Genomic DNA, 144,179 nt, shown 5'->3' with positions numbered 1-144,179 from the left:
GCATTCTCATAAGTAGGAGATAAACAATCAGTACAAATGGACATGAGGATGGAAATAATAGACACTGGGGACCCCCAAAGTGGGGAGAATGGGAGTGGAGAGGAGGTTGAAAATTTACCTACTGGGTACGGCATTCACTATTCGGGTGACAAGTGCACGAGAAGCCCAAACCTCACCACTTCTCAATATATCTAAGTAACAAACTTCCACATGTAATCCTTGAATCTATAAAAATAAATACATAAATACCATAAAAAGAGGGTTGTTAAAGGAAAAACATCACACTGGACAAGACAGTAAACACCCAAGTTGGTTTTGTTCCAATTTGATCACCAGCAATAGGAGAAAGGGCACAAAGTCTGGACACTCAGCTCCACTTAGAAAAGGGGGAAAGAGTCTTTATTAAGAGCTGGGGTTGGGGGTCATAGGCCATCTGTGTTTGCTAACTGGCCTTACCCAAAGGAAAAGAAGACTTTCTCATGTCTTCCTAACTGGAGATCCTTTCACAACTTGGAGCAAAGCACTTGCTGAAGGTAGATTCCTAAGCTCCCACAAAAACTGGGAGATAGCGGTGCTATCTTCCTCATTCATTATATTTCAAAGAGTTCATTTCCAAGTTTTTAGGAAACCACTTTCTGGGTAGTAAAACTAGCAAGAGGCTTTTTAAAATATTGACATCTCAAAGGAGTGGAGAAAGAATTTAGGATTATAAATATTCTAAAGTAAATAATCCAAGAAAAGAGAGGTGATGGTCTTAATGTAGATAATAAATATGTCCAATGGTTAGTCAACCTGAGGGATATTTTAGGCCTTATTGGTCAGAAGCCATTCTTTTGCATATATACAGGTATACGTGAAGAAACCATGGTAATAACGTCAGAAAGGCTAACTGCTGAACAGAAATAACATAGGTTCACTCCAGAAAGACAGCTGCTATATTGGAAAAGTATTTGACAGTTGTCATAGGAGCTGGGTAAAGCCTTGTACTTAGATTTGAAAAATGAACACAACTTTCCAAGAATGCAGAAATTTTGTGGAAGCTCTGTTATGCTGGGTTTTCCATGCTGACACCCTCCTCACCCTTCCACTCTTCATCAGAATGAATTTGTTCCATATTCCATTTGCTGTATCTGACAAATCAATTTTTGCCAGGATAATAATAAAAGGTACACTAAGAATCACAAGATGATTGACTATTTTAAAGCAACTAGTAGTCTGCTATTTAGTACCTTAAATATTGTAGTTGCTAAAATAAATGAAGCCTTAGGCACATTTCCTAACAAGGAACAGTGACTGTCCACTTCTACAATGCTGCATTTTATCAATTTATAAAATATACTTTGTTGATTTACCTTAAATGCTGTCTGCTTTACTTGGTATCCATTCTTAAAAAAACTGAGTGAACGTAAAAGCTATACTCAGTGCTTAGATCTATCTAGGAGTCTTCCTTTCAAGTAATAAAAGCAATAATACTTATATTGCTTTATATATTTTCATATAGCATACTCATATGTACTTATATGAATATATAGAACTTCATAGATTGAAGTTGCTTCTGTAGCTACCAATTCATTTCATCCTCACAACAATCCTTGAAGAATTATTACCCCAATTTTACAAAAGAGTTAAGTGAAGTTCACTGATGACAGTGGCCCAAGTCTTATGCCTAGCAAATGTCAGAGCTACTAACAGAAAAACAAGAGAAGTTGTTTATGGTGTTGGCTTCCAGAGGACTCCATCTTAACAGGGACTCCTTTGCCAACTTTGAAATAAGGAGTTTAGACCAACTGAGGTTCATGTCTCTTTCAGCTCTGAGTTTGTGGTTTTGCTTTGGTGGTTTTTATAATTACAACTTCAACTCTTTGTTCATATGATACCTTGCATGGTAATATATTTGCATTATTAAAAAGCTTTCTGAAGTCCAAGTTGTTTTTTAAAAGAAAAACTCAACTTTCATGTTCTACTTTTGTAAAAGAAACAGGCTAGATGAAAATATATCTAAGATATTTTTCAGTTCTATTAATTTATAAAGTGTTTGTTGAACTTTTTGTTTTTCTCATCTCTTTCTGCTTTATGCTTATCAATATTTTTGCATTTTTATGTAAAGTCATTAAGAAATCTGTCTGCATTCGCTAAACACACATGCACAAATAACTTCAGAGGCTCAGAATCCACCAGCCTGAGTCCACCAACTAGCAATGAGCCAGAGATTTGCTCTTCTGCTTTTACTGGACAAGAGATTTAAATATAACCAATTCTAGAATATTACAGGGTTCCCTTCCCAACCACAAGTAACATTTCATTCATTTCACTGAACATTTATTTTCTATCCAAGGACTCAAACGAAACCACATTTAAGAAGATGCTCTATGACAATGGTTGTACTTACACTGTGTGTACTCTGAAGAACTTGGCAAAGTTTCTGCATGCTTGCCTTAAGAATGGGATTGGGGGTGGCATTATAAAACTAGAGTAATTGCTCAAAATCTAAACCTTCCCCTCATCTAAATTATGTAGCTACCCAACCCTAAATTTAAACACAAAATTTATAGGCTGGGCACCAAGTGGCTCACGGCTGTAATCCCAGCACTTTGGGAGGTCAAGGAGGGTGGATCACTTGAGGTTAGGAGTTCAAAACAAGCCTGGCCAACATGGCGAAAAACCATCCCTACTAAAAATACCAAAAAAAAAAAAATTAGCGGGGAGACGTGGCAGGCGACTATAATACCAGCTACTCGGGAGGCAGTGGTTGCAGTGAGCCAAGATCATCCCACTGCACTCCAGCCTGGGTGACAGAGTGAGATTTGTCTCAAAAAAAAAAAAAAAAAAAAAACCCAAACAAACAAACAAAAAACCCATAAAATTTATAGTATGTAGTTAAAGAAATAAGGCAAAAAGGAGAGAAGACACTCTACCATTCAGTTGATTTTGTGTACTGTAGGTTAAGCAAGCTCTGAAAAAGGCAAGGATGGTGCATAAAGGCCTTCTATCTCCTGCAATCCTCTTCCAGCCCTGCTCTCATTGTCTTCAGCTTCTGCTTAGCTGCCAAGTGCCAGTGTTCCCTCAACTTACACCTATCCACAACCTCTCCACCCAATAACATACTTCCCCCAGCCAGCCAACCCATGCTGGTTTATCTCTTACTTTTTAATTGTCACTCCCTACCATAATTGTCTCCTCTTTTTCTAAACCCAGGAACATTCCCATTTCTTACCTATGTAAGAAATTCTTGTAATTAAATTCTGTAAATAATAAGTATATGATTTACCTGATGTAAGGCTAAGAGCCAGGTTTTGGAACTAGGCAAACTGCTCTGCTACTTATTGTGTGACATTAAGTAAATCACTTAACCTCTCTGAGTCTTACTTTCTTTATCTGTAACATGGAGATAATATTACCGTCTTCACTGGATTTTGTGAGCACGTAGTTTCTGCCCTGAAAATATAGTCGTCGTTGTTGTTGTCACTTTAAAAAAGAAAATTGTTCGGGAAATTAACTCATTTTTTTCCTTTTTAACAGTAGTTTGAAGTTACATGATCTTCTGGTAAAAACAAACAAACAAAAAAATACTACACTGGACTGGGAGATCTCAGACCTAGTCCCTGCCCCGTTTCCTCATTGTATAGCAGAGGGCACTAGAGACACATTGTAGAAGAAGGATTTTCCTTTCCGGTTCTGATGAGCTGGCTCAGAAGCCCTCTGCAGCCCACACAACTTTTCCCATGCCCAGCTGTTTCAGTGAACTGTTTCTCTAGTGCCTGCTTCCCCAGAGTCGAGTTCCTGCAGCAGACAGGTATCAGCAGCACCCAATAGGCAGCAGCTTCCCCTGTCATCCCCTCACTCAGGCAATTTTGTATTGCAATGCCTCAGGCGAGACAACTTCTGTGAACAACTTTTTCCAGTCTCTAGAGTGTAGATTTTCTGTAAGTTTCAGAGGGCAGATTTCCAGAGGTTTCCACTGGTGAGGTGCCACAGCAATTTCTCTGCTATCCAGTGAGCCACAGCAGAGCATTCTCCCAAAAGATCTGGGTCTCAGCCCAGGAACTGGGAGTGGATCTTCCTTGGCTGCTCTATTCCAGCCTATCTCAGCCTGGGAGGTACTGGCTGCTCTTTACATTTGCTACTCCCGTATTCCTTAGAATTCTCTTTACTTCTTAAGAACCAAACCCTTATTGTGCCAATCCCTTCTTATAGTTAATAATTCTTTAAGTTTTTCCCATTCAAATTACTGTGTAATTTTTGTCTTCTGATTGGACATTGACTGATACACAGCTCTAAGATTTTGAGACTCAGAAATACTGTTATTTCCAGGATGCTATTGTTAGGAATGAGATTTTTTTTTTTTTAACATAGAGTTTTGCTCTTATTGCCCAAGCTGGAGTGCAATGGCGTGATCTTTGCTCACTGCAACCTCCACATACCGGGTTCAAGCAATTCTCCTGCCTCAGCCTCCCAAGTACTTGTGATTGTAGGCACGCACCACTACGCCCAGCTAATTTTGTATTTTTAGTAGATATGGGGTTTCACTATGTTGTTCAGGATGGTCTCGAACTCCTGATCTCAGGTGATCCACCCACTTCAGCCTCCCAAAGTGTTGGGATTACAAGTGTGAGCCACTGCTCCCAGCCTACAAACAAGATCTTGTAATTTCACTGCTAAGCCTCTCTAAGGAGCATTGTTTTGGGGGTGAGACGTCAGAAGAAAGTAACAAGGCTTTTGGAATGGCAGAACCACATGTGAAAGACACAAAAACCTTCACTTCGAATACAAAACAGATATGCATAGAGCCCAAAGTCATCTAAATAACCAAGAGGGACATTCAAAAGTTTTGATTTGGTTTTGTACCACTTGGAGTTAGCCAGACTGCAAAGTGAAGGTCACAGTCCTCTAGACTGCCAAGGCTGCTCAAGACTTTTGACACAGACAAGTTTGGGAGGCTCCCAGAATCATTCTTGGGCTCAATAATTTGCTAGAAAGACTCACAGAACTCACTGAAAGTTATTATACTCAAGGTCACATTTATTAAAAGGAATATACAAATTAGAATCAGACAAAGGAAGACACACAAGGCAGAGTCTTGGAAGGATCGAAACAAACATGGAGCATCTAGTCATCCTTTCCCCAAGGAGTCAGGGATAGACAGGGTTACCTCCTCCTGGCCACAAGCTATGGCACTACACATGGGTGTTGCCAACCAGGGAAGCTCAATTGAGGTTTGATGTCCAAAATTTTTATTAGGGTCCATTACTTAGGCAAAATTGATTGAATCACACTCCCTGAAGGTTAAACTGAGATCACATGATCAAAAGGGCTTACCATGAGCCACCTTTATAGCATAAACTATTAGGGGATCCAGCTCAAATAACAAAGACACTCCTATCAATAAGGAAATTTCAAAGGTTCCAAGGTTACCTCCCAGGAACCTAAGACAAAGGCCAGATCTCTTTATGACCTGGCTAAACTCCTTGCTACTCATGTACCAAATACATTGAAGAGCTGAAGCAAAAGAAGCTATAGTATTATTACCCTAAAGGTAGATTTTCTTGAAAACAAATGTAGTTGTTTCTATAGCCAGTCTCATTGGAAGGATAATAGATTGGATATAAAAAAGGAGAAGCAGCAGTCAAAAATGTCATAGGGTTTTCCTTTTCTTCTATCTTCTTTTCAACTTTTATTCTAGGTTTGGGGTACATATGCAGGTTTGTTATATATGTAAAGTGTACCCTATCCGTTTTTAATTATTTTTTCAACCTTGGGACCCCAGGTTTTATGTACTGGCATGTAAAGCTGATTTGGAAGTGAAATTTGTCAAATTAATTCCCTGTTTTCTTTCTTTTATATAACATCATTTTCATCTCTGTATACTTTCATGCTTCATCTCATTATAGATTTGCCTCTATAACCATTCTGAAAGCACAAAGAAATTATTCCATGCCTCTTTTCTCTCTCCCCAACTCCAGAAAGAGTTAGTACATCAAAACATCACTATCCCACCAGAATCTGTGGTCATGTGGTCTCTCATGTTCTCTTTCTTCTTGTTCTAAATAGTTTCATGTGTTCAATGATTAGATCACTGTTTTACATGTGTATGTATTCAATTACATTAGCAGTGATCCAGGGCATGTCAAAATGTTATTATATATAGTGAATGGGCAGGACACTATACAGGCTGTCTGAAATAGATGTAAAATGTTATTTCCATGGCTACTTTCTTATTGTATTTGGTCCAGTTAAATTGTATGTGGTAAAAAGCAAAATAAAATAAAAGTGAGGAAAGCAGATTGGATACACTATAAACGCATGGAAACCAACCCTGATATAATTGCAACACTGCTAGTTCATCCTTCTACATTTATATGGTGAACTCATTTTCTTCTATTACTTCACTTATTACTCTATCGTCAAGTCTTAACTCTCCATTTTATTCTTAAAATTAGGGAGATGATGTCACCATTTACCTTACGGGGAAAATACAAACATTACATATACATGCACACACACAAATACATCTTTTCCCTGCCAAGAAATACTCAAATTTGCCATACATACATAACTAATTTAACAGTATTTCTCCCTGGTTAAAGTAAAGTGTATCTTCTTTCTATTTAAGGGCAATGCTTTCCTACATGCTTTCAGATACATCACCTTTACTTTCTCCAGAAAACTGGATTGTTGATTAACATTCTTATTCCTCTTCCTTCTCATATATTGCAACATCTCTGTGGATTCTTCATTGGTGTTTAAACATACCCAAGTTTCTCCCAATTAAATGTAAGAGTCCTTCCCTCAATACTACATCCTATACTAGTTAGCAGACTATCTCTCTTCTCACCTTTAAGGGTAAACTTCTATAAAGAAATATTTCAACTCACTTCTAACTCATTCCTCAAACTACTCCAGCCTGGAGTTTTGCCTCCATCATGCTACTGAACCATGTCTCACGAAGATCACCCAAAACCTCCTGGTACTAAATCTGTTACTGGTGGAAGGTATCTGAGTTATCAGTGGCAAATCCGTATGAGTCTGCAGCAACTTCAATTCTTGCCCCCTCCGAATAAAGAATTCAACTGAGAGTCACAAAGCAAAAGAAGAGACCAAGGCGAGTTTCAGAGCAGGAGTGGACATTTCCTTTAAAAGGTTTTAAAACAGGAAAGAAAGGAGGCCTATCACCTGAGGTCAACACAGCGAAACCTCATCTCTACTAAAAATACAAAAATTTGCTGGGCGTGGTGGCAGGCACCTGTAATCCCAGTTACTCAGGAGGCTGACGCAGGAGAATCGCTTGAACCTGGGAGGCAGAAGTTGCAGTGAGCTGAGATTGTGCCACTGCACTCCAGCCTGGGCGACAACAACAGGAACGAGACTTCCCTCTAATAATAAATAAATAAATACATACATACATAAAGCAAAGTACACTTAGAAGAGACCAAAGCGGGCACCAAGGTCAAGTGTGGTGTTCAACTTTGATCCTAGATCTTTATAGGCTGTCACCTTTCCCATTATTCTTCTTTTAAGGTGGGCTGCCCATATGCGCAGTGCCCTGCTAACCCTTGGAAGGTGAGCATACGCAATGTGTTTAGGAAGTTGTATGTATGCCCATCTGACTCTTTCTTCTGTTTTCCGGTGGTGTGTCCCCAGAAGATTGTACTCCAGCATTTTGTCTCTTAACGTGCATGCCCAGGAATTTGCTTCTCCCTGGCGTCTGCATTCAATGAAACACTTTAGTGCAACAGGTTTAGATCATCAGGAAATGGCCTCTCCCTGGTACCGGCTTCCAATTTATCACTTTTAGAGAAGCAATGTGACCATTGCCAAACCATCATCCAGTATTTCTAGTGGGTGGCGGGGAGAGAACTCTTCTGCTCTATCCATGCCTGTCTAACTACCGGTAACAAATCCAGTGAATAATTTTGGTTCTTATCTTGCTTAAGTTCACAGCACTCTTCGACTCTTCTGACCACCCTTTCCTTCTTGAAACACTTTCTTCTCCAAGATCCCAGGATATCATAGTTTCTTGATTTAGTAACAGCTCTGCCTACTTGCTTTGAACTTTTTGGCCTTCTTTGCTTAGCCATTTAATGTGGAAGCTCCTAAAAGTTCTATTAAGACTCTACTGTACTGTCACTTTGCACTTTGTCTGTAGGAACCATCATCTATGCTTATATCTTCAATGCTATTGAAACATAAATGACTCCAAAATCTATATCTTTTCAGCTGAGATAGATCCTCTCTATTTCAAGTATGAATTTGTAAACCAGCTTGACAATTTGTCTCAAAAGTTCTCCAAAAGTAATATAGACAAACCACACTCATGACCCTCCTTCTTTCACCAAAATTTTACCCTTCTTGGAATGGGCCACATCTTATGCATTGAATAAGACAGAAATCTAGGGTTTATCCTTAATATCTCCCCCTCTCCTACATCTTCTATCCAATCGATGCTCAAGTTAAACAGTTTTATCCCTTAAAAATGTCTTAAAGACACCTATTTTTTAAAATCTCCACTGACACATTTCAGTCTAAGACTAATATCTCTACAAAACAATAGAAGTAGTCTCCTCACATGTGTTACTGTATTCATGTTTATACATCTTCTTACCCATGCCAAACCAATGCATTCACTATCCTATAGCCAGAGTGATTTGATTACATCACCTCTGCTTAAAATATTTTGGTAGTATTACTCTTCAGCTACAGATTTTTCCACTTCTTTTAGACTACAGATCAAAATCCTTGAGTAGCTTACAAGACGGTTTGTCCTGGCCCCTATTCATCTAATTCTCCACCAGCCTCCATCCCTTGCTTGTTTTGTTTTAGCCACATTAATCATATGTCAATTAATAAAAATGCCATGCTGCTTCTTGCCCCGTGTTCTGCATAAAATATTCCTACTTCCTAACTCTACCCCGGTAACTGGTAATTTATCTTTAGATTCCACTTCATTCATCACCTCCCCTAGGAAGATTTCCTGATACTTCCATATAGATCAAATCTTCCAATCATGTGTTCTCATAGTAACACATCTCTTCTCCATTATGTGTATCACTTTGATAATGTTATAAATATTTATGCAATCATTTAGTTAATCTCCACTCTAGGACTATACACATAAGGACAAGGAGTATATCTATTTATTGCACTCCTGGAACTTAGCATAACACCTGATTATCATTAAGTATTTGTTAAGCACATGAGTAAGTGAAAAAAAAATTGCTAGTTTTTGAAATATAAAATAACTTATAGATAGCAGAGTTTATGCATGTGAGGGTAAATTTCAACAACTAATGGGAAGAGAATTTTTTTTGAATTTCTCTTTTACTGCTCTTATTTCTCAAAACACATTCCTCAAGAAACTGAGGAGTCTCAGAGGTGACCCAGGGGTCAACTAGGGATTAGACAAGAGGCGATGTTAAATGGCAGGGACCAAAACAATCCCAAACTCCCAGGTCCACTTTAGCCAGATTATTTTTGATGTCGCCTGTGTTATGCAGTAGAATTCCATGCACTGTTTTGTTTGAATAAGTGTATACTCCATCTGTGCCACCTCAAAAAGATTTGGAAGTTACTGAACTAGCCAATTTCAGTGTACAGATGAGAAAGCTGAAGCTCATATTAAGCAAGTGAAATAAGCCAAAGCTGCAGAGTTGGTTAATATCAAATCTTTATATTACATGGAAAAAATAAAAAATCCTCAAGAATGAGAAAATCCCCTGGAAAGAATATAGTACTGTTCTGATAACAAAGAAAAAATCGCTCCTTTATGTCTCCTCCTTTCTCTTCTTTGCTAGTTCCCCTTCTCTCATGCTGATTTTATTCTCACAATATTTGCTAAAGTATCATGAAATGAACTTCACAGGATCAATGTGAATATTTCATTTTCTGACTTTGTAAAGGGCGGTCACTCTGGTAACTAGGTTTCCCAAGCACTTTTCATTCTTCATGTGCCAGATAGAAACCCTATGTATATATTTGAAAGCTGAAATTCTCACAAAATAACGAATTGACTGGCACTCATTTTTATTTTTGAAGTAAATTTGAAAATACTTAAGCATTTCCTCAATCTTTATAGATACAATTCATTTATAGCAAGGAATCCTAAATAAACAGAAAACGGATTGGAAGCAAAATGTATTGTCATCCTTTCTTTGTAAACACTAGAGGGCACTAAATACTGAAGAAAAAGCTATTTTTCAAGGCATACACAAATAATACCTCACTAGAGGTACTACAAAAATTAAAATAATATACTATATATACTCTTGAGTCTCTCCCTAGGTAGAATATATACACTACTTCAAGATAGGGGAATGCATGTTTACTGTAATCTAGAAAAACATATTAGGAGAATATAATGAAAATCAACCAGAAAATGAGCTATTGTTCAGGAATTTTAAAGCGATGTAAAATCTGTATCGAAATCACGTATATCATTGCTTCCCTCTCTCTCTATCCTTGTTTCCCCCATTCTCTTTCTCCCTCCTTTCTTTCTTATCATCTCTATCCTTATCCCTTTATTTCCATATCCTTCTTCAGCTATAGCTCTAGCTTTATCACTTGATTATATATGTGATAATTTTATATGTAACATAAAATTTACATAAATAATTTTAAAATTTAAGACAATTATTTAAAACTCTAATATCCCAATATAAACATACTTTACACATGTAGCAGAATCACTAGTGGCATATATGTATATAATGTATATACCATATATGTATAAAATGTATACACTGTATACATATATAATTTTGAGCTATAGTAGCAATCAAGCAATGAAATATAGGACAAAAACAAAATTATAATATGCAATGCTGGTAAGTAGATAGCAAAATAGGCCCTCTCATATACTAATGGTATGAGTATTAAACTGATTAAAAAAAAAAACTCAGAAAGCAATGTGGAAACATGTGTGGATAGGTAGGTAAGTAGGTGGTTGGGTGGGTAGGTAGCTATGTAGCTAGCTAGCTAGCTACTAGATAGATAATAGATTTTTAAACTTGAAAATTTGTATCTCTTTAAAACTTACTTAAGAAAATAAAGAGGCATGTAAAATATAAATATACAGAGAAATGTGCCAGAGCAATAGCATAGTGAAAAAAAATGAAAATAAGCTTAATGCTCTACAGAATAAAGAACAGTCTGTAATCCCAGCACTTTGGGAAGCCAAGGCAGGCCGATCACCTGAGGTCAGGAGTTCAAGACCAGCCTGGCCAACATGGCGAAACTCCGTCTCTACTAAAAATACAAAAATTAGCCGGGCATGTTGGTGCGCGCCCAGCTTCTCGAGAGGCTGAGGCAGGAGAATCACTTGAACCCGGGAGGTGGAGGTTGCAGTGAGCTAGACCACACCACTGCACTCTAGCCTGGGCAACAGAGTTAGACTCCATCTGAAAAAAAAAAAAAAAAGTCTATTATCTTTATAGCCATAAATAATATATTATGCTTTCATTAAAATTCAGGTCTTCAAAAATTAAAAAATGCCAGTATAACATTATGATGTTAAGTTTGACAAACAAAAAATAGAATGTATACAAGTATGTTCTCAATGTTTAAAAAAATCTATGCCTTTATTAATAGTAGTTAGATTCATGTTGTAAAATTATAGATGCTTTTAATTTTCTTTTAAAATTGTTCATATTTTCTAAATTTTCTAAAATGGGCAACACACCAATTTTATAGTTAGAGAAAAAAATTAACTTCTATTTCAAAAAAAGTATAAGTTCCCCTCAAAATATAAATACAGTTAAAAACAATTTTTATTAGCCTAAGTTTAAAGAGCTGGAATTTTTCAGGTTAGAAGATATATTGTTATCTATCTAAAGAGCCATCAATATACATATGTGAGTGATGAACAATAGTATCCATTTTGCTATATACTTACCTGCATTGAATGATACGATTTTAATTTTGTTTTATATTACATTGCTTACTTTTAAAATTGAAGTTTTTTTTTTTTTTATAATTTTCTGGCCATTAGTAATTCTACTACTGCCATGAATTTTGTTATTGTTTAATTTATACTTCATATTCAAATTTCACCTCTATACCAATAAATTCCTTTATATAATTTTTTTCTTCAATCAAGAAACCAACTTAGTGTTACATATTGGATTTACTTTACATATCTTCTTAATTTCTAGTCTATAGGCTTTCTTAATCTCTAGTGACGTTGACTTTTTTTTTTTTTTTGAAGAATACAAGCCAGTATTCTATAGACTTTGTCTCAAAAATTTGTATTTGTTTTCCTGTAATTCAGTTCAAGCTATACATTTTTGTCTGGAATAAAAATGACATAATGTTTCTCTTCAGTAGATCACATCAGATGTCTAATCTACAGTGATTAATAACTAATTTCTGGGAAGATGCTTTGTGATTATGTATATACTTTTTAATCACAATTTGCACTGTAGTTTTATCATCCTTTGATGATTCATGACAGAATCAATTCTTTTCCAGGTTAAAAGATATACTGCTATGATAATCACAAGCTGGTGATTTTCTAACATCATTATTCCTCTTCATTTAATTGTTAGCCTTCTGTTATTTTTTAAATTTTCCGTTCTCCCTCAATCCTTCATTTATATTTTTATTATTGGTATGGGTACATGGACTCTTCTTTTAGGCAATGAGTTGTCATCCATTACTCTCATTATTTATTTTGGTATTCTAATCTTCTTTCCAGATTTGACCACTGAGAACCATTTTGGGTTAGCCCCATTGTACTTTTGACATGCCCTATTATTGTTATTATTATTATTATTACTAGTATTTTGACTACATCCTTATTTTGTGGCACCATAAATTGTTCCAGGCTCATCTTGTGTATCTCTTTTCTCTGGAAGACCCTGGAAAATTCCAGTCCAACACTACTGGGTTCTTTGTAGCCTTCCTCTATTCTGTATTTGTATCTCCTTTGTCTAAGAGTGAAAATTCTAGCTACATCAATGTCTTTACTCATTCACTCAATCTCACAATACACAGAGAAATAGTTTCAGAATCAGTACACACATACTACTGTGAAATACAAACCCATCAGGCAAATAAAAAATAATTTATAATAATTAAAAGATAATTATTATAAAAATAATTTATAACTTATACATACAGTTATTTTATTTGTAGAATAAACATGCATATCAAAGTACAATGTTAAGAGCTATTTAGTTTAAAATATATTTTTAAAAGTTATTTTGTTAGTCCTTCCCTTTAGCGTGATTAGATGTTATTCAGAAAAGTTTTTTACGACAATAATTATATTTAGTTAAATTTAACTTACTTAAAGAAGTCATATTGGAGGTCCTTACAAAATGCATTATAAACTACTAATTAGCGTATTTCAATTTTGTTCCAAATTAGAAATATTTTTGTTTACTTGGTTTTTCGCACTTAATTTTTTCAGAGAATAAAAAGCATCATATAACCCAAAGTACAAAATAAATATCCCTGAGTCTATACTGATATAAATAAATGACTGAATAAATAAATCAAGAACCAAAGACAAGTTTCATATGCAAAATAATTCCAATAGTTGATGTAGTTACTTTGTCTTCAAGGATGTGAGGGCGTAACTACCTTAAGTGAGTAAGCTATGCATTGTGACTTCCTTCCAAATAATACAATATAAAAAGGAGGTTAAAAAACCATAACTTTATAGTAAAGAAATCTACAAAACACTACTTCAACCAGGTGATTAAGATAAACATCAGTAGTAATAAGTCACATTGAGAGTATTTACCCTTGATATGATGTGATAAAAATAACACTTTACCCTGTCGTCTTCTTCCCCAAAATATATCGCCCCAGTCTAATCATGAGAAAAATGTTAGGCACATCTCAATTGAGTGACAATCTACATAAAACCTGACTAGCGCTCCTCAAAACTGTCTAGGCCATCAAAAAATAAGGAAAATCAGGGACACTGTCACAGCCTGTAGGAGCATGAGACAAAACAAACTAAATGCAATGTGGTATCCTGGATGGGATCTTAGAACAGAAATAGGACGCTGGGTGAAAAGTAAAAAAAATCTGAATAAAGTGTGAACTTTAGGTAATGGTAATGTATCAGTTTGGGTTCATTAATTTTAACAAATTTACTATATAATTTAAAATGTCAATAATAGGGGAAATTCTCAGGAGGTTGAGGTGGGAGAATCACTAGAGTTCAAGGGTGTAAGTCCAGGCTGAGCAAAATAGTGAGACACTAAAATAAATAAATAGTAATAAGAAATTAGTTGTTGGGTATAAAGGAACTCTAATATTTTTGCAATTTTTCTGTAACTCTACAACTATTCTAAAATAAAAATTTCATTTTAAAAATCAATGCAAAATGTTCAAAATATGGAAAATGAATGGACAGAAAAGAAATAATCTTTTCCACCATTCCTACATTAATACTTATTTTATAAAGTTTTAATAATATTTTTGGCATATTTCTCTCTCTTCAAGCTTATTGAGGCAAAGAAGTAATTATTGAACCGTTAATGAGATTAAAATGTATATCCTGCATTTGAGAAATGCTGAGGACCACTAACTGATTTTTGCCTGAGAATGCCAATGTAGTCTATGGCAACAAAGTAAAAGGGGATGCATTGGGATAGACCTGAACTTTCAGACTTCACTGGAGCAAGAGGATGGGAGAGATTTTTCATTAACCAGACATGAAACATGCAGGAACAAAAGGCAGTGTTGGGTCATCCATGGTCCTGACCAATAAAGCTCTCTAGAAGGGCAGGGGGTTCTGACCTGCAAGGAGTTGGATAAAGGGTAGGGAAATAAGCCATAAGTAACCAATTGGAATAAGGGTACATCCACTCAGGTTAAGGATAATGCTGGAGAGAAGTGCTCATCAATGGTGATCACTAGGGTTCCATTTGCATTTGCTGAAGATGGAGAACAAAAAGATATCCGGCCTAGTTATAACATATCTTGCCTTTTCTCACCTCCACTTTCATTCTTCTGTCCTTTGCCTCTAGAAGGTCAGAAACATCACTTAGTATGTGGGTTAGGAAAAGGACAGAGATGAAGAGTTCAAACATTCCCTTCCCTGAAGGCAGGCAGCTGCCATCTACAGGAAGGTGGAGAAAAATCCTAACTTTCAATAAATATTGAATTACTTTATTAATATCTGAAAATGGGTGCATCCTAATTACTGAATTGAAACAATGTTTTGTAAATTTAAATGAGCTTTAAACTCTCTGAAAGTCTGACAATTTTTGGACTTTCCAAATATCATTCAGGATCCGGAAATTTTTACCTCCACTAAATAGATGTTTAAGAGATATTGGACGACTAATATGAATTAGTGTTTATATTGTGCTAAAAACCATGTTTGTTCATTTTACTGAGTATGTGACCATTATGGGCTGACTTGTGTTCCCCTCTCCCCAAATTTATATGTTGAACGCTTCATTCCCAAGTGTCTCAAAATGTTTGGAGATAGGGCTTTTATGGAGGTAATTAAGTTTAAATAAGGTCATAAGGATTAGGTTCTAATCACATAGGCCTGGTGTCCTTGTAAGAAGAGGAAATTTGGACACATAAAGAGATACCAGGGATGCGAGCACACAGAGGAAAGTGAAGACAGCAAAGAGGTGGCCACCTGCTAGTGAAGGAGAGAGGCCTTAGGAAAAACAAACGTGCTAAGCTTTTGATCTTGGACTTCTATCTCCAGAACTGTGAGACAATAAATTTCTGTTGTTTGAGCCACCCAGTCAGCGGTATTTTGTTATAGTAGCCCTAGCGAACGAATAAATAGCACCTATGTATATTTTATGTGTGTCTTAGGCCATTTGTACTGCTATAACAAAATACCTGAGACTGAATGTTGCGGGAAGTCAGGGACCCCGAACGGAGGGACTGGCTGAAGCCGCGGCAGAAGAACATAAATTGTGAAGATTTCATGGACATTTATTAGTTCCCCAAATTAATACTTTTATAATTTCTTACACCTGTCTTTACTGAAATCTCTGAACATAAATTGTGAAGATTTCATGGAAACTTATCACTTTCCCAATGAATATCCTTGTGATTTCCTATGCCTGTCTTTACTTTAATCTCTTAATCCCGTCATCTTCTTTGTAAGCTGAGGAGGATGAATGTTGCCTCAGCACCCTGTGATTGTATCAACTGCATAAATAGTTTGTAGAGCATATGTGTTTGAACAATATGAAATCTGGGCATCTTAAAAAAAAGAACAGTATAACAGCGATGTTCAGGGAACAAGAGAGGTAACTTTGAACTGGCCGCTGGCGAGCCGGATGGAACAGAGCTGTATTACTCCCTCTTTCATTTTTTTAAAGGGTTGAGAAATAAAGGGAAAGAGCACAAGAGAGAGAAATTTAAAGCTGGGTGTCGGGGCAGACATCACATGTCGGCAGGATCCGTGATGTTCCCTGAGCCGTAAAACCAGCAAGTTTTCATTAGCGATTTTCAAAAGGGGAGGGAGTGTACGAATAGGGTGTGGGTCACAGAGATCACATACTTCACAAGGTGATGAAATATCACAAAGCAAATGGAGGCAGAGCGAGATCACAGGACCACCGGAAGAAATGAAATTAAAATTGCTAATGAAGTTTCAGGCATGCATTGTCATTGATAACATCTTATCAGGAAACAGGGTTTGAGAGCAGATAACCTGTCTGACCACAATTTATTAGGTGGGAATTTTCCTCCACCTAATAAGCCTGGGAGCACTATAGGAGATCGGGGCTTATTTCATCCCTTTGGCTTCAACCATAAAAGATACCTTAAAAAGGGGCCATCTATAAGCCTACCTTCAGGGCGCATTCTCTTTCTCAGGGATGTTCTTGCTGAGAAAAAGAATTCAGAGATATTTCTCCTATTTATTTATGAAAGAGGAGAAATACAGCTCTGTTCCTTCCGGCTCACCAGTGGCCAGTTCAAAGTTACCTCTCTTGTTCCCTGAACATCACTGTTATCCTGTTCTTTTTTTAAGATGCCCAGATTTCATATTGTTGAAACACACATGCTCTACAAACTATTTGTGCAGTTTATACAATCACATGGTCCTGAGGCGACATTCATCCTCCTCAGCTTACAAAGAAGATGATGGGATTAAGAGATTAAAGTAAAGACAGGCATAGGAAATCACAAGGATATTCATTGGGAAAGTGATAAGTTTCCATGAAATCTTCACAATTTATGTTCAGAGATTACAGTAAAGACAGGTGTAAGAAATTATAAAAGTATTAATTTGGGGAACTAATAAATGTCCATGAAATCTTCACAATTTATGTTCTTCTGCCGCGGCTTCAGCCAGTCCCTCCATTTGGGGTCCCTGACTTCCCACAACTGAATAATTTATAAAGAACAAAAATTTGTTTTTCACAATTCTGGAGGCTGGGAAAGCCAACGTTAAATTGCTGGTAAATTCAGCATCTAGCGAGGGCCCATTCCTTATAGATGGCACTGTCTAGATGTCCTTACATGGAAGAAATGCAAAACAGACCAAACTCCCTTGCCAAGCTCTTTGATAAAGACACTAACCCATTCATGAGGGCAGAATCCTCATGGCCTAATCACCTCCTAAAGACTCCACCTCTTAAAACTGTTGCACTGAGGATTAAGTTTCAACATGAGCTTTGGAAGGGACACAAACATTTAAACCATAGCAACATATCACACTGAATTCCACAACATGCTCCTGTTCTCTTTCTGACCTTGAATTCATTCCTTTAACTTAATTCACTGTCCTTTTTCTCTGCTATTGTTCTTGGTTTCTTTCCTTAGTTACAGTTGGCATCCCTTCTCTTTGGCATCCCTTCTCTTTCGGCAGGACTCCTTTTATCCTCTACAGGTACAAACGACTAAATCTAAGAAGGTGTTAGGAACTCTCCTGATACCTGTTTCATGGGGATAATGCAATCACCAGATTCCATTCTTTTCCTTCTCAACCCAAATCCTGTGGCTAAAGCCCAGAAGCTATACCTTATAAACTTCTCATAAACTAATATCCCTCCAAGCCAAGAAGTGGACTTCCCCTAGGCATAAGAGATAGTGACAAGTCACACGAAAGCTGGAGTACAAGTTCAAAGCCTTTGGAGGCTCATGAGCACAATAGGACTGGCCTTGGGGAGGAGGCATTTATCTCTGACAACTTTACATTTGCTCTATGCCCACAATCCTGTCTTCATAATTTAGCAGTGCTATAACAGATTACCTGAGGCTGGGTAATTTATTTATTTTTTTTCAGAAGTTGATTTGGCTCACAATTCTGGTGGCTAGAAAGTCCAAGAGCACGGCACAGGCATCTGCTCAGTTTCTGGTGAGGGTCTCGTGCTGCTTCAACTCATGGCAGAAAAGCAGAAAGGAAAGTGGCTGTGTACAAAGAGGGACCAAAGAGTGGAGAAATTGTGCTTTACAACGCACTGTGGTGAGAATAAATCTAGTCTCAAGAAAGCAAGAACTCACTCACTCCTGAGACACAGAGACATCATTCATCTACTCATGAGGGATCTACTAGCACAAACCAAAAGCCTCGCACTAGGCCCTACCCTCCAACACTGCTGCACTGGCAATTCAACTTCAACGTGAATTTTGGCAGGGACAAAACACATCCATACCATAGCAAATTATTTTCTTTTTTAAAAAAATTTTTCCTTATGCAGTGAATACATTTCCTGGAGGGGAGCTATTTGTGGGTAGATAATATTTCTCCCGCTTTCCAAGAGTTTGCTTTATATAAATTGCTATACATAGGGCTTTTGCTTTGGCTGGAGAAACAATTATTTTATTTTATCTTTTTGTAAGAGGTGCCAAGGCAATGGAAGAGATGAAGAGAGTACAGGCAATGGGACCATGTTTGCTGCCACAAAGCCCCTTAGATTGTGTGAGAGATACTAGGGGAGAGAGGAGTTAGGGCCAGAGCATGACAGAACCTCTCACATGAGGGACTTAGTGAAAGTCTAAGAACTGGCACTGCTGCTTTGAGCCTCAGTTGCCAGAAAGCTGAGGGGAGAATCATTCTCCTCCCTTCCTTTCAATACCGTGCTTTGGCCTCCAGGGACATCAGCAGCTTCAGCTTGACTGGATGTGTACATCATCACAAGTATATGGAGATTCATTCCCTTCCAGCTGTTGGATTATGAAGTGGGAGAGCTGAGCAAGTTGCAGCAGGGCCTAGATGCTGGCTGAAGCTGAACAAACAGAATACGTTTCGATAATGTTTTATAATCTTTGAGGCATTAAATGATAAGAGGAGACACTTTCCTGGGAGAAGGGATGTGGGGGTACATAGGAAAGACTGAGTGAAAACAATGTTAAGGGGAAACTTATTTACAGGGACCTCCAACTCCAGGATGATGTCACCCCGAGATCCTTAACTTGGTTATATATGATAAAGATCCTATTTTCAAATTAGGTCACATTCACAGGTCCCAGGGAGTAGGACATGGACATATGTTTTCGAGGAGACACTATTCAAGCCACTAAATCCCCCTGTGGAAATGTTACTTCCTTTGAGAATCACTATATTTTCTGTAGTGTATATTATCTAAACTTTAGTATTATTCTGGAAAAAATATATTTACTTGAATTTCATTTTTCAAAGTACATTCTCTCTTTACCCACTCCCCATTCCTATGAGGTAAGAAGCCTCAAAATGCCTGCCAACTGCTCTGTGTTCCCCTGCCTACTTACCAAGTTAGGCAGCTCCATGCAATTCATTATTCAGGCCACGACTGAGTGAACCATTTGCCTTTCTTCCTAGGTATTATCTAGACAACATTTTCCAGTTTCCTGGGCAGTTTGGTGTGGCCATGAGACTGAACTACCCAAAGGGATGTGAGAAGTGGTGCTTATCACTTCCAGTTAGCCCATCAAACCCTTCCTTAAGATCATACACTCTCCTCTCTCCCCACAGTCCCCAGTCCCCAACCCACCTCATACAGTTTGGTTGTGTCCCTGTTCCCAAATCTCATCTTGAATTGTAGTTCCTACAATCCTCATCTGTCCTGGGAGACCCAGTGGGAGGTAATTGAATCATGGAGGTGATTACCTCCAGGCTGTTCTCCTGAGAGTCAGTGAGTTCGCACAAGATCTGATGGTTTTATAAAAGACTTTCCTCTGCCTTCACTCTGTACTTCTTGCTGCTGCCATGTGATGAAGGATGTCTTTGCTTTCCCTTCTGCCTTGATTGTAAGTTTCGTGAGGCCTCCCAAGCCATGCTGAACTGTGAGTCAATTAAACCTCTTTCCTTTATAAATTACCCTGTCTCGAGTATGTCTTTATTAGCAGTGTGAGAACAGACTAATACACCACCCCAGCCTAAATTTCTACCTTCAGGGCAAACATGAAAACCTTGTGTTGGTGATAGTAAATTTTTCATCAATCTGGGTCCCCAAGAGATTGAGTAAAATAGAACTCCCCAACACTGATCAGGAATACCATTTGGGAATTTAATGGAGTAAGAAATACACTTTTCTTCCACTCAGTATTAAATGACCAAGATTTTGAGGATTATCTGTCAAAGAAGTCAATATTCTCTTAACACAAGTAACTAAGGTGATGCACAATCTATTCAGTTAGATCTTTTCCAATTAGGAAAGTTGAAATCCAGAGATACAAAATGGGGGTAGAGTGTTCCACGAAAATTTCGAGTAAAATTTAACATTTCAAAGAGATCCATTAGACACTGTGTAAAAGGGCCCTTTCCTCTCTTCCTCTCCTGCCATTTACACTATACTATGTTCCTCACACTGGTCCCTTTCCTGGACTTAAACATATCATGCCCATCCCTACCTCAGGACTTTTGCATGCACTACATTCTCTACCTAGATTACTTTTCTTCAATTCTTTGTAAGATTGGCTTTTTATCATTCAAGCTTCAGCTTAAACATAATCTTCCCAGAGAAGCCTTCCTAAATATCCCAGTGTAAACTCTATGTAATCACATTCATGTACCCAACCCAATAGTTTTCCATATTACTGTGATATATTGTTCCTATAACTTTTTGAAATGATCATTTTAATTTTTTTTACCTGTTTATTTTCTCTCCCTAGGCACTAAAAAAGAAGTTACTTTAGAATAAAGACTTTATTTGCCTTGTTCACTGTTGTATCCCCAGAGCCAAGAACAATGCCAAGCAACAGTGAAGATGCTCAGGGATATTTAGTGAATGAATTAGTGAGGAGAGAAAAGGGAAATAAAAAGAAAAATGGCAGACACTCAAAAAGATCACTTGTTAAAAACTTACAATAAATTTTCATCAGTTAAGTTTAGAGTATATTTTTTTCTTGTACTATAAAAAGATTTTATACTATACTATACCATACTGAACTCTTAGAGAATAATATTCTTTCAAATCATTTGTCTACATTTGTAAAGTACTTTCCATAGTAACTAGCACATTTTGCAAAGAAAAGTAGTCAATTCTGAATGAAGATACCAGAAGATGCTTGAGAAAAAGAAGGTTTCACAGTCTGAGAACAGAGAATAGGCAATTAGCTGTTTTTGGTTGCAGCAACACAGGGGGACTTAGGAAAAGACTATCAGGGCTCAAAGATTCAATGTTTAATAAGAGGGCCAGGCTTGAGAGAGACAGGAATCAAAGCAGTGACAATGCGCCCAAAAACAGAAAACACAAAAACTATCTCTTGGCAGAAATAGTCTAGCCAGGACCCCCTACTATCCTCAATATTGCTGCTGGCATTGTGACATGATTGAGCATGGCTCCTGTTAGATCCCATCTACCACCATGATGAATTAATTCTGATCTTTTATTTCTGTATCATTTGCTCAATTTCAAAGAGCTAAATGAGAACATTTAATTGGCAAACTCTAGGTCATGTGACCGATTCCCCTCAGCTGCTGGCCCATTAGCTTCTATGTTAGATGGTAGGGGAGCACCCTCAACTGAAAAAAAAAAATCTGAAAAACTCTGCTTACCAAAATACCAAGGCATAAGTGGGCAGTGGGATGTTCCCAGACGATTGTCAGATGAGGTCACAGTGAGGAGGAGAGAGTTTTGAGGGTAAAAAGAAGGCTGATTCAATTTGGAATAGCCTTGAATGCCAGGTTCAAAAATTTAGTCTGTGTCCCGGAAAACATATATAAATTATTTCTCTAGCCAGATCGTAATTTCCATTAACGATTAGAAGGATAAAGTGTTTATCCCTCTGCCCCGACCCATCTTATACTGAAACTGCAGACATAAACAGCAAAAAGTGCAGTGCTTTATACATCACAGCCAATCAATAAAATATGTTCAAGTAAAGCAGAATACAGAGGACTACAACTTGTCATCAATTTATAATAAAATAATATAAATAAAAAGTCAAAAGCAAGGCAACCTAAGAAAATTAGAAAATTTTTCTCCATACTCTCCTATTTTCCTTTTTAATATTCTAGATGTACCTCTTCACCAACTTTTCCCCACCCCTAGAAGATAACCAGAGTAATGGAAGAAATGACACTTACATATGGGGTCTGACACCCATATTTCCAATCCATACTCTGCTGCTTAGCCGCTATGTGACCATGGGAAAATCCTTAACCTTCCTGATCTTCAGCTTCATCATTCAAAAACTGGAACTCATACAAACTATCTCATTGTCGTGACTACCTAACCTGATAGGAAAGTCTGTATTTTCCCCCTCTACTTTCCCCTTAAGAAGTCATCAAATTCAGTCCTAACTGCCCAGCAATTAGCCAATGCTCCAGAATTCATTCTCCTCCTCTCCAATCCTAGCATTCTTACCTAGCCTTATATTCTCACACACCAAATGCATCTTAAAGAAGGTAACTTGTGTTTCAAAAGAATAAAAATTTAATCGTGCAATTAGTGACAGAGAAGTATCTTTGTTGGGGCACCCCCAGGGGTATTTCTATAACATTAACTATAATCATTTATTCATAAGAACACATCTGCTAGGTAGTAAGAGTTTTCAGCTAATAATATACAAAATTAATAAATCATTAGAAGGCAGAATAGCACAGAGAGAAAAGCATGATCTCTGGAGCCTATCTACCTCTGTGAAAACCTTACCTCCAGAACATACCAACTGTGTGATCTTCAGCAAGTTACTAAAACCCTCTGTGCCTCAGTTTCCTTATCTGAAAAGGCAAGGGAATAGTATCTATTGTAAGAGGTTGTTATAATAATTAAATGAGGGCGGGGCGCGGTGGCTCACGCCTGTAATTCCAGAACTTTGGGAGGCCGAGGCGGGCGGATCACAAGGTCAGGAGATTGAGACCATCCTGGCTTAACACGGTGAAACCCCGTCTCTACTAAAACTACAAAAAATTAGCCGGGCGTGGTGGCAGGTGCCTGTAGTCCCAGGTACTAAGGAGCCTGAGGCAGGAGAATGGCGTGAACCCAGGAGGCGGAGCTTGCAGTGAGCCGAGATCCAGCCACCGCACTCCAGCCTGGACGGACAGTGCGACGCTCGGCCTCAAAAAAAAAAAAAAAAAAAAAAAAAAGAAAAGAAAAAAAGAAAAAGAAATGAGCTAATACATTAACGCTCTTAGAACAGTATCACAGTCAGAACTGAAATCAGTTTGTTAAAATGATTAAGCAGAAGTTCCTTAAGTGGAAAAAAAGATACAAACTCTTGTACTATTACCCTTCTTTTATTTAAAATGGTCAAACTTACAGTGTGAATAGATCTGCGAACTGGGAGATAAACACCTCATGCTCCTGGCAAATGAAGGTTAGTTATGCAAAGATTTATGAAGTATGACACATACTAGCTTCTTTTTCCTGCATCGAGAAGAAAAATGGATGACGCAAGTCAGACACAGACATCTTTAGACCCTCTCAGTCTCTCTCTCTCACTCACTCTCTCTCTCTAACATACACACACACCATGCTTTTTTCTATCTCCTATACTACCTCCATTATCTTGTTGTCTGAATGAGTATACATTTTTATACAAATTGAATTTTAACCACTATAAAACTATGGTATAATGCAGTATAGTGTAATATAATAGCTATGAGCATTAGCTATGAGTCACACTTACGTTTCCTTGTTTGTAAAATGGGAATAATAACTACCTCATAGTATTATTGAGGGGATCAAATAATATAGCAAAATGCTTTAAATTGCCTTTTTTTAATAACAACTTATTGCATTTATTTTACCTGTTTTGTCGAGCAGATTGAGACAAGGAGACGTTAAGATACTTGAACAAGATAATTGGGAAGTGAAACATCTGTAATGGGTTAGAGAACTTCAGAGTTCTCAGCTCATCTAATCTTTACAACCACCCTCCAAAATGGTCTTACGCCCTTTCCTAAACTGAAGCCCAGTAAGTATTGGAAGCTTATGCAGGATTCTAAAGCTAGTAAATGGCAGAGCTATGATGTAAACTCCAGTTTGCCTACCCTAATTGCCATGTGTTTTTGTTTTATTTGGTTTGGTTTCTCCAGTAGTTAGACGGAATCAAATGAAATTGAGAAGAAATATGCCAAAAATAGTCACGTTTGGCAATTCCATATAGTTCAATGTATATTTAGAAATATACTGTGGAAAAATCATCACAACTCTTCACTAACACTCTTCTTTCTCTATCTTTTCCTTTACTTTTTTTTTCCAAATTAACAACCCAACATCCTACAGATATCAACACTGATTTGAACAGAAGACCATTAGAAAAGATTTTAAAGGAATATAAGATATCATTTCTGCTCTTACATGACTACTATCTAGTTGGGTAGATATGATAACCATGCAAGAAACTATCAAAGGGCAAAACAATGAAGGAGAAATTCAACTGGTCATCAATCAGTGAATATATATATGTCATGCCCTATGCTTGTCTCTGGTGGATGCAGTGGTAAGTAGAAGATACATGGTTCTTGTCCTTACAGAACAATGGCAGAGATAGTAGAAAACAAATAATTACATAATTACAGATGTAATATATTTTCAGAGTACCCACCACTTCTTTTCTCTGCTGACTAAACACCCCATCTACATACATCCTGTCATTCTGAACTTGCCTTAACATTCATCTGCAGATCTTCCTTGACTTCAGTGAAATGGGAGGTGGCTAGTAAATTTTAGAAGCAGCCTGTATTTATTTTACAGACTTTCTCTTTTTTATATTTGTAGATGACTTTTCTGGCAATTCCAGATTAGAACCATCCCTTCAATGGAAAGCAAATATGTAATTATGTAGGGTGGGCTCATTCTCTCTGGGAGAGACTACTTGCTTAAAAGAAAGCATATCTAGCCTGGGGAGGCTAAATAAAAAATGTAATTAACAACTTTCTCCTTAAAACATAAGATTACAAACCACAGAAGGCTCTGTTACAAGCATGCTCATCATTTGTGGGATGCCAAATATGGTCTTGATGCTTCTGATGCTTCTGGTGAAAATCATGTAGCCAGTGGGTGGAGAACACAAAAGATGATTTAATTCACAGGATAAAACCCCAGATGTAACCACTCAGTCAATGAAACTCTTTAATTTCACTCTCTTTGTACTTACGGTTGAAGCTGCATATGAATTAGATACTTTGAAAATAGACTTTGTTTTCTTAAACAAAGGTCTGGCTGATTTTAGTGTGCATGAATAGTATGCATTCCCGAACTTGAAGTTCCTGTATTTCCATCAAGTTTGGTTTGGTTTTCTATTAACCAGTTTTAAGGACCCTTTTAGAATTTTAGTGTTGAACATATTTCAGGGAATGTGAATTGGCCAACAGCATATTGAATCCAAGTACTAAATCATCGTTTAATGGGAACATTCTATTTCTCAGAAGCTTTTATTTCATTGCCACAGCAGTAACAATCATCTGAATACTGCTTAATGGAGTACTTTAATCAATATGTGAGTCCATTGGCTCTTAAGAGTTCCTTTCATTGTTTCAAGCAATATTTGTATTGGCATTCTTATGCATCATGTACTTCATTTTAAAATTCAGAAATCTTTGGGTTTGTGCTATAGGTTACTAGAAGTATTATAGACTAATTAAAGTAAATATTTTCATGAAAGTTAAAGGAATAAGTCTGAATTTAACAACAAAAGACTCCATCTTCTCCAAATCTCTACTGCTTAAAATGAACCTAACAAAAAAATAACAACAAATACAATAAAATAAAAGTGGGATCCTGTAGTTTCCTATCTGAACAAACGAAGACAAGAGTTGTTACATTTAATCCACCAAAAAGTATAAATTATTTTCTCCAGTGTACAAATAAGAAAACTGGGGCACAGGGAGGCTAAAAGATCCAGTATTACCAAGTTAAAAAATGAGAGAGGTAGGATTTGAAATCAATTCCATCAAGCCAACACACTTTCCACTACGCAATATTGTCTGGTTGGAAGAAATAAAAATCAACTGATGGCTATTGTATGAATCAAAGAGTGGAGGTAAAGTGACAGCAGCAGGAAAGGAGAAGCAGCAATGAATTTTGGATGTTTCCCTAAAATTACCCACTGTGGCTTTCAGCTAGATGAAGTCATTTCCAATAATTGGTGAGGGAGACAATTTAAAAGAAGAAATGACAATAAAATCTGGTAGTACAATTTGTTAAAATATTGGACAAAAATCAAAGCTGACTTGTTTCTGCCTTGAAAAGCAATATGGTGATTAAGTACATGAACTTTGTAGATGGGCTATCCTGAAACTAAGCTGTTACTCTATCTTTTAATAGCGATGCAATTCTAGACAGTTATTTAACCTCTTTTAGCCTCAGTTTCCTTAATGAATTATTTAAGGGATAATACAATAATGCTGTTTTAGTGTGGATTTCCTCTAATAGCAGAGCCTGATATGAGACTTATATACAGGAAGATTATTTTTGGAAATGATCCTTAGTAAGGAAATGGGGGCTTGGAAGACTCAAACATGAAAAGAGAGCCAATCAGGGAACATGCTATTGAGCTAGCTACCATTATGGGCAAATAAGTGTTAGTATCTAAAGAATACCTAAAGAGCTATGCAAAATGCATCTCGGAATTGCCCCTTGAAGGAATGGAAAAAGGAAATATTTACCCATCATCACCTATTGTTCAGAGTTGCCCTGTGTTGCCCTAACTTCCTCCTACTTATAGTTTTGCACATATGTCAGGGTAGAATTGTGGACATGAATAGGCAACCCACATTATGGTGGTAGAGAGGCCCTGGGACAGAATGCACAAGGTATAAGATAGAGCTAAGGCAAGGTACTGTTATGTGTTCACAGATATTTACTATAGTAAAGATTAGAGTAAAAAGGTGAGCCAAGAAGGTACAATAAGAGCAAGGATATCAGTGGATGCGAGGGGCCAGTGGATAGAATGAGGGGATTAACTACAAAGGTGAATGGGGTGGTTTTTGAAAGTGTTCTATATAATGAATATGTGATGTTTACATAAGCATATACTGTACATATCAGGAAATTTCTCTAATTGTACTCTTACAATTGGCAATTTAATTATTAATACAAATATAATTACCAATATTGCTACAGTTTGGATGTGGTTTTTCCCCACCAAAACTCATGCTGAAATCTGATCCTCAATTTAACAATGTTGGAACTGGAACCTAGTGGGAAGAGTTTGGGTTATATAGGCAGATCTCTCATGGATAGATTAATGCTCTCCAAGGGGGGTGAGTTCTTTCTCTCACAGCAATGGATTAGCCCTCATGAGAGCAAGTTGTTAAGGACAGTCTGGCTTCCTCAGCTTTTCTCTCTGTTGATTCCTCTCTTGCTATGCGATCTCTTTGCACACATCTGTTCTTCCACTTTCTACCATGAGTTAAAGGAGCCTGAGGCCCTCACCAGATACAGCTGCTCGATCTTGAACCTTCCAGCTGCCAGAATCATGAGCCAAATGAACCTCTTTTCTTTCTCTTTGTAAGTTACCCAGCCTTGGGTTTTCTGTAACAGCAACACTAAGTGGACTAAGACAAATATAAATTATACCTCAATAAAGTTGGTTATTTTAAAAAAGGATGAGCCAAGACATGCAGTAAATACAATAAATGTCTGATAAGCATGTATTTCATATCATCTTGAGATTTAATGCAGTAGCATATGCAAAGTGTAGGAGAGAATAATGCTTTCTTGCTCCATTTCTATTGCTGAAACAGTTCTCCATGATCTCTTTAGTCTGAGGACAAATGGCAGTTTTCTGGCTATAAGACAGAGCGGGTATGCCATCCTAGGCACTGAGATTGGGAAATATCAAGCATGCATGTGACTGTCAAGTATTAAACCTCATTTTCTGATGACCACTAGTGTTCCAGGTATCAGCCCGTAAAGTGAGCTTTTTCTGAGAAGAATGAAAGATGGCAGGTAGAAATGAACAAGCTTGTAAAGAGGACTGAGGCCTATTGTTAAGGCCTGGGGCCTAAAAATGTCAGGATTCAAGGTGATCAATTTGGAAAATAAAGAGATTTGGACTCTCCTCTGAAACCAAGGAGTAGTGAATATGTGGAGTCAGAAAGTCACTGCAAATTCCAGAGAAACTGTGGAAGCGGCATTTTGTAGGAGTGTGGGGGAAACAACACCCTCAACTAGTATTCCTACCTTCTGGTAACTCTATTAATTTAACTTTACCTCTGCCAGTCAATAAAACTTTTTCATATTTTGGTACATTTTAATTGTTTCCAAATTTCTTTCATGCATAGGATTTATTTGACTTTTACAACAGATTTTGTTGTATGTGAGCCATTCAATGGCTTGAACAAGTTAAGAAACTTCATATCCAGAGAAGGGAGCTGGGGATGAAAGAAGCCAAGTCATCTGTCCATGATCGTTGTGCTGCCCACCTTATTAAGGGGTAAGGACAGGGATTTAATGCATGTCTTTTCACTCCTGCACAACACTCCATGTATTAGAGTATGGCATTTTATGTGAACTGCAGAGATATTCAAAATACATGGAATAAATGAATTTTAAAACCATTGCATGATAAGAAGTCCAAAAGGAGGGAACTTCCAGGAGTCAAAGCTTTGACTTGTGAAGAAATAAAAAAAAGCAAACTAATCCAGGCCACAGATGGGAGGTACCATATCCTTGCTTTAAACACCAGAAGGAAAATATATTCATTAGGTGGGTTCCTAAGGCCTTTTCTGGTCTTCGGAGTCTAGCTTGTAAAGTTATGCTCTTTAATTTGAGTTAAGTTTAGTGATTGAATCAGCCTGCTAGAATAATAAAAACTTCACATGCAGGAGTTGCTTAAGAGTATACATTTAACTTTCATACAGCTTAGGCTCTTTTTTTCACACGCTATACACTTACATTCCTGTGATGCCTTTCCTATAGGGAATTCACACTTTTACTGTTCAGCAGGCATACAAATACTGTAAGGTGCCAGTTGATAATTTAGTTTCCAAAATATCACCATTTATATCTTTGTAACTATGCTTACATCATCCTTTAAAAACTTTGGCATACTACTCAGTATAAGATATAAAAGGCAAATAAGAAGAAGTGTTACCAGATGCTTGTAATAATTTAAACAAAGGCTGAAATCATTTGGAGGGTTAAAAAAGACAACTTTGGGCTGAATTCAATAAAAAAGACAACTTTTGGGCTACATTCAGTACTTAACTGAATGTTCAATTACATTAAAGGAACATGTATATATTACTCAGAATGTAATTCTAGAAATGTATGGTTAAAGATTGTATCTAACAATGCAGAGTATAGTAATGGAGGAGAAAATGGGCATATCCTAAAATTATAAATGGATAAGCAATATAAAATATGTCAATGATATGAATACAGAAAATATTTCTCAAGATATAAAGAGTTATGGTCACAACCCAGACCTTTATTAAAAGAACATAGCTGGTTTTCAACTCTTATAACAAAGTTTAAAGCATGTTAATAAAAATCTAATCAAACTGAGCCTCGAAATGTTTCATTTAATTTGGAGCCAAATCATCAACATATAATGTCTTCTTATACACATCACTTCAAATACAGAACAGAATAAAAAACATGAAGCAAGAAATTATATAAAATAATAGAAAAATAATTTTATTTTATTTATTTTAACTTAATCTATATAAAGCAAAGATTCTCCCCAGCTCTTAACTCACAATGTCCATAGCACCTAGAAAAATACCTGATATACAGGAAAAATATTAGAAAACATTCATATTGTAGAAATTTTCTTAGAAGCCCAAACAAGGATTAATAATCAAGAGATGATAACCAAACACTTCTATCACAATTAGTCTTTATAATTTAATGTGTAAGTCTATGCTTATGTATCGTCACCTTTCAAACACAATTCCAAATGACATCAAGTAAGGAATTGCCTACATATAGTATCAAATCACTTGACAAGAGCTCATGTATTCCTAGACATATAAGAAGGAAAGTAAGGTATAGGGGCAAAACTGATTTCCAGTTCTCTGGTTAATCATAACCTTTACCAAAACACTTCTCTCTAGGCCTGTTTTCTCATTTGCAAAAAGTGATTCTCAGTTCTGAAACATCAATAGAATGGTGGCGGGGAGGGGAATGCAGTAGCAGAAAAATGAAGAAAGGTCAAGACTTCTTTGGTTACCTCATCCTGACTTTCAAATCACCCCATCCTTGTCCTAAACTCAGTCACTGATCTGGTTCGCTGCATGGTGTGCCCAGCGAATTGTAATAATTCTCACCCTGAATTGTAATAATCCCAATGTGTCAAGGGCAGGGCCAGGTGGAGATAATAATGGGGGTGATTTCCCCCATACTATGCTAGTGGTAGTAAATCTCAGGAGATCTGATGGTTTTATAAATGGGAGTTCCCCTGCACAAGCTATTGCCTTCCCTCCATGTAAGACGTGCCTTTGCTTTTCCTTTGCCTTCTGCCATGATTGTGAGGCCTCCCCAGCCATGTGGAACTATGAGTCCATGAAACCTCTTTCATTTATAAATTACCCAGTCTCAGGTATGTCTTTATTAGCAGCATGAGAACAGACTAATACAGTCACTCCCTCCTCAGCACTCAAGGCTCTCAGCTGAGACCTCTACCTCACCGTTAGTTCATCATCAGTCTTATTCCCCCCACAATTAGACAGTGAATCTAGTCTCTCAATTATTGTGTAGTTGGCAGTTGATCGGGTCTCAAAAGCACAGAACCAATGCAGAGGGGCCTGTGAGGAGTAGAAGGACCCATTCTTCTTGAGGTTAAAGTTCTGGTTGGGGTGGGCAGGAAGTGGAGGGGGGAAACAAAGCAACCCTTTGAAATGGAGTAGGGATCAATGTAATATGGGTTAATTTTCTTTTCTTTTCTCTCCTTCCTTCCTCCCTCTTCTTTTCTTTTCTTTTTTCTTTTCTTCACTTTCTTTTGAGACAGGGTCTTGCTCTCCATCGCTTAGGCTGGAGTGCAGTGGGATGATTGTGGCTCCCTGTAGTCTCAATCTTCTAAGCTCAAGAGATCTTCCCACCTCAGCCTCCTGAGTAGCTGGGACCACAGGTGCCTGCCACCATGCCCGGCTAATTTTCCAATTTTTTGTAGAGACAGGGGTATCCCTGTGTTGCCCAGGCTAGTCTCGAACTCCTGAGATTTCAAGCGATATCGTCCAGCTGAGATGATGACAGGTATCATACCAGCTGGACTATAATATGGGTTAATCTTAATAGCAGTTAAATGTTTAACACATTCTTTGCCAAGGACTGTGCACCGTGCTTCTCACAACACCCTAGGAGGTAGGTACTATTATCATTCTCCTTTAAAGATGTGAAAACTGAAACTTAGAGAAACTTGCCCCACACTAACAAAGGGGCAGAGGCTGACTTGGAACTCAGGCCACATGGAATGACCTTCCCTCACCTGTAGAGGGCAGAGTTCCTGCTGGGAGCCCAGGAAGCAGGCAGGGCCAGGAGAAAAGGTAATACTCCCGCTCCAGACGCTATGGGGAAGGGGCTGCTGGCATCTTGGTCTCCAGCCATGCGCCGGCCTTAAATAGGGAGGGGTTCCTTTAAGGGAAAGGGTCTTTTCCCCACGCGACAAAAAGTAACTCCCAACTGGGAGGGGGGTTCTCTCCGAGTGGCACGCAGGGTGGGCTTAGGGCCAAGCGGATCGATGAGGACCTGGCCAACCGGCTGAGGGAGCATCAGGACCCCCTGTGGGGATCGGAGGAAGAGGATTCCGACAGGAGGGAGGCGGCAGCCCTGGGGAACCAGGATTCCTGGTCGTGGGTGGACCCAGGGGAAAAGGACGTGCGAAGCCTGTAGAGAATGGAGGAGGCCGGCCAACATGCCCGGCGGGCTGCGGGTCCTCAGGAGAGACCGGAGGCCGCGGGTCCTGAGGAGGGACGGGAAGCGGCGGGTCCCAACGAGAGACCGGAGGCGACGGGTTCCGAGGAGGGACGGGAGGCTGCGAGTCCGGAGGAGGTGCGGGAGGCGGCAGAGCAGGGACCTGGGGACTGCTTGAGCGGAGAGGAGGTGGCTGGCGTGGAGCCAGCCAGGCCGGGGGGCGGGGAGATGGCGGTCTCCGAGGGTGGGGCGCCGGCCGGTCTTGCGGTCTGTAGGCGGGGAAAGAAGCGTGGAAACAACAGGAACGGAGCGAAGGGGAAAGGAAAGCTGCCAGAGGGCGGGAGTGGAAAGGACCCTGGCGAGCGCCGGGAGGAGTGGCGGCTGCCAGATCGGCTGCCGGGCAGGCACAGGGACAGGTGTCTGGAGAAGTACTGGGAGAGCGCCCAAGAGCGCTACCGGGTGAGGGTGGGGAAGCCCGGGACCAAGCTCACGGAGCAGGTTGTCGGGGACCGGGTCGAGTGGAAGTACCCGCTGGAGAAGAAGGCCGGCTGGCTGAGGTGCCCAGAGACTGTGGAGTCCGAGGAGGAGGAGGAGGAGGAGGAAGAGGAGGAGGAGGAGGAGAAGGAGGCCTGCAGAAGGAAGAGCAGTCCCTTAGAAATCCAGCAGCAGCAACTCCGGCTGCCCACAATCAGATTCAGCACCTGGTCCAGATCTCCACGCCCGTCTCAGCTGCGCGTCTCCTGCTGCCTCTCGGGCACCAGTGTCATTAACGAGCTGGCGAAGATGGGCGACCCGAATCTCCTCGAAGTGTTGACTGAGGAAGGTAGGACCGCGCCAAGAGGCGTCAAGGGAGAGCCGGGCTGGCTTCCTGCACACCGCCACCCGCGGCGCGGGGGCCCGGGGGGACGTTGGCCGCCCTGCGGCCTGAGTCCTAGGGAGGTTCGCAGCGTGGCGTGCCCAGCGCGAAACCAGGACTGCAGGGCAGAGTCCCCCGCCTGGGGTGAGTGGGGTTGGTTTCGGCGCCCCACAGATTTCTCTGCTGCTCCTGCGCGCCAGGGACCTGCGACCCGTGACCCCTATGGTTGCGGAACACCCTCCTTGCTCCCCTGCAGGCCTGGGAACCGCCGAGTAATTCGGGGCTGCTACGTTAGCGCTGCGGTGCTTGGGCCTCCGAATTCAGCCACTGGAAACCAAGGCTTTCCCAAAGAAAGTAGCAGTATAGAGTGCAAGACAGTTATCCCACGTGTAAGGAGCTGGTCCTCGAGTCTTATTACCTCACTCTCTCTTCCCGTTACTGATCATGCTTTGAGATGCTTGTTAATTGTAGGAGTAGCAGATCCTAAAATCTGTCAGTTTGAGATACTGAGAGCAATAGGCACTTGGAAAAGCTGCTGCTGCCGCTGCTGCCGCTGCTGCTGCTGCTGCTGCTGCTGCCGTTGCTTTTAAACAGCTTTCATTAAGCTCTTTAGTTCCGCTGAGAAATATTTACCCATTGTTTGCCAAAGCCTTTACACCACCTGTATTCCGTGGACCTATTTTAATACACGTATTTTCCCTAAAATGCACATACTATTTTGTTACTGTCTCCAGGACCCCAGTTTCTTCAATGATACTTTATTTTCGTGTCTTGTTTAGTGTTGGATTTAAACATGGAAACCGTTTTCCAAAGTGACAGAAGATCTGATCATAACTATTCAGTCTATTTCAGGCACCGGGAAATACCGTGTGTTACTGCATCCTCCTCGTTCCCTTTTTAAAGCAGCTTTTTTGAGATATAATCTATATACTGTAAAATTCACCTATTGGACGTGTAAGGTTGGATTTTTTTAGTGTATTTACAGAGGTTTTTTTTTTTTTTTTTTTTTTTTTTTTGAGACGGAGTCTCGCTCTGTCGCCGGGCTGGAGTGCAGTGGCCGGACCTCAGCTCACTGCAAGCTCCGCCTCCCGGGTTCCCGCCATTCTCCTGCCTCAGCCTCCCGAGTAGCTGGGACCACAGGCGCCCGCCACCTCGCCCGGCTAGTTTTTTGTATTTTTAGTAGAGACGGGGTTTCACTGTATTAGCCAGGATGGTCTCGATCTCCTGACCTCGTGATCCGCCCGTCTCGGCCTCCCAAAGTGCTGGGATTACAGGCTTGAGCCACCGCGCCCGGCCCAGAGTTTTTAACTATCATCATTATCTAATTTTAGAACACTTTCATCACCCCAAATAGAAACCTCTTAGGCAGTCACTTCCCATACTCCTCACTTCCTACAGTAATCTCTTTATTGCTTCTATAGATTTGCCTATTCAAGCCCATTCACATAAACAGAATTATACGACATTTGGTCTGTTGTAACTGGCTTCTTTCTCTTAATGTTTTTGAAGTTAATCCATACTGCAGCTTTTATCAGTGCATCATTCTTATTAATTGCCCAATATTATTCCATTGTAGAGATATAGCATACCTATCCATTCGTCAGTTGGTAGGATTTGTGTTATTTCCACTTTTTTGCTTCTATGAATAATGCTGCTATGAACCTTGATGTATAAGTTTTCATATGAACATATGTTTTTATTTTCCTTGGGTATATGTCTGGGAGTGGAATTGCTGGATTATGTGGTAGCTTTATATGGAACATTTTAAGAAACTGCCAAACAGTTTTCCAGGCATCTGCATGTTACCTTCCCATCAATCATGTATGAGGATTCCAATTTCTGTACATCCTCACTAACACTTGTTATTGTCTTTTTTATTATAGCCATCCTAGTGGTTATACAGTGGTATCTCAATGTGATTTTGATTGTATTTCCCTAGTGACTAATGTAGCAAGTATTTTCATTTACTTATTAGTTATTCATGTTTTTGGAGAAATGTCTATTCAGATCATTTGCCTGTTTACAAATACTGAGTTGTCTTTTTCATTATTGAGTTGCAGAAATTCTTTATGTGTTCTGAATACAAGTGCCTTATTAGATATATGATTTACAAATATTTCCTCCCATTCTGAGTGTTATCATTCTATGTTCTTGATGGTGTCAGTTGAAGCATACCCCCCTTATTTTTTATTTTATTTTATTTTATTTTCTGAGACAGGGTCTGACTCTGTTGCCCAGGCTGCAATGCAGGGGCATCATCTGTGCTTACTGAAACCTCTTGACTCCCAGGTTCAAGCGATCCTGCCACCTCAGCCTCTGGAGTATCTTGGACTATAAGTGCTGCACCACGATCTCCCCAGCTAATTATTATTATTTTTTTTATGAAGATGGAGTTTCACCCTGTTGCCCAAGTTGGTCTTGAACTCCGCAGCTCAGCTGATCCACCTGACTTGACCTCTTAAATTGCTGGGATTACAGATGTGAGCCACAATGCCCAGTCACACTCCCCCATTTTTTAAAAAAGGCCTTTGTAATCTATTTATGCTTGCATGTGATCCAAATTGTGCCTCCGATTAGGGTGGAGGTGAGAGAAAAAGATATTGATGAGGAATACCCTATATTTGATGGCTGGGACTAATTACTGCATTCTGCCCAAATTCCTGTATCTAGGTATATTCAAAGATCCAGAATCCAAGCAGCAGAGGAGTGTGGCATTGATGAGAGCAGGGCCTAAGGAGCAACATAGTTCAGGCCACTCATATGACTCGTATATTTTTAGATGTTTCTTAGCATGTCAGTTCTTTTGCTGGTTTAGTTTTACTGCCCATTATTGAGACTTGTGTTCTTATTAGGTGTCTTAGACCACTTTTTTTTTTTTTTAATTGCTATAACAGAGTACCACAGCTTGGGTAATTTATAAAGAAAATATATGGCTCTTGGTTCTGGAGTCTGGAAAGTCCAAGAGCATGGTACTGGCATCTGACATCTTTGTGCTGCCTCTTAACATGTTGGAAGGTCAAGGGAGCACATTAGACCAAGAGATAAATGTGTCCAAACTTATCCTTTCATTAGGAACCCAATTCTGATATAACTAACCCACTCCCATGAGAATGGCATGAATTCATTCAGGAGGATGGAGCTCTCATGACGTAATCACCTCTTCAAGGTTCTACCTCCTAATACCATTACAATGACAGTTAAATTCCACTATGAGTTTTGGAGGGATATTTAAACCATAGCACTAGGGCATATGAAAAGTGCATTGTTATGAGAGGTTTTTTTTTTTTTTTTTTTTTTTTTTTTTTTTTTTTATATATATATATATATATACATTCCAGTGAATTTTTAGAACTCTACTTCCAGATATATTTTCTCTTTGAGTTAAATGACACTGTTGGCTGGGTGTGTTGGCTCATGCCTGTAATCCCAGCACTTTGAGAGGCCGAGGCGGGTGGATCGTGAGGTCAAGAGATCAAGACCATCCTGGCCAACATGGTGAAACCCCGTCTCTACTAAAAATACAAAAATTAGCTGAGTGTGTTGCCATGCACCTGTAGTCCCAGCTACTCGGGAGGCTGAGGCAGGAGAATCCCTTGAACCTGGGAGGTGGGGGTTGCAGTGAGCCAAGATTGCACCACTGCACTCTAGCCTGGCGACAGAGTGAGACTCCATCTCAAATAAATAAATAAATAGAATAAATACAAAATAAAACAGATGACACTGTTATGAAAACAAAAGTGTTGGCTGAAGAAGGCTGAAAAATTCAAGTTCCAGAGCATTGAGTTTTAGTAGCTACTTTCATTTCTATGTTTTAAAATGTAAGCAGACTTTTTAGACTAAATTTACCCATGTCGGTAAGCGTTGATTTCATATGTGCTTTCTAAATCACCTTTAAATACTGAATATGAGAGTTAATTTATAAAATTGATTATAAGAGAGACAATGTAACATTTTTCCTTTTAGATGTAATAGATCTAAGATTTATTACATCTTCTCTACTTTTTTTCACAATTAAACACATAAGGAATCAGTGATCTCCAGCTGTCTAATTTCCTACTATCTTCTAATTTTAAAAATGAAATTCTAAAGGCAGAAGGTAATAGAGCACTTAATTAGTTACATAAACAAACATTGCCAGTAAAATGTCATTGCTGGAATTTAATTTTTTTTTTTTTTTTTTTTTTTTTTTGAGATCTTTCTCTGTTTTCCCAGCTGGAGTGCAGTGGTGTAATTATAGCTCACCATAGCCTCAAGAAATGTTCATTCTTTAGCTGATTTCTGATATAGTTAGTATTGGAAAAGACAATTTGAGAGTTTAATATCGGAAAAGGTAGATTAAAAGTTGAATGTTAGGTTGTTTGCATCTTTACAGCTATGTTAAGCATTGTGTTCAACTAAGCCACCTGTCTTTAGTAATGTTAATATTTGATTAGAAATATTTTATTTTATACTGCTAGTAAGAGTGTAAACTGAGAAGATCAGTTGGTAAATACAAGTGCTATTTTGGGGCTGTGGATTTGCTGGAGTGTGTATTCTTAGTAATGTGCTTTCAGTGAAAACTCAAGACTCAGTCTTTAGGCTGGCTTTACTTTTAGCACATATTTGATGATTCTCCACAGCGATTGGTACCAAATCTGTCATATCCCTGGAATCTAGCCTGTAGGGAGAGTATACTCTTATCCATTCATTTTAGAGGAAGTTGGAGGAATAGAAAGAAACTGACAGAGTTGTTGGCTTCAAATCCCGCCTCTTCAGTCAGGCCTCTGTTTTGACAGAGGTTTGGTGATTATGCATAGTTACGGCATCTTTATACTCCATGAGGGAGTGTGAAAGTGTCTGAGTCTATGGTCTGTGTAAATATCTAATTGCAAGGGTGCATGGATGTGAGAGAGCTAGCGAGCAGTAAGTGTGCAGGGGTGAGAGGGAGCATGGTGTGTATGAAAATAAATCTATCCTCTTGAATGTCCCGGTATTTAACAAAAGGATGCAGTTGACAAAATGTGTCCCTGTTGGTTCTCTGGAGCTGACAGTCTTGTGGAGGGATGTATAATTGAGCTAGGTGTCCAGAGAGGGCTGCATTCAAGGTGGTATGGGAGCTGGTGGGAGGCCAACCCAGGGGACAGTTGAGGTTTCAGGTAAGGCCTGAAAGGAAGGGGTCTAGGTTTATATAATGTGAAAAATAAGCAAGAGTTAGAAAGGGAAGAAAACAAGTGCTAGTTCTAGAGAAAGAAAACTGCAATTTTAAAGGTTACAGTGTGAAGGGAGAGCTAGTAACAATAGGAGGTGATCTGGAGGATTCATATTGTCCCTTTTCCACATTCTCAAATAAATGCATTACATCAAATTGTAATAGCAGCTTGAAAATATTTTTTCACCTACTTGTTTTATGTTAAATGGAGCAAAAATAATTAGGAAAAAGAAGGACGAGTGTTTGCAGTTTTTCAACTTTCTTGTTGTAAAAATAGAATTGTAAAGCTCTTTAAACCTAGCTTAAGGTTTGCAGTTGCTTGATTGTTCTGTGATTGGAACTATATTTTGTTTGATGCTTTGTTCTTTGGCATAATAGTGACTGTTTTTGTCCTTAAAAAAAAAAAAAAAAACCTCTCTAAGTCAATGTCAACTATCATATCTTGAGAGACAAGGCTTGTATTTCTTAGAATCCTATTCTTTATCAATTCATTATAAAGCCATGCTAAATTGGTCTCCTTTTCATTCACAGATCTAATGAGAGATGATCAGGATCAGGATCAACTGAGTTTTGAGCTATATGTTTAGGCAGTAATTATGAGTAAAACCCATTGACGGTAATATTGTATGATGTTTAATATTTTTCAGAGCATTTCTCTTTACATTTGTATCTTTTACATGAGAAAGCCTGCACTCAGAAAGTTAAGTGGTATAGGTATAGTTGGTTAGTTTTCATGTTTTGCTTAGAGTAAAACATTTTAAGAGCAGATTCTGCCACACAAAGATCTGAATACGAAAGGAGTTATTTCAATTTTATTCTGACATTCTGAAACTTAGCCCAAGGAATTTACAGCAGTTTTGAAGTTTAATAGTAGAATAGAATAATAACAACAATATCAACAAGAATAACATCCATTTACCTCCTATATGCCAAGTACATGCATTATCTATTTAGTGCGTACACAAACATTATGAGATAGACATACCACTTATGACAGTTGAGAGCTTTGAATTTATGTCATACTCTTGCAATGGAGGCTAGGAAATGTTTTGCTTGCTTGAGTACATTACCACACTATATAATTAGGTTCTATTAGGAAAGAAGGAGGAGGACGAGGAAAGATATTTGTCAGTAGCCTGCAGCCTCTGCTGTATTAGTCATCCACCATTAACACTCTCTCCTGTTTTCTTAAATGGCATCTTCTCAAATTTCTCATGCCTAGGAGTCTTCTATTTCATCTTAACATATTTTTATGAAAATAGGTATATTTTCTAAAACAAAATAAATTTAGTGATACGAGTGCAGTGTTCTACTTTAAAAAAAATCTCTTTAATCTCTGGCCTGATAAAATATAGATATTCTCATATCTGCATTTACATTCACTCTGTTGTGATGTGTTGTGTTTTGGTTGAAGTGTATGAAGAAATTCTGGCCTCTTACAGATCTATAGTTGAAAAAGGAGGATACTTTTAAAGAGTTTTTGAGTAATTATGGATATTCTCTGATTTGCCTCCATATTCAATGTATAATAGGTTCTTTAAAGTTAGATATAATGTAGAATTTGAAACCACTGAAATGAACTTTTATTTCACTGCTACATTAAAATCTATTGGTCTTTCCTTCACTTTGAATGTATCTTTTTCTCATGCATAGTTTTGTAACATCATGTATTGCTTATTTGGAAAACAGTTATCTACTGAGTTATACAGATCTTCCAAATGTTGACATATTTCATTTTAAAACACCAAAACGTAATGCTAACATCATCACTGATTTCATCAGGAATGCCTTGGGAATCTGTTAAGCTCACAGTGACGGACACAAGTTTACAAAAATTATTTCATTTGCAACTCAAATTTTATCATTGGCAATAAATACTCTCAGGCGTTTTCCATGAAATGATAGATTCATGTCATTAATGTTTGAGGTAATATCTGACAAATAGTCAGGTCTGTATGACCCTATATGTTTTCCCATCATGCTTTCAACTAAAATGATCTTTTGTGAAAAATTTAGCTACTTTACCTTGCAATGTAAAGTACTTTTTCATGAGGCAACCATGGTACTTTGGAATGCAGCAGCAGCGCTTAATGCATTCTTCCTGTTTCTTTACAGATTATTAAAAATTTGTGTGTTCAGGGTCAAGATTTTATAAACTTCATAAGCTTTACTGTTTATCAAGGACATTTTTAAGTTAAACTACATTTTTGTTTCTTTTTATGCTGAGAGTGCATAATGGAGGAGAATATAATGACTGCTAGTATAGTCTGGTGCCATGGAGTTGATTCATATGATGGGACCAGCACTTTTATCCCATTGTTTTTGCATCATTGGTGCAAATGTCGACAGAATTGAAAAGACAAATATGGTTTTAATATTATTATAAAACTTTAAATAAATAATAAAATATGTAAATGTGACACATACTGCAAGTAAAATAAATTGTATCTTGACAGGGATTGGCAGACAGTACTTTAAAATTGCTGATATAGGATTTGAATTATCACTTAGAAGGAGAAGTTGTGTCGGTGTGTTATGTATGTGTGTGAGTACTGTTGTCTCTCAGTATCCACAGGCATTGGTTTCAGGATATCCCACTGGTACCAAAATCCAAGGATGCTCGAGTCCCTTATATGAAATGGCATAGTATTTGCGTATAACCTATGCACATCCTTGTTCATGCTTTAATTCATTGCTAGATTACTTATAATATGTAATACAAAGGAAATGCCATGTAAATATTTGTTATACCTCTTTGCACAGTGCCTGGTGCATGGCAAGTTATGATTATATTTTCGCTTTTCATTTGCAGCCACAGTGGTAGAAAAACTTGGCTCCGTTGTTGGCTTGCTCATTCAATTTTTTAATGAATGTTTATCAGCCATCTTTCGTTTGCCAATCAGTATGCTAAAAGAACAAAATTAGAAATTGTGATCACTTTTCAGAAACTTATCTTCTTTTGGGGATAAAAAGATATTAATAAAAAAGCACACATATTCATGTAAAATTGAAACCCTGACAAGTGCCATCAAGTAGAGATATATCAGATGCTTTGAACTAGCCAGATAGATGAGAGAAGGCTTCCCTGGGGAGAAAGTGACTTTCAAGCTGATATCTGACGGATGTGAAGAATTACCCAGGGCAAGGTCGGGAGTGAGAGAGTGTGTTATTCTCTTTTGTGCTGTTATAACAGAATACTACAGACTGGGTAATTTATAAACAATGGGAGTTTATTTGGTCCATGTTCTGGAAGCTGGGAAGTCCAAGATTGGGGAACACATCTGGTGAGCCTCTTCTTGCTGTGTCATAACATGGTGGAAGGCATCACTTGGTGAGAGAGCATGCACACATGAGATGGCCTAACTTTCTTTCATAACAAATCCATTTTTGTAGTTACACATCTATTCCTGTGATAACAGCACTAATTCATTTATGAGGGCAGAACACTCATGACCTAATCACCTCTTCAAGGTCCTACCTCTCAACATGGTTGCATTGCAGATTGTTTCCAACACACAAACTTTGGGGGACACGTTCAATCCATAGCAGAGAGCATTCCTTACAGAGGAATTGTGTGTTAAGGCCCCACAAAGAAGTAGAATGAAACTGAAAGAAGATATAAGGATCTGAAAGGAGACTAGTGGGCCAGACTTAAGAGCGCAAAAGGGTGAGGCTGGAGACATAGGTTGGTTTTAGTTAATTTTAAAGAGTTTTACTATTTGCCAAAGGCAGAAAACTTATATCAAGAATAACCCCATCTTATACCAACAAAGCTATGAACCATAAATCTGCTTTTTAAAATAAAATAAAATTATAAATAAAATAAAGCTTTCTTGCAAATCAGTGTTTATTTTCACATCCAAGCCTTGTTTTAACCAATGTACAAATCAAAAATCAAAATATTCCTCTGCAGAAAACTTTGGACCTTACTCCCTAGCCAACCTATAATAGTTGAATTTCTGTCAAGTATAAATTAATATATATAATGGGCTTAATTATTTAAGAGAATAACTGAGTGATTTGTGTGATCTATGAAAAGGAATTGGACGATTATACTTGGGTTGTGAATAAGCTATACAAATAGTAGATTTTTAAAATATTTTTTGGGTTTATACAATTGCTTTATTTTATTATTTTTTACTTATAAGAACAAGCATTTATTTCTCACAGCTCTTGATGCTGTGGAGTCTAAGATCATGGTAGTGAACTCACTGTCTGGTAAGGGCTTGTTTCCTGGCTCATTAATGACATCTTACTGTGTCTTCACATGATGGAAGAGGGAAGGCAGCTCTCTGGAATCTCTTTAATAAGGACTCTATTACCATTCACAAGAGCTCTGCACCATGAGCGCATTCAGACTATAGCACCTGAAATACTTGGTGTTTTTTGGCTTTGTAGACACATCATTCTGATTTCTGCTTTTATCTTCACATTGCCTTCCTCTGAGCCTCTGTTCCCTCCTCTTTTCTTAGGAGGACATCCATCATTGGATTTAAGGCCCACCTTAAATCCAGTATAACTTTATCTCTAGGTCCTTAACTAATTACATCTGTAAAGACTACATTTCCAAATTAGGTTTCAGTCTGAGATTTGAGATGGACATGAATTTGGGTGTAGGAGAGACATTAATCAACCCCTACAATGGTTCAATATCAAGTTTCCATATAATAAAGTGTCTTGTTCTGGGCTCTGTTCAGTTTCATTCACCAGTTTTTCTATCCTATTTCTAAAATTATAGTTACTAACTTGTACTTAAAGTGCTAGCATTTTATGCGGTTCCCATTGTGATATTTTCTCCTATATATATGTGTGTGTGTGTATATATATGTGTGTGTGTGTATGTGTGTGTGTATATATATATATGTAGTTTTTGGCTTAAATATATCTTAGGGCTTTTTCAAGTTGGAACCACTAGAAAATAAGAATAAGAATTTCAGTTCTATCTTTAACTTTTTTAGTGTCATAAACTTATCTGAACATGTATTTTAGGGCAAACGACTAAATGCATAACCATTACGGGGCTATCTGTATGTCCGGAAAGTACTTTGGCCTATTTAGAAACTGATAGTGTTCTACATGCAACCTGTCTGGTTTGACATCAGGAAAACAAGCCGAGAGAATATTAAATCTCACATGGTGAGAATTAAGAGATATCAATGGACACTTTATTGGGTATTTTACTCTTAGTGGTTTTGTGGTTATAGATTGATAACTGCATTGATCAGAGTTAAGTTTATTTCTCAGTAATTGAGATTGCGTTTTACACATCAGTATTATATGCTTTTCCTTTTATAGGCAGTTTTAGGTAAGACTTCTTTTGGAGTCTGTTTTAAACAATTTAGCTCCTGAATAACCTTGCATCTTTTCTTCTAGTATGTTTCCTTTGAATTTTTTAATTCATTCAATTCATATTTTTTCCTTACACAGACTTCTGAACATATTCTGATCAGTTGGCTAATTTAACGTGTTTTTCTCTTTCTTATTTAATTTAGGGGGACACGCCAATAAACATATAGACTACTCTTTCCAAATGAGTGAGGTAAGTTAAATATATATGTATTAGCTTCCTTATAAGTCAGAATAAAAAATCAAGATAAGGTTAAGTCTTTGTACTTACCTACTTAAAATACCTTCTAGTTTGTCCTCTAATTTATTCATTTTTTAGTAGCTAAAGCAAGTTCCATGTTCAATGCAGATTTAATATTGGATCTTTTCTAAATGTTATAAGGGAACAAATAGATTTTTGATTTGTTTTGAGACTCCCTGTGAAATAAACTCAGATATGCTGATCATTGATATGCAAGATACTAGTATTTGGTTAAAATTTTGCTATAATGTAATGTTAGTGTAGTCAGTGATAGCTTATTATTTTACAGTTATTAGTATGATTGGTGCTTATCTATGACTATGCTGGGATTCAACCTGAACTGCATAAACACATTAAATAGAACAATAAATAAATTAAATACAACTTGTAAAAATACAGAATTCTTTTAACCAAAGACCTTCTTTTTTTTTTTTTTTTTTTTTTTTTTTTTTGAGACGGAGTCTCGCTCTATCACCCAGGCTGGAGTGCAGTGGCGCGATCTCGGCTCACTGCAAGCTCCGCCTCCCGGGTTCACGCCATTCTCCTGCCTCAGCCTCCCGAGTAGCTGGGACTACAGGCGCCCACAACCGCGCCCGGCTAATTTTTTGTATTTTTAGTAGAGACGGGGTTTCACCGTGGTCTCGATCTCCTGACCTTGTGATCGATCTCCTGACCTTGTGATCCGCCCGCCTCGGCCTCCCAAAGCGCTGGGATTACAGGCGTGAGCCACCGCGCCCGGCCCAAAGACCTTCTTATATAAATTTTAAGAAAGATACAGACAATTTATATTGCTTCTATATTGAATATAAGCATGTTAAAGGCATTTCAATGAAATGATTTTTCTGATGGCTCTAGGTGATACAGAATCCCATGTGTAGCTCTCACAGAGGTAGACGTCCCTGAATGGTTTCAGGATGTCCAGCCAGATATAAACAGGATTTTAAAAAAATTCCAGGAATGACTGAAATTTCTGCTTGGAAAACACATCCTTCTAGAATAGGTTGGTTATTTGATAGTTGGCTGGATAAGCTCATTAACATTCCTAGAAGTTACAGGGTTCCTTTAAAAGTTCAGTGACCCACTAGTCAGAATGGCTATTGTTAAAAAATCAAGAAATAACAGATGGTGGTGAGGCTATGGAGAAGAAAGAATGCTTATACACTGTTGGTGGGAGTGTACATTAGTTCAGGCATTGTGGAAGATAGTGTGGCAATTCCTCAAAGATGTAAAAATAGAAATACCATTCGACCCAGCAATCCCATTACTGGGCATATGTCCAAAGGAATAGAAATTATTCTTTTATAAAGACACATGCATGTATATGTTCATTGCAGCACTATTCACTGTAGCAAAGACATGGAATCAACCTAAATGCCCATCAGTGATAGATTGGATAAAGAAAATGTGATACATATATATATCATAAAATACTATGGAGCCATAAAAAATGACAAGATCATGTCCTTGGCAGAAATATGGATGAAGTTGAAGGCCCATTATGGTTAGCAAACTAATACAGGAACAGAAAACCAAATACCCCATGTTCTCACTTTTAAGTTGAAGATAAATTATCAGAACGCACAGATATATAGAGGGAAACATCACACACTGGGGCCTTTTGGAGGATGGAGGGTGGAAGGAGGGAGAGGATCAGGAAAAACAACTAGTGGATATTAGGCTTAATACCTGGATGATGAAATAATCTGTACAACAGGCCCACATTACATAAGTTTATGTATGTAACAAACCTGCACTTGTATCTCTGAACTTAACAAAGAAAAGTTCAATGACCTAAATGCTGAGAGAAAAAGAATATGAGAACCAGAGGGAACTACGAAGATTATATAGGACAGTGATTTTATAGTGTAGTTTGCAGACCAATATACAAATAAGAATGAGAGTTATATGAAGAATTTCTTAAAACTGTAGACTCTTGGGCCCAAGCTGAGACTGCTAAATCGGTATCTTTGGGAATAAACTGAGGGGTTGTGACTACAAAAAAGCATTCCAGGTGATTCCTCTTGCCACTAAAGATTGAAAACCACTGTCATAAAGCAGTGTCTCCACAACTGAAGTGACATAATATGGCACAGAGTACATATTTACTGAGTAAGTGAGTGAGTCAAGAAAATTATTTGGAAATAAAGAATATGAAACGTTAAAATTTTCATGTCTTTGGAGTGGACTGAAGAAAGATTCATTTCATAAGATTGATCCAGTTTAAGTGATAACAAATATGTTGTCATTTTCAGTTTGCTCATATTAGCATAATAATAATGTGCTCCTCACAGATCTGTATAAGTATTGTTCAAGTTAACTTTAATTACAGTTCATGTTTTTTGCTTCTGTGCACCTTTCACATTTATATATGTTCCAGGAATAAGCTTCTAAAACACAAAAAGAATTTCATCGGGACATTTGTATGCTAATTTGTATCCATTTGTACATTTCAAGAACAATGGTTAGTGCATTCTTGGCTTCAAGCTCAGGTTTTCACTTGAAACAATTTTGCTCAAATTTTTAAGGCTTTATGTTTAACTTGCCAAATTTAGAAACATATTTAATTAAATTTAAATTATAATACTGCAAAAATATAACTTCTAGATTTGTTTTGTTTGCTTATTTGCTTTTAATTTTGCTTTTATAGGAAAGCAAGTAATAGCAATGGATTCAATCTTAGGAGAATAGCAGTGTCATACCAAATTCCTATTAGACACAACTTATAGTTAGGTTTAGCATGTTTTTTTTTTTTTTTTTCAATATAAAGTATTTTGGAGTAAAACCAACATCTCTCTGAAACAAAGACAAAAATTGGCTGTTAATGTTTAGAATTATCAAATGGATATAGTATTGAATTAATCATTTCAAAAGTGAATACAGCTCTTCCTTCCAGAAAGATGGAGTAGAAAAAGTTTTCCCTATTCATTTTGCTACCTATGGTTAAAACTCTTGGAAACTCTGTATAAAACAAACATAAGGCGGCTTTGAAAGTCAAAAATAAGAAGGCAGAGCAGCTAGCAACCTCAAGACTCAAAAAGTTTGCTCTTTGCTTGACATATTGCAGAACAGGTGAGGGAGAAGCCAGCAGTCCAGAAATGCTAAGTGACACAAACAAATAAAACCTCAAAAAATGTCTACTATCTCTAGCCAATGGAACAGGAAAAGAGTCAACTAGAAATAGAGTAAACTTTTAGTCAATAACTGCTCTATTACAGCCAAACACCACAGAAAAATACTGTGGCCCTACACCAACATTTATACTATAGCTCAAGTGGGGAGACTAGACTGTCCCCCCCACCTGTTGGCAACAAAGTGCCATAACTCCCTGTTTTGTGTCAGAAGAGGCTGACTGGGGAGCCAGGACTTTCATTTCCCCTGGGGGATAACACATCCCTTCCCCCTACACCCCTGCATGGTGTTAATGGAGTCCATGGGGGAAGCCTGAACTTCTACTATCACAAGTGGTACTAAGATGCCACAACCCTTCTCTGATGGGGTGGTGACAGAGGTGGCCTGATGGAGACTCAGGAATTTCACCACCACCTGGAGGTAAAGAAGTCGCTTCCACCCCACACTCTACCATGGTGTGGAGATGATAGAGGTCACTTGGGAGCAGTAATGAGGTACCCTTACCTTTCTCAGCAAGATTGGGATCATTGAAGGTCTAGTGATAAGTTTGAACTTCCACCCCCACCCAGCAACAATGAGAATCCTTTCATCAGTACTCATTTCATCAATACTCCTCAATACTCATTTCATCAATACTCAATACTCTACACAGAGGCAGAGAGAGGAATCTGGACTTCTACCTCCACTGTGTAGTGAGGCATCACCCTGCTTAACTCAACAGAGTGGTGTCAGAGAAGCCTTGCTAAAACAGAAGATTTAAATAACATCCAGAGTCTCATCATACCTAAAAGTTCACATTTCTGGAGAAAATCACTCATAATACTAAGAACTAGAAAAATCTCTATATGAATAGGAAAAGACAGTAAACAGGGCCAATGATGAGGTGACAGCAAAAAACAGAAGTTACAAAGAAGAACAAGATGGACATTTTTAGAATTGAAAAATAGAATAACTTAAAAAAAATCTCAGCTAAATGGAGCTGCTAGAGGTAGAATCATTGAATTTGAAGATAAAAAGGTAGAAATTACCCAATCCAAATTGCATAGAGAAATAGATTGAGAAAAGAAAATGAACAGAGTCTCAGGGACCTGTGGGACTGTAACAAAAGATCCCACATTTGTCTCATTGGAGTGCTAAGAGAGGAGGAAGAGAGGGAGCTAAAAAAACCAAAAAACAATAACAAATAAACAAACAAAAAAAAAACCAGGATAACATTTATTTGTCAAAAGATATAAACTTACAGATTCAAAAAGCTGAAGGAACCGTAATCAGGATAAACTCAAAGAAATTCAGAAATTCACATGAATCAAACTAAAACTAGTTTTGAATACTAGAAAATGAACCAATCTTGAAGGTAGTGAGAGAGGCACATCACTTTAACTATAGGGGAAACATAATTAAAATGATAGCAGATTTTTTGTCATAAACTAGACTGGCTAAAGAAGTTGTACGAAATTTTTCCAATGCCCCCCAAAAATATCAATCCAGAATTCTATAGCTGTATTAGTCTGTTTTAATACTGCTAAAAGATGCTACCTAACACTGGGTAATTTATCAAGGAAAGGGGTTTAATTAACTCATGGTTCCTTAGGAAACACATAATCATGGCAGAAAGCAAAGGGGAAGGAGGCACCTTCTTCACCAGGCAGCAGGAGAGAGAGACAGTGTGCACAGGAAACTGGCACTGCCTGCATGATCTAATCACCTCCCACCAGATTCCTCCCTCAACACATGGGATTATAAAAATTTGAGATGAGATTTGGGTGGGGACACAGAGCCAAATCATATCATTCTGCCCGTGGTCCCTCTCAGATCTCATGTTCTTTTCAAATTTCAAAACCCATTGTGACTTCCCAATAGTTCCCTAAAATCTTAACTCATTCCAACATTAACCCAAAGTCCAAGTCCAAACTCTCATCTGAGGCTAGGCAGGTCCCTTCTGCCTGTGAGCCTGTAAAAGCAAAAGCAAGTTAGTTACTTCCAAGATACAATGAGGGTACAGGCATTGGGTAAATGTTCCCATTCAAAATGGGAGAAATTGGCCAAAACAAAGGGGCCATAGGCCTTTTTCAAGTTCAAAACCAGGTAGGGCAGTCATTAAATCTTAAAGCTCCAAAATCTCCTTTGACTCGTTGTCTCATATCCAGGGGATACTGTTGCAAGGGGTGGGTTCCCACAGACCTGTGCAGCTCCGCTCCTATGGCTCTGCAGGGACAACCCCTGTGGCTCTTTTCATAGGCTGGCCTTGAGTGTCTGTGGCATTTCCAGACACGTGATGCAAGCTGTGGGTAGATTTACCTTTCTGGAATCTGGAGGGTGGTGGTCCTCTTCACACAGCACCATTAGACAGTGCCCCATTGTGGATACTGTGTGAGGGCTCCAATCCCACATTTCCCCTCTGCATTGTCCTAGTAGAGGTTCTCCATGAGGACTGTGCTCCTGCAGCAGGCTTCTGCTGGGGCATCCAGGTGTTTTTATAAATCCTCTGAAATTTAGGCAGAGGCTCCCACAGCTTAACTCTTGTCTTCTGCACACCTGCAGGGCCAGCACCACATGAAAGCTGCCAGGCCTTGGGGCTTGCACCCCCTGATGCAATGGCCTGAGTTGTATGTTCACCCTTTTTAGCCATGGCTGGAGCTGGAGTGGCTGGGATGTAGGGCACCCAGTTTTCTAAACTGTTTTATAGTCAAATTAAAAAATTTAACTGTCTGTTGTGGTTCTCTATATATGCAGATAAATATTTAATACAAGTGTATTATAAACAAAGAAGTTTTGGGGCTGTAAAGGTAATTAAGGATTTTCTATTTCAGTTGACTAGTAAAGTATGTACACATCTAGACTGTGATAAATTTATATTATGTAATATCAAGAGCAACCATTTAAAAAACTATACAGTGAAATGTACTCAAATAAAATTATAAAAAATGTTCCAGTAATCCACATAAATTCCTGAAAAATAAAACAGAAACATAGACATAGGGAATAAACCAAAAACAAAAAAGATAAAATGGCACAATTAATTCCTAATACATCAGGAATGTCATGAAATGTAAATGGTCTAAGCATACCAATTAAAAGACAGATTTGCAAAGTGGAGTAAAAACATGATAATAAATGCATCAAAAAAACTACATTATCACAATAAATTTATACAAACATTAATTATAATAAAGGAGTGCTACATTAATATATGTAAAGAATACTTTAGAGAAAATAAAATTACCAGGACATAGTGGGACGTTAATTATGATAAAAGGGTCTATCCAATAAGAACCTATAGCAGTACTAAAGGAGCATGCACAAAATAACAGCATCATAATATGTTAATCAAAAACTAATAAAAAAGAAAGAAGTATTACACAAAATCTGTAATTATAACTAATTATAACTGGATACCTCAGTATCCCTATAGATGGAACAACTAAATAGAAAACCAGCAAGGACATGGATAAACTCAACATCATCAACCAATAGGATATCACTTATATTTATAGACTACTCCACCTAACAACAGTAGAATATTTCAAGTGATGAAAGAATATATACTGTATTAATTTGTTTTCACACTGCTACAAAGAACTACCTGAGACTGGTTAATTTATGAATAAAAGAAGTTTAATTGACTCACAGTTCCACAGGCCTAACAGGGAGCATGACTGGAAGGCCTCAGGAAACACGATTATGGCAGATGGCGAAGGGGAAGCAACCATGTCTTTACCATGACAGAGAAGGAGAGAGAGAGAGAGCAAGGGAGGAAGTGCCACACTTTTAAACCATCAGATCTCATGAGGACTCACTCACTATCATGAGAAAAGCATGGGGGACACCATCCCCATGATCCAATTACCTCCTACCAGGTCCCTCTCCTGACACATGGGTATTACAATTCTAGATGAGATTAGGGTTGGGACACAGAATCAAACCATATTATATACCAAGATAGACTATATCCTGGGCCATAAAACAAACCTCAACAAATTTGAAAGAATTGAAATCATACAGAGTATGTTTTCTGATCACAATAGAATAAAGTTAGAAATGTAACAGGAGCATGTACAACTTCTAAATAATCTAGAGGGTCAAAGAAGTTCTCAAGGAGAGGGGTGGGGGACAAATAAAATTGAACTAAATAAAAGGGAAATTGGAACATATCATCATTTGAAAGATGTAGCCAAAGCAGTAATGAGAAGGAAATTTGTAGCAATAAATGTTTATATTAGTAAGGAGGAGAAGTCTCAAATATGTAATAAGCTTCCAACTTAAGAAAATGGAGGCCAGGAGCGGTGGCTTACACCTGTAATCCCTGCACTTCGGGAGGGCAAGGCGGGTGGATCACCTGAGGTCAGGAGTTCAAGACCACCCTGTCCAACATGTTAAAACCCTGTCTCTACTAAAAATATAACAAATTAACCAGGCATGGTGGCAGATGCCTGTAATCAAAGCTACTCCAGAGGCTGAGGCAGGAGAATCACTTGAAACCAGGAGGCAGTGGTTGCAGTGAGCTGAGATCACGCCATTGCACTCCAGCCTGCGCAACAAGAGTGAAACTCTGTCTCTAAATAAATAAATAAATAAATAAATAAATAAATAGGAAAGTAGAGCAAAACAAGCCCAAAGCAAGTAGAATAAGGAAATAATAATAAAAGCAATTGAAAACCAGAAAGTATTAGAGACAATAATTGAAACCAAAAGCTGTTTCTTTGGAAAGATACATAAAATTGGCAAACCTCTAGCCAGACTGGCAGAAAGGGGGTTGGGCTGGGACATACATAACCAATATCAGGAATAAAACAGGACATATCAATATGGACTCTGTAGATACCAAAAAGATAATAAAGGAATACTACTAACAACTCTACACACATAAATTTGACAACTAAGATGAAATGGACCAATTACTCAAGAAGCACAAACTACTATAATCCACTCAACATTAAAACAATAATTTGAATAGCCCTGTAGCTACTAAGTAAACTGAATGTGTAATTTTTAAATTCTCCTAAAAGGCATCTCCAGGCTTAAATGGTCTCATTGGAGAATTCTACCAAATGTTTAAAGAAGAATTAACATTAATTTTATACAATATCTTCCAGAAAATAGAAGGAAAACAGATGCTTCTCAATTCATGTCAGAGCCCTACTTTACTTTGGTACCAAAAGAGACAGTTAAAAACAAAACAAAACAAAACAAAAAAACAAAACTACAAATTTTATCTCTCATGTATGTAGAAACAAAAATCCTTAGTAAAATATTAGCAAATAAAATTCAGTAATATAAAAATAATTATGCAACATGGCCAGGTGGGGTTTACTGTATCGATGTAAGGCTCCATTCATTTGTGTGTGTGTGTGGGAAGGGACAGAGTTTTGCTCTGTCACCCAGGCTGGAGTGGAGTGGTGCGATCTTGGCTCACTGCAACCTCCACCTCCCAGGTTTAAGCAATTCTCCTTCCTCTCCCAAGAAGCTGGAACTACAGGTTCCACCACACCTGGCTAATATTTATAATTTTAGTAGAGATGGGGTTTCACCACATTAGTCAGGCTGGTCTCGAACTCCTGACCTCAAGTGATCCACCTACCTTGGCCTCCCTAAGTGCTGAGATTACAGGCGTGAGCTACTGCGCCTGGTCTCCATTCATTTTTTTGAAAAACAATTGACATAATTCACCAAATGCTAAAGAATAAAAATCATGTGATTTTTATTAGAAAATTATATTGTCAAAATTTAACTTCCGTTTATTAAAAACAAACACAAACTCTCAGAAAATCAATAATAGAGAGGAACTACTTTAACCTGATAAGGGGCATCCACACAACACTTACACTAATAGTATACTTAATAGTAAAAGACTGAATACTTTCTTCCTAAGATCAGGAACAAGGCAAAATGTCCTCACTTACCCTTCTCATTAAATATAGTACTGACAGTTACTGCAATAAGACAAGAAAATAAAAGGAAAGGTATGCGGATCAGAAAGGGACAAATAAAACTCTCCCCATTTCCAGGTGACATGACAAAATACATAGAAAATCCCAAGAAATCTACAAAATTAAAGACAAAAACAAAATTTCCTACAACTGAGTTTAAGAAGGTTGTAATAAATGAGAAAATTATATAGAAATTAGTTATATTTCTATATACTAGTAATAAGAATGTGGAAACTCAAATTGGTATATAAGTTAAAATGTCTGTATGACATTTCATAGACATAGGCAAGATTATTCAGAAAATTTTATGGAAATATAAAGGAAGTAGAAGAGAAAATGATTGTGAAAAAAAGAAGAAAGTGGGAGAAAACCCTCTATCTCATTTTAAGACTTGTTTTTTAGCTGCAGTCTAATGAAGACTGTGTGATATTTGGAGAAGGATAGGCATGTAGATTAATGAAATAGAATAGAGATCCCAGAAATAGTCCCACACAAGTACAGCCAAATGATTTTGGACAAATATGCAAAAGCAATTCAATGGAACAAACAGGCTGGAACATTTGTATATTCGTAGGCAAACTTATGAACTTAACCTAATTTTATAACTTATACAAAAATTAATTCAACATTGATCATAGACTAAATGTAAAACATAAAACTATACAATTTTATGAAGAAAAAATGGATCAAACTGTTTGGAGATTAGGTCTTGGTGAAGAGTTTGTAGTCATTTCATATCTGCAAACAAAAACAGTAACGAAAAGCATTGATAAATTGGAGTTTATCAAATGTAAGAATTCTTGTTCTGTGAAAGATCCTATTATGATGATGAGCAGACAGGCTACAGACTGGGATAAATATTTGCATATCCTATATCAGACAAAGGACTTATATCTGTGATTTTTAAAGAACCCATACAATTTAAATATTTTACACAAAAAATCTGCCCAATTAGAAAATGGGCAAAAAACATGTTGAGATCTTTCACTAAACAGGAAATATGATGGCAAATAAACATATGAAAAGAACTTCAATATCACTAGCCACTAAGAAATGCAAAATAAGATCTAAGTAGATATCAGTATATGCCTATTAGAAGAGCTAAAATATAAAATAGTGACAATACAACTTACTGGTAAGGGTGCAAAGAAACTAGATCTCTCATACATTGCTGGTGAAATATAAAGTGATACAGTCATTCTGGAAAACTGTTGGGCAGTTTCTTAAAAACCTAAATTGTAATTTTCGTGTCAGTTAGGTAATCATATTCTTGGGGATTTATCTGGCAGAAATGTAAAAATATACTCACCCGCAAAACCTAAACACAGATATTCATAGCAGCTTTATTTGTAGTAGCCAAAACTGGAAATAACCTAAATGTCCTATAGCAGGTGAATAGTTAAAGTGTGGCACAATCGTATCATGTAAAACTACCCATCAGTAAAAAGGAATGAACTATTAATAAACACAACTTGGATAGATCTCCAGGACATTATGCTAAGTGGAAAAAAAATCTTAAAGGAACACATATGTTATGATTCCATTTTTATGACACTCCTGAAATGACAGTATACAGATGGAGAACAAATTAGTGATTTCTAGGGACTTGGATGTTGAGGGGAAGGAAAATGGACATAAATTTAAAAAGGTGGTATGAGGGAGATCTTTGTGGATGAAATAGCTCTATACCTTGACAGGGCTGAGTCTTACCCAAACTTACCAATGTGACAAAATTACTTTCAACTATACAGACACATTACTCGTGTCAACTTCCTGATTATTATATTTTACTATGGTTATGTAAGATGAAAATAACCATTGGAGGAGACTGGGTAGGGGTTACATGGGATCTCTGTGTATTATTTTGGCAAATTCCTGTGAAGCTATAGTTATTGCAAAATAAAAAGTAAAAAAAAGTGAATACAACTTATTTCGCTTTCCTCAATGCTAAATTATATTTTTTCTGACACTCAAATGCAATAAAAACAGGCTCTACACATTGCAGTCATTTGTTTTTCACCCCATCTATGGACAGGAGGCAGGCAATTTTCAAAAAAATAAGTATTATAGCATATTCATTCAACTATTGGATTGAGGCAGAATTGACTAGAAATCAATGGATTTTGTCCAGCAACAAATTTATAGATATTATGAATGTTTAGGCTTTTACAAGACAGAAGAATATGTAGGAATTCTAGGTTCATTATTTCAAAATTATTTTATACTTTGAAAGGGTCTTCTGTACTTCATGATTGCTTAAATATTTAAAGAGCTATTCTAGTTTTACCTCTGATTTACAATTAGTATGAGTCCATCATTGGACATTGTTACAATCTTTTTGGAAATCAGAAAATGCATGTGAATTAAACATGTATCACATTATTAACATACTTATTATATGATTACTCAATAGTAACAAACATTAATTTTAAAAAGCCAAAATTTATTGAGAACTTCCCTTGTATTATTTAATCTCACTGTATGGAAGTTATGGTTTGGAGAGGTTAACTTGCTCAAGTTTACAAATGTAATCAGTTTTACATACATATTTAATGGGTTTTATATAATTGAAGAAAAAAGTTATGAGGCAAACTGAAACTATATAAATTGTTTTATTGTTATATCTCCTATGTTTTGAAGCTGGGATTCTGAACACAGGTAATCTGATTCTAAAGCTCCTTATTCACTGTTTAATATTTCTTTAAGAATGCTGTGTTAAGAATTGTGTCTGAAAGTACATCAAGGATTCTCGTTTTGCTTAAGACTAAGCTTGGTAAGAAATGAGACAATGACATACTCAGCAAAATAGTTATTTTATTTTACATTCTGCAAAGTGAAGTTATAACGATGTCTTTTGATTGGAAATCAGAGCAAAGATTTTTCCTAAAGAGAGAGCTTGTAAAGTGACTAGCCTGGTTGCTTTTGAATATATGGTTTTCTTCTATCCTTCTGTAAGCAAAACAACTAACATTTCTCTAGGATAATTGGAAAAACTTATCAGGAGTCAATATAAATGAAGCTATAATAAATTTATTTATTGTCTTAGTAGAAATATAGCTGCACAGTGTATTTTTAGAGGCCACTATTTCAGAATTAAGTGATCAAGATGCTTGTTAACTTCATTTGCTATCTGTTGTATTTAAACAAGCTAGTGGAATTCATTCAAGGTCCACAAGTAGATATAATCACATATAAGTGGATTCTAATTATAACTGTATTTTAGGCCTGTATTTACTCACAGATTCTCAGTCTTCCCACTCCCTCCCCCCCACCGTTTCAGTATTACTTTAGTACAATAGATTGCATTATCTTGTAATTTATATTAAATATAGTAGTATGAAAATTGTATGTTTTCAAAATTATCTTTCATTCTCTTTTAAAGAACACAGAGAAATTACTGCCTTTTGCCACATTCTGTTACTTTACTTTTGTAGCACTGGGTATATTTCCAAGGTTCTCTTTGAGTATGTTTTAAATATGTCTGTTGCACATTTTATCTGCTATTTTGAAAACTGATTTGCCCAGCATTATTTGGGTGTAATGAGATACTGATTGTGATTTTTCCAAGAATAAGGTAAGTGAATTCCAATCTGGACATGAATTTCCAATCATTTCTGTTAGTTGCTGTCTCTCCATACCTACCTGTCACTAGAGACTGCTGAGAAGTGATTGGGTGTTATCTCAGGTCTGTGTCCTGTGGTGTGTGGACCATCATGTAACCTGAGGAATTGGGAATCTACCCAATACACAGAGGGAGGCATCCCTATTGTGTTAATTATAAGTGGTTTATGTGTATTTTTATACATGTATGGCTTTTTTTGGAGGAGTTATAAATTCAAATTCTTAAGAATCCTGATGGTGTATTTTCCAAGGTATTCCCTTTAATGATTTCAAATAATTGTTGAAGGGCGTAAAATAGCCGATTAATTCTGCCCTTCCTGTTGGTCCTGTTCAGGATGCAGCATCATAAAAAGATTAGACCTCCTTGTTATTTCTCAGTAATGTAGTAGTTCTTAACCATTTCTTGCATCTGATTTTTTTTTATGATTTGAGAAAGCTACCTCCCAAATACTGCTTCTCTCTGAAGCTCACTGTCTGTCCTCACTGCACAGACAAACACACCCTGCCCCACAGACACATTTACAGATACATAGGACACATACATGGACACACATGCCTATGTATACATATATATATATGTATATATATGCCTACAGTTTTGCATATGATTTAACATGGTTCCAGATTAAGTGTTTCTGCATAGAGATTACAGAGTTTTTGTTACTGAAATGTAAAAGTTCCCTTTGCTCCACCTGCACTATTAATAATAACATTATATCTTCCCTGGTACTGTTAGCAGAGCCTGAGCAGCAGAGAGACCAGCTTTCTCATCAATGAAGAAACAACGGTAAGCAACAACCAGTACTATCCTTTCTTGCATGGACACAGATGGGGCATTTTTTGTAGTCTGCAATGGTGATGCTCTTTTCCAGTTCAGTTATTTGACATGCTCTCATACATGGTATTTGATAATGTATTACTTTAGGAAAAAAAAATCAGTTTCTTTGAGGGGGGAAACACATCAGACATATCAATAAGAATGACACACTAAGTATAACACTTTGCTTGGATTTTATTTTTTCTATGAGAAAATGAAGAGTCTAAGAGGTGTAATGGCTTGACCAGTGTTATCAATATGTTTAAAAGGCTGATGCTTGACTAGCACTCAAGTTTCTGAGGCTTAGTTCAGTATTCTTTCTCCATTGCATCACTCTTCTTGTCTCTAAGTACATGCCTGCAGATAATCATGAAAAATTACAATTCATTTAAAAATCAAACTTAAATGTCAATTTAAAGGCTGGTAAAGGGACCCGAACATTTTCATTAGTTGCCTAGTAAGTAAAAAATTCCATTTGGGAAGATAGGGAAATAGAGTTATATTCTTATACTGATAATTTTAGCAAGGATGATAGTTTGCTTTTCACTAGGGTACTAATCTTTAGTGTTCTGGAATGAGGATTGTGATATTGATCAAATTAAAACAATTGAAATGTTGTTGGTTTGTTTTCTTTTTTAATTTATTTTTACTTTTTTTTTTTTTTAACTACATAAAGCATTTTTACAGGATTCCAAAGTTGAAATCTACAGATCAGATAACATTTAGATGAGCCTAAAGCTTATACAATTTTGGTATCACTCTTTAAGAAACATATGGAAAAATATTTTACTTTAAAACATTGACGAAAATATTTTATCATGAGAACACATTGTTAGAGTCCTTCCTAAACCCTTGGAAGGGGCAGATGCAAGTAAGATGCCCTGAAGATCATACTTTACTAGCTTGAAGGTAAATCTATCTTAGGTTAAAAATATGAAACAAAGTGTTTTCAGAGAAATCTTTCTTCTTTGTCCTCTCAGTCTTTTTATATAATAGTTACCATTTTTGTTTGGCTTATTTTTCCAATGCTATTACAAATGTTGCTAAAATGAATACTCTTGGGAATTAGTCTTATAATATTTTGGTCATTTTATTTTTCTACATGGAATTCATTTATCAGAGAATAAAGGTATATGTAATTTGTAATTTTCAAGTATGTTGCCAAATTCCCCTGCCTTTTGTGTTTGTAAAAACCTATGAGAGTGCCTGTTTCCCACAACCCTATCAGCAGTGTGTTGTTACACTTCTAGATTCTTGCCTGTCTCATGGTAGTGAGATAGATAATGGCTATTGGGAGCTATTTCACTTAGCACCATTCTTAGTATCATTTAAAATTGCATTTCTCACAACATATGTGAGATATTCATCTTTTTCTGCATTGAGTGGTCATTTAAATTTATTTTGCTAGATCACTCTGTTCATATATCTTGTCCATTTGCTGTCAGAGTTTTCTTTTTACTCTTGATTTTTTTGGAGCTCTTTACATATTTATTGTTATCTCCTTGCCTGTGACAGAAGTTGCAGATACTTTCCCCAAATATGTTAAATACATATAATTTAATTTTTAAATTCTAAATGACTTTAAAATGATGTATGGTATTTGATTCACTAATGTTGACATTGTCTTTGATTAAATAGTAATTTGTTTAACAGTAGGCTTCTTTTTAAAAATATACTTTATTTTAATATCATTTTATATTTTATTATAAAGAAAATATAAACAGAGTTTCTTATACCCCACACTCATTTTCTCCTATTATTAGAATCTTACATTAGTATGGTACATTTGTAACAATAAACCTATATTGGTGCATTATTATCAAATAAAGTTCATGCTTTATCCAGATTTCCTTAGTTTTCCCCTAAGATCCTTTTCCTATTCCAATATCTCATTGAGGATGCAGCATTGCATTTAGTAGTCATGTCTCCTCAGGCTCCTCTTGGTTGTGACAGTTTCATGTACTTTTGGTTTTTATATCCTTCACAGCTTTGACAAGGAGTACTGGTCAGGTGTTTTGTAGAATGTCCTTCAATTGGGACTTTCCTGATTTTTTTTTTTTTTATGATTAGACTTGGATTATGTGTTTTTGGAGGAAGATAATAGAAGTGTCGTTCTCTTCATGTCATATCAAGGGTATATTCTGTCAACATGACTTAATCACCCTTAATGTTTTAACCTTGATTACCTGGTTTGAAGTAACGTTTAACAGATTTCTTCACTGTAAAGTTACTCTTTTGTTTTTTTCTCCCTTTCCATACTGCATTCTTCGGATGAAAGTCACTATTTGCAGCCTACACAAAAAGATTGGGATTATGCTCTCACTCCTTATAGGTGAATCCATTATTTGGAATTGTTTTTTGTGTGTGGGAGATCTTTCTTCCTTTCTTTTTGTCAGTATGTACTTCTGGATATTTATTTTATGCTTTATGTTATAAACCAGTTATAAACCAAATACTACTTTACTTTCTTGCTCAAATTGTTCTAGCTTTGTCTATTGGAAGTTTTTTTTTTTTTTTTTTTTTTTTTTTTTTGTGACAACGTCTTGCTCTGTTGCCCAGACTGGAGTCCAGTGGCATGATCATAGCTCACTGTGGCCTTAGACTCCTGGGCTCAAGTAATCCTCTCACCTTGGCCTCCCTGAGATTACAGGAGTATACCACCACACCCAGCTAATTATTATTATTATTATTATTATTATTTTGAAAATTGGATCTCACTGTGTTGGTCACGCTGCTCTCAAATTTCTGGGCTCAAGCAGTCTTCCCATCTCAGCTTTCTGAGTGGTTGGAATTACAAGACATAAGGCATATCACTTGGCCAGGAGCTTTTCAGTTGACTCCTGTATTCCCTGGGCATACCCCTATTGTTGTGCTTAGTTTTGTTTTGAGTATTTTCCTACTTTCTGACAAGATGCTCCAAGCTCATCTGGTACATTTCCTGCCTCAGTCCTAGAATCAACTGTGTGCCCAAGGAATGTTTTTTTTTTTCTTTTCTATCATAGAAATATCACAAAAGAAAAATCTGTATAAATCAGGGTCCTGTTAGGCCTACTCAGTGTAGGATAATTTAAGAAGGACTTCATAAAAACTTTTATAAAAATGGAGTGTAAGGGAATCTCTGTATATATAGGTCTAGTAATCTTGAATTTATTAAAATCCATAGAACTGAAGGGAATAGTGTAAGGAGCACTTATTGGAACCCAAAAGGAAAAAGTCATATACCAAAGACATTATCAGGGGGCACAATGACCTTTAGTGAGGGGACACAGCCTTCCTGAATTCAACCTTAGGAAGGAAAACACTATCTATTCTTTCCAATCATTCGTGAGAACCAAGAGGTCAAGGGAGCTCTTTGGCACAGGACAAAAGCAGGATGGAGACGAGTGGAGAGCGAATGTGCTGGGATAAACCAACGGAATATCACTGGATATGTTTTTGGGTAAAAAAATAGAGTCTTGCGGTTTCTACTGTGATTATTATGACAGAAACTCAATATCAATTATTTTATAAATATAGAATAATTAATGTAATGTAAAATTCTATTTGAAATAAAATAGTGAAAAGTGGATGAGTACCTAAATAGTTACACAGATTGTGAGTATAGAAAGGTCAGTAAAGCCACTGAATGAAATATAGCAAGATGGAAACTATTATGCTTAAGATAACCTATCTTAAAGTGACTACTATATGGGACTGGACAGAATAGTTAGGTAAGTATTTAGAGTTTAGTAAGCAAAGAATGGGAATTGAAAAGATACACTAAAGTTTGCTTAAATAATGACAGATATGCAATTAGCAGATTTTGAAGGAGTATGGGCCTTGTTAACCTCAAGGATGATATTCCAAATATTTAATAACTGATATGGCATAGGCACAAACCAATCAGAAGGGGCCTTTGAGTAAAATGACAAGAAGCAATTAGTGTGAATATTGGCACAGTATTTATAATTGATATGTGAATATATTTAGATATTATCACCTTATGATACAGTCATTAATTCAGTCTCCTAGTGATTTCATCCAGTTTCATGGCTTTAAATACAATTGATATGCCATCTCAATTCTCAAATTTAAGTTTCGAGTGTAGTCATTTCTCCTCAACTTCAGTTTTAAATATCCAAATGCTTTCTTATTATATGCATGTGGATGTCTGAAAGATATCTCAAGATTAATATGTCCAAAATGTAATTCTTGATCTTCCCCTACCAAAAAGCCTGTTTGTCTGAAGTCTTTTCCATCTCAGCAACAACACGCAATATATTCTTTTCATTGCTCAAGTCCGAAATTAAAAAAAAAAGGTTTTATCTTCATTGGTTCTACATTAGACACAATAAAATTCACCCTTTTTAAGTGTGTAGTTTGATGAGTTTTAACAAAATTCATGTAGAAGATTTCCTTTTCCTCAAAAAGTTCCCCTTAGCAGTTTTCCTCCTACCCTATTCTAGGCAACTGCTGATTTTTTTTCTTCCTAATATAATATATAAATGGGATTTTACAGTATACACTAGTTTGTATCTGGCTTCTAGCTGCTTTTGCTCATCATAATGCTTCTAAGACTCATCCAAAACTCCAATATTACTAGTAAATTGATTCTTTTTGAATATATCTGTACTAGAGATATCATTGTTTACTTTATTTTATGGCTCAGTAATATTTCATTGTATAGATATACTGAAATTTATTTGTCTACTCACCCACTGATGGATATTTGGATAGTTTTCAGTTTGAAGACCATTATGAATAAGGCTGTTATGAACATTCATGTAAGAAGTGTTTTTAGAGATGTATGTTTTCATTAATCTTGGGTAATTTCCTAGGAGTAGAATTTCTGGGTCATGTGGAAAATATAGGTGTAACTTTATGTAAAACTGTCACACAGTTGTGTGGTTGTACCATATTTTATTCCTACCAGCAATGTATAAGAGTTCTATTTGCTGTACATCTTCACCAGCATTTGATATTGATATTGATAGCTTTTTAATTTCAGTAATTCTAGTGGATGAGTAGTAATATCTTGTGATTTCAACTCTCATTTCTTTTATAAATAATGATGTTGCCCATCTTTTCATGGGCATATTGGACATTCATAGATCTTCTTTTGTAAACCATTCAAATCTTTTCTGCATTTAAAAAAATTGAGTTGATTATCTTTGTATTGACTTGTAAGAGTTGTTTATGTATTCTGGATGCGAGACCATTGTCAATCTTACTTATTGTGAACATTTTCTTCCAATTTGTTGCTTGCCTTTTCGTTTACATGCAGTGTTCTTAGAAAAGCACATTTAGAAGTATAGAAGTTCAATTTCTCATATTTTATCTTTTATCATCCATGCTTTTTGTGTTCTATTTAAGAAATATTTGCCTACACCAAAGTGGGGGAGATTTTCTAAGATTTTCTTCAGTTTTATAGTTTTAGTTTTTATGTTTAGGTCTATGATCCATGGAAGTCATAATATGGCCCTGCATGGTCCTTTAGTGTGGGACTCTTTCATTTGTCTTAACAATTCTTTAATGAGTTTAGGGAAAGCATCTGAGAAAAATAGTAACCTGTGAATCTCGTGAAAGATGCCAAGAAAATAAAAATGCTGAAGTGAAAAATTTCAGGCTATCAAAATAATATAGTTTAAAATATATTTTATGCAATGACCAATGTTTGTCTTATATCTTTTGTATTTTTAAATAACAGCAATATTAACTCCTCTATCTACATATGGAAGGCATTAGTTTACAGGGCAGAAATTTTCACTCCAATAGTTTCACCAGTTGCTTAGACTTCTTCAGCCTATTCCAGGAAGAGACTAGGTTAAGAAATTGTATTGGATTATTTATCCATTCATTACAGTATAAAATACACTCAATTCTTGCTCATTTATGCTATAGGTTTGGTTTTCTTTCAAATATAGTTGAGTATCCCAGATATTTTTAGGTAATTGACCTTGTGTTTTAAATAATGACCATGTAATTGAAGATTGGAGACAACTCAGCATTTGAATAACTGAATGACTTTTTTTGTAATCTAGTATATTGCATGTTCATGAAATTAAAAAAAAAAACAACCCTGGGTAAACTTTCCATACTACACATCATCTCAGTATAAATGTAGTAATTTTACTTTCTTTTCCTGGTTATATACAGACATACTTAACAAAATATCTCTTTTACTCTATATTTTTATTATTTTCATGTTTTCCTTTATTATCGTTATTTTTCTCTTCCTTAATTATGTTCTTTGCAGGGACATGAATGAAACTGGAGGCCATTATCCTTAGCAAACTAACAGAAAAACAGAAAACCAAATACTGCATGTTCTCTTACTGATAAGTGGGAGCTAAATGATGAGGACACGCGGACACATAGAAGGAAGCAACACACTGGGGTCTTTCGGAGGGTGGAGGATGGGAGGTGGGAGAGAAGCAGGAAAAATAACTACTGGGTACTATGCTTAATACCTGGGTGATGAAATAATCTGTAAAACCAACCCCCGTGACACATATTTCCTTAGGTAACAAATCTACACATCCTGCACATGTACCCCTGAACTTAAAAAAAAGTTGAAATAAATATAATAAAATATAAATCCACAAATATTTGTTATGTTTAGTCTCTGTTTAAAGAATTTAGGAAAATTTACTTTGAAGTCTCCTTATTTTCTTTACATGTTAATTGCTTTCTTCCCATTTTTTTCTTCTCTTTTCCTTGCTAATTTGTATCCTCCAGTTTGAAATGTCATGCACACAAACACACACACATACATTTATAAAATGATCATATTGAGGGTTAATTTGTCTGTGTCTGTTTTTGGAATCTTTACTGTAATTCTGGGCAGGAATTGCTAATTCTTTGTTGGTTGCTTCACAGCCTGCAAAGCGATTCAATTTGTTCCTGAGGCGGCGGCTTATGGTAAAACCAGTGCTGAATGATGCTGCTTATGCTCTGAATGGCTGCAGTGGTAGCCTTAGTTATTTTTCTTCTAATAGAATACTTTGATTTAGGGGAACGTTGTCACTGATTCCTAGTCCCCAGGCAACTGAAGTTTAAGAATAGTGATTCTTAATTTGTTTTGGATTAGATTAAATCTGTAGATCCTCTTCCTAAAATGTATACACACACACACACACACACACACACACACACAATTCATACAGTTTCAGAGGTTTATGAACTTTCATCAGCAATGCAGGGTTTTATTTTGTTTTGTTTTCAGATAGAGTCTCACTCTGTCGCCCAGGCTGGAGTGCAGTGGTGCAATTATGGCTCACTGCAGCCTCAACCTCCCGGGCTCATGTAATCCTCCCACCTCAGCCTCCTGAGTAACTGGGACCACAAGGGCATGCCACTATGCTCAGCTAATTTTTGTATTTTTAGGAGAGATGAGTGGTTTCACCATGTTGTCCAGGCTGGTCTCGAACTCCTGAGCTCAAACAATCATCTTGCCTCAGCCTCTCAAAGTGCTGGGATTACAGGCATGAACCATCACACCCAGCCGGTAATTCAGGTTTTTGAACCACAGGATAACTACATCCTTTACAGAGAAGCCACTCAGATGTTTACATAATTACAAATAGGTATTTCTAAGGACAAGCCAAGTATAAACACAAATGCCCACACATACTACAAAATGTATTTATGTCATGTTTTGAGCAAAACAAAATCATGATGTGTTTTAGTAACATTCAGTTATATGTGACAGAATTATCAGATTTTTCTGCCTCAGCCTTAACTGATTTTTATTGGTAGTCCTGAGACATGTCCCTCATGGTGACTTACAAGGCTCCCAGTGATTTTTTTTCCCGTATTTAAAACAGATTTATAGTGTATCGTCAGGGTGTGATATAATGATAGAAATTCGGGTTTTCCTAGCTAGCCTTTGGCCTTCAGGACGACAGTATGTTTACCTATTTTTGACTGAGCACTCAGGAAAATCATTGGAGTTACTATTCTCTTAGCTACTTTGTCTATTTTCTAGTCAAATACTCTGAATATAAGTTTTGTTAATTCCTGTGTGCACATGTTCTGTCACCAGAACTGCTCTTTGTGTACCCAGATTTAGCTTGTGTAAACAATATAAGTACCTGTTAATATATTAGTTTTTGAAAACAAAACAAAACAAAAACAACAAAAAACCCCTATCATACAAAATGTGACTGTCACAGACTTAGAGCAAGAGTACTATTTTTTTCTTCTAAGTTTTGAGCTTTGATTTTATTTAGTCTAAGTAGTATATTATTTCTGCCTCAGTTGCCTTCCAAGAATTTTGGTGGATTTCATAAGATGCTAACGCTGTGATGATTTACAAGAGTGCCAATGATTTGTTTTGTTTTGTTTTTTCTTTCTTTTCAATTTTTAGTGATTTATAAGCAAAGTGTAGTGTGATAGCAGTTTGATTTTTCTCAGATTCTTTTACTTTCTTTTAGGAAATAGAAGATGGTTATGCATTCTTTGGCTGAGGTGAAGAGAACTCAGACATAACATTTGAGTCACTATATCTTGGCACTTAATCTCTAGATTCCTTAGATGTTTTTTTTTTAAATTTATTTGTTCCCTTTTCCACTCATTTCTTCCTGTGCATTGGGAGCTAGTTTTTTTCTGAGACACATCAGCTTTTCATTAGCTATGTAAATGCTCTTACTTTGTTCATAGACCACAGATCAAACATGAGACTTATGGCTTATTCGCATATAACTGATCCTCATCCATTCCTTTTTCTGGGAGGCCTGTCTCACCTGACTTGGGTAAAATAATCCCATAGGGTACACAATAAAAGAAACTCATAAATTAATAGAAACACTGGTTGTCAAAATTAAAACCATATAGTTACTCATTCGCAGGTGAGCTAAAGCAATTGGAAGATTATCTCATTGACAGCCACTGTATTATCTATTTGCATAATTCTAAGTATAATAATACATGTAGGCTATTATGAATATTAAATATTAGATATAAACTTTAAAAGAAAACCAAATCAGTCAAACGTGAAATCTCTTTCTTCTGAAGCGCTGTCATATTTTTGCTGTTTTTAAAGTGAAGGAACTAATGAACTAACTACACAACATGTGAAAGTTGGACTTATAAGTGTAATTATTATACTGAGATAATTCTTGCCAATTTAAACAAAGAATTGATTTTTGCTCACCTGTGAAATTGAGGTTGAAGGGCGAGTTGCATGAAACTTAACTTGTGATGCCAGCTAATAAGCTACTTGCTTTCTAATATTTAACTGCACCTTGATTTTATTTTAATCCTTACAAAGCTGAATTAGGAAGTGACAATTTTATAAAAACATAGAATAAACATTAATCATACATTTGTTTTCTTATAGTGAGACTCCATTAATTGGTTTGTAATTAATTGTACCCCCAAATTTGCGTGTAGCCATGAATTATTTAGTGGACTACGTGAGATGTTGTTTAATAAAGATAACAAGTCAGTCTCTGTGCATTTTGGGATCAGTGTGTGTGTGTGTGTGTGTGTGTGTGTGTGTGTGTATATATCCATTTCATATTTTGGTATGTTTGCAGCATTTTTGTTGTATGTCCATGTAGTTAACATGCTTATCTTCTTCCTAAGTCATTATTGCTTAATCTTTTATATGGAATTTCACTATAAAACAAAACATAATCTGTTGCTAAAAACTCTGGTTATTTGTCTTGACTTGTCATTTCAAGACTGAAAAAAAAGTAGCTGGTGACCAAATTATAAATAATTCCTTTTGTGCTTTTGCCATTTCAGAATAAAACTATAATTTACAATTGTGTCATTTATGTCTCCGGCAGTTTCAAAAAAATCAGCAAAGCAAAGATTCTATCTTCTTCCGAGACGGGATTAGGCAAATCGATTTTGTGCTTTCCTATGCTGATGACATAAAGAAAGACGCAGAGTTAAAGGCGGTAAGTGCATTATAAGAGAAGTGGGAATAATAAAAAGAAGCACATTTTATAGTTTCACATGGATATCTGCATTGAATTATGTTGTAAAAGTGAAAAGCCCTTAAGTGTTACTGAAACCTTAAACTGAGCGAGATAACTGTAAAGTAGGCAGCTTAAGAAGAGACATGTAAAGTCAATGTTATTTTTTGGATATTTTGCATGCTAACTTCTTTTTCTTCTTCTTCCAAGTATCTGATTCTTTTTATAGCTCACTTTAGTATTAAATGTAACATCCAAAATTTGAGGTATGTGTCTGAATATGATAATTGCCTTTTGTATGATATTTTCATTTTGGAAACGTATGACTAATCTATTCCTCCAGGTATAGCCTTTATATTGTGCTCTATTCCTGATTTTGTTTTATTTGTATTACACATCACTTTATGAGCTTATTTGTTCATGTTTTTACTTGTTTGCTGTCTCCAACACTATAAATTAAGTTTATGAGGCCAAGTACTTTATACCCAAGTACTATATACCCAAATCCTAGAACAGTGGTTGGATTATAATGGATGCTCGATAAATACTCAGTATTTGAAATCATAAATTAATCCATTTTTATACACACATTTACTTATATACTTACAAAATAAATGTCATATAAAATAAAAAGTAAAAATAAAGATATTATTCCCCCAAGACTCTGTACACATACAGGTCTGTCCCTTTTTTCCACCCACTGTCTAGAAAGCCTTCTACCAGGCCTCTGAAATTCATGAACCGTCATCATTTTCGTCTCTTCTCTGAACATTCCTGTAGCAGTCCTCTCAAATGATGGTTATTTTTCTTTACAGAGCATTTCCCTAGAGATGGGGTAAGTGCTGCTTGCCCTCCTTGTATCTTGTCGCTAATGTTCTCCTTCACTTGTCCCTGAAATTCCTGAGCTTTAAATCTCATCAAATTTATTATTATCCTGAATTGTTTTTGTTATTTATCTGTCTCTGCATCTTCTATTCCTCAACAATTTTAGCTCCTAGATCACTGTCAGTCTTTCCAGCAATCTTTTTAAATCATTGATAATATCAATTCATACTTGGATGATTATTTTGACACCCTGGCCTCTCTGTTCCTTGAACTCCCTTTTCCAATGATCTTAGCTTCTACTCAGCCATTCACTCACCTAGAACTTGTCATTACTAATAACTGCAACTATTTATAATTTCATTCTATGTGTACAACTGTCTGATTACACCTCACATCTTTCTGATCCACATTCTTCCTCCTTCCACCTCACCAGGACCAGATAAGATGCAATCATCTTACTGATTTTTGCTGCTCTTATTCCCCTCTCACTCTTTATTCAGTTTATGTCTCATGGTCAACAATTGTAATTACTGTGTTACATATCTCATCAAGTCCCTTTCCCCTCTCCCAGTTGTGCTTGACAAAACAACAACTTTAGTTAAACCCAGCCCCACCTACTACATGCCAGCACACATGCAGAAAGGAAAACTTACAATTTACTGACTGACTTTACCTTACATTCGTGCCCATGGACCTTAACTGGGTCCTTATGCTTTGTGGCAATCATACTTTCCTTCCATATTCTATTGCCTCCCACTTTCTTAGATGACTGTTTTATAATGTTTTTTCTCTCTCACACCTACAACACCTCCTCCCATCTTCAAGCTTAGCTGATCACATTTTTCTGCTTCATTGAGAAAACTGAAGCAAGAAGAGAAAACCTATAAATTTCTACTACCACATCTGTCCATCCACCAGGATTTTTGCTTGTGTAAGCTATCTTACTCTCTGTTACCATAGACCAACTATTTATCCTTCTACCTAAAGGCAACTCCTCCACGTGTGCCCTGCATTCTGTTTCTTCTTGCCTACTATTCAGGAGTGCCAAAGATAGCCCTCAGGTTTGGGGGTTCATTACAAAGAATCACAGGACTCAGTTTATAGTCATGCTTATGGAGACATTTTATTACAGTGAAATGATAAAAAGCAAAACCAGCAAGGGAAAAAGCTCATGGGACAAAGTCTGGAGGAAACCAGGAGCAAGCTTGTAAGGATTCTTCTCTCAGTAGAATCACAGGATATACACTTACTTTTTCCAGCAACAATGTATGAAAACACATGTGAAATATCTATTGGGCAAGCCCATTAAAGTGCACTAGGTTTTTATTAGGGGCTGGTTACCTTGTCCCCTTCAGCTTAGCACATACCAAAATTTCATACTCCCAGAAGGAAAGCAGATATTCAGCATAAATAACACTATTTGAAAAAACAATATAGGCAAAATGAGTCACTCTTATCAGTTCTGGGAGTGGAAGGAACTCTTCAGAAAAGCAAGTCCCAGACACTAGGACCAACCTTTTGAAAGTTGCAGCCAGGCCTTTCTAAGGATAGGAGTTTAATGCCTGCTTTGTTAACTCATTTCTGTAAACTTATTTTGGGATATTGCTCCTAAAATTAGTTCCTCTTTCTCCTAAATTATATTTGATATTCTTTACTAGGCCATTTTCTTCAATGAACAAATAGGCTGTTAATTTTTCTGTATTAAAAAGTTATGAATAAAAACCCTCTTTTTGTCCCAGTTTTCCTATTATCTACTATTTCTGTATTTTTTTCTGCCCAATTATATATTAATCCTGTTCTTTTCAAGCCTTCGTCCCAGCCACTCTGCCCATCTCCTTGTATAAAATCCAGTGGTCAAGCCTTAGCCCTCATCTTACTTGACCTATTAGCAATATTTGACACAGTTGATCCTTCTCTTTTCTATTGTGTATGTTCTTCATGTGGCTTCCAGGACTCCACATTATCTTAGTTTTTTTCTTATTTCACTAGTTGCTCCTTCTCAGTCTTCTCCTAAATCTCTTAGTATTGAAGTGCCTCAGGGCACAGTCCTTAATCCTCACCTTTCCTTAACTTACGCTGATGTATTTGATGATTCTGTCTTACTGTTTTAAAATAATATATTTTATGATTTTATATACATTAATCATACAATCCCTGAATTTACTTTTCCAGTCCACATTTCTCTTCCAACTGTGCATAACTAAATGACTATCCTGCATCTCATACCTTCAATAAGGTACTGGCATAACAACAGACACACAGACTAATGAAATAGAATAGAGAATCCAGATTTAAATCTATGCATTTAAAACAAGCTCATCTTTGAAAAGGGGGCCAAGTACATACAATGGAGAAAAGGTAGGCTTTTCAATAGATGATGCTGATAAGACTGGATAATTATATGGAAGAATGATACCAGACGCATAGTTCTTACCATACAAAAGATCAAATCAAAGTGGATTAAAGCTTTGACTGTAAGAACTGAAACTTTGAAACTACTAGAAGAAAACACTGGGGAAATGCTCCAGGATGTTGATCTAGACAGACTTCTTTGGTTAAGACCAGGCAATTAAAGGAAAAATAGACCACTGGGATTATATCAAGCCAAAAACCTTCTGCACAGCAAAGGAAAAGTGCCCATTATTGGATGAATAGGTAAAGAAAACGTGGCAAATACATATAATGGAATATTTTTCAGCCATTGAAAAAACGAAATATTATCATTTGCAGCCATCAATGGAACTGGAAGCCATTATGTTAAGTGAAATAAACCAAACACGGAAAGACAGATGTCATATGTTCTCACTCATGTGTGGGAGGTAAAAATGTGAATCTCAAGATAGAGTAGATTGGTGGCTACCAGAAGCCAGGAAAGGGAAGGGGAAGGAGGGAGATAAAGGGAGAAAAACAGTATAAATGTATTTATTGCTACTGAACTGTACACTTAAAAATGGTAAAGATGGTAAGTTATATATGTGTATTTTAACTCAATAAAAATGTCTTAAAAATATAAAAATACTTTTTTTTGTCATCAATACATTGCTTTAATAAAGGTGGATGGGTGGTTCACACCTGTAATACCAGTGCTTTGGCAGGCTAAGGCAGGAGGATCAGTTGAGGCCAGGAGTTCAAGGCCAGCCTGGGCAGATAATGAGACCCAGTTTCTATAAAAAAATTTTTTTTTGAAGTATCCAAGTGTGGAGATACTTGCTTGTAGTCCCAGCTACTGAGGAGGCTGGGGAGGTTCACTTGAGCCCAGGAGTTTGATGCTATAATGGGCTGTGATCACAACACTGTACTCCAGCCTGGGTGACAGAGCAAGATCCTGTCACTACAAAACAAACAAACAAACAAACAAATGAAAAACTAGGCACCCAAGTGGTTATTTTCAGTAATGACCTATAGTTAAATTTAAGTTTACTTTTTGCTAAGTGAAGCCATTTTGTCCTTCCGGATTAAAAAGTCTTGATGACATATTGGCTTAAAATTCCATTAAATATATAGTTTATTTGAAGAGTATTGATCTTTGTAATAGTGAGTCTTTTCAACTTGGAGCATGTCTCTCTGTTTATAAAGTTTTTAAATTTACGTTATTCAGTAAAGTTTTGTGCATTTCTTCAGATAGAGGCTCTGCGTATTTCCTGGTGATTATTCCTGGATATACGGCATTTTTGTAGTTGTTGCGAATTATAGCACAAGAGAAAAGCAGTACCTGACATTCAGATGGAGCACTTTTATATACAACCATGGGAGAGGCAGAGAGCTATCCAAAGTCACAGCCATTGTATATTGAATCTGTCAATACTGAGCAAATAAAACAAAAGTGTTCTACATAATTGTGTTGATTTTTTTTTTTTTTTTGTCATAGGAAAGAAGAAAAGAGTTTGAAAAAAATCTGAGAAAAACAGGTCTTGAGTTGGAAATAGAAGACAAAAGGGTAAATGTAGTTGATAATTTATACCAGACTCTTTAAGTGTTGTTTTATCCTATTCTGGCCTTTGACTGGATAGACTCTGTGTTTGGAGGCAATACAATAGCTCTTTTGGCTACAGATATGTGCACTGGGATGATAAGGCCTGTAGTCTTACAGGTAAGTAGATGAGTACTGTGAATATGCAGTAATAAATGGACACAGTTTGCATTCAGGATACAAAGAAAAAGAAGATGTGGACTTTTTCTCATAACAGTTTCATTTTGAAGTCTGGCTATAATCTGGTCCCCTAAATAATTAACCAGGCTGTCTTGCAGCATAACCTGCTGTTTAAGCCAAGACATTCTTTCTGTTCATGAATATACCAAGTTTTCTTTTTAAACTGATTTTTACTGTTTTTCTAGAATTCCCTTCAATATTGTTTTTAAAGTCCTATTTAATATCTTACCCTATCTATGAAATTTCTAATAGTTTCAGCCTGGGCAACATAACAAGATCCTGTCTCTACAAAAAATAAAAAATAAAAAATTAGTTGGGCATTGTGCCTGTAGTCCAGTACTTGAGAGGCTGAAGCAGTAAGATTGCTGGAGCCCAGGAGTTTCATAGTTGTGCCACTGCACTCCAGCCTTGTCAGCAGAGTGAGGCTCTATCTTAAAAAAAAAAAAAAAGAAAGAAAAGAAAAAAGAAAACCTAAAGCATTACTCTCCAGTTCTCCCATTTTCAGTGAACTAATAAATTATTATACCATACAATCCGTAGTTTTTCCTATGCAATGAACCTTTATTATCTAAAGTTCTTCCTCTTTGTGTAGGCAAAACAAAGAAGTTGGGTAAGAAGAGTGAGTACATTTTACAGTCTATATGTATCCCTTATATTATAACCTAAGTAAAATTTTGAACTTACAGCTAGTTACTAAAAACTTAAGAAATTGCCCGGAACCACATAGGTAATTGTGGATTTAGAGATGAGTATACATTGACCATGAAATATATTTTTAAAAATATTCTTTCTCTGTTTGTGTGTGTCTTTATATGTTTCTTTCTGTCTCTCACATATATACACACATTATATGTATACATATACACATGTTTATGTAACTATAACTATATGTTTTGTGAATTTTGTTTTCTCAAAGTTTTGCCTGAAAATTTCAAAAAATTGAAAATACTTCGGTGTGTTTGAGATTTTATAAAATATTATTTATTTTATTTAATCAGCTCAGTAACAAACTGATCAGTAAGCTTTCTGCTATTTTGCTTTTTTTTTTTTTATGCAGGACTCTGAAGATGGAAGAACTTATTTTGTCAAGATCCATGCCCCTTGGGAGGTATTAGTTACCTATGCTGAAGTCTTGGGAATCAAAATGCCTATTAAGGAGAGTGATATTCCCCGACCTAAGCAAACTCCTATGAGCTATGTGCTTGGGCCTGTGAGCCTCCCAACGAGTGTGAAGTATCCCCATCCTGAATACTTTACTGCCCAATTCAGCAGACATCGGCAGGAGCTCTTCCTCATCGAAGATCAGGCAACCTTCTTTCCATCCTCGTCAAGAAACAGAATTGTAGGTAGAGAAGACCTTTGGGCACATCCCTTTGAATCCAAGATGTATGCTTGTGTGTGCTTTTATACATGTGCAGATGTCATACCATTTCTGCAAGGTGTTTCTGTATAGGATATAAGCATTTGGTGATATTGAGCAGTTTGAAAGTGTAATTAGACCACATAAACTCATTACCCTCCCTAACTCTCAAACTGTTGTTTAAAAATGAGTGGTTCATGGTATGGATGTAGTAAAGGAAGAGATGTTATACAGTATTGGAAAAAGCAATTAATTGAGATCTAGAGGACTTTGATTTTGTAAGATCTTTGTAAAATGGTTTTATAGTCTTAGAGTTTGGTTTTATACAGTCAGTGCATAATAAAGGAAATATTTATCATTCCAAATGGAAATGAAATGTTTTAATTTCTTTATATATGGATAGAATTTGAGAAACCTCAAAACTTTTTTTCCTTCATTTAAAACTGTTTTCTGCCTTCTAAATAGTATTGTTTTCTCTGCATTTGAAGTCCTAGGATCTTTAAGTTTCCCATTAAAACCTCTCTCACAAAGAATCATGGTTTTGTGCCACTATTTCTTTGTGCTTAGACAGGAATAATATCCACTTCATAGGTTACCTAGATAATTAAATTAGTTCAGACATAAAAAGCTTTGAGCAGTGCCTGGCACTATTTTCTTAAAACACTCTCATAATAAGCAGAAGCTATTGTTCTTCAGCCCACCAGAATGTCAACAAGCAAAATTCCTTGAGCATCCCCCGAAAAAACTGTTGCCATGGCCTTTGCTCTTGATTTGTCTGCTTTTGCTTTCCCTGAACCACTTCCACCTCTTGGTAGCCATTGCTTTGATTGTGCTTTATCATCAGGATAGCACTGGCAAAGCCATGTTTCATCCCTGTCATAATTCTTCAAAGAAATTCTTAAGGATCTTGATTCTACTTATTTAAAATTTCCATTGAAAACTGCTTTTGTCTACAGGTGAACTGAGTACAACAATTTTCACACCCATTGATTGGCAAGTTTGCTGAACTATAATTTTCTAGTCAGAATGGTGAAACCTGAACCAGTTGAGATATCTGTGGTGTTGGCCTATTATTTGTGCTGTTCGTCTTTGGTCCTCTTCAATTAGGGCATGAACAAGGTGGATTTTTTTCCTTGCAAATTGATGTGAACGGTCTGCGGCTGTGGGCTTCATCTTTGACATCATCTCATCCCTTCTTAAAATGAGTTATTCATTTATAAACTGTTGATCTCTTTAGGGGGATTGTCTTCATAAACTTCATAAACTTTTGGTAAAGCATCAGTGAGGTCACCATTCCTCCCCTCAAGCTTCACCATAAATTTGATATTTGTTCTTGCTTCAATTTTAGCAGAATTTATGTTGCTCTGACAGCGGCCCTTTTCAAACTGATGTGTCCTTCTTAGTCCCTCAAACTAAATCCTGTTCGGACATGTTATAACAAGTTAGTATGAGTTTAATTTTGTGCATAAAATTTGAAAACCACACATATCCATTTTTCATGAGTCTTTTGAAGACTCCCTTGTATCCTGAGAAAAAGGAGGTAGGGGAAGTCACTTTCCCTTTTGGCACCAGGGAAAATCTACTTCTTTTACATCTATCCTTCCTCCTGCAGTATCTCCCTTTTGTTGTTACTAACAGTTTATGGTAACAAAGACTAGACACACTTCACTTTCTCCAAATTCTCATTCTTCATTTTATAAATGGTTAGCTGAACTGTTTATCCTTATTGATCCATCAGAACAAGAAGTTGACCTTAACTTGATCAAACTTTAATTAAGCTTCTCTTCTCCCTATAAGAACCTGGACATTAACCTACCCTCAGCTTGAGCCAATATTGTCATGTGTAGCAGCTCCTCCTTAGCATAAAGAAAGATCATCCCTGACACTTGCTTACTTCTCCCTATTAATGAGATCACTTTTCTGCCCGACCTTTCAGATGTTTGCAGATCTCTGAATCTTTCTATTGCAATAGTCCCTCTCCACCTGTTGCAATAACTTTTTTCAAATAATGTCTTTTCAGGCCTAAATTCAGTTTTTTTTTAAATTTTACAATACTATACTTTACTTATTATCATAGCTCTATAATACATCTTAATACCTGGTAGTATAAATATTTCCACTTTGTTAACATCCCAAAACAGAGTTCTTACTTTGGTGAACCTTTCCTAAGGAAATAATCCAAAATATGTAAAACAGGTCATATTTATGACATTGTTTATAAAAATTAAAACTACCTTGCATAAATTATGATTTCTTTACCAAGATGGGATATTGAGGTGCTCTTAACATGGATGATGAGTTTAGATGATGATGATTCAAGAACTACAACCATTCCAATCAAAGAGTCTTTGAATGGTAAAATGTAAAAGAAAGGAAAGGTTGGGGACTATGTATAAAACAGTGCTGAATAAAAACAAATTTAGCAATTAGAAATACAGAAATTTTGAAGAGTTGCTGGAAGACAAAAAGCAGATGAGATTGAATTCACAGAAATATAAGAACAGAGGACACCAAAGCCCAATTATATTCAGGATAAAACTGATAGAAATATGCAAGTCATTGCAAAGTGGCTGTAGAGATAGGATCACCTTGGCTAATACATTCAGATATCAGGTAAAAGGCCTTGTAAAAATAATTAATTGAAGAAGTATTCAAGACAGCTTGGATAAATATCAATTCTACTCCATATTCCCCCAATTGAACTGTCAGTAGTGACATTAGTCTCCTACTTGAAGCCCTAATTATAGTAGAAATTCTGGCACAAAGAACTCAAGAGGAGGTTTGGACAGGAGAAACAATAAATTATGGTCCGTTCACCTTTTCACCCCATCAAAGGAATGGGGAGCTCTCAGACTCAGAAGCTAAAATATCTGCAAACTCCATATAATCCCACACTCTGCATATTCCAGACAACCAAGAGAAGCTTCCTTCTATAATTAGAACCTGTATCTACATTCAATGTAGACATTTTAAAATTGTTATTTAAAGGAATGTGGAAAGCATAAGTTCTGAAATGTGATAGTGTCTTTTTGTACTTACCTTGTAGGTGTACTATATTCTCTCAAGATGTCCTTTCGGCATAGAAGATGGGAAGAAAAGGTTTGGGATTGAAAGGCTGCTAAACTCTAACACTTATTCATCTGCCTATCCACTCCACGATGTATGTATAGGTTTGAATGTGAAATTCTGAGCTCATTTTCCTACTGCCATGTTCATTACTGGGAGAGAGAATCTTCCTTTACTTCAAATTGCTTAGTTTTCTCTCCTGGTGGGAAAATCCCCAAAGACTTCCTGGTTCCAAGCTGAGAGCTTTACCAGCTATGCCGAGATATATACTAAATGTGTCTTTGAAGTTTCAAATGGACACGTATTTTAAAAACTTTTACATTTGCAAAAGACTTTATTAGAACCCATTTTGAAAATAGCAGTCACATTAAAAGAACATTTTAGAACATAATATTTGGAAATTTCTATCTGAGTCCATTAGTTCTTTTCTCATTTATAAAGTTTTGAAGCTGTAAGGAATTTAAATTACATGCATTCACATATTCATTCATCAAATACATGATTGGCTTCAATTATATGTAAAGCATTCTGTTAGCCATTATTGGAACACAACCATGAATCCAAGCTCATAGTCTAGGACTCTCCTAGAAATAAAGCATGCGTACAATTGCAATATAAACTAAAGCATAAGAATGCTTCAGATGTTATGACAACTGATATTCAGAAGAATTTTTTGGGGGGGCTGGCAAATCATTGTACAAAAACATTGAGTTTATAAGTTTAATAGAGAAGTGACATTTTACATGATTCGCCTGTTGAACCAAACCTGAAAACTTGGCCTTGGAACCAGTACTCAGCCTAATTTCTTAGCCTAATACAATAATTTTGTATTTTTAGTAGAGACGGGGTTTTGCTATGTTGGTCAGGCTGGAATTGAACTCCTGACCTCAGATGATGGAAACTTTTTGATGGAAACTTTCTCATTTGAATAGCCAGTGTTTAAATTTCACCACCTATTGACAGTAGAAATCCTTTGGCTCAATGTGTATATATTCTACTTTGAGATCATCCCTTGGACATCTATTTTTATTGTTTCTTTTGTTACAGTTTTACTCTTCCATACTTAAAAAGACTTTTTGATGATGTATTCTCTTTGCAAGAAATATAGTTCTCAGTAATAGAAGAAACAAATATTTTAATTGAACAAGTGGCAGCTAAATAATTCCCCATTTTTTGAACAGTGTTGCTGTAATAGTTCCCAAAAGCCCAAAGCCAAGCTCTTCCTTTTCTAGGACTTTGTCTGTTGTGCTAGTTTTCCTCTGTTAATATTTAATTTTTGTTTTGTTTACTTTTGTTTTTTGAGATGGCGTCTTGCTCTGTCCCCCAGGCTGGTGCGCAGTAGTGCAATCTTGGCTCACTGCAGGTCCGTCTCCTGGGTTCAAGCAATTCTCCTGCCTCAGCCTCCTGAGTAGTTGGGATTACAGGCACATACCACCACACCTGGCTAATTTTTGTATTTTTCGTAGACAAAGGGTTTTGCTGTGTTGGCCAGGCTGTAATTGAACTCCTGACTTCAGATGATATGCCCGCCTCAGCCTCCCGAAGTGTTGAGATTACAGGCATGAGCCACCACAACTGGCCAATATGCAATATTTATTCAGTAGTATGAGAATTTACTCTAAGTCAGTTCGACACTGATTAGTTTTTTTTTTTTTTTCTTTATGTGTTTCCTGTAAAAGTAAAGGAAATTTTCCAAAATGAGTCACCATTTTCAACAGGAGTGTCAATTTAGTAACTTAGTATTAGAGAAAACAAACAGCCTCTTCTTTTATTCAACAGCCCTTGAACACATATATAGTACCTAATCACTGAGGATTGGTTCCAGAACCAATCCCCTGACCCTTGAATACCAAAATTCCAGCATGATCAAGTTTATTATATAAAATGTAGTAGTATTTGCATATAGCCTACACACATTCTTCAACATGCTTAAATTCATCTCTAGATTATTTATAATACCCAATGCAATATAAATGTAAATAGTTGTTATGCTATGTCTTTTTTTTTACTGCTGTTTAAAATTATTTACAATCTTCTGTTGGATAGATTTGAGGATTCAGAACCTGCAGATACAGAGGGCCCACTGTCACATTTTTTTTTTCCTGGGGCAAAGAAACTCTTAGGAGATTATAGATTCTAAACAATAACATGGACATTTGGTAAAGCAGAGATCTAAAGTAGGTTAATAAACACTTTGCACTGCATTCTGTGCCAATCTTTCTTCACAAAAGGGCTCATTCTTTTTTCTAGAGATTTTGAGGGTTTTTTTCAATTAATTTTTAGGGCATTAATTCTATCCTTACAATGCCATATCATAAAGCCAAACTAATGTCTTCAGTCATCACCAGTTTTAAACTATACATGTAGCTTTTCAGTAGAGTCATATAGGCTCATTGGAAATGCAATGTCACTGAGCTGTCACTAGAGATAGCTATAACTTACTATTGATTTTACTTTTTAATCTTTCTTTTCTTCTGAATGCAACATTAGGTACTGGATTTTCCCTTATGTGCTTTACAGAATCATTTTTCAAAATACCCACATAGGCTGCTTTTTTGGTTGTTTAATTTCTTAAGATTCAGTTGAATTACCTACAGAAGAAGAAAAAGGTTGGAATCTTGGTGATGCAAAATTTAACGCCTTATCATATATATATTTTCACATGTGCTAAATTTTAAACTGGATATCTATTCAGTGCTGCCTTCAGCAGTTCATTTGTCTACGGTGAAAACAAAATGTCTTAAACAGCCACAGTGTACACAATACTTTGCTAGGCCATGAAAATATATAAATAATATTAGTCGGTATCTAACAATGGGAGAAGAGCTTATGCATGAAGCAATACTGAGCCCCTTAAATGCTAAAGTTTTTTGTAATATTTTAAGTTCTTTGGCAAGTGGCTATAAGAAAGGACAGAACAGGAGTCTCTTCCCATAATAGCAGTATGACCTTGGATTCATTGCTTAACGTTCCTTGAGGTTTACTTTTTTCATCTATAAAAAAAGTGTTAGCCCATTTCTAAAGTCCTGTCTAGTTATATAGTGATATGGCTCTCTGGGCCTGGAATATTGCATTAGGATTTGAGCAGAGAAGAAAGGGCATTCCACGTGAAAGAATAGCTTGAGTAAAGCCAAAGTCTTACACTTTTACTTGTATTTTGAGATATCTTTGTGTGATAATTTAATAAATAAATATTATTATAGTTTGTGAAATAATTTCATATCAATTGAATATGAAATCTAAAAGTAAAAGAAAACATACCCTTGTTTACTAACCTTCTTAGAACAGCAGTGTTTATTTACTTCACCTTTGTCTTTTGCTTCATCTTTTATGTACCCTCCTCTTGAATATCTGCAGGGTCAATATTGGAAGCCATCAGAACCTCCCAATCCCACCAATGAAAGATACATACTTCACCAGAATTGGGCTCGATTTTCCTATTTCTACAAGGAGCAGCCATTAGACTTGATTAAGTAAGTTTCATACATAGGATCAGACCAATTAAAACTTGATAATGTGATTTTTATTCACAATGGCATAATATTCTGTTTTATTTAACTACTATTTTCACCCACTACATTTCACAACTTCTTGGTTTCATATCTACACTATCAATTAGCAATTCATTTAGGAAAATTTTGTTGCTAAATTGATGAAATACAACAGAGATCGTATAGTGGTTAAGAGGTTAGACCTTAGCATTTAACTAGGCTGAATTCTCATCCAAGTTCTGCCTCTTGAAAGTTATATGAATTTGGTCAAGTTACTTAACCATTATGAAAATAGGAATAACAATATTACTACTTTTTAGCATGGTAGTTATAGTATCTATACTATCTGTAAAATGGGAATAGCGATATTACTACTTTTTAGCATAGGGACTAGCACTTAGTGTTTAGTACATATTAGTTTTTGTTTCTCCTGAAGTCTAGAAATTTGGAACATAAGACAAAGGTTGTGTATTGATGTTTGTGTGTATGCTTTCAGTGAGCTGTGACGACATTTGTTCTATGACCTCAATCCTTTAGACAGTTTCATTAGCTAAGCAAGAAGACTATGGTTGCAGGTTATTGCTTTAAAGCATAGCAATACTACAAGCATACAGGATATTAGGAGACTTCTGTGATTTTATTCAATGAGCTATTAGATTAGAGATCTCTTGCTACTATAGGCAGTGTTTTTTACTTGGTGATTTATACTTGCATTGCTATGCTTACACAGCATCACAGTATCTGTTTCATGAGACTGATTTGAATGGATCCATCCAAATCAATTGAAATGTTATCTCAACAGTATGTTTAAGTGAAACTAGAGGACACATTTTGAAAAATAAATGTCAGTTAGTCAGTTTATAAACTGGGGCTTTTGATAAATCATGCTAACTCCTTCTTGAATCATTATTTTAACTGTTTTGAATAATAATCATTTAATACTTTAAGTTATGAAACTAAAATATTTATCAAAAACATTTCAAATAATTAGGAGATTAACAAAGTTTTAAGTGAAATTCTACCTTCATCAAACTCCACAAAAATAACTAGACTTGATTTGGATAATATTGATTTAGTCCTATTTTTGTTTTTATGTATAAAAAAGCAGAGAAACTTTTTTTTTTTTTTCCTGAGAGCAATGGCATCTTTCTCTTCTCTTTCATGCTAAGATTTTTCTGTATTCACTAAATAGTATATTACTGATATCTTTCTATGAATACACAAAGATCTGTCTGATACTATTTAGTGGAACACAGAATACCTTATTGTAAATTTTTCATAATTCATTTATTGGTTTTTCTATTGAAAAACATTAGGCTGTCCCAATTTTTAAATATAATTTCAACTTTTTAATTTTAGATTCGGGGGTATACATGCATGTTTTTTATGTGGATATATTGCATGATGCTAACGTTTGGGTTACAGATCCTGCCACCCGAGTAGTGAGCATAGTAACAAATAGGGAGTTTTTTAACCCACACCCCTCTCCCATACTACCTCCTCTAGTAGTCACCAGTGTATATCGTAGTCATCCTTATGTCTATGTGTATTCAATATTTAGCTCCTACTTACAAGGGGGAACATGCAACATTTGGTTTTCTGTTCTCTTATTAATTTGCTTAGGATAATGGCCTCCAGCTGCATGCATGTTGTTGCAAAGGACATAATTTTATTCTTTTTGACAGTTGTGTAGTATTCCTTGGTTTATATATACCACATTTTATTACTCCACCATTAAAGGGCACCTAGGTTGATACCATGTCTTTGCTATTGTGAATAGTGCTGCGATGGACATATGGGTGCATGCGTCTTTTTGGTAGAACAATTTATATTGCTTTGAGTATATACTCAGTAATGAGATTGTTGGGTCAAATGATAGCTCTGTTTTAAGTTCTTTGCAGAAGCTCCAAACTGTTTTCCACGGTGGCTGAATTAATTTTCATTCACATCAACAGTGTATAAATGTTCTCTTTTCTCCACAATCTCACCAGCATCTGATATTTCTTGACTTTTTAATAATAGTCATTCTGACTGGTATGAGATGGCATCTAATTGCAGTTTTGATTTGCATTTCTCTGGATTAGTGATGATGAGCATTTTTTATATGTTTGTTGGCTGCTTGTACGTCTTTTGAGAAGTGTCTGTTCATGTCTTTTGTCAATTTTTTAATGTGGTTATTTGGATATTGCTTGTTGATTTGTTCAAGTTCCTCATAGATTCTGGATATTAGACCTTTGTTGGATGTGTAGTTTGTGAATGTTTTGTCCTATACTGTAGATTGTTTACTCTATTGATAGTTTCTTTTGTTGTGCAGAAGCTCTTCAGTTTAATTAGGTCCCACTTGTCAATTTTTTTTGTTGTTGCACTTACTTTTGGTGACTTAGCCAAAAATTATTTACCCAGGCCGATGTAGAGAAAGATATTTCTTAGGTTTTCTTCTAGGATTTTTATAGTTTGAGGTCTTACATTTAAAACTCTATTCCATCTTGAGTTATTTTTCTACATGGTGAAAGATAAGGGTCCAAGTTTTATTCTTCTGTGTATTGCTAGTCAGTTATCCCAGTACCATTTATTGAATACAGAATCCATTCCCCATTGCTTGTTTTTGCCAGCTTTGTTGAAGACCAGATGGTAGGAGGTGTGCAGCTTCATTTCCGATTTCTCTGTTTAGTTCTATTGGTCTATGTGTCTGCTTCTCTACCAGTACCACACTATTTTGCTTACTGCAGCCTTATAGCATAGTTTGAAGCCAGGTAGTGTGATGCTTCCAGCTGTGTTCTTTTTGGTTAGGATTGCTTTGGCTATTTGGCCATTTTTATGGTTCTATGTTAATGTTAGAATAGCTTTTTCTAACTCTGTGAAAAATGTCATTGGTAGTTTGATAGGAATAACATTGAATTTGTAAATTGCTTTGGGCAGTATGGCCATTTTAATTATACTGATTCTTCTAATCCATGAGCAAGGAATGTTGTTTTGTTTATTTGTTTAATCTCTGATTTCTTTCATCAGTGTTTTGTAGTTTTCCTTGTAGAGATCTTTTACCTCCTGGATTAGCTGTATTCCTAGATATTTCATTTTTGTGGCTATTGAAAATGGAATTGTGTTCTTGATTTGACTTTTCAACTTGAACATTATTGACAGATAGAAATGCTACTCACTTTTGTTCATTGCTTTTGGGTCCTGAAACTTTACTGAAGTCTCTTATCTGTCATTTATGAAGTCTAGGAGACTTTTGGTGGAGTCTTTAGGGCTTTCTAGGTATAGAATCATTTGTCAACAAAGAGAGATAGCTTTTCTTCTTCTTTTCCTATTTGGATGCCTTTAATTTTTTTTTCTCTTGTCTGATTCCTCTGGCTAGGACTTAAGTACTATGTTCAATAGGAGTGACAACAGTGGACATCTTTGTTTTATTTCATTTCTCAAGGGGAATGATTCCAGCTTTTGCCCATTCAGTATGATGTTGGTTGTGGGTTTATCATAGATGGCTCTTATTATTTTGAGGTATGTTCATTCAATACCAAGACTATTGAGGGTCTTTTTTATCATGAATGGAAAGGGATGCTGAATTTTATCAAAAGTTTTTTCTGCATTTATTGAGATGATCATATGTTAATCGTTTTTCCTCATAATTCTATTTATGTGGTGAGTCACATTTACTTATTTGCACTTGTTGAATCAGGCTCGTATCTCAGGAATAATGCCAGTTTGATCGTGATGTATTAACTTTTTGATGTGCTCCTGGATTTGGTTTACTAGTATTTTGTTGACAACTTTTGTGTCTATATTCATCAGGGATATTGGCCTGACATTGTCTCTTTTTGGTTGTTGTGTCTCTATCAGATTTTGGTATCAGGCTGGTGCTGGTTTCGTAGAATGAGTTATAGAGAAGCTTTTCCTTTTTGAGTTTTTGGAATAGTTTCAGCAGGGTTGCTACCGGTTCTTCTTTGTATGTCTGCTGGTATTTGGGTGTGAATTCATCTGGTCTAGGGAATTTTTTGGTTGGTAGATATTTAAATTAATGATTAAATTTCAAAACTTATAATGGTCTGTTCGGGTTTTTACTTTCTTCCTAGTTTAATCTTGGGAGCTTTTGTGTTTCCAGGAATTTATTCATTTCCTCAAGATTTTCTAATTTATGTGAATAGAATTTTTCATAACAGTATTGGAGGATTTTTGATTTCTATAGGATTAGTTATAATATCATCATTGTCATTTCTCATTAGACTTATTTGGATCTCCTTTTTTTCTTTGTTAATATAGCTAGTGATATATCTTGTTTATTCTTTTGAGGAACCAATTCTTGGTTTCATTGATCTTGTGTATAGATTTTTATGTCTCAACTTAGTTCAATTCTTCTATAATTTTAGTTGTTTCTTCTGCTAGCTTTGGAGTTGGTTTGTTCTTATTCTCTAGTCCCTCTAGGTGGAATTTTAGATTGTTATTTTGAAGTCTTTCTTACTACTTAATTGAGGCATATTAGAGCTGTAAACTTTCCTCTTAGCACTGCGTTAACAGCATCCCAAAGATTTTGGTAAGTTGGATCTTATTTTTATTAATTTCAAAGAATTGTTTGATTTGTGCCTTAATTTGGTTTTATACTCAGGAGTTATTCAGGAGCAAGTTGTTTAATTTCCATGTATTGGTACAGATTTGAGATATGTTGGTATTGATTTCTATTTTTAAAGCACTGTGGTCTGAGTGTGTGCTTGATATGATTTTGTCTTTTTAAATTTATTGAGATTTGCTTTATGACTAAACATGTGATCTCTGAGAAGATGAGAATATATATTATGTGATTGGTTAGTGCTCTGTAGATGCCTATTAGGTCCAATTGGTCCAGTGTTGAGTTTAATCCAGAATTATTTTGCTAGTTTTCTGCATCAGTGATCTGTCTAATGCTGTCAGTGGGATGCTGAAGTCTCCCACTACTATTATGTGGCTCTCTAAGTGTTTTTATAGGTTAAGAAGGGCTTGTTTTATAAACATGGGTGCTCCATTGTTGTGTACATATATATTTAGGATAGTTAAGTCTTCTTGTTGAATTGAGCCCTTTATAGTTATGTAATGGCCTTCTTTGCCCTTCTTAATTCTTGTTGGTTTAAAGTCTGTTTCATCTGATAGAATAGAGACTCCTGTTGTTTTTGTTTTCCATTTAGATGGTAGATCTTTCTCCATCCCTTTACTTTGAACCTGTGAGTGTCATTATACATGAGACGGGTCTCTTAAAGACAGCAGACAGTTGGGTCTTGTGTTTTTATCCAGCTTGCCACTCTATGTCTTTTACATGCAGTGTTTCGACAATTTATATCCAGTGTTAGTATTAATATGTGAGATTTTGATCTTGTCATCACGTTGTTAGCTTGTTGTTTTGTGGACTTGATTGTATAGTCTCTTTATAGTGTCTCTGGACTATGTGTTTAACTGTGTTTTGTGATGGCAGGTATTGTTCTTTCATTCCATGTTTAGTACTCCTTAAGGACCTCTTGTAAGCCTTGTAGAGTGGTAAAAAGCTATCTCAGAATTTGCTTGTCTAAGAAGGATTTTATTTCTCCTTCACTTAGGAAGCTTAGTTTGTTGGGATATGAAATTCTTGGTTAGAATTTCTTTTCTTTAAGGATGCTACAAATAGGCTTCCAATATCTTCTGACTTGTAAGATTTCTGCTGACAGGTCTGCTGCTAGCCTGATGGGCTTCCATTTGTATGTAATCTGACCCTTCTCTCTAGCTGCCTTTAAATTTTTTTTGTTTGTGTTGAACTTGGTGAGTCTGATGACTGTGTGCCTTGGGGATATAGTGTCTCATTAGGGTTCTCCATCTTTCTTAAATTTGTGTATCAATTTCTGGTGGGATTGGGGACATTTTTATAGACTATATCCTCAAATATTTTTTCCAGATTGTTTACTTTCCTGTCTCAGGAATGCCAATAAATCATAAGTTTGGTCTCTTCATATAATTCTAAATTTCTTGGAGGTTTCGTTCTTTTTTTTGTTTGTTTTTTCACCTTTGTCTGGCTCAGTTGATTTGAAGAACTGGTTTTTGAGCTCTAAGATTCTTCCTCAGCTTGGTCTATTCTGATATTAATACTTCCTACCATATTATGAAATCCTTGTAGTGATTGCTTCCTTTCCAGAAGTTCAGTTTTGTTTTTTCCTAAAATGGCTATTTCATCTTTCAGCTCTCAGATTGTTTTACTGGATTTCTGGATTACTGGATTGGGTTTTAACTTTTTCTTGATTCTCAGTGAGTGTCATTTCCATCTAGATTCTGAATTCTATGTCTGTCATTTCTGTCGTTACCATCTAGTTAAGAACCATTGCTGAGAAGTTCATTTGGAGATAAGGGGACACTGACTTTTTGATTTTCCAGAGTTCTTGCACTGAATCTTTTTCGCCTGAGAGGGCTGGTGTTCCATTAACTGTAGTGTAAGTTAAGTATAATCAATTGGCTTCATTACTGGGTATTTTCAGAGAGCCAAGGCTCTGTACAGGGTCTTTGTGGCAGGATTCTTGCCTTGAGTTTCACAGTTTTGTATATTGGCAGTGTTTTTGGTGTTGTAATTTGGGCTATTATCCAGTAGATGGCACTTAGGAGTAAGAGCCAGCAAATAGGCTCCGCCTTGCAGCGCTTCAGTATTTCTGCCTGTTCACAGCAGTGCTCTGTGGTGGGGTGAAAAGAGAGATGACCCTCTCTCCTTCCTGGTATGCTTCGGGATCCTGGGAGAGCCCCTTCTGATCACTGGCACTCTGTCTGTATTACCTTTGTTACTTGCTAATTTCAGTATTACTTCTGATATGATCTGATACGATTTATAATTTGCTCTACTTATCTCTGGTGTTCAATCAATTTTTGTTTTATATCTTTCCACTCTTCTCTATTCCTTTTTTTAGTTTTTATGTTTCTGGGGTTTTCTTGTATCAGCAAATATTTATTTGAGAAGAGTTCACTCCGTTTTTAGGTTTTTATTACAGTATTATTCAATTTCATGTTATTTGGGGAGAATTATCAAACTAAATAATTTACTTCACATTTTTGACTTTGTTTTTGTTTTACATTTTTTTGTGGATGTGGTCTACATATTTCAATTTGTTTTTAATTTATGAACAGAGTTTCTAGCACTAGAATGCCCTTCTCTGTTAGTCCATCACACATTCTCAAAATATTGTCTGTAGACACATTTTCTGCAGTGTTAAAAATGTCATTTTCATCATTGTGTGCCTGTGTTTTGACTCTGGCTCATTGCATGAGGTCAGGGGTAGCATTTTTTACTTGTGGCATCATGTTGGCACTCAAAAAGTTTTAGATTTTGGAGAATTTTGTATTTTGAATTTTCAGATGAGGAATGCTCAACCTGGTGAATGGGAGTGAGGGAGAATCTGTTTCTGTGTGTGCTGGACCTGAAGCTTCCTGTGAGTCTCAGAGCTGTGGGCACCCATCTTCCCTTGCCCTGCGAAGCCTATTTCTTTCATTTCTTTTTTTTTTTTTTTTCCTTTTAACTAGCATTTAATTTTACAGAGTTTGACCTTATAGAACCTCAAAATAAGGTACTTACTTGTTTTCACATAACATATCTTAAACCTGTGGAATCTTTAGGTTAGCACGATTAAAGCACCTGCCATCAAAAATGCATTTTACAGTCTCTCCATGGCTGTATGTTCCAAAACTTAGCTGAGTTGAGGTATCAGAAAAGTTCCATTGTAGATGGTCAGTAATCCGGGCAAGATGTTGACAGTAACCAGGAGATCCAGAAGTAAGAAGGTTCTATATAATGTCCTCAAAGCCTGGTGAGCCTCTTAATCTAGCTCTTGGCCTTTTAATTTAGCCCTTGCCTCAGGGTTTTCAATTATGCTGTTGTAGGTTTTGTTTGTTTGTTTTTGTTTTTGTTTTTGTTTTTGCACACAACCAGAGCTGGCTAATTTTTGTATTTTTAGTAAGGACAGGGTTTCACCGTATTGGTCAGGCTGATTTTGAACCCCTGACCTCGTGATTCACCCACCTTGGCCTCACAAAGTGCTGGGATTACAGGTGTGAGCCACCGCGCCTGGCCATGGGTTATTTTTTTAAAGAATTGTTTTTAATTTTACAATAAAAGAAGTTAGTGGAAAAGTAGTATTTGTTTTACAAGAAATCCCATTTACAGAAAGGAATATTGTGATAAATATTGAACAAGATTGTTTCCTGAAAAGTAATTTTCTCCCTCTGTTCCCTTCCTCATTTCTGTCCCTTCTCCTTCTTTTCCTAATTCCTTACCCTCTAGTTATGACCTTGGACAAACTACTTTTTTTTTTTTTTTGCAGGTTTTCTTTTTTCTTTTTATTATTATTATTATTATTATACTTTAAATTCTAGGGTACATGTGCATAACGTGCAGGTTTGATACATATGTATACTTGTGCCATGTTGGTGTGCTGCACCCATTCCAACTCTCCTCTCTTATTTCCTTTTTTTCTGTTTACTGCCACTCCTCCAAGGAGTACCAGTCTTCTCTTTGTATCTGATTCTTCTCAAGAAATATTGCTTTTCTCAGGCTGCCACTTCCAGTCCTGCTCTTTTCAGATTGTTTCTTATAGATTACAAATGACCAAATCCCAACATATATTCTGCATTAGGGGATTTAGTTAAACTTTTCTCTAGGCGTTATTTTAGCTGTATTTCTTTATGTTTCCCACCCTACTTTACATTTTTCCCCTATAATTTCTTAAACATCCCCACCTCTCTCCTGTATCTTAGGTTTGTAGTAGCAGGTGTTGAAGTTGTGTTTATTTCCTTACTTACAGGTAATTTGATGATCATGATGTTCTGTGTCATAATACTGAAGGCCTGTATTGAGTTTGGATTTTTTTTCCTCTCCTTGTTGATTTCATGGGTTTTAGTAAAGGTTTTATGGGTAGACCTGGTAAAAGTTAAAATATTCTTAACATAGAAAGAATTTGCCTGTAATCTCAGCACTTTGGAAGGCCAAGGCAGGCACATCAGTTTAGGTCAGGAGTTTGAGACGATCCTGGTCAACATGGTGAAACCCCGTCTCTATTTTTAAAAATAATAATAATAATACAAAAATTACCCCAGTGTGGTGGCACACATACCTGTTAGCTACTTGGGAGGCTGAGGCAGTAGAATTGCTTGAACCCGAGAAGCAGAAGTTGCAATGAGCAGAGATCACACCACTACACTCCAGCCTAGTACAACGGAGTGAGACCCTGTTTCAAGAAGAAAAAAAGAAAAGAAAGAATTTATTCATAGATGCATAATTACAATTTACACATTTATTTTAATGAGACTTTATTAAGCATCACTACATATCAAGTAAGATACTGTGCCTACAAAGATAATCAGATTGTGGTTTCCTAACATGAATTTGTTTGCAGGAACACACACAAATGCATATTAGTTACAGCACAGTAATACTCCAAACAAAATACAGAGGGAAAAGCACCTATCTTCATGACAACCTCTAGGAAAGCTTCACAGTGTTCATTCTTGAACTATGTCTTGAAAGATAAGTAGCAGGATAGTAGGTAAAGAAGTTAGGTAAGAATATCTCAGGCAAAGAGAACACACAAGAGCACTGTGTGTTTAGTTCTTCATGTAGGAGTGTCGGCAAAGGAGATTTGAATGTTTACCAGGAACAAAATCCTGAAGGATAATGCTGAAGTAAAAAGATGAAGCTTTGAAGGAAGAAAAGGATATTGCTCAGTTTTTACTTTAGAAACATCATTTTATTGGAAACAAAAGATAATTTAGATGGATATAAGATTGAACTCAGGGAAGTAAGGAGGTTGTTAAAATTGTTCAGCAATAAATATTAGAAGTCTTTTCAAGGCATTGGCAACGGGAAGGAGAGGAGACTATGAATTAGAAAAATATTTTTATGACAGAATTCATTGGACCTAATGGATTGTTGGATACGGAGGATAAAAATAAGGAAGACAGCATGATAGGGTGTCTAGAAAGAGATACAGTTTATAGGAATCTGAGTTCCTAGATTTCACATATTTCATGTTACGTCTACATCAGACATCACTTTCGTGTCCAGATATCTGGAACTGGCTTTTCTGCCTTTTGAGCACAGATAATTTTGTCACATTAGATAATAATTTTGGGGAAGATGGCAATGCCAAGATTGAAAAAAATGGGCTGATAGAGCATATAAAATTGAAGACTGATCACTGGCACATCAGGTCTATCAGCTCATTTTTTTCCTTCCAGCTTACACTTCATGTAACGTTTTTTGATATCCATATGTTGTATGTTAACGCTTAGAAATAAAATTGAAATACTGCCACATACTAAATAGCATAGACTAAATACAGTGTGGTACGGATAATGTTATTACAATGTGAGGATAATACTGAAGCTAAGTTTCTCAGATGTTTATGGATTCATTGTAAAAATAAATCACTTTAGAAATAAAGTTTGCATTTATTGATTGATTTCTCAAGATTGTATTCAATTTAATTCTATCATCATTCTTTTGATTATTTACTATGTTTTCGACTAAGTAGTACATCTTGGAAATACAAAATGAGGGCAGTCCCCTCACACAGTATCTTGCAACCAATATTACTGAATCTCTTCTACCTATCAGATGCTATATTAGATGGTGCAGTGCCACAATCAGTTGAAAGTCTAGTAAGTAAAATGGACAGGTTAAAAAAGATCATAGATTTAAATATATGGCATATTTTTCTAAAAAATAATACTCAAAAGAAGTCTCTCCCTATATTTGAGCTTTTATAGTGTCTCATGTTATTAGATTTCTCTTATTTTCTTAGTTATGACCAACAAGATAGTTTAAATTAAATATTAAATGTGATTTCAATAATGTATACATTTTAACCATATTGCAAGTCTAATAAATATCTCTTGCTTTCTGAGATCCTGAAAGATTATTTAGTGTTAATCTGTTACTGTTAGACACCCAAGTCCAAAATTTAGTAAAATAATTTGTATATTTCCACATGTAATAAATACTTGCCTGATTTCATTTAGTAAATTCTCAGCAGTTTCTCTTTTTGACAGGTCTAGAGTTCTTGAGGGATTTTATTTTTTATGCTGAAGGAATAAGAATTGTGACAATCAAAAAGGAGAAAAAAGTAGTACTTTAAAACTAAGGTTGTTGAAATATCCAGTTTCCTTATGAATTATTAAAGAATGTTTAAGTCTATAGCAATAATGTTGATATTATATTTCTAATAACATTGATTCTGTAATTTTTAAAACATTAAAATAGACATGGTAAACAGTAAATTTCATAAAATATATGTTTGTACTTTTTTCTGATTTTGATGTTATGTACTATCACAGTATTTTCTACATTTTTCAGCAAAAAACTGGGAGAAACAAAGTTCATTCACTCTAAGTATGAGTAAGCTAAGGAAGTTGTGAATGGCAGATTAACAGGGGAATATTATAGCATTGTAATTTAATTTAAAGTTTATAGTGATCTGGAAAACCAAATTAGGGAAATTAACAATGCAAAAATGTTCATCATCACTGAAAAGCATGAAAAAAGACAGGATAAGCAGAAAGATATCTGCTTATTTTAAGAGTGTTGAAATATGAAGAGTGGGAGGTTCAATAAAATTAATATTGTATATGATAAATATATTTTAAAATATCATTGTGAAAAAACATTTATAACTGTTATGTTCAGATATGTGTTCTTGTTGAGCATATATATAAATTACAATTTAATATTAAGTACTTTCATAGAATCATATAGCACGCTACTAGAACACAAAAGGTATCACATCTTTTTGCCTAGGAAACTGTGGAAAGACTCACAGATTTGGTGAGCTGGGATCTATATGAACAAGGAGGAGGATTAATCAGGTTAAACAGCAACAATAACAAGAAAACCTGACTTTCTGAGGAGGAGAAAACTACTTTCTCTCATTGCTAAATGGGGTACTCGGTTAAAAACAAAATACTCGGTTGCGAGAATTAAAAGGTTGTGCCAATAAATGCTGTCACTTTTCAGTTCTTTGAAAACCAAGAGCTGAGCTCCATATTTCATAGAATTTTGCTAAAGTAGTCATGTTTAATTCCTTGGCCTGCTACCTATGTTATAATCCTGTAAACTTCCAAGATTCAGACTTGGAGAAAGATGGAAATGTGTACCTACAATGTGGTCAGAGAAATGTTTTCAGTTTTAGAAAGAGGGATAAAGCAAAAGTCCATGCAGATTTTGGATATGGTTTTGATTTGTTAAGTTCATTCCTAGAAATTACATTGTAGAATATTCTGTAGTTTATTTAAAGACCATTTAAATTATCTTTATAATACAGAGGCTTTCCAAATTATCTTATTTAAATTGTAAATTTAAATTCCATTTAATTGACTTTCTACTTATATCCGTTATCCCTTTTAATCCTTGTATCAGCCCTTTCACTATGGAATAAGTACTATCTTGTGTTAAAACATGATAATGATATGGAAACTGAAGTTTAAAGAGTTGAGTAACTTCACCAAAATTATATGTCTAGAAAGCAATGGAGCCAAAATTAGAATATATGCCTGTCTGAATAAAAAATCAAGGCTCTCTGTACTATAACATTCTTCCATATTCTGATTCTGTTTTTACTCTTTTCAACAGGAATTATTATGGAGAAAAAATTGGTATCTATTTTGTCTTTCTTGGATTTTACACAGAAATGCTATTCTTTGCAGCTGTAGTTGGCTTAGCTTGTTTTATTTATGGTTTATTATCAATGGAAGATAACACAAGCAGGTAAGTGCACCTGAGTTGCCCAGATAGAGAAAACGTCTTTATCTTGTGCCAAACGAAGCTGTTGTTATTCTTTCCCTGGTGTTTCCTTCAGAATGTTTCCTTATAGCAGCAGATAATTGATGTTTTCCAAAAACTACTCAAACATAACAGTAGCCTCTCACCTGGTGCTTTATGGAAAATCTGTTTTTAATGATGGGCTCTGAAAAGTCTACTCCTCAAAGCATGACTTGACCCACTATAGAAATTGCTGCTTGATTGCCCCCTCTATTATATGTGAGAAGTTATATAAGTAGTTGTTCTAATAAGAACAGCTTGGACTTTTACCTAAACGCCTATCACTTTTCAGTAACTTGGCTGTTCCTCTTGCAGCACTGAAATCTGTGACCCTGAGATTGGTGGTCAGATGATCATGTGCCCACTCTGCGATCAAGTGTGTGATTATTGGAGACTAAATAGTACGTGTTTGGCTTCAAAGGTATGTATACATTGTAATATCTTGAAAAGGCTTTGAATTTTCCTCCTTTTCATTACATTTAGTACTAAATTATCTTTGTGTTATTGTTATTGTTATTTTTACAGTTCTCCCATTTGTTTGATAATGAGTCAACAGTGTTCTTTGCAATATTCATGGGAATTTGGGGTGAGTAAATAGTCCCATAAAGAAACAGCTTTCTTCCTATTAATGTGTTGTTTTGTCTCCATATAACATATGACAGATGAAATATCTTACATACCAAATGTGGTTTTAGATCATTGGGTCTTTGTTAGCATTAATACAGTGATGGAGTGCATATTAGTGGCCATTGGTTCTTGGTCCACAAAGGTCTCTATTAAACATCAGCTCATTTCTCATTTCTCATAATTTTTGAAACATCAAATACATTAATTTCTCACTGTCTTTCAGTGCCATGTTAAAAACAGGCTCAAAAAGTACTTAATTCAGGAGAGAGTAAACAAATATTTTGTGGCTGGAAGACATTGAGTCATGTATACAAACTGGAACAAGGATCAAAAACTTGAGGACTAATGAACATTTATTTCATCTAAATTGTCAAGTTATAGTTTCCACTTCCACATTCATTCATTAAAAACCTTCATATAAAGTGGAATTTCCCTTAATTTTGAAAATGCCCTGCCCAGGACTTCATATTTTCCGTTTCATTTGGAAAGTTAAAGTGTCATGAAGTTTTTCCTATCATTAGCAAGGAAAATATGTTCTGTAAGAATAACTTTGTTAGAAGAGACCTAAAGACTGGTCTAAAATATATCACAAAACTTGGAATTCGTGGGTGTAAATTAGACATTTTTCTCAATTAAAAAACACCTCTAACAAACACAAATATGTGCCATTCAAAACTGGGCAAGGGTGGCCTGGTGCGGTGGCTCACGCCTATAATCCCAGCACTTTGGGAGGCCAGGTGGGCGGATCACAAGGTCAGGAGATCGAGACCATTCTGGCTAACATGGTGAAACCCCGTCTCTACTAAAAAATATCAAAAAAAATTAGCCGGGTGTGGTGGCAGGCGCCTGTAGTCCTAGCTACTCGGGAGGCTGAAGCAGGAGAATGGCGTGAACTCGAGAGGTGGAGCTGCATGCAGTGAACCCAGATCACACCACTGCACTCCAGCCTGGGGGACAAAGCAAGACTCCATCTCAAAAACAAAAAACAAAAAACAAAAAATACAAAAAACTGGGCAAGGGCTGCATTATCCAGGCAAATAACATCAAAATTTTTAGGTATTTGTGCAAAGCAGAGGGATTTATGGATTTCTCTCATTTCTGCTTGGCTGCTGTGGTCTGAAGAGAGCACCCTAGATTCAAAGAGAACAAAGAATCTAGAAATCTTATTAATGGTTTAACAGCAACCCCAGTTTTTGTAAGTTGTTGTATATACATCTATTTATCATGAGGCTGCCAAATCCTACCTCTCCTTACTTGGAATCGAAAATGAATGATAGGTGCATGATTAAAACAAATGCATTGTGAGAATTTTCCATTGTTTCCATGGAGAGAAATTGTGCACCAACACCTGCCTTATATTACATCATAAATAGAAGAGTGGGTGTGTGTGGAGCACCCCACAGCACTATCACAGCACTATTTGCAGTTACTTAATCACAAGTGAGACTGCTCACGTTTTTAATATTTACTGACCATTGGCTCTCCTTGATGTTTGAAGTATTTAATTTATTTTTATAATTCACAGGTACTTTTGTATAAGTACAGTAATCCTTTGTCTGCCACAGAAATTGCAAATATTTTTTTCAGTTTGTAATTTACATTTGATCTCATTCATAGTCAATGGACATTTTAATATATATTACTGGTCATAAAACTTTCCTTATGGTTTTTCTTGTTTTTGTGTTTCTTTAGAACACCTTTCCCACTCAGAGATAATGTAAGATGTTCACCTATGCTTTATTTCAGAAATTTAATGATTTCATTCTATTTATACTTTAATATAATTCAGCAACTAGTTTTTAAAGTTTCTACCCTGGAACAGGTACTATTCTAGGCAATAGGAATTTAAATATGCACATACATAGTCCTTGATTGTAAGACACATTTTTAGTGTACATGCCTCCATGATTGTCATTGTGTATAAGCCAGGTTCATCACTAGATTACTTGCTCCTTTGGTACAAACACCATGGCTTTCATCTCCATAGTTCCAGGGCTAGGCATATGGTATGTATTCAAATATATGTTGCATCAATGAATAATTTAAGTGCTAATTGTATTTCTTCTTAAAAATAAAAAAGGTCAATTCCTATTTAGGCATAAAATGTAAGGCCCAAACCAAGGGTCTCTTTAATTTCCTGAAATCCTTTTCAGGAAATATGTGAATCCTGTGATTCCTATATACTTATAATCACAAAAGTCCATAGAAATCATGGGAACAATTTTGGTTTTAGTCCATATCATTTCTCTTTCCTTACAGTACTCTTTTTGCTAGCTATTTTGTACCATCATTAATTTATCTCAAAATCCCTTCTATGTCAGCCAACTTTCTTATTTCTACTTCAGCATTAACAAACTTTGAGACAAAAAATTTTAAATGCTTAGTGTATTTAAAAGTTTTAGCATTATGTATATGACATCCAATCTCTTGCATAGCCATGGTAACCAAATACTGCTTCTAAAATTAATGGTAGTTGTCCTGTTGTGGTATAAACAAACAAGCAAATATTAAAATGTTTAACAGTACCAAGTTCAGGAAACTGTTCTCCCTGCTAACAATGTATTTACTGCATACAGCAGTAATGAAATTAATAGAGTAAAAGTTTCTGCCTCATGAAATTCACAACCAGTGTTAAATGATAGTATGAATAAGTGAATGAAATATAACCTATGGTTAAGAAAGTCACAATCTAATTGGGAAAGAATCTGAAGTCTACTTTCATAGAAGTGCATTGTAAATGCTGAGGGAGTACAGAGGAGGGCTGAATTACTTTTTGACTGGAGGAGTTATATGAGGTATCTAAAATAGCCAAACTCATGGAATCAAAGAGTGGAATTGTGGTTACCAGGGGTTGGAGGATTAGGAAATGAGCAGTTATTAATCAGTAAGCATACTTTAAAGTTTCAATTAAGCAAGATGAATAAGGTCTGTACAACATTGTGCTAATGGTCCACAATAATTAATTGTACACTTTAAAATTGTTAAGTAGTTAGTCTACAGTGTTCTTCCCACTTAATAAATGTTTAACTATTTCTTTAAAGTTTAAATAATGAGCAAAGGAAAACATAAGCCAATGTATACATGAGCAAATAAACAAAAAACCAACAGTCAGAAGATAGATATATTTGCACTGGAAAAATATATTTTGGAAGCTGAGACAGCAATTAAATGACTACAATGATAAAAATATAATTAGGATTTTAAAAAATGTATGGATATCCATAGTTCTTTACATTGTTTAAAAGGTAGTGAGTCAGAAAGTTGAATCTTTTATAGATGATAAAATCATAAGTTCATATTGGAGATGTTAGTATTCTCTTCCTAAGTATATCCCAATAGAAAGGCATGTATATGCACACCAGTAGATTACAAGAATGTTCACAGCAACACTATGTGTAATAGCAGGTATCTGGAAACAACTCAAATGTCTGTCAGTCCAAGAATATATAACCAGAATTGCAATTTAACCATACAGTTGAATACTATGCAGCAATGAAAATAAATGAATTTTCACTGCACACAGCAACAAAGTTGAACCAAAAAAAAAAAAAAAAGCTTGACACGAAAAACTATCAGTTGTATACCATTTATGTAAATCCATTTGTAATGGAATATTTTTTATATTGGTGCTGATTATATGGGTATATTTATTTTGTAATGTTTTTTGAATTGTACTTTTATATTTTGTGTACTTTTCTGTAAATATATATTCTTCAATTGAAAGTTGATAATTCCAGCACTCGGGGGGGGCTGAGGTGGAAGGATCACTAGAGGCCAGAGGTTTGAGACCAGCCTGGGTGACAGAAGGAGACTCAAATAAAGACATGAAAAGAAAGCTGAAGTTTTGTGTGTATACATAATATATGTATTTTAAAAGAGAGAGTAATTGTGCTGGGGATTGACTTTTATGCTTCCTAGGTATATTTCCCTAAGCCTGAGAAAGCAGTACAATGACTTAAATGATTTCCATAAAAGATAAAAGATACATGCAAAAAAAAATTCAGTGTTAATAAAAAGCTAATTTTAAATATTACTTCAAATTATCTGAATGAAGAAATCTATTAATATGTCTGAAAATAATTCTTGCTTGGACCACTGACCAAGAAATTAATTTAAATTTTTGTATGAGTTTTTTTTCAGTGTGTTATCGGATACACAATATTATGCCAACATTAATAATTGATGAAGTTTTAATCAAACACAACAGTGAAACAATAGCCACCTGAAACATGTGAACCATCCTGCAACCAAAGCGATTAAAGGGAAAAGTTGAAAAAGTTTTTAACTTTTTTTTATATCTTTTTTAATATATATATTTGTTTACCTGTAGTCACCTTATTTTTGGAGTTTTGGAAACAACGACAAGCCAGACTGGAATATGAGTGGGACCTGGTGGACTTTGAAGAGGAACAGCAGCAGCTTCAGCTGAGACCAGAATTTGAAGCTATGTGTAAACACAGGAAATTGAATCCAGTGACCAAGGTAGACTAGAATACTGTGAAATGGGCAGCATATCTCAATGGACACACTGCCATAGGTTTCTTCTCATATAATCATAGTTTAATTTGCCTTTAAAGTATTCTGCAACATATAAATGACATAAACTACTTGTCTCTAATATACATACATGTATATAAATACATATATATGAATGTATATATATGAAAATTTTCAAACACTTTCAAATGTAGATAGAAATGTATAATGAACCACATGGATGAACCCATCACTCAGAATTAATCATTTTTAATTCATGGACAATCTTGTTTCATTCATACTCATACTCCTTTGTGTCACTAAATTATTTTGAAACAAATCCAAGGCATAATAACATTAAACTAAGTTCAAAAAGGAAAATAGTGTGTATGCTGTGGGTTTTGTATATAAATGTATAGACATTGAAATGATCCTAAGTGATATATAAAAATTAACATAGTATTTATATTAAGATTGAGGTCTTATGAGTGATTGTTTTATTAGATTAACTTTTCTTCACATGGCCCCTTTTAATTAATTATATTGACAATCATTGTATTGGTGTGTGGGGGAAGAAGTCTATGTATTAGAATGCTTAGCTGACAAACCAGCTGTATGTTCTTAACTGAGTTGTTTAACTTTTTGGTACCTCACTTTTTTCATGTGAAAATGGAAGTGCTTTCCTTTAAAGACCAGAATCTTGGTTACATATTTTTCGAGCCCCTATTTTTCCATAATCTACAATCACTGTGTTTCCTGCTGCTATTTAAAAGAAAATAATATGTGTCCCAAATACACTCTCTTCAGTAGAATTCCCTCTTCTCTTCAGAAAACTCTTCTTGCAATGTAACATTTAAAATTATTTTCACCATTTAGGCTTCACTAAACAATTACTAAGTTTCATTGGAAGATCACAAAAACATCTCCAAAGAGCATGAAAGCATCTCAGAAAATACATTAACAATTTGGGTGGCAGTTTGAAATTAAGAAAATATATTAAAAGATATTGACAGAATAATGACATGATGTTTATTCCTATTTCATGAGATAAAAAAATAAAACAAAAGCAGTCCCATCAGCTTTGCCAAAAATTAACAGAAAAAAAATGTATTGAATGCTTACATTTGAATCCGGTTGAAAAGCCATATGTATTGATTCATTGTGAATCATTGACTTCACTTAGCTTTCGTGGTTTAGAAATCAAGAAACAGAATTTTTTATGTATTTATTTATTTATGTATTTATTTTTAATTATTGCAGTGCTTCTTCAGTGTTTAAGGGCAACCAGAACCGTCACATTTAAGTCTGCATTGGGAACACACACGTGCACCCACACAAATATGCATACACATGCATGAGCACACATACATTGGGTGCATACATGAATATACATGTACACAATCACATATACACATACATCCACACACATTCTGAGGTCTGTAGGACTCTTGGACAGCCTACCCTGCCTGTTGAGAGTCGTATTTTTATTCAGAACACTCTTAAAATTCTTAAAATGTGAAATATTATGTTATAGAATTACATGATTTTGATTTCTGCTGACAGCTTTTTTTTTCTTTTATTATTTTTTGCCTCTTTTAGGTAAAATCTACTTGCTTCTTGATGTGCCTAAGAATGTCAGCTGTATAATCAATATCTTTCATTAATGACTCTTAAAGATTAAAGGTGGAAGTCTTGGCTCCTGAGCTATGTGGAAGAACACAGTTTATCTGAAAAATATAAAGAAAGCATCTAACATTATGCAGAGCAATTGCAGAGCAATGCAATTCGATTCAATTAGATAAAATTATAACACCATTAAACATCATAAAGCATGTCTGCCTAAGCAGCAACCTTCATTATTTGACTTTATTTACTGAGTGCCAGGCCCTAAACATCGTAATTCAGCATTTAGGAAATTGTGTGTATCCATTTTGTCTCATATCATGTGTAAAATACCCCATCTAGGACGCCTAGAGATTTCTCCTTCAAGAGAAGGAACCATTCCTATAATGTAGCTTTCCATGGCCTATAGTAGGCCCTTTTGGGAGGTTCCTGCTTTAACCGGGCTCTATGATATTGACTAGTGCTTGGAGTCTTGACTTAGAGGGGAGATTTTGAATTTCTTTGTGATTTCTTCAACATCACAGGAGATGGAACCTTACATGCCTCTATATGCACGTATTCCATGGTACTTTCTTTCAGGAGCCACAGTGACATTATGGGTGAGCATTTCTTTAAAAATTGCTATAATTTCTTCAACAGGTGATTAAATGAGCTATCTCAACAGTGTTATCTGCAATGTCTCTTGAGTCCTTCCTTTCCCTCTCCCTCCCTGGTCTTTTTATCTTGGTTATAGCTCTTACACAAAATAAACTGTAATTTATAGGGATTTTCCATAATTAAACTTTGGGAAAAGATCTCGAGGAAGATGAGATGCTTTGTCTTAAAGCCTGTCCCTCCCTGCCTCACAACACTTCATTTAAGTGATCACTTGAAATCAGGACAGAATAACAAACTTACTCTGATTCCAGACTCTTTGGTTAGTTTAGAAAAATCATGAATGTATATTTATTTCCACTTTATTTCCTGCTCTTCCTTTTTCCAAATGTGTTCCCTCTTAACAGTTAATGTTTAATTTTAGGAAAACAGGCAGTGTTACCTTCTAAGGGGTTAGTTAGCATGTTGAAATATAAATAATTGACAGTTGTAGATTATAGTTTAGACTCACTAGTCCATAAACCCCATATGATTTATCTTTAACAAGAAATGTTAAGGATAACATTTCTTGTTAAAGATAAATCAATTATTTTCATATTTTAAAACAGTAAAAATATGTTTTCTTAGATTATGTAATAATTATTAAGGAGATGTGATAAAATAAAACGGGGAGAATCATTAATTCAGGACTCTCTTTTGAGAAATCTGGAGTATATCCCCAGAAAATTTTCTGGTTTTGATTTCTAGTTTTCATTTAATTTGACTCATTTCCTCAACTTTTAGAATAAAATTTCTAATGATTGATAGAAAGCCATCTTTGTGCTTTTGCAATATTGGAAGTGTACAAAATTTATACAGAATCTATATAAATTTCTAAACTACCAGGCATATTAGAGCACTAATGGCAATATTCTGAGGGGAAGTGAAATGCAATATTGGCATGTATTTTTCTTAGGAAAATAAGTGATCTTGATTCTACATCTTCAACTTCAATGTAGAGCATGCATCAGCAAACATTTTCTGTAAAGGAGCCATATATATTTTTGGCTTTGTGCCACATATAGTCTCTGGAACATAATTGCCTTTACTTTTCTCTATAACCTTTAGAAATGCCAAAGAAGGCTGGGCACGGTTGCTCACGCTTGTAATCCCAGCACTTTGGGAGGCCGAGGTGGGCAGATCACGAGGTCAGGAAATCGAGACCATCCTGGCTAACACGGTGAAACCCCATCTCTACTAAAAATACAAAAAATTAGCCGAGTGTGGTGGCAGGCGCCTGTAGTCCCATCTACTAAGGAGGCTGAGGCAGGAGAATCGCTTGAACCCGGGAGGTGGAGCTTGCAGTGAGCCAACATTGTGCCACTGCACTCCAACTTGGGCAACAGAGTGAGACTCTGTCTAAAAAAAAAAAAATGCAAAAGAACATTCCTAACTTAAGGACCATATAAGATCAGGCAAGGCCACAGGCAGGATTTGGCCTTCTACTATAGGTTGCCACTCCCTACTAGAGAATAAGCCTAGAGGATGAACAATGAAGACATTTCTTTTAGACTTAACCAGCAGCTAGTATATGCCTTATCTTTAACCCTTTTACCTTGCCAGTGTTCACATCTTGCCATCTAGGGAAAGAGAGACTGACTTAGTTTCCTTTGCACATGAGACCTGCTAAACTTCATAAAATGAGATTAACAGAATAATCAATATGTTAGATATGTATTCCTAACAGAGATGAAGAGACCCAAATAGCAGTTCTTTGTTTTCCTTTCCCAGATGTCTCTTGTTGTCACCAGTATGGTAGCTGTAATTGTGTATCGCCTGTCAGTCTTTGCTACACTTGCTAGTTTCATGGAAAGTGATGCATCCTTAAAGCAGGTCAAAAGCTTCCTTACTCCTCAGATAACCACATCACTCACAGGATCATGCTTGAACTTTATTGTCATCTTGATCTTGAATTTCTTTTATGAAAAGATATCTGCATGGATCACAAAAATGGGTAAGCTCGCCAAATCATTAGTGTGATTCTGAAGAATGATTCTTATTGATGCTATATGTCTATTTTGGATCAGCTCCCCAGGAGTTCATTTTCAAAGGGTACCTTTTAAGGCAATTTTTCTCTATAGGTAGATTCGTATCTGCTATTTCAAAATTGCTTAAGAGCCACAATTCAAGGTCCATTATAACGGAAGCAGCAAAAAGAACTGGAAAAAAAATAAGAATTTGGACTCTATTTATCTTTCTGAGTATTCTTGTCTTAATTCTCCCTTGATGGGTCTAGCTGAATCCTAAGAAAAATAATCACTTTACTGAAGACACAGATAATTGTTATTTCATGTGTATGGTTCTTAGAAAGTATTGATTTTGGAAGTTATTCTGAAAAAACGGAAAAGTCAGCTTCTCCTAAATAAATCTAAATTTTAGTGCTTTTCTTTCTTACTGCCATCTCATAGAACTTGGATTATTTTCTTGTTAAAATATTAACATTTCTACTTAAAGCCACAAGGAAAGTAATCGAAAGGGATCACAGGTTAAGTGAGAGATTGAGTTAGGTAGAGCAGCACAGAGCACAGTCGCTTTTGCTCTTTTTCCTGGCAAGTTAGCAGTAAGATCGGAGACTCAAATCAAGGCATCAGCCTCTTCTCTGAGTTCACTCCAGGGCTCAAGCTCCTTTGAATCTGTTGTACATAGGCATCATGGCCGATGTCAAGCAAAAGACCACATTATTCAGTCAGCGCTGGAATGAGCACTGAGATGAGACTTTCATTATATACTATCTTCAAATTTGGAGTTCTCTCTCATTTTTACTTCTGCTGTTAACAGTGAGAAAATCACAGCAGATAAATTGCTTTTAAAAGCACCTAACCAAACACCGCATGTTCTCACTCATAGGTGGGAACTGAACAATAAGATCACTTGGACTCAGGAAGGGGAACATCACACACAGGGGCCTATCATGGGGAGGGGGGAGGGGGGAGGGATTGCATTGGGAGTTATACCTGATGTAGATGATGAGTTGATGGGTGCAGCACACCAACATGGCACAAGTATACATATGTAACAAACCTGCACGTTATGCACATGTACCCTACAACTTAAAGTATAATAATAATAAATAAATTTAAAAAATAAAAATAAATAAATAAAAATAAAAGCACCTAAAAACTCACTATTTTCCTCAGTGGGGAAAAAAAAATCATTCAAGTTCACATTACAAGTTTTGTAGGAATACAGCTACATTTCACTAAAATGGGGGAGTTATCTGTGTCTTTAAAATATTTTGTGATACTTTCAGTATTGCTGAAAATGTCATGATTTGGCTGGATCAGCTCATGCTACTGGGAGATCATCAGCTCAGGAAAACATACTTTTCTACATTTTTGTGCTTCATGACCCTCTATTGCAGGGTGAAGATAATTTAATAGTTTGTTATCTTTAGAATTCATTAAATGACAGATCATGCTCATGCATTTTAAATAAAGGAGAGGGAAAATGTGTACTATTTCTGCCACTATTTGCTAATCATATTATTTTCAAAATTAATATAGCCATTGAATTCATGAGAGGGCAACACAATTCTGTTGGAAATCATCCCTGCCCTTGACGTGATCTTATTTTCTTCAAACCTGATTGTAAACAGATGAGTTCTAGTGGCTTATAGGATAGCAGATAGTGTTTGGAGATGAGCATAAGTTTCTTATTTGGTGTATTATTTCGTTTTCTTATTTGGTGTATTAGTTCGTTTTCACACTGCTATAAAGATACTACCTGAGACTGGGTAGTTTGTAAAGGAAAGAGGTTTAATTGACTCACGGTTCACATGACTGGTGAGGCCTCAGGAAACTTAACAATCATGGTGGAAGGTAAAGGGGAAGCAAACACCTTCTTCATAAGGCAGCAGGAGAGAGAGAGAGTACATGGGGAAGTGCCACACCTTCAAACCATTAGCTCTCAATTGGCCGGGTGTAGTGGCTCATACCTGTAATCCCAGCCCTTTGGGAGGCCGAGGCGGGTGGATCACAAAGTCAGGAGCTTGAGACCAGCCTGGCCAACATGGTGAAACCCTGTCTCTACTAAAAATACAAAAAAATTAGCCAGACGTGGTGGCACACGTCTGTAGTCCCAGTTACTCAGGAGGATGAGGCAGGAGAATTGTTTGAACCTGGGAGGCAGAGGTTCCAGTGTGCCAAGATCGCACCACTGCACTCCACCTGGGTGACACAGTGAGATTCCATCTCAAAAATAAATAAATAAATAAAACCATGAGCTCTCTTGAGAATTCACTCAACACCAAGAGAACAGCATGGGGGAAACCACCCCCATGATTCAATGTCCTCCCACCAGGTCCCTCCCTTGACACGTGGGAATTACAATTTGACATGAGATTTTGCTTGGGACAGAGTGCCAGACCATATCATCTGGGTTTGAATTTCAAATTCTGTGTAACCCCAAGACAAGAATGCTGTCTCTCTGACTGTGGTAATAACAGCTTCCTAGGCTTTTCCAGTGGTTAGTTTAATACAAAGTGTATAACAGAAAATCTAACACAAATCTGTAGTTACTTGATGTTCACTTGTCCCAGGGAGTACGAAGTTCAAGGAAAAATAAAAAGATGCACTGAACGATTTTTTTTTTTTTTTTTTTTTTTTTACTTAATAGAAATTCCTCGAACATACCAGGAGTATGAGAGCAGTCTTACCTTGAAAATGTTCCTGTTTCAGTTTGTAAATTTTTACTCATCCTGCTTCTACGTAGCTTTCTTTAAAGGGAAGTTCGTAGGCTATCCCGGAAAATACACATATTTATTTGATGAGTGGAGAAGTGAAGAGGTAAGAATTTCCTTAAGAGGTGAGGTGAGGTGTGTAGCTTCAATACCTCAGTATTAACCACTTTCTGTGTGCCAAGCACTGATTCACATGCAAAAAAATTACAAAAGATACCTAGACACTGACTGTACCCATAGAGAGTATTGTTCACAGATGAATCCTGTCATTTGATAAACTTCTCAGTTTATTTTTGAGCAAGAAGTTACATTTTGCCAATGGTTTGGCAGTAAAATATGAGACATAAAATGACATAAAGTCTTTATTCCTAAAAATTTCCTGCAAGGGAAGACTGATTACTTTCTGTAGAAATGGTTCTACTATAGGTAGTAGAGTTAGAACAGATCCATGGTTTCCAAATTTTGGAGAATGGAAGATATAACAACTCCCAACCCTAACCCAGATATAAAGACTTAGAATTTTCTAAGAATGAGATCCAGAAATCTGTGTTTTTTAACACAGTTCACAGATGAATCTAATGCAGCTAGCCCGGCACTGGTCTGTGATCAGGTTTGGAGCTATTGGACTAAATATCTCTTAACCCTTCCAACCAAAACCTCGAGATTCTAATCTTATGGTTTAGGGTTTCCTTTAGATGTTGCAAATTTCCATCTTTTTGATCATTCAATTCTGTTTTCTCCCATCTTGCTTCTGACTAGTGTGATCCTGGAGGCTGTCTTATAGAATTGACAACGCAACTGACCATTATAATGACCGGAAAACAGATTTTTGGAAACATTAAAGAAGCCATTTATCCGTATGTATGACTTACAAGCTTTTTATTTGATTTAAGTAACCATGAGAGATTTCCTCTGGAACAAGATGGAATTTTTTGATTATCATGATGCCTTCGTTAGAAAATGTTTAAGCCAAAAGAAAGCTTTATTTTTAATCAACAGTGAAGGTTGCATTAAGGTAATATAAACTCTTATTTTTATTTATTTATTTATTTTGGTTCCATGGCTGGCAAGGTTTTAAAAATTTATTTCACAAATAATAATTATCTGTATTTATGAGGTACAATATAATGTTATGAATACAATCTTTTAAATGTGCATTTTTGTTACTTTTCTCTCCTGTGAAGATTTCACTGGGACATCTAAATGCTATATCCTCTGCAGTTTATTCTACACGCTGTGTATTATTTCTGGATATTACTAAAAGGTGAACTTTGTAAAAATATCCATGTGTCATGCAATCTAGACGTAAAAATAGATTGTAAATGAAATGATGGAGACTTTCAGGTCAATGAAAGATTGCTCTCTGATCAAAACACAGCAATAATGAATACATTATAAAAAGAGAAAACTAAACTGACAATTTATCTCAAATAGTGGATGGACATTGTCATGGATAAAAAGAGAAAGAATTATAAAATCATAAGTCTACGATCCTGCACGGCTCCTAGTTAGGAAATGACTATGTCGGGGCTTGGTATGCAATATAAAGTGGAGTAAAAGTGCTCCACTTAATACAGCGGCTCATCCAGTTTAACTGCACTTGAAGCCAGAGACTGGGTTTATTCTCACTCATGAAAGAAGATTGAAAACACCATCCCTGCACCTTCGCACCTCCAATATATACACATTTTCATAGTGCCACTCAGGGCTCTATTTCAAGTACTAACAAAAGAAGAGCACGGACTTATCCTCACAAATGGCAATAAATGTGAGCCTAACCTTCTAGTTTCATGCTTAGATATACCACATCCATAAGAGAAATAGCCAAACCTTTTTTTTTTTTGGAGACAGAGTCACACTCTGTCGCCCACACTAGAGTGCAATGGTGCAATCTCAGCTCACTGCAACCTCTGCCTCCTGGGTCCAAGCAATTTTCCTGCCTCAGCCTCCTGAGTAGCTGGGATTACAGGCACACATCACCACACCCAGCTAAGTTTTTGTAATTTTAGTATAGACAGGGTTTCACCATGTTGACCAGGCTGGTCTGGAACTCCTGGCCTCAGGTGATCCACCCGCCTCAGCCTCCCAAAGTGCTGGGATTACATGCGTGAGCCACAGTGCCTGGCCCCCAAACTTTTATTTTAAGTTCTAGCTCTAGATTGAGAACCCGGAGGACTGAATGGAGGCAATACCTAAACCAAACAGAAGATGAGGGATACATATGCACAGAGAGGGAGAGAGACAAAAGACAGGGGAGGTAAAAGAATAAAAAAAAAAAAAAAAAATTAACAACAAAAACCCCGAGCTTTCCTAATAACCAGAATTTCAAAATGTGATAATATTTAATGCTACAAAGGCTGTGAACAAAATCAATTATTAGAAAGCGAACTTACTCCAGCTGATATTTCTAACTAGAATATTCTAGCAAAGCCCTTAAAAAATGATGTTGATAATACTAACAACATAAGGGAAGGTGATACTGTCATTAAAACAGATAAGGAAATAAATAAAAATGGACAGAAATGAAATAAGAATAAGTAAATATGAAATGGAAGCAATTGCACATATGTGAAAAATTATACTTTAAATAATGAATACAATAGATGGGAAAATTCCAGAGTACAATTCCAGCCTGGACATGTTTGAAGAATGTATTAGTGAATTGGAAAATAATAGTGAGAAATACCTACCTTATACAGTGTAACAAATACATGACATTTAATAAAAATAAAATAAGGCTATGTTAGATTAAGAGGCTTCCACATTAATCTACTAGTAGTTCCAGAAAAAGGGAATTGAGTGAATGGTGAAGGAAAAAAATATTTGAATAGGTAATTGCTGAACATTTTTCAAAAATGAGGAAAAACACAAGTTTCAGAAATGGAAACAAATTCTGAGTATGAATCAAGATACTAGAATTCAGTTCAAGACAATATAATTCAGTTCACACCCTGATTCATTATGGTGAAACTACAGAACACCAAAGATAAACCGACAATCTTTAAAAATCTTAGATGAAAAAGATTAACTTTATTCAAATGAATGTCGTCTATACTATCATCAGCTTCTCATCAATAGCATTAGATGCCAAAAGATAGTATTTTCAAGGTTCTCAGTGAAAATAATGTTCCCTTTTCATTTCTAGAACCAGGTTAACTATTATTTACAGTGCTGGTAAAATAGACATTTTTAGACATGAAAAGACTAGGAGAGTTTGCATGTATAGATTGTCATGGAAAGAACTACTGAAAGATTTTCTTAAGCAAAAGGAGATCACAAAGTGAAAGTACAGGATGGAAGAAACATTGGTTAGCACAGAATTTGTTAGCTCCAAACAAATGAAATAATTTTGTAGCATCTAAAATCATATAGAATTTGTGTAGGGAGAACTATAAAATCTTAAATAAATTTTAAAACTATATAAATGGTGAGAAATATCATGTTGGTGGTCAATTATCCCCAAATTGATATATCGCTTTATTGTTGCTATGATCAAAATATCAGCAGAATTTTTATAGGTATAGACAAGTGGATTCTAAAATGTATATGGAAGGCCAATTAACTAAAATAACCCAAAGAAGTATGATAAAAGAAGAATAAAGCTGTAAGAAATACCCTACTCAATTTGAACGCTTACTAAAAACTACATTAATCAAGACAATGTAGGGTTGGTGAAGGGATAGTTATTTAAACCAGTGGAACGGAGTAGAGATTGTAGAAACAGCTATTGCAGAAATTTGTGCTCTAGCCAAACAGGACCATTTAATTTAAGACAGGTGCAAAAACAATTCATTGATGAAAGAGTAGGCTTTTTTGTAAATGGTGTTGGAACAATTGGACATCCCATGTGCAAAATAATAAAAAGCTATGTGAAACTTACACCTCATTCATAAATGTACTCAAAATGGATCATAGGCAAAACTAGTTTTTAAAAAAGCAAGGAAGTGATTCTTATAAAATTTAAGATAATGGCTATGGACGTGGGGATTGAAGAATTTATAAATGGAATGAAGCACATGAAAGAGCTTCCGAAATTTCTAGCCATGTTCTCTTTCTTGAACTGGATGATCTCTTTTCCACTGTGACTTCAGTTACAGTATGCTCATCTGTTTGATAGTGTCTCAGAAATCACAGGTGCTTTTTCCTCTGTACATCATTCATTTTTCCTCTTTGTGTTTTAGCTTGAGTATAAGCAATATATAAATGTTCCTCTTAATCCACATTTGCTATAGTACTTCATACTGTCTTATTAATTTTTGTCAACTGGAGGCTATAAATGATATCTCATTTTAGTATAATTTTTTCTGATTAACAACACGAATAAGCATTTTTGGCCATATTTGTTTTCTTTTCGATTAAATGCTTGTTCATGTTGTTTAACCATTTTCCTACTTGTCAATCTTTTTTTCAATTTATTTCTATGAATACTTTTAAACTTCTGGTTACTGGTTTTTGTTTATTTGCTTCTTTTTTGGTTGTATATGTTGAAAACATTTTATTCTAAGATAACTGTCATCTTTTTATTTTTTAATAGTATGTTTAGGTCACAGTGTCACAACCACAGAATTATTGATATAATTCTTAGCTGTGGGGTACGGGTTATCCTTTGCATTGTAAGATGTTTAACAGCATCTTTGGACTCTATCCACTAGATGCCAGTAACCCATCCCTCTCCAGTTGGGACAACCAAAATATCCTCAGAGAGTGCAATTGTGTCACTGTGGGCAAAATTACTCCCAGTTGACCATTGCTTTAGATGAACAAAATTACATAACTTTAATATGGTAGAATTTATCAGTCTTTTATTTTGTGGGTTAGCATTTTTAAACAATTGTTTAAGAAATATTTTCCTACCCGGGATTATAAGACATTTTCATTATTATTTCCTATATCTGTTAAAGTTATGCCAAAAGTAAGGTTCTGGGCAAAATACTGGATATACAGATGTACTGATAAAAAGTTATATGGAAACACACAGACATATACAAATATATTCTCATATACTTACTTCTAAATTTTTTATACATTCTAACATTATTGTTTTTCACTTTCAAATTCTAAATACATATGGACAGGATTTTTATGTTTGATATGAGATACAAGTCTGTTTTGTACATATATGTGTATATATATCTATAAACTATATATTGTATAAACCCTTATATTACCATTTATTGAAAAGTTCCTTTTTCCTGTGCTCCATCATCTAGAATACTATTCATCTACATACAATATTATCTACAATACTTTTTATGCCATATAAACACTATCCACATGCCATATAAACACTATCTACATGCCATATAAATACTGTCTACAATTATACCAAGTGCAAGGCTATTTCAAGTTTTCCATTCTATCCCAAGATTTGTTTATCCCTGTACCAGTACAGCAATCTCTCTCTTTTTTTAACTGTTAAGTTCAGAGGTATATGTGCAGGTTTGTTACACAAGTAACTTTTGTCATGGGGGTTTGTTGTATTGATTATTTTATCATCCAGGTATTAAATCTAATACCCAATAATTATTCTTCCTGATCCTCTCCCTCTTCCCACACTCCACCTTCGGATAGGCCCCAGTGTGTGCTGTTCCCCTCTATGTGTCCATGTGTTTTCATCATTTGTCTCTCACTTATAAGTGAGAGCATGTGGTATTTGGTTTTCTGTTCTTGCATTAGTTTGCTAAGGATAATGGCCTCCAGCTCCATCCATGTTCCTGCCAAGAACATGATCTTATCTTGTTCTTTTCTATGGATGCCTAGCATTCCATGGTGTATGTGTACCACATTTTCATTATCTACTCTACCACTGATGGACATTTAGGTTGATTCCATGTCTTTGCTATTGTGAATACAGTACTACAATCTCTTAATTAATACAGTTTTCTAAGTCTTGATATCTTGTGGGGCAACATTTATCAACTTATTTTTTATCTGTAGAACTGTCTTGGCTATTCTTGGTCTTTTATCAATCTATATAAATTTTATAAACATCTTGTCAGATTTTACATGGAAAAATAATTTGGCTTTTTCATTGAAATTATACTTTAATTGTTTCAATATAAACCATTGAATTTTTAAAAATAATACCAAGCCTTCTTACTCGTGAACACTTAAAATGGACTTTAATGAATTCTAATAAATATTTTAAACTTCTACATATAGGTCTTATAAATCTTTTGTCACATCAATTTCTAGGTAGTTTTTATTTGCTATTGTAAATGATATATTTTAAAAAATATATACGTTTTCTACTTGTGTGTTGTGGGTATAGAGGAATGAAATATATTAATAAATCCTAATATTATTTCTAATTATTTTGTCTGACTTCACTTGGGTTTTCTATTCAATCACATCACTGTTAATAATCACAGATTTCTCCTTTATTTCCAATGATTTTGCCTTTCTTATTTTATTTTACGCCTAAGATCTCCAGTAATCTTGAATGTGATCATGCAAATTCTTATTTTGTTCTTGATTCTAAAGTGAATGCTTCAGACTTTTCCCTATTATGAATGATGTTTGCAGCCTGGTGCATTGGCTCATGCCTGTAATCCCAACACTTTGGGAGGTTGAGGAGGGAGGATCGCTTGAGCCCAGGAGTTCAAGACCAGCCTGGACAACAAAATGAGACCCCATCATACAGAATAAAATTTAAAAATTAGCCAGGCATGAAGGCACATGCCTTTAGTCCCAGCTACTTGAGAGGTGGAGGCAGGAGAAAAGGTCAAGGCTGCAGTGAGCTGTGATTGCACCACTGCACTCCAGCCTGAGTGGCAGAGTGAGACCCTGTCTCAAAAAAGAAAGAAATAAAGGAGACAGACATAGAGGAAGATAAAAGGAGAGAGAGAAAGAGAGAGAGTGAGAAGAAGGGAGGGAGGGAGGGAGGGAGGGAGGAAGGAAGGAAGGAAGGAAGGAAGGAAGGAAGGAAGGAAGGAAGGAAGGGAGGGAGGGAGGGAGGGAGGGAGGGAAGGGAAGGGAAGGGAAGGAAGGGGAAGGGAAGGAAAAGGAAGGAATGAAGGAAGGAAAAGAAAGAGAAAGAAAAAGAAAAGAAGGAAAAAGAAAGAGAAAGAAAGGAAGGAAGCGAGGAAGAGAAAAAGAAAAGAGGGAGGAAGGAAGGAAGGAAGGAAGGAAGGAAGGAAGGAAGGAAGGAAGGAAGGAAGGAAAAGTTTGCCCTAGGATTTTAGTAGATATTTCTGATAAGATTGAAATAATTTTTTTTCTGTTTCTACTTTTCTTTCCTAAGTAGGTTTTAATACGTCAAATACATTTTTCTGCATCAATTGAGATGATTTTATATTTTTCACCTCAAACCAGTCAATGTAATATATTTATTGATTTGCTAATTTTATTTTCTTTTTTAAAACTCTCTTTTTTAAAAAAGTAATACATTCTCAAGATATATCATCTTTTTATATAGCATGGAATACAGTTGGTTAAAATTTTGTTTAATGTTATTGTATTTATTTTCACATTATTTAAGTCATTTCCTATTATAATCAATTTCATATTTGTTTGAATTTTCTTCCGAGCATCATGACAGCATCAGGATTAGTAAGTGGTTTTTAGTGATAACCCTCTCCTCCACTTATTCCTTAGCCATGCTGTCTCTGAGTGAATATATTTCTCTGAACAGAGTAAAGATTGTCTTATTTTCTCGATCACCCTAATAAAGAACTCTTGACTTCTGCATGTATCATGAAAAGAACACTAGATTTTGATTTGCGCTTTGGCTGGAGTCATTTCCCTTTACTGTGTGATCTTAAGTTTCTCAATTTCTAATTTCTGCTAGGTTCCAGATCTAACACTCTGATTCTCCGATCGTTTTCTTGTTAGTTACATTTCATAATATTAACTTTTATCATTTCCAACAGCTTGGCTTTGAATTGGTGGAGACGCCGAAAAGCTCGGACAAACTCTGAGAAGCTGTATAGTCGATGGGAGCAGGATCATGACCTTGAAAGTTTTGGACCCCTTGGGCTTTTCTATGAGTACTTAGAAACAGGTAATTTTTAACCACTGTTCTGAAACATAGAGTCGGCATGAATGAGTGGTTTTTCAGCTCCTGATATTTCTTTCTGCCTTGCACGTGGTAGGTGTTCAATAAATCACTGGCTGATTGGCAAAAACGATAAGTGGAGGGATATAAAGAAAATTTGTTCCCTATTTCCCTGTTCCATCAAACAGACTGTGGAATAAAGTTTAGTTTCAAAACACTAATCTCAGAGACATAATTCCTGTTAATTGAATGTTAATATTGTTGAACCAAATCAAGTAAGAGTCGTTTTTTAACACCCATCTCAAATTCGCTTTGATGGCTATTTCTCCATTTCTTTGCCTCAGTGACAGCTCAAAGACAAAATAAGTTGCTTGGAAAAATTTCCAGAGTTTGACTTGCAGTTAGTGTATGTCCTTTCTGTGAGGCTAAAAGTAAGGCTAAAAGTGATTATGTAAGGGAAATACAAGCTGAACACAAGAAACATCTAAAACATTGCAAGGTTTGAATAGAGAAGAGACTCTTGAGGAGCAACTTTCAGAGAGATTTTTCTGGGAACTGCTTATATGGTCTGCTCAGAGTGTTTTATCTCAAGCAACTTTCCCTGTTTCTCTCATAGAATTAAGGAAACTGTTTGTTTGTTTGTTTGTTTGTTTGTTTGAGACAGAGTCTCGCTCTGTCACCCAGGCTGGAGTGCAGCAGCCCGATCTCGGCTCACTGCAGCCTCTGCCTCCTGTGTTCAAGTGATTCTCCTGCTTCAGGAAATGGTCTCGATCTCCTGACCTCATGATTCGCCCACCTTGGCCTCCCAAAATGCTGGGATTACAGGTGTAAGCCCCAGTGTCCTGCCAAGAAAAAAATTTTCTTACCTTTCAAGAGCCCGTAAAACCATGGTAGAATGTATGAGATGATCCAAAATTCTTCATGCTTCTCCAGTGCAATACATTTATGTGACACATGGATTGAAAGATAAATTTAGGGCAAATAGAATCTATTTTATACAACTCTTTGTAAGCTCAGATAATCTTTGCTTTATAAGGTGATGAGGCTATAATTTTTAATTAATTGTGTAAGTTTCAAATCAATTTGCACATACCTGCATCAGAGATTATTACTGACATTAAAAAGTTGAAACAAAGGTTTCTTAAGATTGTTTACCACTTATTAAGACATAATTAATTTATTCTGAAAACTTTATATATTATCTCTGATTTTGAAACAATTTTGCAGAGTATTCATTATTCTACACATTTTATTGTTGTGGATTCTGAAACTTGCATAGTTTAATAAGATTTTTATGGACCACAAAGATTTTAGGTAGAGATATTAGATGTGAACCTAGAAAGTTCGTGTTGCTTCTACAGAATACTTCCTCTTCATTTTCTACCTCGTAGGTTAGGTAGAGAAAGCAGGGAAAAAAGGAAATGAATATGTACTTTTTTCACTTGATAACAAGACCGATTCAGTCAGATGAGAGAAACTAAATTCCAGAAACATTTGAAACATATTTAAAAATGGAAGAATAATGGAATTTTTTTTATTTTCTCCTTTAATGGAAAGCCATTTCCATTAAGTGGCTTTTTATTTTTTTTCTTCAATCATTTGGGAAGCTTGGGCTGTTAGTTGCATGGGTTCTTTTACCCAAAACATTGTTGTAAACAAAAGAATAAAAGTGTGGGGATAAGCCAACTTACACAGATGTGATCCTCCATTGAGTCTTAATGAAGACAGAGAATAAAACTTATTTAGAAAGATGTCATGATAGTAAGGAGAATCAAGACCTTAACAAATTTCTTATTCTAGAAGATGTATATTTCCATTTCCAGCACACACACACACACATACACACACACACACACACACACACACACAGATGGCTGCTGGGAATATACAAATGAATCAGTCATTATGCCTGATCTCAAAAAGTAGATTGAATCTAAGATGGCAGAATAGGAACAGCTCCAGGCTACAGCTCCCAGCATGAGTGAAGCAGAAGACAGGTGATTTCTGCATTTCCAACTGAGGTACAGGGTTCATCTCACTGGGGTGTGTTGGACAGTGGGTGCAGGACAATGAGAGCAGCCCACCGAGCGAGAGGTGAAGCAGGGCGAGACATCACCTCACCTGGGAAGTACAAGGGGTAAGGGAATTCCCTTTCCTAGCCAAGGGAAACCATGACACACGACACCTGGAAAATCAGGTCACTCCCACCCTAATACTGTGCTTTTCCAAGGGTCTTAGCAAACGGCACACCAGGAGATTATATCCTGTGCCTGGCTCAGAGAGTCCCATGCCCACTGAGCCTCCCTCATTGCTAGCACAGCAGTCTGTGATCTAATTGCAAGATGGCAGCGAGGCTAGGGGAGGGGTGCCCACCATTGCTGAGGCTTGAGGGGTAAACAAAGTGGCCAGGAAGCTCAAACTGGGTGGAGCCCACCACAGCTCAAGGAGGCCTACCTGCCACTGTATACTCCACCACTGAGGACAAGGCATAGCCAAACAAAAGGCAGCAGAAACCTCTGCAGATTTAAATGACCCTGTCTGACAGCTTTGAAGAGAGTAGTGGTTCTCCCAGCACGGAGTTTGAGATCTGAGACAGACTGCCTCCTCAACTGGGTCCCTGACCCCCGAGTAGTCTAACTGGGAGGCACCCCTCAGTAGGGGCAGACCTCACATGGCTGGGAACCCCTCTGAGACGAAGCTTCCAGAGGAACAGTCAGGAAGCAACATTTGCTGTTCAGCAATATTCACTGTTCTGCAGCCTTTGCTACTGATACCCAGGCAAACAAGGTCTGGAATGGACCTCCGGCAAACTCCAGCAGACCTACAGCTGAGGGTACTGACTGTTAGAAGGAAAATTAACAAACAGAAAGGACATCCTTACCAGAACCCTATCTGTATGTCACCATCATCAAAGACCAAAGGTAGATAAAACCACAAAGATGGGAAAAAAACAGCAGAAAAGCCGAAAATACTAAAAATCAGAGTGCCCCCCACACCACCTGCAAAGGAACGCAGCTGCTCGCCAGCGATGAAACAAAGCTGGTCGGAGAATGACTTTGGCAAGTTGAGAGAAGAAGGCTTCAGACGATCAAACTTCTCCAAGCTAAAGGAGGAAGTTCGAACCCATCACAAAGAAGCTAAAAACTTTGAAAAAAGATTAGATGAATGGCTAACTAGAATAACCAATGTGGAAAAGTCCTTAAATGACGTGATGGAGCTGAAAACCATGGCACGAGAACTACGTGATGAATGCACAAGCTTCAGTAACCAATTGTTTCAATGGGAAGAAAGGGTATCAGTGATTGAAGATCAAATGAATGAAATGAATGAGTGAAATGAAGCGAGAAGAGAAGTTTAGAGAAAAAAGAGTAATGAACAAAGCTTCCAAGAAATATGGGACTATGTGAAAAGGCCAAATCTACATCTGATTGGTGTACCTGAAAGTGATGGGGAGAATGGAACCAAGTTGGAAAACACTCTGCAGGATATTATCCAGAGAAAACTTCCCCAACCTAGTAAGGCAGGCCAACATTCAAATTCAGGAAATACAAAGAATGCCACAAAGGTACTCCTCGAGAAGAGCAACTCCAAGACATGTAACTGTCAGATTCACCAAAGTTGAAATGAAGGAAAAAACGTTAAGGGCAGCCAGGGAGAAGGATCAGGTTACCCACAAAGGGAAACCCATCAGACTAACAGTGGATCCCTCGGCAGAAACTCTACAAGCCAGAAGAGAGTGGGGGCCAATATTCAACATTCTTAAAGAAAAGAATTTTCAACCCAGAAATTCATATCCAGCCAAACGAAGTTTCATAAGTGAAGGAGAAATAAAATCCTTTACAGACAAGCAAATGCTGAGAGGCCTGCCCTACAAGACCTCCTGAAGGAAGCACTAAACATGGAAAGGAACAACTGGTACCAGCCAGTGCAAAAACATGCCAAATTGTTAAGACCATTGATGCTAGGAAGAAACTGCATCAACTAATGAGCAAAATAACCAGCTAACATCATAACGACAGGATCAAATTCAACAATATTAACCTTAAATGTAAATAGGCTAAATGGTCCAATTAAAAGACACAGACTGGCAAATTGGATAAAGAGTCAAGACCCATCAGTGTGCTGTATTCAGGAGAACCATCTCACATGCAGAGACACACATATGCTCAAAATAAAGGGATGGAGGAAGATCTACCAAGCAAATGGAAAACAAAACAAAACAAAAGGCAGAGGTTGCAATCCTACTCTCTGATAGAACAGACTTTAAACCAACAAAGATCAAAAGAGACAAAGAAGGCCACTACATAATGGTAAAGAGATCAATTCAACAAGAAGAGCTAACTATCCTAAATATATATGCACCCAATACAGGAGCACCCAGATTCATAAAGCAAGTCCTTAGAAACTTACAAAGAGACTTAGACTCCCACACATTAATAATGGGAGACTTCAACACCCCACTGTCAACATTAGACAGATCAACGAGACAAAAAGTTAACAAGGATATCCAGGAATTGAACTCAACTCTGCACCAAGTGGACCTAATAGACATCTACAGAACTCCCCTCCCCAAATCAACAGAATATACATTATTCTCAGCACCACATCGCACTTATTCCAAAATTGACCACATAGTTGGAAGTAAAGCACTCCTCAGCAAATGTAAAAGAACAGAAATTATAACAAACTGTCTCTCAGAACACGGTGCAATCAAACTAGAACTCAGGATTAAGGAACTCACTCAAAACCACTCAACTACATGGAAACTGAACAACCTGCTCCTGAATGACTACTGGGTACATAATGAAATGAAGGCAGAAATAAAGATGCTCTTTGAAACCAATGAGAGCAAAGATATAACATACCAGAATCTCTGGGACATATTTAAAGCAGTGTGTAGAGGGAAATTTATAGCACTAAATGCACACAAATCAGGAAAGATATAAAATTGACACCCTAACATCACAGTGAAAGGAACTAGAGAAGCAAGAGAAAATACATTCAAAAGCTAGCAGAAGGCAAGAAATAACTAAGATCAGAGCAGAATTGAAGGAGATCAAGACAAAAAAACTCTCCAAAAAATCAGTGAATCCAGGAGCTGGTTGTTTGAAAAGATCAACAAAATTGATCAACCACTAGCAAGACTAATAAAGAAGAAATGAGAGAAGAATCAAATAGACACAATAAAAAAATGATAAAGGGGATATCACCACTGATCCCACGGAAATACAAACTACCATCAGAGAATACTATAAACACCTCTACACAAATAAACTAGGAAACCTAGGAGAAATGGATAAATTCCTGGACACATACACTCTGCAAAGACTAAACCATGAAGAAGATGAATCCCTGAATAGACCAATAACAGGCTCTGAAATTGAGGCAATAATTAATAGCCTACCAACCAAAAAATTTCCAGGACCAGATGGATTCACAACCGAAATCTACCAGAGGTACAAGGAGGAGCTGGTACCATTCCTTCTGAAACTATTCCAATCAATAGAAAAAGAGGGAATCCTCCCTAACTCATTTTAGGAGGCCAACATCATCCTGATACCAAAGCCTGGCAGAGGCACAACAAAAAAAGAGAATTTTAGACCAATATCCCTGATGAACATCAATGCAAAAATCCTCAATAAAATACTGGCAAACCGGATCCAGCAGCACATCAAAAAGCTTATCCACCATGATCAAGTGAGCTTCATCCCTGGAATGCAAGGCTGGTTCAACATACACAAATCAATAAACGTAATCCAGCATATAAACAGAACCAAAGACAACACATGATTATCTCAATAGATGCAGAAAAGGCCTTTGACAAAATTCAACAGCCCTTCATGCTAAAAACTCTCAATAAATTCGGTATTGATGGAACATATCTCAAAATAATAAGAGATATTTATGACAAACCCACAGCCAATATCATACTGAATGGGCAAAAACTGGAAGCATTCCCTTTGAAAACTGGCACAAGACAGGGATGCCCTCTCTCACCACTCCTATTCAAGACAGTGTTCGAAGTTCTGGCCAGGGCAATCAGGCAGGAGAAAGAAATATAGGGTATTCAATTAGGAAAAGAGGAAGTCAAATTGTCCCTGTTTGCAGATGACATGATTGTATATTTAGCAAACCCCATTGTCTCAGCCCAAAATCTCCTTAAGCTGGTAAGCAACTTCAGCAAAGTCTCAGGATACAAAATGAATGTGCAAAAATCATAAGCATTCTTATACACCAATAACAAACAGAGGGTCAAATCATGAGTGAACTCCCATACACAATTGCTTCAAATAGAATAAAATACCTAGGAATCCAACTTACAAGGGATGTGAAAGACCTCTTCAAGGAGAACTACAAACCACCGCTCAACGAAATAAAAGAGGACACAAACAAATGGAAGAACATTCCATGCTCATGGATAAAAAGAATCAACATCGTGAAAATGGCCATACTGCCCAAGGTAATTTGTAGATTCAATGCCATCCTTATTAAGCTACCAATGCCTTTCTTCACAGAATTGGAAAAAAACTACTTTAAAGTTCATATGGAACCAAAAAAGAGCCCACATTGCTAAGACAATCCTAAGCCAAAAAAACAAAACTGGAGGCATCACGCTACCTGACTTCAAACTATACTACGAGGCTGCAGTAACCAAACCAGCATGGTACTGGTACCAAAACAGAGATAGAGACCAATGGAACAGAACAGAGCCCTCAGAAATAATACCACACATCTACAACCATCTGATCTTTGGCAGACTTGACAAAAATGAGAAATGGGGAAAGGATTCTCTATTTAATAAATGGTGCTGGGAAAACTGGCTAGCCATATGTAGAAAGCTGAAACTGGATCCCTTCTTTACACTTTATACAAAAATTAATTCAAAATGGATTAGAGACGTAAATGTTAGACCTAAAACCATAAAAACCCTAGAATAAAACCTAGGCAATACCATTCAGGACATAGGTATGGGCAAGGACTTCATGTCTAAAACACCAAAAGCAATGGCAACAAAAGTCAAAACTGACAAATGGGATCTAATTAAACTACAGAGTTTCTGCACAGCAAAAGAAACTACCATCAGAGTGAACAGGCAATCTACAGAATGGGAGCAAATTTTTACAATCTACTCATCTGACAAAGGGCTAATATCCAGAACCTACAAAGAACTCAAACAAATTTACAAGAAAAAAACAACCCCATCAAAAAGTGAAGGATATGAACAGACACTTCTCAAAAGAAGACATTTATGCAGCCAACAGACACATAAAAACATGCTCATCACTCACCATCAGAGACATGCAAATCAAAACCACAATGAAATACCATACCATGCCAGTTAGAATGACGACCTTTAAAAAGTCAGGAAACAACAGGTGCTGGAGAGGGTGTAGAGAGATAGGAACACTTTTACACTGTTGGTGGGATTGTAAACTAGTTTAACCATTGTGGAAGACAGCATGACGAGTCCTCAAGGATCTAGAACTAGAAATACCATTTGACCCAGCCATCCCATTACTGGGTATATACCCAAAGGATTATAAATCATGCTGCTATAAAGACACATGCACACATATGTTTATTGCAGCAGTATTCACAATAGCAGACTTGGAACCGACCCAAATGTCCATCAGTGACAGACTGGATTAAGAAAATGTGACATATATACGCCATGGAGTACTATGCAGTCATAAAAAAGGATGAGTTCGTGTCCTTTGTAGGAACATGGATGCAGCTGGAAACCATCATTCTCAGCAAACTATCGCAAGAACAGAAAACCAAACACTGCATGTTCTCAATCATAGGTGGGAACTGAACAATGAGAACACTTGGACACAAGAAGAGGAACATCACACACTGGGGCCTGTCATGGGGTAGGGGGAGAGGGGAGGGATAGCATTAGGAGATAAACCTAATGTAAATGACGAGTTAATGGGTGCAGCACACCAACGTGGCACATGTATACATATGTAACAAACCTTCATGTTTTGCATATGTACCCTAGAACTTAAAGTATAATAAAAAAAAATAAATACATACATACATACATACATACATAAAAGTAGATGGGCTAGCAAGATTGAAAAACTTGGTTACCTCACTAAATTGCTAATACAAATGTAAAGACTAGACAAGCATAAACCTAAACTTAGCCCATAATAAAAGGCAAAGAGAAATAGATTTTGTTCTAACAAGCATGTTTCTAATAGAAGAGCAAAGAAGGAACTCAACCATGCATGCCCAGTTTCTTTCTTCCAGTTCTAGCAAGCAGGTAAGTCCCCTGTGGAGAGGAGGAATTGGACAGACAGACAGAAGCCTGAATTGTCATATTCGTGTGGATCACTCCAAAATGAAGGAAGTAGCAGGATTTGGACAGGGTGTTCTTGTCTTTCTCCTTCACAATAATGACTTCATGCCTTTTTCTTTTCTCTACAGTTATTCAATTTGGATTTGTTACACTATTTGTGGCCTCTTTTCCTTTGGCTCCTCTTCTTGCTCTCATAAATAATATTGTAGAGATTCGAGTGGATGCCTGGAAACTTACCACTCAATACAGGAGAACTGTAGCTTCTAAAGCTCATAGCATAGGTGTTTGGCAAGACATTCTTTATGGAATGGCTGTCCTTTCTGTTGCAACTAATGTAAGTGGACCTATTTCAGTGGGGTGACTTTGTATTTCATTTTGGGGGGCACGGGGAGATGCGAATGATGCTTAATCTTTACATTGATTTTATCATGGTGATACTTTATAAAGCTAAAAGATCCCAAAATAACTGTTAAGCACTGACCAATACAGAAAAACCGATGTCATGCTAACTCTTAGAAATACAAGAACAATGACAGTTTCACAGCATGTGACAAAGTAGACAGAAAATAAGTAACAGTATAATGTGTTTGGATAAAATAATTTAAAAATGATTATATTTGTATTTGTATACTACAGAGAATGTACATTTACCTGTTATGTTTATGAAACACTTAAAATGTAAGAAAAATAAATTTCCAAAAGTATAACTTTTACAATGCATTTTAACTTACAATATACTTTACAAATTGAAGTTGATAATAAGATAATAAAAAAAGAAAATCTAATACTTTTAAGTAGGATTCATATAAGAGAAAACAAAATTGAAATCACAGAGCTTAATTTAAATGAAAGCTTATAGGAATGAGCCAAAACCACTATTACAGAAAACTCCATTGCCATACATTTTTAATTATTAAAAGAAGACTGGAAAATGAGCTGAGTATATAACTTAAGACACTATCAAAAATTGTAAATCAAATTGATAGAAAGTAGTAAAAAAGAATAAAGATGTAATCAGAAATAATCAAATTAGAAAACAAAAAGTGACATAATTGCTAAGTAAATCAAGAGCTAGACAAAGTAAGTAAAACTCTGGAAAAAAAAGTATGAGAGACTGTTGTGTACCAATTTACTCCAATATATTTTGAAATATATTTGAAATGACCACTTGTTTAGAAAGCAAAATGTCAGATCTATTCACTAAGTAATAGAAAGCCCGAATGGACCATTAGCCATAGAAATTACAATGGAATTTTTAAAGCATAGCACTAAAAATATAGGTGCCAGAGCCAGGTGGTTTTTAATTGACATATCTAACCTAAAAGAAATATGCTATTTATACTATTCCGGAACTTAGGAAAGGATGGGAAAATATCATTCCCGTGGAATCAAATACTGAAATTAATTGCACTGAACTGTGAGAAATTTGCAAACACATGATATTCAGTTTCTTCATTCCTTTCCTGTTAATCTCTTACACACACACACACACACACACACACACACACACACACCCCACACCCTGCAGTCCTACCTCATTGGGTTAGTCTAAGAAAGTGAATTTGGTTAAGGATAGTAGAACTGTGCTGTTAAACAATAAGAAATGTAAGAAATAGCAAGGCTTGATGGAAAGAACATGGTTCTTGGAGACAGATACATTTTGGTCTGACTCTCTACTTAGCCACTTTGTAGCTATGAAATCCTGGAGTACTGATCACACACTGTAAATGAGCTGTTTTGTGTTTCAGGACAAAGACTTGCATATTACTATGATTTGTAATAGTATTTAATTATTTTGCATCTGTACAATTTAAGGTACTGAGAGATGTACAAGTCAGACATTATTAAAACTAAATTGGCAGCCCATGATTTTCCTCTTTTTTTATTCTTCAGGCCTTTATTGTTGCATTTACGTCGGACATCATTCCCCGTCTAGTTTACTACTATGCTTACTCAACAAATGCCACGCAGCCTATGAAAGGATATGTGAATAATAGCCTGTCAGTATTCCTGATAGCTGATTTTCCAAACCACACTGCACCTTCGGAAAAACGAGACTTCATCACTTGCAGGTGATTTGTTTGTTTGTTTAGGTTTTAGTTTTATCCTTTAAGTGTATTTCTTAAGTTATGTATTACCTTTATGTCTTACAATATAAAGGATTTTCTTAGGGCAACAAAAATCCTGTATAAATAAATTGTATCCATTCTAGAATTCACACATTGCATGATTCAGATTTGAAAAGGTAAAATGGCAAAAACTAAGAGATTATGGGTAAAGATAACATTAATTTAAAATTTTTTCTTTCTAATTTATCAAAAGGGTTTGTCACCAACAAGTGCCCCTTAGTCCAAAGCTGCAATAATCTATAGATCATACAACATTGTCATATTGTATATACATTTAACTTACTTGAATTTATCTGTGTCCTCAGAAAAGAGAGTGTGTGAGAGAGAAATAACGATATAATAATATGATATAATAATATGATTAGTTCACCACCTATCCTGCTAAAAGGTTTTATTCTGTATAGGGAATATAAAATTGCATATGTGAACTTACTGTTTTTACACTCAGTGTATCATGTACTATGGGATCTTTTCACCATACAATTTAAAGATACACACACACACACACACACACACACACACACATGCTTATCAAGGCCCCTTAATTTAAACCAGCTGTTTCATTTGAGACTCCAAAAAAAAAAAGAGCAAAATATTGCAAGACAAGCAGACATTATTATATTGCTATATTACATATTTGAGTATAATGAAATCATAGCCTAATGTGTTTAAGAGCATGGCCAGTGGTGTCAGATTTCTAGATGTGATTACCCACTAGCTGGACTAACTATTTCAGTAAGACCAGTATCCAGTGACTTTATAGAAGAGAATGAACACACAAAGTTGGACATTAAGAAAATTTCAGAATTGTGTTAGGAAAAACAAAGCAATACAACATCAGAACAGCCAAGAGAAAATAGAGTTTCAAGAAGATAGAAGTGGCCTATAATATTCTTATTTTTGAAAGTCAAATCAAAGGATTAATATATACCTGCAATTTAAGGATAGGAGAGAAGGAAAGGATTGGGAGTGTTAAGGAGTGGGAAAAGAGGAAGTGGAAGCAGCAAATTTTGAATAACTTATTTGAGAAGCTTGTCTTTGAAGGGCAAGAGAGAAGTTTCACTTGTGTGTTTCTTCTTAGTTCTATTTTGCATGTAAGTAGCATATACCCTGACTTTATGTGAACAAGAAAGATAAATGTTTCATAATATCAATTAACTTTGACCTGATTTTTCTGATCAGCTAGACAGGTCTGTTAAGAGAAATAATAAATTATATTAGGTCTCTCTAGTTGAAGCTATAACTTTTTTTTTTTTTTTTTGCATTTACTTCCACTTTTCAGGTACAGAGATTACAGATATCCTCCTGATCATGAGAATAAATATTTTCATAATATGCAATTCTGGCATGTCCTTGCTGCCAAGATGACCTTCATCATTGTTATGGAAGTAAGCTGTTCTTAACTTTCATTCCAGTTACTCTCCTCTCTTTAGGCAGGTATTTCCAAAGGTAACCTCTCATCAGAAAGTTAGCAATATCTCAATAAATTTTCTTGAAGGAAGTATTGTATTTGTTGTCATAAAAAGAACCTTAGGGATATTTTCAGTACAATGGATTGCCTATTACTCACTTATTGCTGTTGAACATGCCATGGGGACAGAAAAGGAAAGGAAAACAAATACGGTCTTTTTCCCTTGAAGTCAGGAAAAGGGGAAATAACCCACGGATTTTACGGAGTACCTATTATTTACTAGTTCCAGAGGCAGTATTAAATCGTAACAATATTGTAAATTAGACCTTATCGCTCACCTTTGAAAAAGGAATCTGAGATTCAGCAAAAATAAGTAGCTGGCTTAACGTTAACTAACTAACATTAATGCTGGGTCTCAATGCCAAATGTGCCTCACTCCCAAGTTTGTACTCTATCTATTATTTTTATGCTTCCTCTCTTGTGGAATATCTAGTGTAATTATAGAGATAAGGCATGGAAGAAAAGGTAACCAATACAGAGGCAGTATTGGACAAAATTTCAAATTGAGTGATACAAATCATATGGCAAAAAGGCCGATCAGGGAGAGAAAAGTAAAATAAAGGCACTTTTTCACCCTGGATAAAGCCTAATAAAAGAAAATCCTAACCCAAGAGCATGCCATTCCAACCAGTTTCTGTTTAATTTATTTTTATTGTTATCAAGGTTTCACATGTAATTTTAAAAATCAAATAGTTCTGCATGGCAAAAAAACAAAAGAGCAATCGTACATAATATTCCTGCCTACCCTAAAATTCTAATATCCAAAGTAAACATCTCAACTTTTTAAACTCACTCTTCTAGTAGTTACCCTTGTATGGCAAAAGAACATGATTTCGCAGTTATATATTTTTATTTTTTAGTTTTAGGTATCAATTACTGACATTCTACTTTGGCAGATCTCTCACACACACACCCACCCAGAGAGAAAGAGAGAAGGGAAAAAAAAAACTTTCTCTTTCTCCTACCGCTCAATAATTAAAGCATTTTTTTTTTTTGTCTTATTCTGAAATTCAAAACCTCAGGAAAGAGGAAGTATTTTGATAACTTATTTAGCAGCAATATATGATCTAATTTAAGGCTTTTGATAGCCTTTATTTATTATTTTTAGAGTGACTCTTCATTTACTTCGCTGCAGAAATATTTAAGTCTTTGATACAGAGTGCCACCTGAGACCCTGCTGTTTATATACTAAATTACATATTTTTGATATTTAATCTCAATTCTGAAATATTTCTGTCCATCAGTTTTGAGTAAGATATTTTATATAAATACAATAGTCAGGGTTTATAAATTATGACTTTATAAATATTAGTCACATCTGTTTCCTGTCTTACATTCTGAACATATTTCTTTTATTATAATATTGCTTTTCTTTTCTCCCTCTGTCTCTTAGTTCTTTATGAATTTATCAGTCTTTCATTCCAACATTTTGCATCAGAAGTTTAGATCACCTTTCAGCCAGTAAATTAGTTCAGGAATTCTTTTGTTTTAATTTATTTATTATTTGTATTAATTTTTTGTAATAATTGCAGGCTCCAACCAAGCATCATCCTGGGACTTCTCTTCATCTTGTCTTCTATTGGAGACTATATTTTCTGCAATCTATGTTTCTCCCATTTTTGGTTTTCTAGCTTATTTTGGTGAAGCACATCTTCCAGTAATATCTGAGGAAAAATTATGGGCTGTCCATTTTTGAGGAATTGAATATTGAAAATTTCTTTTCTTTCCTTTCATGTGATTATTTGGAATAGAATTTATAATTAAAAGTTGTTTTCTTGAAAAAATTTTAATCAACATTATTTTGGTATTCCTGAAGTTTTGAAGACATTGTTTCATTTTCATTCAGCTTCCAGTATTGCTACAAAATGCAATACTATTCTGACTCCCCAGTCTTTGTGTATTAACTATTTTTAAAATCAATACGGTTTTAGGATTCTCTCATTAGCCCCATTTTTATGAAGCTTCACAAGGTGGTTCTTTGCTATTTGTCAACATTCATTGTTTTAAACACTCATTGAGCCCCTTAGATCTAAAAACGTACTTACCCATCAAGTTGAGACAATTTGCTGGCATAATTTCTTTGATAAATTTTTTTCTTTCTTTGTGCTGTCTCTCTGGAACTGCTGTTACTCAAATTTACACTTTCTAGTTTGAAATTCTAATTATTTGTTTTCTCCTCTATGAAAACCTGGATTAATATCTTTTAAAAAATTCTACTTTTTTTCTTTTACTCCTTTCCTTATATCTGGTTCTTTTTTTTTTTTTTTTCCATGTCAGAGACTTTCCTACGTATTGGGTGGTTCTGCTCATGTTTAAGAGTGTGGCAGTGAAAAGCTGACTTTAAGCATTTTGTGCATACAGGAGTGGTGTCACTTGGTGGGTTTCACCGTAGGTTGATAAGGAAGTGAGCTGACATTTTCATTGGATCCTTACAAAATTTTGACATCCACAGTTCTGCTTTTACAGAGTAGTTACTTTTCCCAGAGAAAACTCTTTAAATCTGCCTATTGAGATATTTTGTGGCTGCCTGTGTTCTAAGACTTGAGCAACGCAGAGGGGACTAAGTATCTCACAGTTCATCGTGCTGAATTTCACTGTTTTTACATTTTTTTTTCCAATATGTTTTCATACATCCACTGTGTCTGGTGCCCCTGGATTCACAGCTTTCTGGTATAATTTCTGCAGAAAATAAACTCTTCAGCTGCTTCCAGGGGGTAGTATGGAGTAAAAGAATACCTGGATACAGATGGGAGAAAGGCTCCGAAAATTCAAGTGCTCCTTATGCAAATTTTTATCTAATCCTCTTGTTTTCAACTCCAACTCACACTAATACCTTCAAAAGTCCTTATTGCCTTCTTTCCTGAACTTTTCTGACAATCTAAAACAAAATTGGCTTTTGTCTTTTTGGTTTCCACTGTCAGTCACCACATCATCATTTGCAAGTTTGCTAGCCTTTTTCAATCTTTTGAGTCTAATTCCTTTATATCTAATTCCTTTATAAATATTTTATCAGCTTTTCAGGAAGGAGCAGTGATAAAGAGTATATTTAATAATCATGTTCAACTGGAATATTGCTAGTTACATATTTAAGTATATATTTATTTGTTTAATGTTGATCTTTGTATGAAAGTTCTAGGACAGGGACCATATCTTCTTGCTTGCCTTTCTACCTCATATGTTGAGCAGTTTTTTAAATAAGTGAAATGATTTTTAAAGACTTTCTGCTGAACATGCGACACTTCTAACAGCGTCTAATCTTTCCTTTATATTTCCTCTAGCATGTTGTGTTTTTAGTTAAATTTTTGCTGGCCTGGATGATACCTGATGTTCCAAAAGATGTTGTGGAGAGAATCAAGCGAGAAAAGTTAATGACTATCAAGATTCTCCATGATTTTGAGCTCAACAAATTAAAAGAGAACTTGGGAATTAATTCTAATGAATTTGCCAAGCATGTCATGATTGAGGAAAACAAAGCACAGCTGGCTAAATCAACAATCTAATCAGCATAATGAGGAAGCAGCAGGTGGTCTGCCTTACTTCACTTTTTCCTCTGGGTTTAGGGCCAGAGGTCAGAAGCCATGTGTCAATTTTACCCCCCCCTTTTTTTTTTAACTCAAAAGTTTTTATACACTTTTATAGAGGCCAACTTTGTGATGCTGGAAATGTACTACTTCTCTGCTTCATTGACTGGGCCCTCTTCAGATGTTTTCTGAGGTGCTGTAAATGACTGTTGAAAGTGCAGGTAGAATCAGAATACTGGGATATTATGGAGTCTTGCAGTTTAGTAAGAAACACTGGCCTTGGGCTGTCCCATCACTTTCCAGTGCATCTGTTTATTTTTATGGTCTTCTCTTGGGTTATTTGATACCTCCTTCCCCATTAAGAAAACTGTTGGGGCAAAAAGAAAGGGATCAAAGAGGCTGACTGAGCCCTGTATATCCTATCATTTTAAAATGTGCAAATGAATTGCCAAGATCGGATGACATAAGAAAACTCACACATTAAAGTGTTAATGGATCATAGCGGAGGTTTATTCCTGACACATTCAACTACAATCAGAATCCCAGATAGTTCTTCCCAGTAAATGCAGAATTCCTTTTCTCGAGACTGGAATTTTGGGTTTCAACATAAAACAACTTAGTTCTTAGAGATAATAATTTGGTCATAATAGTTTCAAGACTGATCTTATCTGGAAAACAACATTATGAAGCTGTTAGATTGCTTCAGGTTCTCAAGCAAAGATACAATAGAGAAGTAAATGTGTTTTCTTAGTAGTTAATGGATGCAAGACAATGTATATTGATTAATTTGTGGATTTTAATCTAGAATATTGCTAAATTTCTTAAAAATCACTTTTCTTCTGGAATGCCAATTTCACATCATGAAGCCTGTTTGTATAAGTTAGGTACAAGTTGTTTATGATAAACATTTCTTTGCTTTAAAATAATTGCAAATCTTTTAATAAGTTTACAATCTTTTCTATTGATGTGTCATCTTATACAATGCTCAGTGCCTTGTTCCAATACCTCTGACACAGAAGAAGTCATGTTGTTAGCTAGTGATTTGATGTGATGTAACATCTTAAATGTAAGCTTGTCTTAAAGAAATTGTCAGTATAACAGCAACCACAGACTTGAACACCAAAAGTGAATCAACCAACTAAGAATGAGTTCATAGACTTAATAATCTAAGGGGTAAAAATGTTTGTTGAATTATTCCTCTCAAATTTAGGCTTGTGTTACATGCACAAAAATCCTTGTTCTTTTTTCACTTAAAAAAAAAAAAAACTAAGTATATATAAATTTGTGTATCTATACACACACATATCTATATAAATAATTATTAGCACTAGAGTGATACAGTCAAGTTATATAGTATTTGAATCTGTAGTTTCAAATTATAATTCACCTCCAAAAGAATATTGTTTTATAATCACACACATAAGAAATTTTATCACAATATTTTAAACTAACATTTCATTATCTAATGCTAATAAATTATTGTGGTACTGCCAGTATTAAATATATGGCAGATGGTATTAACTACTAATCAATAGTAAGCATATACAACTGGGGATTATGGATTTTATAAACTATGAGACGGTCACCCCAGTTTGGACTGGGACTAATGCCCGGTACTGATTTGTCATCCACTGAGTAGACTTTATGAATATTTTTGAGTAATTTGAAATGATCTCATTATTGAAAGATGATTTCATATGTGGAGTCAGAGTTACCATGATATCTGCCACCAATGCAGGATTTTTGGCATGTCAAATCAAATTCTCCATTGCTACAGTGTAGAGTGCACACAGCTCATATTGCTTCCTTCCTGGGTGCTGATAAAAATAAGAAAGAGTATGGAAACTGGTTTCTTGAATATAATAAACTTTAATTTTTAAAGCTTAAAAGTATTCATAGAGCTAGACTGTATGATAAATAAAGACAGATTTAATTCACAAAGTTATCTGTACCCTGCAATTTTAAAATATACCAACTAAATTTTGGGTTTCTGGAAGTGTATGGAGAAAACAGCAAGGAAAGAAATTGTTTTTAAGATGAGTAAATAATTCCCATGATTGATAGATATTTTCCTTTTAAAATGTTATGGACTGATATTTTTTATTCACCTTTAAATTTCTTACCAAGAAGTTTATCTTTGTTTTTCAGGTTTAAAAATGAAATACAGGTATTCCTCGCTTTCCTGAAAGCGTGCTAACCAAAATCAGGAGCCAAACCAATTCAGATAGATGTGTCTCATCCAATTAAACCATTGGTTTTTATAGGAGGGCTGCATTAAGAGAGCCCAACCACCACCTATAAGTTGATAATTACCAGCATGGCAGGTGATTATATCCGTTGACCAAGTGCATAGTTTTGTTTTGTTTTGTATTCAGAATGTTCTCGGGAACATTTGAGATTTTATGTGAAATAAACTTTTAAGTGCCAAAGCCAAAACAATACTTAACTCTTTTCAAATGCCCTCTTTCATCCTTGCCTTCAACAATTTTCCTTTGCACACAGGAAGCAAAATCTACTTCAAAACATTTATTTTAGAGGAATCCATTAAGAAGGGAATGTTTTACTTAAATGAAATGCTGTCTTACTTTTGCTGTGTCTTTTGACACTTCTTAGCTTTAATATTCTTCTTTTAACCAAGCCATTCTGCAAGTTATCAAAGAAGAGAAGGAAGAGGAGGACAGATGAAGGTGACGGGAGATGAGAAAGAGTAGGAGGGAGGAAAGAATTATTTCCTTATGAATCCTGTGTGTGTTTCTTTGGAGGAAAGAGCTGTTCCAAGGAAGCTTGGTCCAGCTGCTGTTGATAAGAGGTATATCTCTTAACAAAGACACCTAATTAAAGCGAGAGAAAAGCTAAAGAAAATTTCAATGTGACAACTATTATGTGTCAAAATAAAACTTAGATTCCAAAGTGATTTTGTAGCGTTGGGCGCTATGAGTAGGTATGGATCTCTGTTGATTGACTCCAGTTGAAGGTGAGAAATCTGTAACAATCATTCAAAAAGGGAATCTATTATTTTGAAAGAAACTCTCATATTTTTTTAAGTTGTTAATAGTTGTTATATAACTAAGAATGTTATGAAGAAAAATAGCATTGCAAAAAGCACCATTGGTCAGGCTTACAAGTCAGCCACAATGAATCGGTATAACTACTGTGTTATTCTTTTTCTAGACAAATTTTGACTCCTCTACTTTTATGAGTAATAATTCCAGTATTCTATTTATTTCAGCATTATGTGAAAAATGATGAGAATGTTAAAAAGAAAATAATAATGTGGTTTAATTGGTGTGAGATACCTGCTTCCATCTTCCTCAAAGGTTTGACTAGGTGTATCTCTCCTGTGTGTGAGATTATGTCCCCTGGTGTTAACCCAGGAAATGAGTGCTCCTTTTTAACATTTCTTTCTTCCAAGTTTTTTTCTTCCAGGAAAAATAATATGCAGTTATGCAGGAAAAGCTGTCTTAAATAATGTGTACATAAATCTCAAGAGAATCAAATTTATACAGTGAATAAAGTAATACTTAATATTAAACTACATTTTGACATGAACTCAATTTGTTCTTACAGTAAAATGTTGATATTTTTGGAGTTTATTCCTTTTTGAGTCATATTTGTTTAGAAACATTAAAAATATATATATATATATAAAACATGTTTAACTCATGAAATTACATGTTTTTGCACATGTACATGTTTGCATATTGACAATGCAAATTCCTTTAAGTAGAAAGCTGCATAATCTAGAAAAATTTGAGAAGGTGGTAGTTTTTGTTGTCTTGTCTTATTTTTACTACTTTGGAAGATAAGGGTGAACAGAGAGTCCCCCAAAAAGAAAAATTGCATGTTGAAAATTACAGGTAGGTAGATAGGCAATGAGCGGGGCAAGAGAGGGCTCCCGACACACTCACTAGGAATGTAGGTGATGATTACACGATTATCATACTGTTTCTCTAAAAATGATAATTCTGCAACCAGGGAGAGGCAACCTCCTGATGATCCACACCTGTTAACATTAAAAGTGTTACTTGAATGCAGGCCCCAGGGAGAAGCAACTTCCTGGGCATGCATGTTAAGAGACAAAAATGGCGAAGTATGATCTTCCAGGCACACTCCACCTGAAAAAGGAAGACAGCCTCAGATGGGCGTGAGTTTAATTCCAAAGGGTAAGGAGAGCACTGCAGATGCAGAAAGTCCACACTAAGGGAAGAATCATGGGAAAGAGACAAGCCGATAAAGTCCCAGGATCATGGTTAAATGCCTTTTTTCTCCTTTGGAGCTTCGGGTGCCCACTTAGGTCTCCACCCAGTGAATTTTCCTTTTTTTTTTTTTCTATTCTAAAGCCTTTTAAAATAAAGTCCCACCACTGCTCCAAAATGCCTTGGTCTCTTTTTCTGCTTTTTGCCCCTCAATTGAATTCTTTCTTCTGAGGAGACAAGGACTGAAGTTGCTGTGGACCCATACGGATTCGCCTCTGGTAACTCAGGGTAACTTGGATGTCTGCCACTGCTAACAGAAATAGCTCACACATATTTTTTCTAGTCCCATGTTTTTCATAAAGAAGTCCACAACCTTGTTCATCAGAATTATCTGGGTTGCTTGTTAGAAATGCATACCCCTAGGTCTCTTATTCCCAGATCTCTGGAAACAGAGTCTTTGGAAGAGACGCTTTAAAAAATCTCTTTTGGGGGATGTTTTGGGGAATAGGGGTGGGGGAGTAATAATACTGATGGTAATTTCATAAGATGCCAAATTCCCTAGCCCAAAGTATTTCTACAGTGACTCTCAAACATTAATTTATTGTTCCAGCCCATTGAAGAAGTATGTTAAGACAGGTAGTCAGGGTTTCCAAATTTGTAGAACTGTTCCAATTCTGTTGTATATGGAAGTAGTTAAAATCCTACAGCCTAAGAGCTCTAGCCCTTTAGTTTCTATTTTTTTTTAAAAAAAAGGAAGTAAATTAAATTTATTTGCTTTTACCAATATATTCAAAAAAATAAAAGTGTAGACTGGACAAAAATTATGGTGGATACATCCCATTCTAAGAACAAATAGAACAGAGTTTAACAGACAACATTTAATCAAGAAAGCAAAGCTGTTAGGAATATTATGGAATAAAGGGTTGTTTATAGAAAATAGCCCTTTTTAAATTGTGAAAGAAACGGGAAAGCAACGGTCTGGAAGAAAGATTTGGAGGATAATATGGTTTGGCTGTGTCCCCACCGAAATTTCATCTTGAAATGTAGCTCCCATAATCTCCATGTGTCCTGGGAGGGACCCAGTGGGAGGTAATTGAATCATGGGGATGGGTTTTTCCCATGCTGTTCTCATGGTAATGAATAAGTCTCACAGCATGTGATGGTTTTATGAAGGGCAGTTCCCCTGCATACGCTCTCTTGGCTACTGCCATATAAGACATGCCTTTGCTCCTCCTTCACCTTCCACCATGATTGTGAGGCCTCCCCAGTGATGTGGAACTGTGAGTCCATTAAACCTCTTTACTTTTTAATAAATTGCCCAGTCTTGGTTATTTCTTCATAGCAGTGTAAGAATGGACTAATACAGAGAGTCAGAGAAGAATAACTATTCAGCACTCCTGAAACACTGCCATAGGTAGAGAACTTGAAGCTTGTAGAGAGATCCATGTGATGTGCTGAAGTGAGACTGGGAAGGAAAGCTAATGAAGAAGTCTATGGGGAAGTGTTACATTTATCCTAGCTACTATTTCTATGAATCTGCAGCCAAGAATCATACACAAACTTGGAGCACACTGCTGGTCAGGAATAGTTGGACATGGAGTGAAAAAGAGTGAGGAGAGGGTAAAGCCCACTAGACTCCAATTTGCATGTCCTTTATCACATCTGTCCTCAAAGACCAGAAAGAAATCTTTCTGTTGCTTTACTTCTGTATGCCTCTTGTACAAATCTAACCTGACACCAGATAAAGAAAAGTCTTTGAGCAGTGCAGTTCCAGCTTCACTTAGTAAGGCTACTGGCCATTTGAACAAAATGATTAATAAAATAGACACAATGTGCTTTCATTAAATGTTGTGCTCAATAACTGAGGAATAGGGATTTCTTTACAAATACTAACAAAATACTAACAAACACTAACAAAATCTGGTCAAATACCAAGCCCCACCCAAACAACAACAACAACAACAAAAACCCAGCAAATCTCAAATGACCAATATAAATCAGATAATATTCTCGGTCCACAATAGAATGAAATTATAAAAAAATTTAAAAAGATGGTAATCAAAGTTTAGAAGATAATTTTTAATTAATTATACCAAAAATACTGCACAGCTCAAATTTTGTGGGATATACTAAATATATTTTGTGGTGGTTTTAGAAGCAATGTATAGCATTTAATTAGGCTATTAAAAAAAGAACAAAGAAGTTAAGCATCTAAAGAAGTTAGAGAACAGCAGTATAAACAAAATGTACAAGGAAGGGAAAATCATTTTAAGAGGAGGAGTTACTGAAAAGTATACAGAAAACAATATCCTTAATGGGAACATACTAGACTTATACCCTTTATAATTTGCAATAAGAAAGCACACTTGCAGCAATAATAGCCTACTTTTTCAGACTATCACAACCCCAAAAAACACTAGAAAAACTTGGTAACATGTTTTTAAAAATGATTGAAAGCATCAGAAAAATAAAATACAAAGGGTTTTCATAGAAATAATACCTAAGAGAGGAGAAAAAAGCAGAGAAGTAAGCCTGTTTTTTGTAACAATATTTTCCCTTGAGGAAATTGTAGATTCAAGAGGAAAAAAAAGGCTGAAAGAGAGGTTCTGCTGAGCTTTCAATTACGACTTGGGAGAAATATTAGGGTCTATCAAGGATAAAAAGCCCTGGTAAAATTTCAGTACTTTCTGTGGAGACATTAAATATAAAGACACAGAAGGGTTGAAATGAACATGAGGGGAAAAAAGATATTCCTTGGAAACACCAAAATAAAATAAAATTGATCTATACTAACATCAGGCAAAGTAGAGTGTGAGGCAAGGTGTAATAGTAGAGGTTGAGATATTGTATAATGATAAAGTGATAAATTTAAGAATAATACATAACTAAACATGTATTCATCTAATAACATACAGGAAAACTTATCAAGAAATGTTGACAGAACTGAGAGATGGTAAACCCACCATTTTATCTGGAGATGTTAACATGCTCTTAATGACTGATAGACCAACGGAAACAAATACAATAGGATATGTAATATTTAAACTGTACAATCAATCAATTTGACCACTGACAAATACATATATGTGTATATATATCATATATACACACACACACATATATATATACACACACATACAAACATGAAAAATAACATGCAACAATGGCAAAACACACATTTTTAAGTGTACATGGAAGATTTCCAGAATGATCGTATCCTGGACCTTAAGGCAGATGAAATTAATTTTGAAGGACTGAAATCATTTAGCGTATTTCTCTGACTATAGTAAATTAAACTAGAACTCAATAGCAGAGAGATAACTAGAAAATCATCAAAATGTTTGGAAACTAAGCAAGCAAAACACAGTTCTCAATATATATGGATCAGAGAAGAAATCTCAATGAATATTAGATAACATTTGAAAATAAAAATGAATATTTACATTTTCAGATTTGTTGGAATCAGTTAAATCATTGTTTTTAGAGAATCCAAGCATGTGAAAAAAATCCATGCAGAGGGATGACTCAGCACAAGATTTCAAAGGCCAAGCAGATCAAAGAGAGTTTGCCAAAAATGGGGCACCCCAGAGTAGGGGTCTCAAAGCCCAAACATAGTGAGGTTGGTGAATTCATGGGAGAACAGCTTGGTTCGGAGAGTTAGTTCAACAATGGTGGGAATGGCGTAAGTGCATTCACACAGGATGAAGGTGGTCCTGGCTGTAGGTGTTGATCCTAAAAAAGGTGAGGAGGGCATCTATGCAATGCCAACCCAGCACAGAGAGTCAGAGCCCAAACCAGGTGATGACCACATCCCCAAAAAGGTGTAGCCTGGAGGAAGAAATAAGAGTCAGAATGTGGCAAGGAGTGTGGACACACATGGTGGTAACATGACATGGAGTTTTGAGGCCCAACTGATGTGAAGAGAGCACCCACATAGTGCTAACGCTGGGCTGAGGGAAGGGAACTTGTCCTGACCTGACATAGTATGATGGAGCTAGGTGGGGTGAGCTGGGACTCACACAGGTAGCCAAATTATCTGAAAGTGTCAGAAACTGAATGTGAGGCAGTTCGAGGATGGGATGTCATTCTTGCAGGCTGTGATGGTGGCAGCTGAGTTGAGGTTTGGGGCTCAGAGAGGAATGAGGAGGTCATGCACATTGAGAAAGGGGTGGTAGGGGCGATGGGAAAGATAGGTTATATACAAAGGCTTAATCAAGTATGTGAAAACACTAAGGATATAATCAGCTGGTGATGGGAGTTACAGATCTCTAAAGGAGAACCATAGAACGACTCCTCTAGTGTTTGATTGAAATTAGAGGTAATGGATAGAACTAAGGATTTTTCATATGTAGATATAGAAATAAATCTAAATGTGAGTACACACACTCACACACAAAATGGCAAGACGGGGGCAGGCAATGTCCAAGGTGACCCTGAAACATTTCATTATGCTAGAAAGCAAGAAAATTCTCAAAGGATGATTCAACGTGTTGTAAAAAGAATATAGGAGCCAGATTTAAAACACATAACCTAAATTTAATCATGAATAAACATTGAACAAACCGAAACCTGAAGGGCATTCTACTAAATCACTCTAATTCTCAAAGTAGCAAAGACATAAAACTAATGAAAAGACTAAAGAACTATCCCAGATCAAAGTAAACTAAAGAAATTTGACAAATTTGACAAACACAGTATGTGATTATGACCCCGATGTTTTTGCTACAAAAACCAAGATTGGTATAATTGATAATACTTGAACATTATCTGAGGATTAAATTGGAGAAATGTGTCAATGTTAATATCCTAATTTTGAAGGTTGTATTGAGTTTCTGCGGAAACTGTGTATTTACAGGAAATACACACTAAAGAATTGTGAAGGAGAAAATAAATACTGGAATTATAAACAAAAACTAATATGATAAAATTGGAGAATATATTTGCAAATCATGAGTATGATAAGAGGTTGACATCTAAAAATACATCAGGAATGCAAACAAATCAATAGTAAAGAAAGAGATAACTAGATTTTTAAAATAGAGGAATGATCTGAATAGACATTCTCAAAAAAAGAATACAAATAGAAAGTAGATATACAAAAAATGTTCAAAATCACGGATCATAAGAGAAATGCAAATTAAAATCACAATGAGATATTACCTTAAACCTGTTAAAGGGTTATTATCAAAAAAAAAAAAAAAAAAAGAGAGAGAGATAAAAAGTGTTAGCAAGAATGTGGAGAAAAGGGAACACTTGCACACTGTGCGGGGTGCAGCGTAAATTAGGACAGCCATTATGGAAAACAGTATGGAGGCCCCTCAAAACATGAAAAATAGAACTATCATATGATCCAGGAATCCCACTACTGGATATGTATCCAAAGGAAATGACATCAGTATGTCAATGAGATATCTGCACTCCTATGTTCATTGTAGTACCGTTCACAATACCCAAGATATGGAGTAAATCTAAGTGTCTATCATTGGAAGAATGGATAAAGAAAGTGTAGTATATAAACACAACGTGATACTATGCATCTTTAAAATAGAAAGAAATCCTACCACCTGCTACAACATGAATGAATGTGGATGATGTTACGTCAAGAAAAGGCAGGAATAAATAGACAAATACTACATGATCTCACATATATGTGTAGCATAAAACAGTTGAACTCATAGGAACAAAAAGTAAAATGGTGGTTACCAGAGGCGGGGGCAGGTGGGGTATTGGGGAGATGTTGATCAAGGAACACCAAGTTAGACAGGAGACATAAGTTTAAGAGATCTGTTGTATGTCATCGCATGAGTTAATAAATATATAGCTGAAAATTGATAAGAGAGTAGATTGTAAGTGTTTTCACCGCAAAAGTATGTGAGATAATGTCTGTGTTAAATAGTTTGATATAGTCATTCCACAATGCATACCTATAAGAAAACATTGTATTGGACACCATAAATACATGCATGTTTTACTTGTCAACTACAAAGAAATAAAGAAATCTTTAATATAAATTGTTACCTAAGGGTGGCAGATGGAGCCATAAAAAGAAAAATGGAAATATGTCTCTTTGATAGTAATGTTTTGATTTTTGAACGCTGTAAATATTTTAAACATAAAAAAGAGAGATCAAAAAATTTTAAAAATCGCACTAAATGTTGTAAATTAAATTAAACAAACTAAACAAAAGAAAAATAATTATTTCAAGTGATTTGGTGCATAGTATTCTGTGCATTCTTAGTGTGGTATGTTCTAAATATAAAAAGAACTGCAAAGATACCTTAAACTTCACTCTGTAGTTTTATTGTTAGTCGAAATGTTGGTATTTTGAGTTTGAAACTATTTCATTTAAACAAGCACATAAATATGTTTATATTAGGAATGAAAATTATCAATTAAAAAATAAAAATATAAAATAAGTTTTTTTAAGTTTTAATATTAAATTTGAAAGAGAACTGTCCACATGAACTCATGATTATTTAATGTCTTTCGTGTATCTACTGAAAGTGTCAAGAAGAAATTAGAACCTATTATAAATAAGGACATATAGCACCCAGATCTTGGCTTCTAAATTGGTCTCCCCATTGAAAAAAAAAAAAGACTGACTCCAAGTTTATGGAAGAAAATAAGATAAACCTTAAATTCATTTTTAAGCAGAAAGGAAAATTTAAGCACTGATGGATCATGTCAAAAGAGTCTGAGACAAGCCTGTGCAATGTGGCAAAATCCTGTCTCTACAAAATACTACAAAAATTAGCCAGGTGTGGTGGCGTTCGCCTGTAGTCCCAGGTATTTGGGAGGCTGAGGTGGGAGGACCCCTTGAGACCGGATGCGGCTTGTGGAGACAGGGCGGGTAGGGGAGTTGCAGTGAGCCAAGATCATGCCATTGAACTCTAACCTGGGTGACAGAGCAAGACTGGCTCGACGCGCGCACACACACACACACACAGAGTCAGCCTGAAGGAGCACCTTATGGTCAAATTTGAGAAAATCTGAGCACCAAAAAACATACTAACTATATATGATTACAGCACATTGAATAAATATATACATTGGGTCTATAAAACACTTAAAAAGAGAAAACTTAAAGAATGTCAGCTATTAAACTTGGAAGAAGTGATTTTAAAAATCACTATTTTGACTCGGGCATGGTGGCTCATGCCTGTAATCCCAGCACTTTGGGAGGCCGAGGCAGGTAGATCACCTGAGGTTGAGAGTTCGAGACCACCCTGACCAACATGGAGAAACCCCATCTCTGCTAAAAATGCAAAACTAGCCAGGTGTGGTGGTTCACGCCTGTAATCCCAGCTACTCGGGAGGCTGAGGCAGGAGAATGACTTGAACCTGGGAGGTGGAGCTTGCGATGAGCAGGAGATCGTGCCATTGCACTCCAGCCTGGGCAACAAGAGTGAAACACCGTCCCCCCCGCCAAAAAAAAAAAAAAAAAAAAAATCATTATTTTGCAGTCCTCTCATGTAGTAATTGATCTGTGAAAGTATCATCATTAATTGCTAAATATATTGTATAGTAAAAGGGTTTGTAAGCCGACAATATTTACATGGTACCGAAGTATCACTTCACATACTACTTACTAATTGCAAAGAAAACTATGTATTTTTACAATGGGAAAATCTTATGGTTATCAACCTTTTCCTTATCATCAAACTTAGCATCGCTAATTGTGGAACAAGTTAATATCATATTATATAACAAGATATAAACATGTAGTACAGAGCATAACATCTGAGGTATGTTTAGACTTCTAGTTTACAGGAAATCTAGGGCATAGAAGCACAAACACGGTGAGGAACCATGAAACCAATGCACAATATAGTATACCCTTATAAGACCTATAGCCATAAAACATTAAATGTAATGAAAAATAGAGGAGGAATGCTGTTGTAGATTAAAAGAGAACATTAGCCTTGATATAATATTGATATTTAAAAGTAACACAAACTATAGACTTCAGGGTAGCTGAAGATAATAGTAGTGCCGCCAGTCTGCCAATATTTTCTTCCAAAACAATACAAAACAACAAAAAGAGAAAAGTAAATGTATACCAAATCCATGCTTCAGCATATCTTGAAGAAAGAGAATGGTTGAAATTTCACATTAACTGTGAGTAAAGGTAGGTAAGTCACCAAATCCCAGTTAACGATCTTTCGTACTCCTGCTCTACACCCATCCTACAGCAAGGCTTTACTGTGAACGAAGTTAGACCAAAAGCAAACAAATGGAAAAACCACAGGGAAGACAAATAGAAAATTATCAAAGGGGCCTAATGTTGATATAAAAGTGCTGCCCCCAAAATTGAGTACATCAAAGTCTAGAAATACTCGAAAAGCGTCCGGGCAGATCAGAACACAGAATGCAGGGAAGAGAGTTCAAAGAATGTGTTACTTCAAAAAAGTCTTATAATCATGACTCAAAATCCAAAGACACTGGATTGGCAAAAGATTGGTAAAGTTGATTTCATAAAAATTTTTAAAAATGCATTACAAAGGTACCATAAGGGAAATGACTAACTGGGAGAAAATATTTGCAAATTAGACAAAGAAAAAATAATTATTTTATAAAGAACCCTAAAAATTAAAGTACAGAGGACTGAGGGCCTATAGAAAAAATGGGACAAGAAATGAACAGATTATTAATGAAAACTATATAAAAATGGTCCTCAAATATATGAAAATTGTTGAACTTATAATTAGAGGAATGCAAATTGAAACAACACTGAGGCAGAATTTTTCCTATCAGATTGGTAAATATTTAAGTTTGATGATGAGTTCTTTATAAGGCTCTGAGGAAAAAGGCACTCTTTTACATTCCTAGTGAGTTATAAACTATACAACCCACCAAGAAGATAATTTATTGTTTAGGGTTTTTTTGTTTGTTTGTTTGTTTGAGATGGGGTCTCTGTCGCCCAGGATGGAGGGCAGAGGCGCGATCTCGGCTCACTGCAAGCTCCTACTGGGTTTACACCATTCTCTTGCCTCAGCCTCCTGAGCATCTGGGACCACAGGCACCCGTCACCACCCCCGGCTAATTTTTTTTGTATTTTTAGTAGAGACAGGGTAGCCAGGATGGTCTAGATCTCCTGACCTCGTGATCCGCCCGCCTTGGCCTCCCAAAGTGCTGGGATTACAGGCGTGAGCCACTGCGCCCGACCTATCGTTTAGCTTTTATTCCATTTGGGGGTTCTATCCTACATGCTGATTGATTTTAATTATTTTTTTATTTCAAGGTTTGTGAAATGTTATAATGGTTGTAACACCCAACAAAACTACATATGCATTGTTTTCACCTGACATTCCTTCTTCCAGAAATCTATTCTAAAGATGTATCTTGAACAATACAAAAATACATATGCAATAGGTTATTCTTTACAACACTGTTTATAATTGCAAAATATTAAAAACAATGTAAATGTTAATACATAGAAGAGTGAGTGCTTAAGTAAACTGTAACACATCCACACAATGGAATATTATTCAACTGTGTAAAAAAGAATAAAGAAATCTGTCTGAATGGATATGGAATGATTTGCAAGATATATAGTTATGTGAGAAAAGCAAAATCCAAAAGAGGGCCTATGGTATGCTACACTTGGTGTAAAAGTGAATTGGATAAAAAAAGTATATATATATATATGTATGTATATCTGCTAATTTTTGCAAAAGAAATAGAAGAATAAATCAGAAACTAATGATATTACTTACCTACAGGAAATGGACAAGGACAGAATATTGTGTAGAAGGGATGATGAGTAACAATGTTTCTCTAGGCATACCTTTTCAATACCTCTGACTGTTATAACTACGGTAATGTTTCACAAACCTTGAAATTAAAAAAAAAAAACAACAGCCGGGCGCGGTGGCTCACGCCTGTAATCCCAGCACTTTGGGAGGCTGAGGCGGGCGGATCACGAGGTCAGAAGATCGAGACAGTCCTGGCTAACACAGTGAAACCCTGTCTCTGCTGAAAATACCAAAAAAAAAAACAACAACAACAACAACAACAACAACAACAAAGTCCATCAGGATGTAGGGTACAAACCTCAGATGGAATACAAATTTAAAAATAAATAACTATATTAAAAGTGAATAATAAATCCACTCTACAGGGCATGGGGAAGAAAAAAAAATAACCTAAGTACCTGGAAAACAATTTAATTTGACTATATGCTGTACAGCTAAATACAGAAAGAACTATACTTACATACTATACTCTAGTTAGTTAATGTGTTTCTCACAGGAATATTAACTGGCAATTCTGAAATTACTTATATATATACTAGAATTGAAAAAAAAAGTAAATACAGTGTGGATAATGAGAATAGGGTTTATCACTGTCAGAGAAAGAAGTTACAAATAACAGAAAGAGAAAAGAAGAAATGAACTGTATGGTTTTAAGTTGGAACTAAAGATAACAAAATACTCATGATAGATTAGATAGATGATAGATAGATGATAGATAGATAGATAGATAGATATAAAAATATAGATGTGCATATTTTAATGTACATGCTTATATTTTCTAGTTATGTTCTCTGAGAGAGCACAGGAAACAATGACACGACAGTAGTGCAGACTACAAACTAGCCTCAGTGGACTCTGGGGAAAAATACTTGATTCTAAAGACTAGAGCAGAGAGAATACAAAAGGAGTCTCAAACATTTTTTGGTGACAGAAAGTAAGAGAGTGCTCAACAAATGATGGGACATGTCAAAGGACACAGAAGTCAACCTGCAGGAACTCCTAATAACTAAACTTAGAAAAATTAGAGCAACAAAATGAGTAATAATAATAATGATACCCACTAGTTAACGCTGATACAAACAAATAAATAGATGACCAAATGAGGGAAAATATATTGAAGAATTCCAAATAATAAATTGGAAGGAATGAGAGAGACAAATCATATTAAACATAAACCACAGAAATAATTGTTAAAGGCTAAAATTAATAGGAGAAAGCATGATAAAAATAGTACATTTGAAAAGACTTAAAGAATCACTACCCACAATTTGTTGATTTAATTCAAAGAGAAAAAAATAACAACTTTGCAATAGGGAAAGTTGTCATACACTACTTTAACCGAGTAATCAAGATTAACATCACCAGAATAACACGTATTACTATCATGTATCCCAGTATAATGCACTGAGGACACATCAGTACTTTGGTATTCGTGCCAAAAAGGCATTACCTCAATCTAATTATGAAAAAAAAATCAGACAAAGTCAAATTAAGATACATTCTACTAAAGGATTAAATCATCAAAACAAAGAATGAACAGGTAACTGACAGATTAGAGGAGAGTAAAAAAACTTGACAAGTACTAAGTGAAATATGAGATCTGGGGCTGGATCCTACACTTGAAAAAGGACATCAATGAGAAAACTAGTGAGATTAAAATACGCGAGTAGTGTAGCTAATCCTATTGTATCAATGTTAATTCCTTGCTTTTGAAAATTGTACTGCAGTTGTGTAAGGCACTAATATTAGAGAAAGCTGGGTAAAGGGTAGCACTATAGTTGCAATTCTTCTGTAAGTCTGAAATTATTTCAAAACATAAAGTTTAAAAAAATAACATTTTGTGGACAATTGGAGAAATGTGGACATGGATTATGAGATGATATTCATCACTGTTAATTCTGATA

The 144,179-nt window shown here is 35.9% G+C and overlaps 1 protein-coding gene across 8 annotated transcripts; it reads left to right on the top strand.

Moving 5' to 3' along the window:
• The first annotated feature begins 31,762 nt into the window (after window positions 1–31,762).
• ANO5 (anoctamin 5) lies at window positions 31,763–131,870 on the top strand. Of its 8 annotated transcripts, none has more exons than XM_077964824.1 (22): window positions 31,763–31,789; window positions 43,693–43,739; window positions 57,204–57,251; window positions 64,140–64,181; window positions 67,055–67,168; window positions 71,880–71,948; window positions 73,219–73,503; window positions 76,568–76,681; window positions 79,945–80,060; window positions 92,674–92,808; window positions 93,178–93,283; window positions 93,388–93,448; window positions 97,820–97,971; window positions 100,113–100,187; window positions 101,953–102,175; window positions 104,836–105,005; window positions 105,659–105,756; window positions 112,771–112,901; window positions 121,332–121,537; window positions 123,097–123,275; window positions 124,615–124,720; window positions 128,082–131,870. In XM_077964824.1, exons 2-22 carry the CDS (start codon window positions 43,731–43,733, stop codon window positions 128,301–128,303), a joined length of 2,661 nt encoding a protein of 886 aa, XP_077820950.1. In that variant the 5' UTR covers window positions 31,763–31,789; window positions 43,693–43,730; the 3' UTR covers window positions 128,304–131,870. The 8 variants fall into 8 exon arrangements, with proteins under 8 accessions (XP_077820950.1, XP_077820949.1, XP_014970112.3 ...); XM_077964823.1 differs by having other exon boundaries at window positions 57,201–57,251; XM_015114626.3 differs by having other exon boundaries at window positions 31,763–32,979; window positions 57,201–57,251.
• Window positions 131,871–144,179: the final 12,309 nt, after the last annotated feature.

This window comes from Macaca mulatta, chromosome 14, assembly GCF_049350105.2.
Source record: "Macaca mulatta isolate MMU2019108-1 chromosome 14, T2T-MMU8v2.0, whole genome shotgun sequence".
NCBI lineage: Eukaryota > Metazoa > Chordata > Mammalia > Primates > Cercopithecidae > Macaca > Macaca mulatta.
This window is presented reverse-complemented; position numbering and strand designations above follow the sequence as displayed.

Bases quoted from the DNA above. Each gene is read 5' to 3' on its own strand.
- ANO5 (XM_015114626.3), top strand. From the start codon at position 32,139: ATGGAGGAGGCCGGCCAACATGCCCGGCGGGCTGCGGGTCCTCAGGAG. The intron at 32,980-43,692 runs GTAGGACCGCGC...TATTTAATTTAG, and splicing joins CGAAGTGTTGACTGAGGAAG to GGGGACACGCCAATAAACAT. The intron at 67,169-71,879 runs GTAAGTGCATTA...TTTTTGTCATAG, and splicing joins AAGACGCAGAGTTAAAGGCG to GAAAGAAGAAAAGAGTTTGA.